Source organism: Carcharhinus amblyrhynchos, chromosome 10, assembly GCF_965287045.1.
Source record: "Carcharhinus amblyrhynchos chromosome 10, sCarAmb.v2.hapA, whole genome shotgun sequence".
Classification (NCBI taxonomy): Eukaryota; Metazoa; Chordata; class Chondrichthyes; order Carcharhiniformes; family Carcharhinidae; genus Carcharhinus; species Carcharhinus amblyrhynchos.
In genome coordinates, this window is record NC_137333.1 from 75,489,987 (window position 1) to 75,618,223 (window position 128,237).

Here is a 128,237-nt window from a genome sequence, read left to right on the forward strand (position 1 = left end):
AACATAGAAAATAAAAGCAGGAGTTAAAGCAAGAGTAAGCCATTCAATATTCAAGCCTGCTCTGCCATTCAATGTGTTCATGGTTGACCCCCATCTCAACATCATATTCCAGTGCTCTCTGCATACTGTTTGACACTTTTAGAATCTAGAAATCTATCGATTTCCTTCTGAAATATATTCAGGAGAGCTAATCAGCCGTGGATAACGAAGGAGGTAAAGGAAAGTGTTAAATTAAAAGCGGACGCGTTTAGAGTAGCTAAGAGTAGTGGGCGAGAAGAGGATTGGGAGAGGTTTAAGTATCAACAAAGAATGACGAAGAAGTTGATAAAGAAGGGCAGGATAAACTATGAAGCTGGGCTAGCGCTTAATATAAAAAAGGATAGTAAGAGTTTTTATAAATATATACAAAGGAAGAGGCTGACTAGGGTGAACGTTGGACCCTTAGAGGATGAGAGGGGGGACTTAGTGGTAGGGAATGGGGAAATGGCTGAGGCCTTGAATAACTTTTTTGTTTCTGTCTTCACGGAGGAGGACGTGAATAATTTGCCGGGTGTTAGCGATGGAAAGATGGTAGGAGTGGAGGGTCTCAATGACATTATTGTTACGAGAGAGGCGGTGCTCGACAGACTGGAGGGACTGATTGTGGACAAGTCCCCAGGACCAGATGGAATGCATCCAAGGGTTCTGAAAGAAATGGCAGAGGTGATAGTGGATGCGTTGGTGGTTATTTTCCAAACGTCGCTGGATTCTGGGGAAGTGCCGGAAGATTGGAAAACGGCTAATGTTACGCCGTTGTTTAAGAAGGGTGCAGGCAAAAGGCAGGGAATTATAGGCCGGTTAGTTTAACGTCTGTTGTAGGTAAAACGTTAGAATCCGTGATCAAGGAGAAAATAGTGAGGCATCTTGAGGAGAATTGTTTGATAGAGCAGACGCAGCACGGTTTTGTTAAGGGGAAGTCGTGTCTGACGAGTTTATTGGAGTTCTATGAGGATGTGTCTAGGGCGGTAGATAGAGGAGAGCCGGTGGCTGTGGTCTTTCTTGATTTTCAGAATGCGTTTGATAAGGTGCCTCACAAGAGGTTATTACAGAAGGTTAGAGGGCATGGAGTTGGGGGTAGGGTGTTAGCGTGGATAGAGGATTGGTTGTCAAATAGGAGGCAGAGAGTGGGGGTCAATGGGTGCTATTCGGATTGGCGGATGTTGACTAGTGGAGTGCCCCAGGGGTCGGTGCTGGGGCCTCAGCTACTTACCATTTATATAGATGATCTGGAGGAGGGAACCGAGTGTATGGTGTCGAAATTTGCGGATGACACCAAGATTGGTGGAACGGCAAATTGCGCAGAGGGTGTGGAAAGTCTGCAGAAGCATCTAGATAGGCTGGGCGAATGGGCCAGGAACTGGCAAATGGAATTTAATGTTGGCAAGTGTGAAGTTGTCCACTTTGGTAGGAATAATGGTAGGAAGGACTGTTACTTGCATGGCGAAAAACTGCAGCAGGCAACGGTGCAGAGGGACCTTGGGGTCCTTGTGCATGAGTCGCAAAAACCCAGCCTGCAGGTGCAGCAGGTGGTCAGGAAGGCGAATGGGATGCTGGCCTTCATAGCGAGGGGGATTGAATATAAAAGTAGGGAGGTCTTTCTGCAACTGTACAGGGCACTGGTGAGGCCACAGCTGGAGTACTGTGTGCAGTTTTGGTCGCCGCACTTACGCAAGGATATTTTGGCCTTGGAGGGAGTGCAGAGGAGGTTTACTCGGCTGATACCGGAGTTGAGGGGGTTGAACTATGAGGAGAGGCTGAATAAACTAGGCTTGTACTCGTTAGAGTTTAGAAGAATGAGGGGAGATCTCATTGAGACATGTAAGATGACGAATGGGATGGATAGGATAGAGGTGGAGAGGCTCTTCCCGCTCAGAAAGGACAGTAGGACTAGAGGGCATAGCCTCAAGATAAAGGGGGGGCGGTTTAGAACAGAGTTGAGGAGGAACTTCTTCACTCAAAGGGTGGTGAATCTCTGGAATTCTCTGCCCATTGAAGTGGTGGAGGCTGCCTCGCTAAATATTTTTAAGACGCGGGTTGATGGGTTTTTGATAGGCAAGGGGATTAAGGATTATGGGGAGAGGGCGGGAAAGTGGAGCTGAGCCACGACAGATCAGCCATGATCTTATTGAATGGCGGGGCAGGCTCGAAGGGCTAGATGGCCTACTCCTGCTCCTATTTCTTATGTTCTTATGTTCAGTGATTTGGCCTCCATAGCCATTTGTGGTAGAGAACCCACAGGTTCACCTCCCTCTGAGTGAAGAAATTTTTCTGGATCTCAGTTCTAAATGGCTTACCCTGTATCCTGAGACTGTGACCCCTTGTTCTAGAGCCCCCAGCCAAAGGAAACAATATCCCTGCATCCAGTCTGTCCAGCCCAGCCAAATAATATACATTTCAATTAGATCCCTTCTCATTTTTCGAAATTACAGTGAACACAGGCCCAGTCACCCAATCTCTCCTCATACGACAATCCTGCCATCCCAGGAATCAGTCTGGTGAACCTTTGCTGCACCTGCTCTATGGCGAGTATATCCTTTCTGAGATAAGGAGACCAAAACTGCACACAGTACTCCAGGTGTGGTCTCAGCTAGGCCCTGTGCTTGCTCCTCTATTCAATTCCTCTTCTAACAAAGACCAACATACAATCTGCCTTCCAGCTGGTTGTTGGATCTGCTTGCTTACTTCCAGTGACTGCTGTATTAGTTCCATTGGACATAACATTTCCCACTGTATTGCCATTTAAATCCCACATTCCCATTGTTTCTCAGTCTGAAGTGGATAACTTTACATTTATCCACTTTATACTGTATCTGCTATGTACTTTCCCACTCGCTCAACTTGTCTAAATTACCTTGGAACCTCATAACATCCTTCTCACGCCCACTTCCCACTAAGTTTTGCGTCATCAGCAATCTTGGAAATATTACCTTTGGTTCCCTCATCCAAATCATTGATTTCCATTGTGAACAGCTGGAATACAAGAGATCAGCACTTAAAAATAGCCCATTTATTTCTATTGTCTGTTTCCTGTCTGGTAAATAATTCTCAACCTGTGCCAATTATACTAACCTCAATCATATGCACTTTCAGTTTGCACACTTATCTCGCATTTGGAACTTTATCAAAGCTTTTTGAAAATCCAAATACATCACATTCACCGGTTCACCCTATTCTGCTGTTTACATCCTCAAATTCCTTTTTTTGATCAGTAAAGGAATTCCTGTTTCCTGAATTCCTGTTTTTGAACAGTAAAGGAATTAAGGGTTATGATGAGTGGGTGAGTAAGTGGAGCTGAGTCCATGAAAAGATCAGCCATGAGCTTACTGAATGGCAGAACAGGCTCGAGGAGCCAAATGGCCTATTCCTGCTCCTAGTTCTTATGTTCTTATGTAAAAAAACTTCAGTAGGTTTGTTAAGCATGATTTCCCTTTCATAAATCCATGTTGACTTTGTTTAATCCTGTTGATATTTTCTAAGTGTCTTGTTATCGCATCCTTAAGAAAAAACTCCAGCATTTTCCCTAATACGGATGCTAACTGGTCTGTAATTCCCTGTTTTCTCCTCCCTCCTTTTTTAAATAGTGGGGTTACATTTGCCACCCTCCAGGCTGCCAAGACTGTTTCAGAATCCGCAGAATTTTGGAAGATGACAACCAGTGCATTCATTATTTCCATGGCCACATCCTTTAGTTCCCTGGGACATTGATTATCAGGCTCTGGGAATATATTGGATTCAGTCCCATTTATTCCTCTAGCAGTATTTTTCTAGTAATATTAATTTCCTTCAATTCCTCCTGCTCACATTTGCGTCTTTCTCTGTGAAGACACAGCTAAGGTAGTTGTTGAATTGCTTTGCCATTTCTACGTTCTGTATTATAAATTCTCCTGTTTCAGATGGTAAGGGACCTACATTTGTCATTACTAATCTTTTTCTTTTTAGATACATACAGAAGCTTTTACAGTTGTATGTTCTGTTATTTGCTTGTTTACTTTCATACTCTATTTCTCCCCTCTTAATCAATGTCTTTGTCCTTCTTTGCCGAACTTCTCCCAATCCTCAGCCTTGCTACTTTTTCTAGCAACTTTCGAGCACTCCTCTTTGGATCTAACACTACTTCTAATTTCTTTTGTAAGCCATGGTTGGGCTGCTTTTCTTGTTTTGTTTTTGCGTCATTTGCAGTAAAGTGCATTGAGAAATATTGTGGTGTGTGAGAAAGGTGCTATATAAATACAGGCCTTTCTTAAACATATTTTAGGCTTTCTGAGACGTGTTCCATCATCCAAATTGAATAATTCTGCAGGGTAAGTGTTCTGGTTGATAAGCTGAATCCCGGTGCAGAGCATGTCAGTGGGTATTGGGAAATTGGACCCTCTCTGGGATCACCAGCTGGTCTGCATCATGCACAATATTCTGGTTTATCGCTTAGACCAACATCAAGTGTTTCTCATGAAATATGCAGGAGCTTAAATTAAATATGTAAAATTATTTAAATATATTGAAATAAAGCAGGATCTGTTTTGGCTGAGATTATGCTGTGAATTCTGCTTGCCCATCTGCAGGGAAGGAGAAGAGAAATCCTGTTTGTGTTGAAGATCTTAAAGAGGAAGATGCTTTCTATGTTATTGACATTAACTTTAGACATACCATTTTAATCTTGATTTTGGTTTAGTTTTATTTCTTTCTCCATCTTTTATTCTCAATTTACTCATGATGTGTTATTTTGGGTTTTTTCAGAAGATGTTAGGAATGTTTATCTTGAAACAAAAGGTGTCAAATATTTGTAACATGGCAGAAAGTTGACAGCAACTGGAATGTTCAGTAGGTCAGGAAGAGCTTAAGAAAAATCAGAGTGTACAAAAGGGGCTTACAATAAAAAATGAGGACGTTTAGTGTTAAAATGATCCCATTACAGTATTTCGCAGTTGAAGTAGCATTAACTAAAAAATGTTTACCGAGAGATCAATGGACACAAGGGCTGTGCTGTCTTTCTCTTGATATGGCTGCTACCTTATCAACCATAACTAAGTGTACTTTGCCAAAGGTGGAGGATAACTGATTTTACAGGCTTCAAATTGGCTGGGAACTAATGGCTATAGTCGGTTTGCACCATAGGCTTGGTACTGTCCGTGGCGATTAGGTTCGGCACCAGATTTTCTGATTTCTAGTCTCACTTTTCGGCACCAGGTTTTCTGATTTCCTTCCAGGCCAGCAAAAGATTCGCTGACAGCATCAGACAAAGTATTGTCTGCAGCTACAGCAAATAGGTGATCAGTCATCGGTCAGTATAACCAGCACTCTTTTCAGTAGTGTTGAATAACAATGGAAATGTAACATTATCCCTGCCAGCCTGATGTCACTATTCAGCTACATTTCCCAAAGTTATTGATGATAAAAGTTTGTTTATTAATGTCACAAGTAGGCCTACATTAACTATGAAGTTACTGTGAAAGTCCCACATTCTGGTGCCTGTTTGGGTACAATGAAGGAAAATTTAGCATGGCCAATGCACCCAATCAGCATGTCTTTCGGACTGTGGGAGAAATCTAGAGCACCTGCAAAAAAACCCATGCAGACACAGGGAGAATGTGCAGACTCCGCACAGACAACGACCCAAGCCGGGAATTGAACATAGTCCCTGGCACTGTGAGACGGCAATGCTAACCATTGTGCCACCGTGCCACCTGACAGATTTGTTATGATGCAGGCACTTTTCTGCTTTCCCTTTGCCACAACCACGTCTGAAATCAAATGCTTCCTTCTGGCTCATTCATTGTGTCCCAGAAGATATCTGGATGATGCAGTTGCCAGTATTGGTGAGAATGGTGTGTGGTGTGGTCTTGTTCTGGGCCACATGTAGTGTTGGCTAATGCATGAGTCCTACAATGACAGAAAAGGAAAATAAAAGATAATTAGTTGCAAGACACACCTTTAAACAGAATTCACAAAAATCTTAGGAAAGATCAATGTATATGCTTTTCCTCGTCCCTTAATTCTCTTATGTATGTAACTGTCTAGGATGGCTTTCCCGAAGAAAGTCAAAGATTTACAATTTCGGAGCCCTCCATTAGTTTGGATGTTTTCTTGCTCTCTGTGTTGTAGTGTGGTACAAGCACAGAAATAGTCTTCATAGATTGAAGGAGCATATGCAGAGTGACAAACATACGCTAAACCAACATCGCATTGTGTGTGTCAGTAGGTGTCTATGCATAATTCAGTGAGGTTGCTTTATAATGATTTCATGTCTTCAAATGCTTTGAAGACATGAAATCATTGTACCATTGTGTCAAAACTTTCATTTATATATTGCAACTTAATTGAGTTGCCTCTGCATGGTTTGTGGAGGGCTTTGAATGGATCAGCGTTAAAGATGTAGACAGGAAATACTTGCCTCATAATTACCTTGGTGGTCTGTCCTTTCTCCTGCCACTAGGTCAAACTCCAGAAGCTTGCGCATCCTTAGCCAAAACTCTCATCTCTCACTCATTTCTCCCCTGTCCATCGCCTGCTCTTACTAAGCACTTCTCACTTTTATCCGTGAGACGTATCTCTGAGACCCCAAGTGGGACAGAGATCTGGAGCATCAGGAGTGAATATCCTCTGCCAATGGCCAATTTTTTTGAAGTTACACTTTGCCTTGAGAGTTTCTCCAATTTGGATGCTTGTGGAATAAAGGAGCTTTGTTTATTTAACCTTTGTGAAATCTGTGTATATAAATGCCACATCACATGTTGATGTGAGAAGTGGGATTCCACAGCACAGGTCATGGTTGGTGAGATGGAAAGGTGCTGTCCTTGTGAGGAAAGATTGAAGTTCAGTGTCAATTACCAGGGGCTCAACACCATGACTCATTATTTATTCTTTCATAGGACATGGGCATCACTGGCAAAGCCAGTATTTGTTGCCCATCCCTAATTGCCTTTGAATTGAATAGCATGTCAGACTATTTCAGAGGGCAATTAAGAATCAACCACATTGCTGTGGCTCTGGAGTCATATGTAGGCCAGGTTGGATAAGGATGGCAGATTTCCTTCCCTAAAGAGCATGGTGAATCAGATGGGTTTTACAACAAGCAAAACCCAATGGCTTAGGCACTGAGAGAGTAGATTTTCAATTCCAGATTTATTAATTAATTGAATTTAAATTCTACTAGCTGCCATAGTGGGATTTGAACCTGTGCCCTGAGAACATTAGCCATCTCTAGATTATTAGGTCAGTGACATTACCACTGTGCCACTGTCTCACCATACATAAGAATGCTTATTCTCTACCTAGGAATAAGAAAGCATTACAAATCTTCAAAGATACAAAGTGTGTCTACAGTTTCACTCTGATCCACGATTATAAGCAAATACCCATTACTGAAGAAAATATTCAAAAGACTGTATTCCAAACAGACACCAGAAGACTTCATCAAAACACAAGAATGCCATTCAGGCTTTAGAATGCCCTAGTCACCTTAATGCGATTGGAAATTTTGGTGACCTTAATTTCCAGTCCCTCCTTATGTCTGTGGGTGATATACACATCTTTGGCTCAGTGTTCAAAGAGACGCTTGAGAGAATAAGTTAACATGCTTGTCAAAGCTTAACTTGAATGTCAAACCAGGGAAGTGCCAGGTTTTCAGGAGTAAAGTATGGGGCAGGGTTCACCTGAATTGAGTCTAAGTGCCCAGGCCAGTGGGAAAACCAGAGTGTTTCCCACTGGTGCTGGCAGCATCTGATTGATGCAAATCCATGCATCCCGTAAATCACACCAATCAATCTAGCTTTCAGGAGTCGGAGAAAGGCCCCCTCTCCCCAAAAGTGGAAGTGGTGGCCCCATGCCTGATGACAAGTGGAGCACTACCAACCCTTCAGCAAAGAGGGACATCCTCTCTCTCCCCACCACTCAGTTAATAGGCCACCTCCCCCCACTTCCCCCCAACACCATGCAGGCATGATGGTGACCTGAACCCTCACTCAGGCTACTCCTTGAGGCCCCATGCCTCTTCAGGCCCCCACACAGGAACCCCCTTCAGGTCATATGCATGACCCCTGGCATCCTGGCACTGACACCCTAGCCTGGTTTTGTCACAACTGCTGGCAAATTCAAACCAGCCAAGTGCTTTTCTCTTTCTGCTTTGTGTAAACATTGCGGTTTGGAACAATGGGTTTACTGGAGATGCATTCAAGTATGAAGTGAAAGTTGAACAAACACAGCTGAGTAGAAAACCATGAAGACGTCAGTCAACTGAGAGTTAAAAAATCTGGACTGAAATTGAATAGAAACAAAGGTTTTTAAAGGGTTAAAAGGCATTTCAAAGACTCTGAGATTTCTAGGAAGGCTCAAAGACTTCAAATAAAAGCTGTGTGAATAGAACAGAATAGAATAGAATAGGATAAAATAGGATAAACAGCTGTAGAGAAGATTTCACTCCTTAGTGACAGTGACACCTCTACTCTGTCAGAGGACCTCAGAGGTACCTGCTCACACCTGCAGCTCCTGAGAGAGAGAAAGGGAAATCCTTGCTGCAGAATGGAACGTTGCAGTGATTTAAAAGCCTGCCAGGTGGCCAAGGGGCATGCATATTAAAGTGACTAGGCTGCTTCAAAGTTTTCACTGATGACAAGCAGGAAAATAGTTATTGATCAGAGAGATCCTGAAATCACTTTATCGGGGTGACCTTCAAGTCTGCCAGGTCTAAAAGGGGCAATCCATCCATAGGATCCCCATCACAGGGGACAGTGCTGAGATCAACCCAAGGCCCAAGCCCACCCAAACCCTAGGAACTTTGGGGGGACCCTTTCTTTACAGCCTGGCAGAGGCAGAGGATGCACCCACTGGACCTACCTCCTTGAATTCCCCCCTCAGGGCCCAACATGCCAGGACCATGCTGAGTCCACACTGGGCATTACCAGCCTGCCCAGTGCATTTCCTGTTGGTGAGGCAGATGAATGGCAGGAGACCGCTGAATGGGCCATCCTGCCTGCCCACTGTATTACAGTTAGTGGGATTGCATAATTTTTGGGTTCCCGCTAGGTTCAGGGGGAACCCAATTGGGGCCAGTGGAGTGTGCCAGGTGAATCCCCATTGCCTTAATGCCAGCAGGAATCCTGATTTTTGGCTGATGCCCCATCAGGATTCACGTGGGCAGTTCGACAGCACCATGTGGCTATTGACGAGGTCACTGAAAACATTCATTTTCATTTCACATGTCTCACTTTCCTTTCACTTGTACAATTATTAGCTGTCATTTCAAATCATATTACTTTAAAATTTAAGAAAAAGAATATTATGATCCATTTGCAATAATGATCAATTTAAAACCATAAACCATTCAACTTGTCCTTTCAGTCTTTACCTTGACTACTTTTCATCTTCTCCTCATTTTAGGAGGGTTTTTTTCACAATCACTAACTGGAGTACAGATCGAAAGCAGTAAAAGGGTAATTTAGGGCACTTATCAAAAACTCTTGTTCATACAAAGCATGGTCAAACATGGAGAGGTTTCCAGTTACAGTCAACACCCTGGAATTATTTAAGAGGCAAATGAATCTGCATTTGGGGAATTCATGGACCTCTCTGATTGGAGGAATTAAGAAGGGCCCAATGATTTTACTCATCCGTTGTCACTCATGACCATAGGCAGAATCTTGTGCCTTGTCCTGTGGTGAGCTGGCGAGAGAGCATTTAATTGGGTGGAAGAGGCCGAGACGGAGACTCTGCCACTTTCCTGTCTCCACCTGAGTAAAGTTAATGGTGAGAAAACCTTCAGAGGTCCTCCAACCAGGCCGTCAATTGAGCTCCTTGGCCTTAAGTTTCCCTGATGACAAACAACCCTTTACTTGAGGGCTCCAGTAGGAGGAACACTTGTTCACAGGCTCTCAGCGTTTGATCAAAGGATCCAGCATTGGGTAGGGAATTGTTGATAGCCACCCCTTTGTCCTTGCTTCCAATCCCCTTTCCCTGCAACTCCCTTCCAGCAACATTCAGGGTGGCACAGTGGTTAGCACTGCTGCCTCACGCCGGCAGGGATCTGGGTTCAATTCCAGCCTCAGTTCATTGTCTGTGTGGAGCTTGCATGTTCTCCCTGTGTCTGTGTGGGTTTCTTCTGGGTGTTCCGGTTTCCTCCCACAGTCCAAAGATATGTGGGTTAGGTTGATTGGCCATGTTAAATTGACCCTAATATCAGGGGGATTATCAGGGTCAATATGTGGGGTTACAGGAATAGGGCCTGGGTGAGATTGTGGTCGGTGCAGGCTTAATGGGCCGAATGGCCTCCTTCTGCACTACAGGGATTCTATGATTCACCCGTGCTTGGGTCCTTACCTGGGTAGGTGTGTTACTGGTAGCAGTCATCACCTTGTCAGTGACGTTGTTGAGTACAGAAGAGCTATCAGCTTCTGTTAGTCTAGCCTCTCTTAGTGGGGTCCTTGATCCCTGGGAAAGGTCTATTAATTGCCAGAGTGGCAGTTAATTCAGCAGGCGTTCCCTAAAAGAGGTGATATGGGACTCTCACCGACTCTCCAGCAAGCAGGGGAGATCCCCGCTGTCTCTATCAAATCCAGCACTTCTTCAAAATCTCTGAGTAAATCACTGCATGGCCATAAAGCTGACCATTTTAAATTTTCTAATCAAAATTTTGTCATATATTTATAGAAGACAAATTGCTCATTTTCTACAAACAAAGAACAAAGAACAATACAGCGCAGGAACAGGCCCTTTGGCCTTCCAAGTTTGCACCAATCATGTGTTCCTAACTAGACCATCCGTTTGTATCCCTCTATTCTCAGTCTGTTCATGCAGCTATCTAGATAAATCTTAAATGATCCTAGCGTGTCTGCCTCAACCACCTTGCTTGGTAGTGCATTCCAGGCCCCCACCACCCTCTGTGTAAAAAACATCCCCGCATATCTGTATTGAATCTTGCCTCTCCTTACCTTGAACTTGTGACCCCTTATGTTTGTCATTTCTGACCTGGGAAAAAGCTTCCAACTGTTCACCCTACTTATGCCCTTCATAATTTTATAAACTTCTATTTGGCTGCCCCCCAATCTCCGTCTTTCCAGGGAAAACAACCCTAGTTTACTCAATCTCACCTCATAGCTAATACTCTCCATACCAGGCAACATCCTGGTAAACCTTTTCTGCACTCTCTCCAAAGCCTTCACATCCTTCTGGTAATGTGGTGACCAGAACTGGATGCAGTATTCCAAATGTGGCCTAACCAACGTTCTATATAACTGCAACATCATATGCCAACTTTTATACTCTATGCCCCGTCCAAAAAGGGCAAGAATGCCATATGCCTTCTTCACCATCTTTTCCACCTGTGCTGCCACCTTTAAGGATCTGTGGACTTGAACCTACATGAGGCAAGTGTGGAAATATGTTGTGTTTAGCTTTTGGTTTTTGACTATAGTATACAGATTCCTGCTGGAAGCGGAGACAATTCATGGTTTCAAAAGGAAATCGGCTACTGGGCAGTTGGGGGAAATAAACCTGCAGGAACGCAAGGACAGAGTTAGGAAATGAAGCTGATTGGATTTCTCTACAAAGAGCCAGAATAGATTCAATGGGCTGAATAGCCCCTTTCTCTATCATAATGAGTCTCTAATGCTTAGAATTGTGTATTTTTACTTCCCTGGGAAATTTTTAACCATTTACTGCTGTTTAAGTTTGCATCAAAGTGTATGGTTTGATACAATGCAGCTGTTTGCTCTCATGGAGTTTTGCAGTTGGAAGACAAGCTCTATTAGCTGTGGGCTGGCTTCAACGTAAATCAGCATTAACTGATGACAAAACAGAACAAAATGTCTTCCGATTAGACAACAACATATGGCAGATGTTATGACCCTTAGGAGCCACACTTTAAGGAAAGGAGAATTGCAGGGTTATCTGAAGGGTACTATGTTGCCATAGCAACAATCTGAGGATTGAGCAGATAATACAAGCATCTAATACCAACCTGTAAGGTGGTGTTAGAGCTGTCACTCCACACAGTTTCATCCAAGGCTAAGTTGAAATAGGGAACAAAGACTTAAATAATAAAGCAGACATTGCTATGACGTTGCTTTGTCCTTTCTATTTCCTTTGCACAATATATGGTGCACCAGCTCACACTATGTGACTCACTCTGTTAAGAAGGAAAGTAGAAACATGCATACTGTGTTATTCATACAGATCAAGTTAGCCCTGAAGCTTGACTGTTGCATTCTGCAGAGGCAAATCAATTTAAGGGCCATATGGTGGCGCAGTGGTTAGCACTGTTGTCTCACAGCGTCAGGGACCCGGGTTCAATTGCAGCCTCGGGTCACTGTTTGTGCAGAGTCTGCACATTCCCCGTGTCTGTGTGGGTTCCCTCTGGCTGCTCCGGTTTTCTCCCACAGTCCAAAGATGTGCAGCTTAGGCCATGCTGAATTGCCCCTGAGTGTCAGTGAGATTAGCAGAGTAAACATGTGGGATTACGAGGACAGGGCTTGGGTAGGATTATTGTCGGCTCAATGGGATGAATAGCTTCCTTCTGCACTGTAGTGATTCTATGATTCTAATGAAACTACAAATGGTCATGAATGAAGCCCAATCCATCACTTAAACCAGCCTCCCATCCATTGACTCTATCTACACTTCTTGCTGCCTTGGAAAAGCAGCCAGCATAATCAAGGACCCCACACACTCTGGACACACTCTATTTCCGTTTCAGATACAAAAGTCTGAGGTCATGTACCAACTGACTCAAGAACATCTTCTTTCCTGCTGCCATCAGACTTTTGAATGGACCTGCCTTGCATTAAGTTGATCTTTCTCTAAACCCTAGCTATGACTGTAACACTACATTCTGCACTCTCTCGTTTCTTTCTCTATGTACGGTATGCTTTGTCTGTATAGCTCGCAAGAAACAATACTTTTCACTGTATGTGAATACATGTGACAATAATAAATCAAATCAAATCAAATCAAATAATGTGTTCCATATAAAAATCAGCATGTAGCTTATTTAATTAAAGTCAATGTAAATTGCATCGAATCACACCTGGAATTGTTTTAAACTGGTTATATCAAATTAAATTAGGTAAACAATTTTTTTACAAAATCCTGAAAATTCTTTCAGCAGATTCATATGGAAAAGTCAGGTGTTCAGAGGAGAGGGATTGTATGACTCGATTGAACTTCAAGACATTATTTTTAAACAGATGGAAGAGAATTGACTTTGACATTCCAGTCATGCTTCCTTCTGACACGCCAGCTCTATGAAGAACAATACTGTTAGATGAGACATTGTATATTTGCTGAATCTTTATTTAACGAGGCTGTAATTTCTTACATCAACAAAAGAAATAAATGCCTGAATCAAACGTTGTTCTTGTGGAGAAGTATTTTGTTAAAACAAATGAAGCAGTGTCAAAAAACAGAACGTGTTGCAGACACTCAGTATATCAGGCAGAATCTGTCAAGAAAACACATATCAGTGAATGTGACAGGTATAAACCCTTGTGACCTTTGTGAAGCAAATGTGATGCCATTGTTTATAAAAGGAAGTAGACAAAAGGCAGTTAACTAAAGGCTGGTTAGCTTAACTTCTGTAGTAGGGAAAATGCTTGAATCTATCATCAAGGAAGAAATGGCGAGACATCTGGATATAAATTGTCCCATTGGTAAGACACAGCATGGGTTCATGAAGGACAGGTCATGTCCGACTAACATGATGGAATTCTTTGAAAACATTACATGTGCAGTGGACATTGGGAAACCTGTGGAAGTGGTGTGGTGACAAGGTGCGCACCAAAGACTACTACATAAGATAAAGGTGCACAGTGTTATGGGTACTGTATAAGCATGGATGGCGGATTGATTAACTAACAGAAAGCAAAGAGTGCGGGTAAATGGGTGTTTTTCTGATTGACTAGTGGTGTGCCTCCGGGATCAGTGTTGGGATCGCAATTGTTTACGATTTACATGGATGAGTTGGGGACCAAGAGTAGTGTGTCAAAATTTGCAGATGACACTAAGATGGGTGGAACAGCAAAGTGTGCTGAGGACGCTGAAAGTCTGTAAAGGGATATAAATAGTCTAAGTGAGTTGGTGAGGGTCTGGCAGATGGAGTACAATGGTGGTAAATGTGAGGTCATCCATTTTGGTAGGAATAACAGCAAAATGGACTATTATTTAAATGGTAAAAAATTGCAGTATGTTGCTGTGCAGAGGGAACTGGATATCCTTGTGTAGGAATCTCAAAGAGTTGGTTTGCACATGCAGCAGGTAATTAAGAAGGTAAATGGAATTTTGTCCTTCATTGCTAGAGGGATGGAGTTTAAAAATAGCAAGATTATGGTGCAGCTGTATAAGCTGCTGGTGAGGCCACACCTGGAGTACTGTGTACAGTTTTAGTCTCCTTACTTGGGGAAGGATATACTGGCACTGAAGGGGGTGCAGAGGAGATTCACTAGGTTGATTCTGGAGTTGAGAGGGTTGGCTAATGAGGAGAGACTGAGTAGACTGGGGCTATACTCACTGGAATTCAGAAGAATGCAGGGACATCTTGCAGAAACATATAGGATTATGAAGGGAATAGATAAGATAGAAGCAGGGATGTTGTTTCCACTGGCAGGTGAAACTAGAACTAGGGGGCATAGCCTCAAAATAAGGGGAAGTAGATTTAGGACTGAGTTGAGGAGGAACTTCTTCACACAAAGGGTTGTGAATCTGTGGAATTTCCTGCTCAGTGAAGCAGTTGAGGCTACCTCATTGAATGTTTTTAAGGCAAGGATAGATAAATTTTTGAACAGTAAAGGAATTAAGGGTTATGATGAGTGGGTGAGTAAGTGGAGCTGAGCCCACAAAAAGATCAGCCATGATCTTATTGAATGGCGGAGCAGGCTCGAGGGGCCAGATGGCCTACTCCTGCTCCTAGTTTTTATGCTCTTATGTTCTTGCTCAAAATTGACAAATATTGACAAAAAGAAATAGGAGTAGGAGTGGGCCATCCAGCCCTTCGAGCCTGCCCCGCCATTCAACAAGATCATGGCTGATCTGAAATGGATCAGTTCTACTTTCCCGCCTTCTCCCCATAACCCTTAATTCCCTTGTCTATCAGAAATCTATCTACCCGTGACTTAAATATATTCAGCGAGGTAGCCTCCACCACTCCAATGGGCAGAGAATTCCAGAAATTCATGACCCTTTGAGTGAAGAAGTTCCTCCTCAACTCTGTGCCCTCTAGTTCTGGCTTTCTTTCTAAGTGGAAAGAATCTCTCTACCTCTATCCTATCTAGCCCCTTCATTATCTTGTAAGTCTTTATAAGATCCCCCCTCAGCCTTCTAAACTCCAACAAGTACAGATCCAGTCTATTTAATCTCTCCTCATAAGCTAACCCCCCCTCATGTCCGGTATCAGCCTGGTCAACCTTCTCTGTACTCCCTCCAAGGCCAATATATCCTTATGCACATAAGGGGACCAAAACTGCACACAGTACTCCAGTGCGGCCTCACCAGTGCCTTGTACAGTTGCAGCAAGACCTCCCTATTTTTATATTCTATCCCCCTCGATAAAGGCCAACTTCCATTTGCCTTCTTGATCACCTGCTGCACCTGCAGAGTGAGTTTTTGCACAGGTCCCTCTGCACAGGAGCATGCTGCAACTTTTCACCCTTTAAATAATAATCCCTCCTACTATTATTTCTACCAAAGTGGATAACCTCACATTTACTAACGTTATACTCCATCTGCCAGGTCCTTGCCCACTCACTCAACTTATCCAGATCTCTCTGCAGACTTTCCATGTCCTCCACGCAATTCGCTTTTCTACTCATCTTCATGATACCAGCAAATTTTGTTACCCTACACTCAGCCCCCTCCTCCAGATCATCTATATAAATGGTAAACAGTTGAGGCCCCAGCACCGATCCCTGCGGCACTCCACTAGTCACCAACCGCCAACCAGAAAAGCACCCACTGATTCCAACTCTCTGCTTCCTGTTAGATAACCAATCCTCAATCCATGCTAACACTTTACCCCCAACTCTGTGTACCCTAACCTTCTGCAGGAACCTTTTGTGAGGCACCTTATTGAACGCCTTCTGGAAATCTAAAAACACCATATCCACCGGTTCCCCTCTGTCTACTGCACTAGTCACATCCTCAGAAAAATCCAGTAAATTTGTTGAACACGACTTCCCCTTCACGAATCTCTGCTGCGTCTGTGAAGCATAATGCGGGTTTTACCAAATGGTTGTACTCAAGTGTTCTCTTGAGTAAGTTTCAATACAGTTCTTGTGCTGGCAGCTCCTTATTGAGCTTCATTCCTCTGGGTACTCTGGTTTCCTCCCACATTCTGAAAGATGTGCTGGTTCGGTGCATTAACCTAAACAAGTGCCGGACTGTGGTGACTAGGGGAATTTCACAGTAACTTCATAAGCTTTACCTATGATTAATAAATAAACTTTATTTTTTTCACTTGATTGCCTATTGCCACTCTCTGCTCTTTCTGTTCCACTCTCCTCATTAATTGCTAATAACCCCTAGTTGTATTGGTGGCCTATTTTATCCCAAACTATGAATTTACACTGTAAGTTGAAGCTACCTGTTGAGAGCCCATTGCCCATTCTCAACACAGCTACTCCCTTGGAGGTGATTTTCCAGCCTCGCCGCGCCTGCTGCAGATACTGGTGATCCTGAAAAATTAGCATATCGGCCTAAAAATAGTTTTCATGCCCAGCGCCAAGCAGTTTGCAATCATCTCGGTCCCTTTCGACTGGTGCAAACTGGATCTGGGCACGAGCCGATTAGCCTATTTAAATTAGCATTTAAATGTGCTTAGCCCTTTTGAAGCTGGATTCTCCCAGCTCTTGGAATCTTCGACCCCTGGACTAGTGCAGTGAAGATCATTACAGGTCCCCACCAGTGAAGACCAGGTTCCCTTTAAAATTGGTGGCAGGGTCAAGGGAAAAAGGGGCTGGCTGGCAGTTTGTCCACTTTGAATAAATTGCCACCTATCAGCTGGGAGAACCCCACTTGATAGATGCTGTTAACAACTGCAAGAAACACTCTGGGTTTCTCACTAGTGTGGACACTTAGTCCTAATTTGTGAGAATTGGCCTCTTAGTGTCTTAGCGGCGAGAACACTGGAGAAATCCATGCCAGCCTGTCAGACTTGGGCCTGGACTGCAATCATTTCACACTCAGTCACTTTTTGGGAGAGTGTTGAGTTGTCCACTAGTTATGGGAGGGGTGGGCCCTTAACATGCTGGTTAGCACTGCTATGAAGTGCTCAGATGCTGTTCTGAAAGGGTGTCCCAATCTCACAGTACACTGGGAGACCCCATCCCTCTCGCCACCGACATCAGGAATCCCCTACCTCCCATTGGCAACATTTTTCCCCTCCCTGACACAGATCGTCGTTATCAGGGCATCGGGGCCCTCCCAATAGATCCCTCATTATGATCCCTGACATGCCCGTCCTTCGTGCTCCACCTGTACATGACTCCTCCTGCATAGCCGCTGTGTCATAACCCCCCCAGTCAGGCCTGACCCCCATTCATTACCACCCCCTTGGCACTGCCCCAGCACACTAACAGTGACCCACTTGCACTGCCTGGGTGCCAGTGGGCACTACAGGGTTAGCACTGCCCATCCATGTCCCCACCACCTGCAGGCTACAAAGACTGTCAAGCCCCTGGAATGGCCATCGCACCTGGTAGTAATTCTTGCCAGGGTTCGCAACATGCCCAAAGATCAGAAGGTCCTAGAATCTGGGAGAATCTGGTGTCAAACAAGCTAAGCATATTTAAATGCTAGTTTAAATATGCTAATCAGCCTTGCTCCCTTTCTGGATGTGATCCAGCTTGCACCATTAGGAAGTGTCCACGATGATTGCAAACTGGCTGGCACAGGGTTTTAGGCCCATACACTATTTTCCAGGATTGGCGCAATCTGCTCCAGGCACGGCAAGGTCAAAAAATCTTCCCTTGGTAATTTTTTGGGAAAATTATGGCCCTTATTTTATTGTGCTTGGAATTCTGTCAGAATTTAACTTCTGGATTGCTTTACTGCTAGCACTGCCCTGCTCCACTAAACTATAGTCAGCCATGATTCACAATGAACATTCTCATTTTCATGTCAAAAGGGTCAGAAACTCTCCAGAGATCTGAGCACACGATTCAGACTGATGCTCTAGTGCGGTATCGAGGAGGTGCTGCACTGCCAGAGGTGCTGCCCTCCAGATGAGACATGAAACCAAGGCCTTACCTGCCTTCTGAGAGACTGGACACTATTCCAAAGAAGACCAGAGGAGTTCTTCTGGCCAATATTTATTCCTTGCCCAACTTTTCTACATTCCAAAAGTGAATATACTTGGAGAAGTACTTAATTATCTGCCAGCTGCTTTGGGATGTTCCTGAGGCTATAATTATGAGTCTTTCCTTTTACATTTTCTGTCTCAGTTGCTGAGATTTTTGTTATTCAAGATTCAAGGTAATACCATTTATATCTAGAGCCCGTTTCCTACCTGTCGCTGTTATATTCTAAGCTTCTGACTGTGCTGCAGCATGTTTCTGATTTCTTGGTTTTACTTTTCTGCTATCTTGGACAGAAAGCATTTTTCTGGGTAGAAGACAATTTCTCCAATGCTCTGGGAGTTGCAGTGACTATAAACATTGCTGCCACTGTCTACAATAATTTTATTCACTGCTGAGTCACCTTGTCAGGCCTCCTGCTGTTAGGGTTGCCAACCTTCCAGGATTGGCCTGCTATGTCCAGGTCAATTTCCAGCACACAGCTCTGTGCGACCCTGAGGCAAAACAGTAGGGACATTAAAATATTAGGCCTGGACTTGCTTGGAGTGGCAATCAGTGTTGGATTACCATTTTGCTTCTAATTTTTACATGAACTTTTTTTTCCCAGCTTGTCTTGCCCTACTTTTTGACTCAGGATGGGTTAGATGTGAGTAGTGCCATGTATCCCCAGGACCTAGCGTCAAAGGGCAAGGAGGCCTCACACCACAACCGCCCCCCCCGCCCCGTTTTTACATCATTAACTACCATAAACCAGATTAAACTAAAGGTCCATTGAAGTTTAAAGGTCCTTCGTAGACCAAAGGAGGTTAAGTAAATGAGGTAAGTGGCTAGGACTGGGGGGGGGTGTGGATTGGACGTTGGGTGTGGGTTGTTGGAGGTTTGAGGGTCAGAGGTCAGGGAATGAGGGTGTGGTAACGAGGTGGTGGGGTCAGGGGTCTGGGGTGGGAGAATCGGAGGTCATGGTGAAAGGGGAATTGGGGTGAGGGTTCAAATGTTGGGGGCTGTGAGGGTTGCAGGAGGATTCTTGAAAATCTTAACAGAATCAAGAAGAGTCATCGTGGTTTTGTGAAAGGAAAATCTTGCTTGGCTATTTTATTAGCTTTCTTTCAGGAAGTAATAAACAACTAGCTATCTGGGAACCTGCAGATATGGTGCACTTGGATTTTAATTTGACAAGATGCCACATGAAATGTTGCAGCACAAAATAAGAGCTCATTGTTTTGCAGTATCATGTCAGCATGGACAGAGAGTTGGTTAGTAACAGGTAACAGAGAAGTGATAAATGTGTCATTTTCACATTAGCAAAGTATAGGGTGGCACTGTCACACAGTAGTTAGCAGTTCACAGCGCCAGGGACCTGAGTTCAATTCCTGGCTTGGGTCACTGTCTGTGTGGGTTTCCTCCAGTGGGGAGTTTGAGGGGTTTCTCAACTCTGCACAATCTATATAAATGAATTTGATGAAGGGGCTGAATGTGTGGATGCTAAATTTGCTGACTACACAAAGTTGGGTAGGAGAGTATGTTGTGAAGGGGACATAAGAGTCTGCAAAGGGATGTAGGTAGGTTAAGTGAGTGCATAAAAATTTTGCAGATGGAAAATGATGTGGGAAAATGTGAACTTATTCGCTTTGACAGGAAGAATAGAAAAGCAGCATTTAATTCAGTAGAGGTAGATTGCAGAGCTCAGGAGCAGAGGAATATGTTTGCCCTGTTTCGTAAATCACAGACAATTAAATTGCAGGAACAGCAAATGATTAGGAAGGCAAATGGAATGTTGTCATGTATTGCAAGGAGAATAGAATAGTGAAGAGCATTCAGTATCAATAATAAAACACAACTCTGTTCAATATCAATAATTAAGCCCAAGGCACAGTGCATCACTGGCACTGGCAAGATCTGTAACCTGAAAGGGGTTCTGTGTGGGGGTCTGAGGGGAAAGGCGACTTGAGTGTGTGTCTGAGGATGAGGGGAGTGAGGAGGAGTCAGACAGGAGAGAAGGGTGAGTAGGGAGTCTGAGGGTGAGCAGGATTGAGTGAGTGTCTGAGGTGAGTGGGGGACTGAGGGGAGAGGTGGTGAGTGGTGGTCTGAGGTGTGAGCAAGGTTGAGTGGGGGGTCTGAGGGAGAGTGGGTAAGTGGGGGGTCTGAGGCAGAAGGGGGTGAGTGGAGGGTCTGAGGGGAGAGAGCTAAGTGGAGGGTCTGAGGGAGACGAGTGAGTGGGAGGGTCTGAGGGGAGAGGGGGTGAATGGAGGTTCTGAGAGAAGAGGGGGTGAGTGGGGAGAGAGGGGAGAGTGAAGTGAGTGGGGGTCTAAGGGGAGAGGGTGGTGAGTGGAAGGTCTGAGGGGAGAGGTGGTGAGTGGGGGGGGTCTGAGGAGAGTGGGATATGGTGGTCTGAGGAGAGGTGAGTGGGGGTTCTGAGGAGAGAGGGAGTGAATGGGGGTCTGAGCGGAGAGTGGGTTGGGTGGGGTGTCTGAGGGGAGAGGGAGTGAATGGGGTTCTGTGGAGAGGGGGTTGAGTGGGGGTTCTGAGGAGAGAGAAGCAGTGAGGGGGTCTGAGGGGAGAGGGGGTGAATGAGGAGTTTGAGGGGAGAGGGGGTGAGCGGGAGGGGAGAAGGTGAGAGATGTTTCTGGGGAGAGAGGGCTGTCTGAAGAATCTGGAGGGTTTGGTCTCTCACAAGCAAAACCACTTCCTTTTTTGATGAAAAAGAGGCAGCAGCATGTGGTGAGATCACTCAGCTCAACAAGAGGTTGCTGTCAGTTACTCTCCAGACTGGTGCTGGGTAAGTAACATCATGATTGGAATTCACTTATTGATGTGCTTTAAATCCAATGACTTGTGCATTTGAAAGCGGACTCCTTCTGTTCTGCTGAATGGGGTCAGACAGAATTCGACAGGCGAGCTATCTGTTGGGATTCACCCACCCCACCGGCCCTGATTTGATCCTCCCCAGCGGGAGCGGCACCAGGGGACTGCAGGTACTGGCGTGCGGGACCTTGGTGTTGAAGGAGAGGAACACCAGCCCTTCAATGTGAAATCAATTCATTGAACCTACAGCAGGGACTGGGGGGAGTTCTGCCCACTGTCTTAAGCCAACTCTGATCTCGAAATCTGTCGGACAAGGGGTCAGGACTCAGTAACTCTTTTCTCTTTCAGAATCTGAGAACGAGGAACTGATGCAATATTTGAATGCGGAACAATGTTGGGAAATTTTACATCCTCCTTTCACTTCTTCAAGGTAATATTGTCATAGCTTGGACAGATTTATGGCTTTTTGTAAAAGAGGGTTCTTAATGAGATCTGACTGGGAACCAATTCAACAGAGACACTAGCCAGAACTTCACCTTCATGGGAATCGGAGAGGGTGAGGGGCGAATCATGGAAAGGTCATTGACCTGGGGAGGGATTTTACAGTTCTGGGATGAGCGAAGTCATAAAATCCCACCTGAGGTTAATGTACAAACTCACATCAAATCCCCTTCTCCCAACACTCCTGTGTTCACTGATATACACTGACTCCCAGCCAAACAGCAGAGTTGGAGGAGCACAGAAATCTTGGAGGTTTTAGGACTGGAGCAAATAAAGTGTGGAGAGGAGTGATAGAGGGATTGAAAATTGAGGATGAGAACCTTAACCTTGAGGTGTTGCTAGACTGGGAGCCAGTGTAAGTCAGTGAGTGACAAAGCGTTGAAGGGTTGACTAGAGGAGGAATAAAAATGGGGGGGTGGTCTATCACAATGCTTGGGCTCTGATAGAGATAATCTGGAATTTGTACCCTTTGCTGATTTTATAGAATCATAGCAACCCTACAGTGCAGAAAGAGGCCATTTGGCCCATTAAGTCTGCACAGACCACAATCCTACCCAGGCCCTACCCCCATATCCTTACATATTTACCCATTAAGCCCTCTAACCTACGCATCTCAGGACACTAAGGGGCAATTTTAGCATGGACAATCAACCTAACCCGCACATCTTTGGACCAGACACCTTATCACAAACAACTGATACAAAAGTGAGTTTTAATGAAATTGTCTTCACAGTTTCTAATCAAAATGGACTCAGAAAGATATTAATATCTGAGCTAATGAAACCGTATTAACAACTACATCGTATCTCTTTACAACCTTAACTGGGTTAAAGAGAAACAGAGCCCGCGCCCCATCTCTCCAGCTCCAATCCCTCCCTCAGGATATCGCAGAGAGAAACACAGACCCTGTACCCCATCTCTCCCACTCCTATACCCCCCTCGGGAGGTTCAAAAGGGAAATACAGAACCGCCCTCCCCCTCATTTCTCCAGCCTCCAGCCCCACACCCCTAAAGACATCCAACAATGAAGTATAGACTCTCTCCTCCATCTCCCCAGCCCCTTTTCCTCCCTTCAGGATGTCGCAAAGTGAATCACAGGCCTCACCCCCCATCTCTCCTGCTCCTATCCCTCCCTGGGGATGTCCCACAGTGAAACACAGACCCTCCCCCTCTCTGCCCCCCATCTCTCCAGCCTCTCTCTCCCCACCTCAGGTTGTCCCAAAGTGAATCATAGACCCCCCCCCACTTTTCCAGCCTCTCTCCTCCCTCAGGATGTCCCACAGTGAATCACAGACCCCCCTTCTCCACTGCCCCGCCCCAAATCTCTCGAGCACTTGCCCCCCTTTTCTCCCCTCAGGGCATCCCAAAGTGTTTCACACACAACAAAGGAGGTTTTTTGAAGTGTGCTCATTGTTTTAATGTTGGAAAGGCAGCAGCCAATTTACACACAACAAAATCCCACACACAGCAATGTGATCATCACCCAGTCATGATGTGGAGATGCTGGCGTTGGACTGGGGTAAATACAGTAAGAAGTCTGACAACACCAGGTTTAAGCCCAACCGATTTATTTGATAGTAAACTCGCAAGCTTTTGAGGTCCCCCTCTTCGTCATGAAGAGGGGAACCTCGAAAGCTTGTGAGTTTACTGTCAAATAAATTGGTTGGGCTTAAACCTGGTGTTGTCAGACTTCTTACTATCACCACCCAGATCAGCTGTTTTTAGTGATGTTGGTTTGAGGGAGAAACATTGGCCCCGGGACACTGGGGAGGTTGCCCCCTCCACCCCCCCCGGCTCTTCTTCCAATAGTGGCCGTGGGATCTTCGATCTCTCTCCAATGGCAGGGAATGTTTTTATATCTAAAGTGAGGGCAAGCTGGTGCTCTGTCTGTCCAGTCCGATAACGGCATGGAAACTCCTCACCTTACCTGAGGAGCAGCCCCTTGCTGACTGGCATGTGGATGTGGGCAGTCAGCAGCGGCACACCTCTGCCCACATGCAAGACAAACACCTTGATCATGTCGGAAATTTACCATGATTGCAACATTGCAGCTCCTAGAATAGACAAGCTGTACAGCATCACACTTCCTGTCCACTCTAACCATGCTAGAAACTTTGATAAGAGTGCAAGATACGGTGTATAATAGTGTCAAATGTTAGTTTGTATATCTGTGTTTTCTCTCAACAGTTACAGTATTTTGCTAGTGGTGGTTGGGAGGGTGTGGGCTGAGGTGGGGGGTGGGGTGGTGGTGAGTGCGAGGAGGGTGCAGCAGAACGGTGCTATGGTGCTGAAGTTGACTACTAATGAAAGAGCCAGGCTAATCTTTTGGGTTCATTGATTCGGATCTCACCACAATAGCTGGTGGAATTGGAAAACCCATCTAATGTTCTTTCAGGACATGAGAAAATCTGCCATTGACTTAGCTTGGGTGCTAGAATAGCAGTAAACCTGTGAGGGAGCGTTCATAGTTGGTGAGAAACTGCTCTTGTGGTATGTCGTTAGATTGCTGCTAATTAGAAAAGTGTAATATTTTTAAATCAGTAACTTCCCTTGGATTTAACCAAGTAGCAACACGCAGAAGGGAAAGTCAGCACCATTACAGTGAAGTAATATAAGTAATCCAAAGTCAAACAAAGTTAACATAAAGGAAGTAAAGTTAAGACATGGTAGGATAGCTTGGCTGAATGGAATGTGTGGCCTATAATATGTGGGAAATCATGGATATTACTGGTGTCCTTGATGACCATGTACATAAGAAGTTCTGGCAGCTCCTGTACACGACTAAGAAAAAAGTCAAAAATACAGCTGAGGGCCAAGATAAATGCAAAAGATTCAGAGTGAGTTGAAAAAGCTCATTAAAGAAGCAAAGAGGGGTTGGGAGATAAGACTGGTAGGCAGCAAAAAAAGGGAATTCCAAAGTCTTCAATGGACATATAGACATATAAGAATGGAAAAAGTAGGAGTAAAGCCAATTATGGACCTAAAAGGATAGTTACACATGGGGACAGGGGGCCTGGCTGAGGTATTAAATAAATACTTACTATCTATATTTACCAAAGAGGTAGATACTACCCAGGTCATGGTGACAGAGGAGGAAGCTCTGTCCCTAGAAGCATTCAAAATTGATGAGGAGGAAGTGTTGAATAGAATGTTGGTGCTTAAAGTTGACAAGGCATTGGGACAAGATGTGATGCATCCAAGGATATTGAAGGAAATGAAAGTGGAAGATGCAGGGGCGCTGGCCATTATCTCCTGGTCAGGAGAGGTGCCAGAGGGCTGGAGAATTGCCAAAGTTACGCCCTTGTTCAAAAAAGGCTACCAGGATAAGCCCAGCAATTACAGACCAGTCAGTTTAATATCAGTGGTGGACAGGCTTCTAAAATAATTATTCGTGGATAAAATTAGTAGTCACATGGAAAATTGGATGGATTAAGAAGAGCCCACATGGATTTCTAGAGGGGAAATCATGTTTAACTAATTTATTGGAACTTCTTGGAGATATCACGAAAGGGTTGATGACAGTGATGCTTTGATGTGGTTTACATTAACTTTCAAAAGGTATTTGATACAGGGCCACTGAACAGACTTGTGAGAAAAGATATAACTTATGAAATAAAAGGGACAGTAGCAATATGGATACAAAATTGGCTGAATAATAGGAAGCAGAGAGTAACAGTGAATGAATATTGTTCAGGCAGAGGAAGGCTTGTAATGGAGTTCCGCAGATGTCAGTTTTGGGACCTTTACTTTTTCTGATACGTATTAATGACCCAGATCTTCGCTTGCAGTGGACAATTTCAAAGTTTGTGAATGATATGAAACTTAGAAGCATTGTAAACTGTGGGGACAGTGAAGAACATCATAAGGACTTAGAAAATGTGGTAGAATGGGCAGATAGGTGGAAGGTGAAATGATATTTTCGAAGGAAGAACATGAACAGACAATATAAAATAAGGGGTAAAATTCTTAAGGGAATGTATGAGCAGAGAGACCTGGATGCATATATGCATAGATCATTGAAAGCACAGGACACGTGGAGAGAGCAGTTAATACACCATACAGTATCCTTTATTAATAATGATAATAAAACAAAAGCAAGGAGATTATGCTGGACTTATATAAGGCACTAGTGAAATCTCAGCTGGAATATTGTGTATAGTTCCAGGTGCCACACTGTAGGAAGGATGTGAACGCATTGGAGAGAATGCAGAAGAGGTTCACATGAATGATTTCAGGGATAAGAAACTTCAGTAATGAGGATAGATTAGAGAGGTTAGGACTGTTCTCCTTGGAGAGGAAAAAGCTCAGAGAAGATTTGATAGAGATGCGCAAAATTATGAGGGGCAGGACAAGGTAAATATGGAGAAACTGTTCATAGAATAGAATGATAGAATCTTACAGTGCAGAAGGAGGATATAGGAAATAGAGTTTAGAGGGGCTGAAGTTACAGAAGACATAAGAGCATTAGAATAGTCAATACTGCTGGAGGTCAGGATTACAGCAGTAGATTGGCTAAGGGTGGAAGTAATTAAACTCAGGCCTCTAATAAAAGGATCAAAATGAGAGGGCACAAATTTAAAGTGGTCTTCAAAAAAAACAAATGTGATGTGAGAAAAAGCTATTTCACACAACAAGTGGTTTGGGTCTGGAATGCACTGCCTGGAAATGTGGTGGAGGCAAGTTCAATCGAAGCATTCAGGAAGGCCTTAGATGTTTATTTGAATAGGAACAATGTACAAGGGAATGGGGAAAAGGTATGGGAATGGCACCAAGTCATAATGCTGATTTATAGAACTGTTGCAGATATGATGCGCCAAATGGCCTCCTTCTGTGCTGTAACAACTCTGCGATTCTGTGTTTCATAGTGTCTACTGGAATAGGGGTCACTGTTGAGTAGATAAATTGGTCAACAATTGGACCAATTGACCAATTGGAATCAACAATAGGAACAATATAGGTTTGGCTCAGAAAACTTCATAGACAGTGAGAATTTAAAGGGATTCCTTTTCCAATGAGGACCCAAAGACAGAAAATAAAACAGGCACTGGCTGGTATTTTACAACCTCGATCGGGCGATGTTCGTAAAACCCCGCCCGAGGCCAATGGGGAATAGGGGCAGGTGTGGCAGTTGAATTCTAGTAATTGTGTTGTGTGTAAGATTAGCTGTTGATATTTCTCTTTCCAGTTGGACTGTCACAAAAGTGGGAAGGCATCACCCCTCGAGAGGTGACAGCACAGGAAGGTTTGTGTGTACAGATTCCATGTCATTACAATCATCCATCATATTTAGTAAACCAACCACGAGTTGGAGTCTGGTTTAGACATGAAGAAGATGGACGATCATCTATAGTCTTTCACTCCAAGGATCACAATCACGAGCTTCCACAGTTCCGCAGTCGGACCTGGCTGTCTGGTGACCTGAAAGATGGAGACTGTTCCCTGATTATAAACAACATCAGACAGGAGGATGGAGGATCTTATTCTTTCAGAGTAGAATTTGACGGGAGGAATAGCTATAGTTTTTTGCCCGCTATGCGGCTTCATGTTTCTGGTAAGTGCTGTGTTATAATCACTCAGCATTTCACATTCTACACTCAATGGGAAATAACCCAAACTATTACATTTACATGTTAACATAAAATACAGCTTATGATAACACAGTGTCTGATTATCAATTAACTGGAGATGGCCTTCTGTTCAGTCCTAAAGCAACCTCTAATAGTCACTTTAATATCGATGATTAAATGTTTTGACTGTGTCCATCAATGTTATCAGGATACTCACTCCCATTGACCAATCTAATTGTGTTTAAAAATCTTAGAAACTAAGGCTAGTTATACAAGGTTAATTTTAATCCTAGCTATGATCTCTGAGACAACGATGAACTGGTTCTGGCTGACCTGTGAGCTGTTTCTTCAACCTCATCCTTCATTGTCAGGACTAAGAGTAAAAGTGTATTAGTCTCAGTGACAGACACTCAAACAACTCTGAAAGTCAAAAGTACTTCCTCGTATATGAAGGTACCTGAGATTACATAGAGTTACACACTGTCCATAGACAAAAACTGGCCATTCAGCCCATCTGCTCCTCCAATGTCTGCACCACAGCAGCCTTGTTGCAGCCGTCATCATCTCACCCAACCACCATAGCTCTGTATTCGTTTTCCCCTCATGTGTTTATCCAGTTTCTTCCTTATATACATCAGTTGTTCACTTCAACACTCCCTGTAGTTGCAAGTTCCACATTTTCACCATTCTCTGTTTAAAGAAGTTTCTCCTGAATTCCCGATTGGATTTATTAGTGATTATCTTATTTTGATGGCCCCCAGTTCTGGTCTTCCCCACAAGCGGAGACATTTTCTCTATGTCTATCTATCAAACATTTTTATCATTGCAAAGACCTCCATCAAGTCACCCTCAGCCTTTTCTTTTCTCGAGGAAGTATCCCAGCTTGCTCAATCTTTCCTGATCATTGTAACTTTTCAGTTCTCATGTCAATGTTGTAAAGTGGTCTCTTTTCAGAGACTGTGATTTCTATTTGAACTGATACTTCATGTAATTTTACATAAATAACCCATTCTTTGTGCATTAGATTTCACAGATAAACCCATAATATTACCTGCTGAATTGATTGCAGGAAAGCGTATGGATGTAAACTGCACCTTCAACACAACGTGCAATGGAACAGCACCTGTCCTAAGCTGGGACACTCGTACTGACGTATTTAAATCAGTGTCAAACATTGTAACTCAGCAAGGTGTTGCTCTGATATATACTTCCGTTCTGACTCTGATTCCATCAGTCAAACACCACGGACAAACTCTCACCTGCAGAGTGAGATACCCATCTGTTTCATCAGAGCAGACACTTGTATTAACTGTGCAATGTAAGTACAGGTATCTTTCATTCGAGATTAGCTGTAATTGTCTAGATTGTATACATCAACATCCCATAAGAAGATGTGAATTGTGGAATGAATCAGATCTTCTCTTTCAGGGAAAAATATTAATCAGGACAAAGTTAAGAAAATGTTTTGAGCATTTACACTGCAGCGTTTATTTCCAGGCAAAAGGCAACGGGACCCCAGATTAAAGTCTCCCCTGGCAGTCTTCTGACAGTTCAAAGCTGCCTCAATGCTCCATCAGTACTGACCCTCCAACGGTTCAGCACTCCCTCAGTAATGACCCTCTGACAGTGCGGCACTCCCTCAATACTGACCCCTGACAGTTCAGCACTCCCTCAATACTGACCCCTGACAGTTCAGCACTCCCTCAGTACTGACCCTCTGACAGTGCAGCACTCTCTCAGTACTGACCCCTGACAGTTCAGCACTCCCTCAATACTGACCCCTGACAGTTCAGCACTCTCTCAGTACTGACCCTCTGACAGTGCGGCACTCCCTCAATACTGACCCTTGACAGTTCAGCACTCCCTCAGTACTGACCCTCTGACAGTGCAGCACTCTCTCAGTACTGACCCTCTGACAGTGCAGCACTCTCTCAATACTGACCCCTGACAGTGCAGCACTCTCTCAGTACTGACCCTCTGACAGTGCAGCACTCTCTCAGTACTGACCCTCTGACAGTGCAGCACTCTCTCAGTACTGACCCCTGACAGTGCAGCACTCTCTCAGTACTGACCCCTGACAGTGCAGCACTCTCTCAGTACTGACCCCTGACAGTGCAGCACTCTCAGTATTGACCCCTGACAGTGCGGCACTCCCTCAATACTGACCCCTGACAGTTCAGCACTCCCTCAGTACTGACCCTCTGACAGTGCAGCACTCTCTCAGTACTGACCCCTGACAGTTCAGCACTCCCTCAATACTGACCCCTGACAGTTCAGCACTCTCTCAGTACTGACCCTCTGACAGTGCAGCACTCCCTCAATACTGACCCTTGACAGTTCAGCACTCCCTCAGTACTGACCCTCTGACAGTGCAGCACTCTCTCAGTACTGGCCCCTGACAGTGCAGCACTCTCTCAGTACTGGCCCCTGACAGTGCAGCACTCTCTCAGTACTGACCCCTGACAGTGCAGCACTCTCTCAGTACTGACCCCTGACAGTGCAGCACTCTCTCAGTACTGACCCCTGACAGTGCAGCACTCTCTCAGTACTGACCCCTGACAGTGCAGCACTCTCAGTACTGACCCCTGACAGTGCAGCACTCTCAGTACTGACCCCTGACAGTGCAGCACTCTCAGTACTGACCCCTGACAGTGCAGCACTCTCTCAGTGCTGACCTTTGACAGTTCAGCACTCTCTCAGTACTGACCCCTGACAGTGCAGCACTCTCTCAGTACTGACCCTCTAACAGTTCAGCACTCCCTCAGTACTGACCCTGTGACAGTTCAGCGCTCCCTCAGTAATGACCCTCTAACAGTGCAGCACTCTCTCAGTACTGACCCCTGACAGTGCAGCACTCCCTCAGTACTGACTCCTGACAGTTCAGCACTCCCTCAGTAATGACCCTCCAACAGTATGGCACACCCTCAGCACTGAGACTCACACTGTTCTACATTCCATCAGTCGTGACCATCTGACAGTGTGGCACATTTTCTCAGTAGCGACCCTCTAACAGTGTGGCACTCCCTCAGTGGTGACCGTCCGGCAGTACAGTACTCCCTCAGTACTGATGTGAAGTGTCTGCCTGGATTAAATGATTTGTGGACAAGGAATTTAAATTGATATCACACCTTTAACTTTCTCTGAATCTCAAACTGCTTCACAGACAATATAAGTTAATTGACATTTGTTTGTTTTTAGACGCACCACAGAATCTCACAATTACGTCTTTTGATATGGTTACCACTTCATCGATCAGTATAATCGAGGGGAATTCTACAGTGGTAATCTGCTCTGTCGAGAGTCTCCCAGCTTCTAATCTGACATGGCAACATCTTAATAACGTAATGAACAGAACAAGTTCCAACAATGAGCTGTGGTTGGTCATTCCTCATGTTACATCCAGAGACGCTGGTGATTATCAGTGTGTGTCAGAGAATGAACATGGAACAATGGAGGGGTTCATAACCATCACTGTGGAAAGTGAGTGTACACCAGTGTCAACATCACACACACACAGACTCACACACACACTCCACTTCAACAGTTCCCCATCCCCTTCATCACTGACGTACAGTGGCAGCAGTGTACACTATTTACATGACACACTACAATAACTCACCAAGACTCCTTCGATAGCACGCATGAATTCTATCACCTCAGAGAATGAGCATGCAGCAGCAAAGGGGTTCATGAAATGTGCATGTATGATGTGGAGATGCCGGCAATGGAATGGGGTAAACACAGTAAGAAGTCTCACAACACCAGGTTAATGTCATAGAACCATAGAAAATTACAGCTCAAACAGGCCTTTTGGCCCTTCTTGTCTGTGCCGAACCATTTTTTGCCTAGTCCCACTGACCAACAGGTTTATTTGGTAGAAAAAGCCACTAGCTTTCGGAGCGTTGCTCCTTCGTCGGGTTAGTGGGAGTTCTGTTCACAAATAGGGCATATAAAGACACAAACTGAATTTACAAAATAATGGTTGGAATACAAGTCTTTACAGGTAATCAAGGTACAGACAATATGAGAGGAGAGGATTTAAGCACAGGTTAAAGAGATGTGTATTGTCTCCAGCCAGGACAGTTAGTGAGATGTTGCAAGCCCAGACAAGTCCATGGGGGTTACAGATAGTGCGACATGAACCCAAGATCCCGGTTAAGGCCGTCCTCATGTGTGCGGAACTTAGCTATCAGTCTCTGCTCAGCGACTCTGTGCTGTCGTGTGTCATGAAGGCCGCCTTGGAGAATGCTTACCCGAAAATCAGAGGCCAAATGCCTGTGACCACTGAAGTGTTCCTCAACAGAAAGAGAACACTCTTACCTGGTGATTGTAGAATGGTGTTCATTCATCTGTTGTTGTAGCGTCTACAGAGTTTCCATAATGTACCATGCCTCGGGACATCCTTTCCTGCAGCGTATCAGGTGGACAACATTGGCCAAGTTGCAAGTGTACAGACCATGTAGCTGGTGGATGGTGTTCTCATGTGAGATGATGGCATCCGTGTTAATGATCCTGTCTTGCAGAGGTTGCTGTGGCAGGGTTGTGTGGTATCGTGGTTGCTATTCTCCTGAAGGCTGGGTAGTTTGCTGTGGACAATGGTCTGTTTGAGGTTGTGCGGTTGTTTGAAGGCAAGACTGGGGGTGTGGGGATGGCCTTGGCGAGATGTTCGTCTTCATCAATGATATGTTGAAGGCTCCAGAGAAGATGCCATAACTTTTCCGCTCCGGGGAAATACTGGATGACAAAAGGTACTCTGCCCACCGTGTCCCGTGTTTGTCTTCTGAGGAGGTTGGTGTGGTTTTTCGCTGTGGCGTGTCGGAACTATTGATCGATGAGTCATGCGCCATATCCTGTTCTTATGAGGGCATCTTTCAGCATCTGGAGGTGTCTGTTGCAATCCTCCTCATCTGAGCAGATCCTGTGTATATGGAGGGCTTGTCCATAGGGGGTGGCTTCTTTAACGTGTTTAGGGTGGAAGCTGGAGAAGTGGAGCATTGTGAGGTTATCTGTGGGCTTGTGATACAGTGAAGTGCTGAGGTGACCATCCTTGACGGAGATGCGTGTGTCCAAGAATGCAACCGATTCCAGAGAGTAGTCCATGGTGAGTCTGATGATGGGATGGAACTTGTTGATGTTATCATACAGTTGTTTCGGTGATTGTTCACTATGAGTCCAAAGGAAGAAAATGTCATCGATGTATCTAGTGTATAGCATCGGTTGAAGATCCTGTGCAGTAGAGATGTGGGAGGCAGTAGAGATGTGGCTCTGTAATGTTCCTCGTTGTTCAGTTGTTTAGTTACCCACAGATCCGACCAAAGGACACACCCATCAACTCAACAGACTGACCAAGATATTTGATCCAGATCTTCAAAACACCCTTTGTGCTCTCATCCCACATACTCCCTGCATTGGAGATCTCTACTGCCTCCCGAAGACACATAAGGCAAACACAACCAGCCATCCAATTGTATTGGGCAATGGAACCCTGTGCAAGAACCTCTCTGGCTCTGTCAAGGGCATCCTGAAACCCATTGTACGAAAAACCCCCAGCTTTTGTCACGACACTATGGACTTCCTACAGAAACTCAGCACACATGGAGAAGTTGAATCAGGAGCACTCCTCTTCACAATGGATGTCTCGGCACTCTACACCAGCATCCCCCACGATGATGGCATTGCTGCAACTGCCTCAGTACTCAATGCCAACAACTGCCAGTTTCCAGATGCAATTTTACAACTCATCCGCTTCATCCTGGACTACAATGTCTTTACCTTCAACAACCAATTCTTCATCCAGACACACAGAACGGCCATGGGAACCGAATTCGCACCTCAATATGCCAGCATCTTCATGCACAGGCTCGAACAAGACTTCTTCATCGCACAGGACATTCAACCGATGCTATACACTAGATACATCGATGACGTTTTCTTCCTTTGGACTCATGGTGAACAGCCACTGAAGCAACTATATGATGATATCAACAAGTTCCATCCCAACATCAGACTCACCATGGTCTATTCTCCAGAATCGGTTGCATTCTTGGACACACGCATCTCCATCAAGAACAGTCACTTCAGCATTTCACTGAAATACAAGCCCATGAACCCCACTTCTCCAGCTTCCACCCTAAATACGTTAAAGAAGCCACCCCCTACGGACAAGCCCTCCGTATACACAGGATCTGTTCTGATGAGGAGGATCGCAAAAGACAACACCAGATGCTGAAAGATGCCCTTATAAGAATAGGATATGGCGCTCGTCCCATCAATCGCCAGTTCCGACACATCACAGCAAAAAACCGCACCGACCTCCTCAGAAGACAAACATGGGACATAGCAGATAGAGTACCCTTTGTCATCCAGTACTTCCCCAGAGTGGAGAGGCTACAATGTCTTCTCTGGAGCCTTCAACATGTCATTTATGAAGATGAACATCTTGCCAAGGCCATCCCCACACCCCCACTTCTTGCCTTCCAACAACTGCATTACCTCAAACAAATCATTGTCCACAGCAAACTATCCAGCCTTCAGGAGAACAGTGACCATAACACCACACAACCCTGCCACAGCAACCTCCGCAAGAATTGCTGGATCATTGAAATGGATGCCATCATGTCACATGAGAACACCATCCACCAGGCATACGGTACGTACACTTGCAACTCGGCCAACGTTATCTATAAGACACGCTACAGGAAAGGATGTCCTGAGCCATGGTACATTGGGGAGACCATGCAGATGCTACAACAACGGATGAATGAACACCGCTCTACAATCACCAGGTAAGAGTATTCTCTTTCTGTTGAGGAACACTTCAGCGGTCATGGGCATTCGGCCTCTGATCTTCGGATAAACATTCTCCAAGGCGGCCTTCACAACACACAACAGTGCAGAATTGCTGAGCAGAGACTCAAAGCCAAGTTCCGCACACATGAGGACGGCCTTAACCGGGATCTTGGGTTCATGACACACTATCTGTAAATTGTCTGGTTTTGCAAAATCTCACTAACTGTCCTATCTGGAGACAATACACATCTCTTTAACCTGTGCTTAATGCTCTCTCCACGCACATTGTCTGTACCTTTAAGACTTGATTACCTGTAAAGACTCGCAGTCCAACCATTATTTTGTAAATTGAGTTTGTTTCTTTATATGACTTGTTTGTGAACTGAAACCCCACTCTCCAAATGAAGGAGCAGTGCTCCGAAAACTAGTGGTTTTGGCTACCAAATAAACCAGTTGGACTTTAACCTGGTGTTGTGAGACTTCTAAATGTGCATATATACAGAATTCAACATTCTGTTTTGATTGGCTTATGGCATGTGGACATTGTTGGCAAGTAACTATTACCCATCCCTAATTGCAGTGGAGGTTCTAGTCTGCAAAGCTGTGCATTCAGCCTTGAAATTTCTGAGGCTTTCTAGCTAGTTGAATTCTTTGAAACTCTCTCCATTCCAATGGATTGCCTTTGATTTGTAACAAATTCAACATGCAGTGCCTTGGGACAGTGCACCATCAATATGGCCAAGACATGTGGCCTGAAGGGGGACTGAGTAGCGAGATTGAGCGGGATGGGGGCCTATGTTTAAGGCCTGGAGGCTAGAGAGCCGAGTGGGGATTTGAGGGGGGAAGCAGGCCTGAATTGGGGATATGAGGGAGAAGGGAAGCTGAGGGGTGGTTAAGGGGGAAAGGAAGCTGGGTGTGTGGGGGTTTGAGGGGGAAGGATCTGAATGGAGAGGGTCTAGCTGAATCCTCCTGATGCCTGCTGTGGTGGGTTGCCTGTTATTTGTGGGTATGGGGGAAGATGCCCCTCTTTGATGAGGAGTTGGTAGTGTTCCCTTGGTCAGTGCGGGAGGCACCATGTAATTTTTATGGGAAGTGGGGCCTGTCTCCAAGCACAAAGACCTTTCTTTAAAAATGGCTGCACAGTCTCAGAGCAGCAGGGCAGGCAGCAGGATGATTGAACTGAGCTTAATAGTATCTTTCAGATGGGCGAATCCCACCTGAAAGACGCTGCCAACACCCATGGGACCAGTTAGTCTCAAAAAAGAAAATTGGACCCAATGTTCCTGGATGGTGTCGACCTTCTTGAATGTTGTTGGAGTTGCACTCATTTAGGCAAATAGACAGTGTCCATCGCAATCCTGACCTGTGCCTTGTAGACGTGGACAGGTTTTGGGGAGTCCCAGCCTCTTACCTACCTACTCCTGTAGACATAACATTTACCTTTGGTGGAATGTGGTCAGGGCCTATGGTCTTTGTAGTATCCAGTACCTTCAGCTGATTCTTGATATGACTTGGAGTGAATCAAATTGACTGAAGAATGGCATCTGTGATGCCAGGGACCTCATGAAGCAGCCCAAATGGATCACCCACTTGGCACTTCTGGAAGGTGCTTGCAAATGCTTCAGCCTTATCTTTTCCATCCATGTGCTGGATTGATATTACATAAAAATATTACATTGATAAATGTTAGCTGCAAAGACCTTACATGTATAGCCATATGTCACTTCACAAATTCAGAATCACTACATGTACATCTGAGAACCATTCTAAAACTGTACTGGAGTTATTCACTGGCTGTTTTTACAGGTCACTGTTCCATAGAATGGAAAGCTGGATTGCTTGGTGCTGGGATCTCTTTGTGCGTTGGACTGAGTGGATTCTTTATCTTCAAGTGTATGCGACAGTAAGTGCAAAGGCTTAATTTGTTGATCTGATCATGTTTACTTCAATCTTCTCTCTTTGTAGAAAGAACTTGCATTTCTACAGCACCTTTCACAACCCTATATCCTTTACAGCTCCTGAAAAGCTTTGGTTTTCACTCATTGATTCATAACTCACCCAACAATGCAGTCAGCACTGTAATTGGCAGAGTTGGCCTGGATTGCAAAATAGCTTACAATGTCTTGGGTTGTGAAAGGGGTACATCCATGTAAACCCTTCCTTCTTCATTAGATGCAATTTCTTTCTTGAGTGAGATAGTTGATAAATTAGTTTTAATTTTCAGAAACTCACTAGATTTGGGAAAGGACCCATGAGATTAGGAAATAGTACATGTAACTCCATTATTCAAGAAGGGAGGGAGACAGAAAGCGGGAAACTCCCGGCCAGTTAGCCTAACTTCTGTCACAGGAAAAATATTAGAAACTATTATTAAAGAAGCTATTAGCAGAGCACTTGGTAATTTCAAGGTAATCAGGCAGAGGCAAATGGTTTTATGGAAGGAAAATTCTATTTAACCAACTTATTGGAGTTCTTTGAGGAGGTTACATGTGCTGTGGTTGAAGGGGAACTTGTCGATATACCGTACTTTGATTTCCAGAAGACATTTTGTTAAGTGCCATATCAAAGATTATTGTGGAAAATAAGAGCTCATGGTATGGGGAAAACACATTGGCATGGATAGAAGATTGGCTGACAGGAAGCAGAGAGTAGGCATAAATGGATATTTTCAGATTGGCAAAATGCGATAAGTCTGCCAGAGAGATCAATGCTGGGACCTCAGCTGTTTACAATTTAGTTAAATTACTTGGATTAAGGGATGGATGGGGTAGTTGGTAAATTTGTTGACGACACAAAGATAAGTAGGAAGGTAAGTTGCGAAAAGGACACAAGGTGGCTACAGAAACATATGGATAGGTTAAATGAGTATGCCAAGATCTGGCAAATGTAGCATAATGTGAAAAATATTGTGAAATTGTCCATTTTGGCAGGAGGAATGAAAGAGAAGCATATTATCTAAATGCTGAGAGATTGCGGAGTTCAGAGTTGCAGAGGGATCTGGCTGTCTTAGTGCATGAATTGCAAAGGCCTGTATGCAGGTACAACAAGTAATCAGGAAATGAAATGTTACCATTTATTGTGAGAGGATTTGAATACAAAACGTACGGAGGCTATGCTTCAGTTATATGGAACACCAGTGAGAGCGCGTCTTGAGCACTGTATACAGTATTGATCACATTATTTAAGGAAGGATGTAAATGTGTTAGAAGCAGTTCAGAAAAGGTTTTCCAGACTCAAACCTGGATTGGGTGGGTTAAGGTTGGATGTACTAGACTTGTATCTGTTGGAGTTTAGAAGAGTAAAAGGCGACTTGATTGAAACTTGTATAAAATCCTGAGGGATCTCAACAGGGAGGGCATTTTCTCCAGTGGAAGAATCTGGAACTAGAGGACACTGTTTTAAAATAACAGGGTTATCAATTTAAAACAGAAGTGATGTGAATTTTCTTTCCCTTAGAGGGTGATGAGTCTTTGGAACTCTCTTCCTGAAAAGGTAGTGGAAGCAGAGTCTCAATGTCTTTAAATAGATATGAATAGATTCTTGGGGAGCAAGGGAGCGATAGATTATTGGAGGCAGGCGGAGTGCAGATTTGAAATTACTGTCAGATCTTATTAAATGAAGGAACAGACTCAATGGGCTGAACGGTCTACTCCTGTTCCTTGTTCATATGTTCATATGTTTGGACGTTTCATTTTACCTGCCCCATTCACTATCTCTCCTTCCACAACAAGTGCTTTCCTTCTCATTCTCTCTTACTCTCCTGTCCTCTTACATATTGTACAGTTTCCTACATATTGTATAGCTTTGAGCAACATCTGTTCCTTCCGAAAATCCATCTCGCCATTTGGATAGAGCAGTGAATTAAAACTCCATTAACAGTTGTCCAGTTTTACACTGGAATCACGATGCAATGTTAGGACTCAAAGGGTTAACAGTTTGCTGAAAACAAAAGACTAAAGTCCTTTCATGCTTGCACCCCATTTCCTGATTTGACTCAGGAAATGGGGTACAAGTGCCTGAGCAGCCTGATGGCACAGTGCTGAATACTGCTGCCTCACAGTGCCCGGGACCTAGGTTCAATTCCCGCCATGGGTCACCGTTTGTGTGGAGTTTGCACATTCTCCCACGTCTGCGTGGATATTCTCCGGATGCTCCGGTTTCCTTTCACAGTCCAAAGATGTGCGAGTTAGGTGGATTGGCCATGATAAATTGCCCCTCAGTGTAGAGGGGACTCGCTAGGTTAAATGCATGGGTTGAAGGAATAGGACCTGGGTGAGATTGAGGTTGGTGCAAACTCGATGGGCTGAATGGCCTCCATCTGCACTGTAGGGATTCTATGACTCACAGTGACACACAACTCTTTCTAATTAAATACACAGAAGTCGCAGCATAGGAAAAGGCCATTCAGCCCAAACAGAAGGGGCCAGCAGTAATTCCACGAGTGAGCAGTGGAACAGGTACTTGGTAAGTGACGTAATGATTTGAAATCACTTCAGAACCAACATCATTCTTTGTTGATGTTGTAACTTTATAATGACAAATTCCAAGGATTGATGCCTTTGAAAGATTACTAATTATGGAAATATGGGTGTGAGCCTCAGGTCTGTTGCCTAGAATATCTTTCTAATTAAATTACAAGGACAGGTTGCACAGATTAATCTTGAGTCTGGACGATTAAGGGGTCATCTAATCAGGGAGGGGGTTGAGGTGACTAAAGGATGTCAGGTAGCCTCTCTTCACACAAAGACAAGTAGCAAAATGGGGCCAGGATTCTCCGAAAAAAATTCCATGCCCCCAGTTTGCATGGAAACAGGAGTAACCCCTGTTGATTCTTTTAGCATGTTTTTCAGAATGAATCTCCGATATTTTGTGCATCATAGAGTGCCCTAATGTGATTCAGTCTGAAAATATGGGGACGGGGCCTATTCCCGCCAGAGAGTCTGGCAGAATAGCGCTGAGTGGGCCACTGCACTGGCGCCGATCAGTAAGATCGAGATCGTTGCACAGAGATTGTCCTGGAATTGCCGGCCTCCTAGTCGCTGGCTAGCCCTGCACCCTCCCATTGCTCTCCTCCCGGACCTCCCCGGGCAAGCCCCGATGTCCCCACCATTCCTGGCCAAACCCGAACTTCCATCATCCAGCCCCGATCTCCTGATTTCCCCTCCCTCCCACCACCCCTGCAGCAACAACACCCCCACCCAGAACCTGAATGGCCAGCCCTAGTCACCATCCTCCCTCCCTTTGCCAGGAATCCCAAATGTAGTGTGGCAGCAGGATTCCCCATCCCAATAGGCTCTGCCCCCCACTGGCCCCACCCCTTTGGCCCTGCCCAATGCTTGGTGCACAGTGCTAAGGTGCACCTTGTGCATTACCCATTTAGCCCTTGGACAGTGCCAGGGTGCCAGGCTGACACTGCTAGGCTGGAACTACCCAAGGGAGACCTCCTTATCCCTGACGTCTGGGGATTCTTCAAAAGCCTCCATTCCCTCCAGCGGGGTTTGCCACCTGTTCCCCGTCTGTGGAGAGCAGTTGGAACCCCTGCTGCACTGAACCATTCCTGGCAGCGGGGGGAAAATGCTAGTGGGTCCAGGACTTCAGTCCCAGGTCTGCTAATGACATGGAGATGAAGATTTTGATATTGTAAACAGCTCTGCACTGAAAATCAATGGGATTACTTGGCTGGGATATGTACGGATGCTGTGGCGCCCTGCAAGAGACTGCAAAATGGCTCCTGAAGATGTCTTAAGAGCCACAGTGTTGTGGGCTGGGATTATAATACCCTGGAACTATGTCCACACATAATCAAACCAACCAGCAACAAAATGCACGCTGATTCTGATTCTGATTGTCACTGTGCCCATTTCTGTTTCTATTACAGAAGACACGGGAAGTGAAACAGAAAATCAAATCCAATGATCGTATTGAGGAATATCATGATCCTATTTATGAAAACTGTAAGCTTCATGGGGCTATGGATAATCAGAAGGCGTGTCACACAACTCAGGATACCAAACCTCTCAGCTGCTCTAGTACCTCGTTATTGAAATTCAGTCTTAAGCTTGCAATGGATTACACAGTCAAACACAAACACAACATCATTCAGCATCAATAATCAAATACTATTCGTTACAAACAATCAAACTCAACACCACTCAACATCAATAATCAAACCCAATACCGTTCAACATCAATAATCAAACCCAACACCATTCAGTATCAATAATCAAACCCAACACCGTTCAGTATCAATAATCAAACCCAACACCATTCAGTATCAATAATCAAACCCAACACCGTTCAGTATCAATAATCAAACCCAACACCGTTCAATATCAATAATCAAACCCAACTCCGTTCAGTATCAATAATCAAACCCAACACCGTTCAGTATCAATAATCAAACCCAACACCGTTCAGTATCAATAATCAAACCCAACTCCGTTCAGTATCAATAATCAAACCCAACACCGTTCAGTATCAGAAATCAAACCCAACACCGTTCAGTATCAATAATCAATCCCAACACCGTTCAGTATCAATAATCAAACACAACACCGTTCAGTATCAATAATCAAACCCAACAACGTTCAGTATCAATAATCAAACCCAACACCGTTCAGTATCAATAATCAAACCCAACTCCGTTCAGTATCAATAATCAAACCCAACACCGTTCAGTATCAATAATCAAACCCAACACCGTTCAGTATCAGAAATAAAACCCAACACCGTTCAGTATCAATAATCAAACCCAACACCGTTCAGTATCAATAATCAAACCCAACTCCGTTCAGTATCAATAATCAAACCCAACACCGTTCAGTATAAATAATCAAACACAACACCGTTCAGTATCAATAATCAAACCCAACACCATTCCGTATCAATATTCAAACCCAACTCCGTTCAGTATCAATAATCAAACCCAACTCCGTTCAGTATCAATAATCAAACCCAACACCATTCAGTATCAATAATCAAACCCAACACCGTTCAGTATCAATAATCAAACCCAACACCGTTCAGTATCAATAATCAAACCCAACACCATTCCGTATCAATATTCAAACCCAACTCCGTTCAGTATCAATAATCAAACCCAACTCCGTTCAGTATCAATAATCAAACCCAACACCATTCAGTATCAATAATCAAACCCAACACCGTTCAGTATCAATAATCCAACCCAACACCGTTCAGTATCAATAATCAAACTCAACACCATTCAGTATCACTATTCAAACCCAACACCGTTCAGTATCAATAATCAAACCCAACACCGTTCAGTATCAATAATCAAACTCAACACCATTCAGTATCACTATTCAAACCCAACACCATTCAGTATCAATAATCAAACCCAACACCGTTCACTATCAATAATCAAGCCCAACACCGTTCAGCGTCAATAATCAAACCCAACACTGTTAAATATTAATAATCAAACCCAACAGCATTCAGTATCAATAATCAAACCCCACACCATTTAGTATCAATATTCAAACCCAACAATGTTGAATATTAATAAGAAAACCCAACACCATTAAGAATCACTAATCACATCCACCAGCAAAAGAAATCATGCTGATTCTGATTCTGATTTTCACTGTGCCCGTTTCTGTTTCTATTACAGAAGACACGGGAAGTGAAACAGAAAATCAAATCCAATGATCGTATTGAGGAATATCATGATGCTAATTACGAAATCTATGAGCTTCATGGCGCTATGGATAATCAGAAGGTGTGTCACACAACTCAGGATACCAAACCTCTCAGCTGCTCTAGTACCTCGTTATTGAAAGTTCAATCTTAAGCTTGCAATGGATTACACAGTCAAACTCAAACACAACATCATTCAGCGTCAATAATCAAATACTATTCGTTACAAACAATCAAACCCAACTCCGTTCAGGATGAATAACAAAACCCAACACCATTCAGTACCAATAATCAAACCCAACAACATTCAGTATCAATAATCAAACACAACACCGTTCAGTATCAATAATCAAACCCAACACCGTTCAGTATCACTAATCAAACACAACACCGTTCAGTATCAATAATCAAACCCAACACCGTTCAGTATCAATAATCAAACACAACACCGTTCAGTATCAATAATCAAACCCAACACCGTTCAGTATCACTAATCAAACACAACACCGTTCAGTATCAATAATCAAACACAACACCATTCAGTATCAATAATCAAACACAACACCGTTCAGTATCAATAATCAAACACAACACCGTTCAGTATCAATAATCAAACACAACACCGTTCAGTATCAATAATCAAACCCAACACTGTTCAGTATCAATAATCAAACACAACACCGTTCAGTATAAATAATCAAACCCAACATGGTTCAGCATCAATAATCAATCCCAACACCGTTCAGTATCAATAACCAAACCCAACACCGTTCACTATCAATAATCAAACCCAACACCGTTCAGTATCAATAATCAAACCCAGCACCGTTCAGTATCAATAATCAAACACAACACCATTCAGTATCAATAATCAAACCCACCACCGTTCAGTATCAATAATCAAACCCACCACCGTTCAGTATCAATAATCAAACCCAACACCGTTCAGCATCAATAATCAAACCCCACACCGTTTAGTATCAATATTCAAACACAACAATGTTGAATATTAATTAGGAAACCCAACACCATTAAGAATCACTAATCACACCCACCAGCAAAAAAAGTCATGCTGATTCTGATTCTGATTTTCACTGTGGCCATTTCTGTTTCTATTACAGAAGACACAGGAAGTGAAACTGGAAATCAAATCCAATAATCGTATTGAGGAATATCGTGATCCTAATGACGAAATCTATGAGCTTCATGGGGCTATGGATAATCAGAAGGTGTGTCACACAACTCAGGATACCAAACCTCTCAGCTGCTCTAGTACCTCGTTATTGAAATTCAGTCTTAAGCTTGCAATGGATTACACAGTCAAACTCAAACACACCATCATTCAGCATCAATAATCAAATACTATTCGTTACAAACAATCAAGCTCAACACCACTCAACATCAATAATCAAACCCAACAGTATTCTGTATCAATAATCAAACCCAACACTTTTCAGAATCAATAATCAAACCCAACACCATTCAGTATCATTAATCAAACACAACACTGTTCAGTATCAGTAATCGAACACAACACCATTCAGAATCAATAATCAAACCCAACACCATTCAGAATCAATAATCCAACCCAACACCGTTCAGAATCAATAATCAAACCCAACACCATTCAGTATCAATAATCCAACCCAACACCGTTCAGAATCAATAATCAAACCCAACACCATTCAGTATCAATAATCAAACCCAACACCGTTCAGAATCAATAATCAAACCCAACACCATTCAGAATCAATAATCCAACCCAACACCGTTCAGAATCAATAATCAAACCCAACACCGTTCAGTATCAATAATCAAACTCAACACCATTCAGTATCACTATTCAAACCCAATACCGTTCAGTATCAATAATCAAGCCCAACACCGTTCAGTGTCAATAATCAAACCCAACACTGTTAAGTATTAATAATCAAACCCAACACCATTCAACATCAATAATCAAACCCCACACCATTTTATATCAAAATTCAAACCCAACAATGTTGAATATTAATAAGGAAACCCAACACCATTAAGAATCACTAATCACACCCACCAGCAAAAGAAATCATGCTGATTCTGATTCTGATTGTCACTGTGCCCGTTTCTGTTTCTATTACAATAGACGCGGGAAGTGAAAAGGGAAGTCAAATCCAATGATCGTATTGAGGAATATCATGATGCTAATTACGAAATCTATGAGCTTCATGGGGCTGTGGATAATCAGAAGGTGTGTCACACAACTCAGGATACCAAACCTCTCAGCTCCGCTAGTACCTCGTTATTGAAATTCAGTCTTAAGCTTGCAATGGATTACACAGTCAAACACAAACACAACATCATTCAGCATCAATAATCAAATACTATTCGTGACAAATAATCAAACCCAACTCCGTTCAGGATCAATAACAAAACCCAACACCATTCAGTACCAATAATCAAACCCAACACCATTCAGTATCAATAATCAAACCCCACACCGTTCAGTATCAATAATCAAGCACAACAGCGTTCAGTATCAATAGTCAAACCCCACACCGTTCAGTATGAGTAATCAAACCCAACTCCGTTCAGTATCAATAATCAAACCCAACACCATTCAGTAGCTATAATCAAACCCAACACCATTCAGTATCAATAATCAAACACAACAACGTTCAGTATCAATAATCAAACGCAACACCATTCAGTATCAATAATAAAACCCAACTCCGTTCAGTATCAATAATCAAACACAACACCATTCAGTATCAATAATCAAACACAACAACGTTCAGTATCAATAATCAAACACAATACCATTCAGTATCAATAATAAAACCCAACTCCGTTCAGTATCAATAATCAAACACAACACCATTCAGTATCAATAATCAAACCCAGCACCGTTCAGTATCAATAATCAAACACAACACCGTTCAGTATCAATAATCAAACCCAACACCATTCAGTATCAATAATCAAACCCAACACCGTTCAGTATCAATAATCAGACCCAACACCATTCAGTATCAATAATCAAACCCAACACCATTCAGTATCAATAATCAAACCCAACACCGTTCAGTATCAATAATCAGACCCAACACCATTCAGTATCAATAATCAAACCCAACTCCGTTCAGTATCAATAATCAAACACAACACCGTTCAGTATCAATAATCAAACCCAACGCCATTCTGTATCAATAATCAACCCAACACCGTTCAGTATCAGAAATCAAACCCAACTCCGTTCAGTATCAATAATCAAACACAATACCGTTCAGTATCAATAATCAAACCCAGCAACGTTCAGTATCAATAATCAAACACAACACCGTTCAGTATCAATAATCAAACACAACACCGTTCAGTATCAATAATCAAACCCAACACCGTTCAGTATCAATAATCAAACACAACACCGTTCAGTATCAGAAATCAAACACAACACCGTTCAGTATCAATAATCAAACACAACACCGTTCAGTATCAATAATCAAACCCAACACCGTTCAGTATCAATAATCAAACACAACACCATTCAGTATCAGAAATCAAACCCAACACCGTTCAGTATCAATAATCAAACCCAACACCGTTCAGTATCAATAATCAAACACAACACCATTCAGTATCAGAAATCAAACCCAACACCGTTCAGTATCAATAATCAAACACAATACCATTCAGTATCAATAATCAAACCCAACACCGTTCAGTATCAATAATCAAACCCAGTGCCGTTCAGTATCAATAATCAAACCCAACACCATTCAGTATCAGAAATCAAACCCAACACCATTCAGTATCAATAATCAAACACAATACCATTCAGTATCAATAATCAAACCCAACACCGTTCAGTATCAATAATCAAACCCAGCACCGTTCAGTATCAATAATAAAACACAACACCATTCAGAATCAATAATCAAACACAACACCATTCAGTATCAATAATCAAACCCAGCTCCGTTCAGTATCAATAATCAATCCCAACACCGTTCAGTATCAATAATCAAACACAACACCGTTCAGTATCAATAATCAAACACAACACCATTCAGTATCAATAATCAAACCCAGCACCGTTCAGTATCAATAATCAAACCCAACACCATTCAGTATCAATAATCAAACCCAACACCGATCAGTATCAGAAATCAAACCCAACACCGTTCAGTATCAATAATCAATCCCAACACCGTTCAGTATCAATAATCAAACACAACACCGTTCAGTATCAATAATCAATCCCAACACCGTTCAGTATCAATAATCAAACCCAACACCGTTCAGTATCAATAATCAAACACAACACCGTTCAGTATCAATAATCAAACACAACACCATTCAGTATCAATAATCAAACACAACACCATTCAGTATCAATAATCAAACACAACACCGTTCAGTATCAATAATCAAACCCAACACCATTCAGTATCAATAATCAAACACAACACCGTTCAGTATCAATAATCAAACCCAACACCGTTCAGTATGAATAATCAAACCCAACACCGTTCAGTATCAATAATCAAACCCAACACCGTTCAGTATCAATAATCAAACACAACACCGTTCAGTATCAATAATCAAACACAACACCATTCAGTATCAATAATCAAACCCAACTCCGTTCAGTATCAATAATCAGACACAACGCCGTTTAGTATCAATAATCAAACCCAACACCATTCAGTATCAATAATCAAACCCAACACCGTTCAGTATCAATAATCAAACCCAACACCGTTCAGTATCAATAATCACACACAACACAGTTCAGTATCAATAATCAAACACAACACCATTCAGTATCAATAATCAAACACAACACCGTTCAGTATCAATAATCAAACACAACACCATTCAGTATCAATAATCAAACCCAACACCGTTCAGTATCAATAATCAAACCCAGCACCGTTCAGTATCAATAATCAAACACAACACCATTCAGTATCAATAATCAAACCCAACACCATTCAGTATCAATAATCAAACCCAACACCATTCTGTATCAATAATCAAACCCAACACCATTCAGTATCAATAATCAAACACAACACCGTTCAGTATCAATAATCAAACCCAACACCATTCAGTATCAATAATCAAACACAACACCGTTCAGTATCAATAATCAAACACAACACCGTTCAGTATCAATAATCAAACCCAACACCGTTCAGTATCAATAATCAAACCCAACACCGTTCAGTATCAATAATCAAACCCAACACCGTTCAGTATCAATAATCAAACACAACACCGTTCAGTATCAATAATCAAACCCAACACCGTTCAGTATCAATAATCAAACCCAACACCGTTCAGTATCAATAATCAAACCCAACACCGTTCAGTATCAATAATCAAACCCAACACCGTTCAGTATCAATAATCAAACCCAACACCGTTCAGTATCAATAATCAAACCCAACACCGTTCAGTATCAATAATCAAACCCAACACCGTTCAGTATCAATAATCAAACCGAACACCATTCAGTATCAATAATCAAACCCAACACCGTTCAGTATCAATAATCAAACCCAACAACGTTCAGCATCAATAATCAAACACAACACCGTTCAGTATCAATAATCAAACCCAACACCGTTCAGTATCAATAATCAAACCCAACACCGTTCAGTATCAATAATCAAACACAACACCGTTCAGTATCAATAATCAAACACAACACCATTCAGTATCAATAATCAAACACAACACCGTTCAGTATCAATAATCAAACACAACACCGTTCAGTATCAATAATCAAACACAACACCGTTCAGTATCAATAATCAAACACAACACCATTCAGTATCAATAATCAAACCCAACACCATTCAGTATCAATAATCAAACCCAACACCATTCAGTATCAATAATCAAACCCAACACCATTCTGTATCAATAATCAAACCCAACACCGTTCAGTATCAATAATCAAACACAACACCGTTCAGTATCAATAATCAAACCCAACACCATTCTGTATCAATAATCAAACCCAACACCGTTCAGTATCAATAATCAAACACAACACCATTCAGTATCAATAATCAAACCCAACACCATTCTGTATCAATAATCAAACCCAACACCGTTCAGTATCAATAATCAAACCCAACTCCGTTCAGTATCAATAATCAAACCCAACACCGTTCAGTATCAATAATCAAACCCAACACCGTTCAGTATCAATAATCAAACCGAACAACGTTCAGTATGAATAATCAAACCCAACACCGTTCAGTATCAATAATCAAACACAACACCGTTCAGTATCAATAATCAAACCCAACACCATTCAGTATCAATAATCAAACCCAACACCGTTCAGTATCAATAATCAAACCGAACAACGTTCAGTATGAATAATCAAACCCAACACCGTTCAGTATCAATAATCAAACACAACACCGTTCAGTATCAATAATCAAACCCAACACCATTCAGTATCAATAATCAAACCCAACAACGTTCAGTATGAATAATCAAACCCAACACCATTCAGTATCAATAATCAAACCCAACACCGTTCAGTATCAATAATCAAACACAACACCGTTCAGGATCAATAATCAAACCCAACACCATTCAGTATCAATAATCAAACCGAACAACGTTCAGTATGAATAATCAAACCCAACACCGTTCAGTATCAATAATCAAACCCAACAACGTTCAGCATCAATAATCAAACACAACACCGTTCAGTATCAATAATCAAACCCAACACCGTTCAGTATGAATAATCAAACCCAACACCATTCAGTATCAATAATCAAACCTAACACCATTCAGTATCAATAATCAAACCGAACAACGTTCAGTATCAATAATCAAACCCAACACCGTTCAGTATCAATAATCAAACCCAGCACCGTTCAGTATGAATAATCAAACCCAACACCGTTCAGTATCAATAATCAAACACAACACCATTCAGTATCAATAATCAAACCCAACACCGTTCAGTATCAATAATCAAACCCAACAACGTTCAGCATCAATAATCAAACACAACACCATTCAGTATCAATAATCAAACCCAGCACCGTTCAGTATGAACGATCAAACCCAACACCGTTCAGTATCAATAATCAAACCCAACACCGTTCAGTATCAATAATCAAACACAACACCATTCAGTATCAACAATCAAACCCAACACCGTTTAGCATCAATAATCAAACCCAAAACTGTTCAGTATCATTAATCAAACCCAACACCTATATTGTGGCGTTAACGGTGACTTTGAAGAAACAGATGTGCTGGTTAACACTGCTTTTAAATTCTCAAATGTCTCGTGGTATTGCTCTGTCCACTGAAATTTAATGGTTTTTTTTAACAAACTGTCAATGGTGCCACAATGCTACTGCAGTTTGGGATAAATTTCCTGTAAAATCCATTCAATCCCTAAAATCGAGGGTGATCTTGGAAACTTCTCGATGGTCTTCGTCTTTCTGTTTTTCAGTGTCATCCATCCGTATCCAATGTTGTGCCCTAAGAATATCACTTCCCCCTTCGCATATTCTGTTTTTGCCAAGTTTATGGCCAACTTTGCTTCCATAGTCTCTTGAAGACCTCTGTCAAATGTTCCATGTGATCTTTCCTTGAATTTCTAAAGATCAGTAAGTCATCTATACAGATAGCACAATTAGTCAATCCTGTATCGATTCTGTTCATTAGCCTTTGAAAAGTGGATGGTGCATTTTTTATCTCAAAGGGCATTACTTTAAATTGATATAGCCCAAGTTTTGGGCTTACAAAAGCAGAAGCGTCTTTTGCTGTCTCTGACAAAGGTACTTGCCAGTAATCGTGAAGTAAGTCCAACTTTGTGATGTAACTGGCTTGTCCTACTTTTGCCATACAATCCTCCAATCAAAGAGCAAAAACAAAGCACAAAGAAAACTACAGCACAGGAACAGGGCCTTCAGCCTTCCAAGCCTGCACTGACCATGCTGCCTGACTGAACTAAAACCTCCTGCCCTTCCGGGTACCATATCCCTCTACCATCCTATTCATGTATTGTCAAGACATCCCCTAAAGGTCACTACTATATCTTCTTCCATTACCTCCCCTGGCAACAAGTTCCAGGCTCCCATTACTCTCTGTATAAAAAATCGGCCTTGTATATCTCCTTTAAACCTTGCCCCTCGCACTTTAAACCTGTGCCCCCTAGTACTTGACTCTTCCACCCTGAAAAATCTTCTGACTATCCACTCTGTCCATAATCTTGTAGACTTCTACTGGGCCGCAGAGTCATAGAGGTTTACAGCATGGAAACAGGCGCTTTGGCCCATGCCGCCCACATTTTTTTTTAAAACCCATAAGCTAATCTCAATTGCCCGCATTTGGCCCATATTCCTCTATACCCATCATACCCATGTAACTATCTAAATACTTTTTAAAAGATAAAATTGTACCCGCCTCTACTATTACCTCTGGCAGCTTGTTCCAGACACTCACCACCCCCTGTGTGAAAAAATTGCCCCTCTGGACACTTTTGAATCTCTCCCCTCTCACCGTAAACCTATGCCATCTAGTTTTAGACTCCCCTACCTTTGGGAAAAGATATTGACTATCTACCTTGTCTGTGACCCTCATTATGTTATAGACCTCTATGAGGTCACCCCTCAGCCTCCTACGCTCCAGAGAAAAAGTCCCAATCTATCCAACCTCTCCTTATGACTCAATCCATCAAGTCCCGGCAGCATCCTAGTAAATCCTTTCTGCACTCTTTCTAGTTTAATAATATCCTTTCTATAATAGGGTGACCAGAATTGCACACAGTATTCCAGATGTGGCCTTACCAATATCTTGTACAACTTCAACAAGACATAGAACATGAGAACATAGAACATAGAACATCACAGCGCAGAACAGGCCCTTCGGCCCACGATGTTGTGCCGACCAGTTACAAAACAATGACCCACTAACCTAAACCAATCCCTTTTCGTCCATAAACCTATCCACGGATCTCTTAAACGCCCCCAAACTAGGCGCATTTACAACTGCAGCAGGCAGGGCATTCCAATCCCTCACCACCCTCTGGGTAAAGAACCTACCCCTGACATCCGTCCTATAACTACCACCCCTTAATTTAAAGCCATGCCCCCTCGTGCTAGATTTCTCCATCAGAGGAAAAAGGCTATTACTATCCACCCTATCTAAACCTCTAATCATCTTATATGTTTCAATAAGATCCCCTCTTAGCCGCCTTCTTTCCAGCGAAAACAACCCCAAATCCCTCAGCCTCTCCCCATAGGACCTCCCCTCCATACCAGGCAACATCCTGGTAAACCTCCTCTGCACCCTCTCCAAAGCCTCCACATCCTTCCTGTAATGTGGGGGCCAGAACTGCACACAGTACTCCAAGTGCAGCCGCACCAGAGTTGTGTACAGTTGCAACATGACGCTGCGACTCCTAAATTCAATCCCCCTGCCAATAAATGCCAAGACACCGTATGCCTTCTTAACAACCTTATCTACTTGACTCCCAACTTTCAGGGATCTATGTACACATACACCTAGATCCCTCTGCTCATCCACACTATTCAAAGTCCTCCCATTAGCCCTATACTCGACACATCTGTTATTCCTACCAAAGTGAATTACCTCACACTTCTCCGCATTAAACTCCATCCGCCACCTCTCGGCCCAGCTCTGCAACCTGTCTAAGTCTTCCTGCAAACTATGACACCCTTCATCACTATCTACCACACCTCCGACTTTGGTGTCATCAGCAAATTTACTAATCCACCCAACTATACCCTCATCCAGATCATTAATAAAAATTACAAACAGCAGTGGCCCCAAAACAGATCCCTGAGGCACACCACTCGTAACCGAACTCCATGATGAATATTTACCATCAACCACCACCCTCTGTCTCCTATCCGCTAGCCAATTCCCTAGATCACCCCCAATCCCATACATCTGCATTTTCTGCAGAAGCCTACCATGGTGAACCTTATCAAACGCCTTACTAAAATCCATATACACCACGTCCACTGCCTTACCCCCATCCACCTCTTTGGTCACTTTCTCAAAAAACTCAATAAGGTTAGTAAGGCACGACCTACCCGCCACAAAACCATGCTGACTATCTCCAATCAATTCATTACTCTCCAAATAACTATAAATCCTATCCCGAATAATTTTTTCTAAAACCTTGCCTACAACAGAAGTGAGACTCACCGGTCTATAATTCCCGGGGAAGTCTCTGTTCCCCTTCTTAAACAATGGGACAACATTCGCTAACCTCCAATCTTCCGGTACTATGCCAGAGGCCAACGACGACCTGAAGATCAGAGCCAGAGGCTCAGCAATCACTTCTCTTGCCTCCCAGAGAATCCTGGGGTAAATCCCATCCGGACCAGGGGACTTATCTATTTTCAGACCCTCCAGAATATCTAGCACATCCTCCTTATCAACTGCAACACTGTCAATTCTACTCCCCTGCAACCCAGTGTCCTCCTCAGCTACATCCCTGTCCCCCTGCGTGAACACCGAAGAGAAATATTGGTTCAATGCCTCTCCAATCTCCTCCGGTTCCACACATAACTTCCCTCTGCTGTCTATAACTGGCCCTAATCTTGCCCTAACCAACCTTCTGTTCTTGACATACCTATAGAACGCCTTAGGATTCTCCTTAACCCTATCAGCCAAAGTCTTCTCATGTCCTCTTTTAGCCCTTCTTAGCTCACTCTTCAACTCCCTCCTAGCCAATCTAAAGTTTTCTAGTGCACTACCCGAGCCCTCACGTCTCATCCGAACATAAGCCTCCTTTTTCCTCTTAACCAACGAAAAATCTTTTTTGGTGCACCACGGTTCCCTAGCCCTACCAATTCCTCCTTGCCTGACAGGGACATACCTATCACGGACTCGCAGTAGCTGCTCCCTGAAAAAACTCCACATTTCAGACGTTCCCAGTCCCTGTAATCTCCTAGTCCAACCTATGCTTCCTAATTCTCTCCTAATAGCCTCATAATTACCCTTCCCCCAGCTAAAACCACTAGCCCGAGGTAGTGGTGTATTCAGTGTTCTGACTGATGAAACCAAGCATGTTGAATGCCTTCTTCACCATTCTGTTCACCTGTGGCTCCCATTTCAAGGAGCTATGAACATGTACTCCTAGATCTCTTTGTTCTGTAACTCTCCCCAATGCCCTATCATTAGCTGCATAAGTTCTGCCCTGGTTCAATCTACCAAAATGCATTACCTCCCATTTGTCTAAATTAAACTCCATCTGCCATTCGTCAGCCCACTGGACCAATTGATCAAGATCCCACTGCAATTGGAGATAAGCCTCCTCACTGTCCACCATGCCACAATCTTGGTGTCGTCTGCAAACTTACTAATCATGCCTCCTATATTTTCATCCAAATCATTAATATAAACGACAAATAACAGAGGATCCAGCACTGATCCCTGAGGCACACTGCTGGTCACAGGCCTCCAGTCTGAAAAACAACTCTCTACAACCACCTTCTGTCGAGAAGCCAATTTTGTATCCATTTAGATACCTCACCTTGGGTCCCGTGAGATTTAACTTTATGCAATAACCTACCATGCGATACCTTGTCAAAGGCCTTGCTAAAGTCCATATAGACAACAACAACTGCACTGCCCTCATCTATCTTCTTGGTTACCCCTTCAAAAAACTCAATTAAATTTGTGAGAGATGATTTTCCACTCACAAAGCCATGCTGTCTGTTCCTAATCAGTCCTTGCATCTCTAAATGCCTGTGGATCCTGTCTCTCAAAATACCTTCCAACAATTTACCCACCACAGATGTGAGGCTCATTGGCCTGTAGTTCCCATGCTTTTCCCTTCAGCTTTTTTTAAACAAAGGTTCAACATTTGCCACTGTCCAATCTTCAGGCACCTCATTTCAACGAATATCGATGACTATTGGTTGTTCTTCCACCTCTGTCGTTCCAGTGAGAACAAACCAAATTTCTCCAACCTCTTCTTATAGCTAATGCCCTCCATACCAGGCAACATCCCGGTAAATCTTTTCTGTACCCTCTCCAAAGCCTCCACATCCTTCTGGTAGTGTGGCAACCAGAATTGAACACTATATTCCAAGTGCGGTCTAACTAAGGTTCTATAAAGCTGCAACATGACTTGCCAATTTTTAAACTCAATGCACTAGTCGATGAAGGCAAGCATGGCATATGCCTTCTTGACGACCTTCTCCACCTCCAAATCCTCCAGTACTTTTCCAGAATCTAAAGATTTTTGGAAAATTACGACCAATGCATCCACTATCTCTTTAGCTACTTCTTTAGGATCCAAGGATGCAAGCTATCAGGGCCAAGGGATTTATTTGCCTTTAATCCTATTAGTTTGTCTAATACTACTCCAGTCGTGGTGGTGGTACTTAATTCCTTCCCCATTATTCTTTAGCATTACTGGGATGTTCGAAGTATCTTCTACCATAAAGACTGATGCAAAATATCTGTTTAATCCTCGGCCATTTTCTTGTTCCCCATAGCTTGGGATTCCAGATTGATTTTCTAAGGGACCTATGTCCACTTTGACCCCTTTCTTCCTTTTTATATATTTAAGGATGCTCTTATTGTCAGTTTTTATATTCCTCACTTGTTTGCTGGTTAGGATGAACTTTGGACCCTTAGAGGATGAGAGGGGGGACTTAGTGGTAGGGGATGGGGAAATGGCCGAGGCCTTGAATAACTTTTTTGTTTCGGTCTTCACGGAGGAGGACGTGTATAATTTGCCGGGTGTTAGTGATGGAAAGGTGGTAGGACTGGAGGGTCTCAATGACATTATTGTTACGAGAGAGGCGGTGCTCGACAGACTGGAGGGACTGATTGTGGACAAGTCCCCAGGACCGGATGGAATGCATCCAAGGGTTCTGAAAGAAATGGCGGAAGTGATAGTGGATGCCTTGGTGATTATTTTCCAAACCTCGCTGGATTCCGGGGAAGTGCCGGAAGATTGGAAAACGGCTAATGTTACGCCGTTGTTTAAGAAGGGTGGCAGGCAAAAGTCAGGGAATTATAGGCCGGTTAGTTTAACGTCTGTTGTAGGTAAAATGTTAGAATCCGTGATCAAGGAGAAAATAACGAGGCATCTTGAGGAGAATTGTTTGATAGAACAAACGCAGCACGGTTTCGTTAAGGGGAAGTCGTGTCTGACGAATTTATTGGAGTTCTATGAGGATGTGTCTAGGGCGGTGGATAGAGGAGAGCTGGTGGATGTGGTGTTTCTTGATTTTCAGAAGGTGTTTGATAAGGTGCCTCACAAGAGGTTATTACAGAAGGTTAGAGGGCATGGAGTTGGGGGTAGGGTGTTAGCGTGGATAGAGGATTGGCTGTCAAATAGGAGGCAGAGAGTGGGGGTCAATGGGTGCTATTCGGATTGGCAGTTGGTGACTAGTGGAGTGCCCCAGGGGTCGGTGCTGGGGCCTCAGCTATTTACCATTTATATAGATGATCTGGAGGAGGGAACCGAGTGTATGGTGTCGAAATTTGCGGATGACACCAAGATTGGTGGAACGGCAAATTGTGCGGAGGGTGTGGAGACTCTGCAGAAGGATCTAGATAGGCTGGGCGAATGGGCCAGGAACTGGCAAATGGAATTTAATGTTGGCAAATGTGAGGTTGTCCACTTTGGTAGGAATAATGGTAGGAAGGACTATTACTTGCATGGTGAAAAACTGCAGCATGCGACGGTGCAGAGGGACCTCGGGGTCCTTGTGCATGAGTTGCAAAAACCCAGCCTGCAGGTGCAGCAGGTGGTCAGGAAGGCAAATGGGATGCTGGCCTTCATAGCGAGGGGGATTGAATATAAAAGTAGGGAGGTCTTGCTGCAACTGTATAGGGCACTGGTGAGGCCGCAGCTGGAGTACTGTGTGCAGTTTTGGCCGCCGCACTTACGCAAGGATATTTTGGCCTTGGAGGGAGTGCAGAGGAGGTTTACTAGGCTGATACCGGAGTTGAGGGGGTTGAGCTATGAGGAGAGGCTGAATAAACTAGGCTTGTACTCGTTGGAGTTTAGAAGAATGAGGGGAGATCTCATTGAGACATATAAGATGATGAATGGGATGGATAGGATAGAGGTGGAGAGGCTCTTCCCACTCAGAAAGGACAGTAGGACTAGAGGGCACAGCCTCAAGATAAAGGGAGTGCAGTTTAGAACAGAGTTGAGGAGGAACTTCTTCACTCAAAGGGTGGCGAATCTCTGGAATTCTCTGCCCGTTGAAGTGGTGGAGGCTGCCTCACTAAATATTTTTAAGACGCGGGTTGATAGGTTTTTGATAGGCAAGGGGATTAAAGGGTTATGGGGAGAAGGCGGGAATGTGGAACTGAGACTCGACAGATCAGCCATGATCTTATTGAATGGCGGGGCAGGCTCGAGGGGCTAATGGCCTACTCCTGCTCCTATTTCTTATGTTCTTATGCCCTCACCGTTTACTTTCTCTCTCTTTGTTATGTTTTTAATCCTCCTTTACCGGATTCCGAATTTATCCCTTTGGGGCTATCACTAACTTTTGCCTCTTTATTTGTTTTTTCATTCAACTTAATACTGTCCTGAACTTTCTTGGTTAATCATGGTTGGTTTATCCCTCTCAGATTGAGGATCATGAATTACCTCCTTAAATGTCTGCAACTGCTTGCTTACTGCTTTCCTGCTAATCTATCTGCCCAGTCCATTTTAGCTAACTGTTTCCTCATTTCATTATAATTCCCTTCATTTAAGTCGAACACAAGTTGTTTCCAAACAATTTTCAAACAAAATATTAAATTTTACCATATTACGATCACTATTTCCTAGGGATCTTTTTTCTAAGTTCATTTATTAAACCTGCTTTATGGCACAGTGGTTAGCACTGCCGCCTCACAGCACCAGAAATCTGGGTTCAATTCCTGACTTGAGTCACTGTCTGTACATTTTCCCGATGTGTGCGTGGGTTTCCCCCAGGTGCTCTGGTTTCCTCCCACAGTCCGAAAGCCATGCTGGTTAGGTGCATTGGCCATGCTAAGTTCTCCCTCAGTGTACCTGAACAGTAGCAGGTTGTGGTGACTAGTGAATTTTCACAGTAACTTCATTGCAGCATTAATGTAAGCCTACTTGCGAATAATAAATAAACTTTAAAAGCAAGATTGCCTGTTCACAGGTTGGCTCCATGACATTTTGTCCTAAGAAATTATCCCCAATGCACTCTATGAATTTGTTGTGATAGCTTCCCTTTCCAACTTGATTAATCCAATCAAGAAGATTAAAATCACCCATAATTATTGCTCTATTTTTTTATACATGCCACTATTATTTGTCAATTTATATCCTTTCCTACAGTGTGACTACTATTTGGGATCTTATCACCATTCTTGCTAATGTCTTCTTTCCCTTGCTGTTTTTTATTACCTCTACCCATCAACTGAGCTTAGATCAACTCTCACAACTGACCTAATTTCATCTCTTATGTGCACTGCTACCCCACCAGCTTTTCCTTTCCTCCTGTTTTCCAAAAGGTCTCTCAGGAATCTGTTCTCAGGAATCTGAACCCTCTCCCTTGCACCATCTTTCCAGCCACATATTCATCCAATATACCCTACTGTTTCTACTCTGACTAGCACATGGCACTGGTAGTAATCTTGAGATCACCAGCTTTGAGATCCTATGTTATAACTTACTTCGGAACTTCCTGAATTTGGCTTTTAGGACCTCATCCCTTTTTATCTATGTCATTGGCATTGAAGTGCACCATGACCACTAGCTGTTCACCTTCCCCCTCCAGAATGCCCTGTAGCCATTCTGAGACATCCTTGACGCTAGCACTGGGGAGACAACATGCCATTCTGGCATCTTGTATGCAGTCGCAGATATGCCTATCTATTCCCCTTACAGTTAACCCCCTATAACTATTGCATTCCCACACTTTCTCTTCCTCTCCTGTGCAGCAGAGCCAACCATGGTGCAATGAATTGGGCTGTTACTGTTTTCCCCTGAAAGGCCATTCCCCACAACAGTATCAAAAGTAGAATATCAGCTTTGCAGGGGAATAGCCTCAGGAAGGTCCTGCACTACCTACCTAGTCCTCTTATTCTGCCTGCTGGTCACTCATTCCCTTTCTGCTTGTGGAGTCTTAACCTGTGGTCTCCGTATGTGCTATACATGACATTCTCAGCATGCATGCTCCACAGTGTTCGTAGCCACTGCTCCAGCTCTGAAACCTAGGCTTCCAGGAGCTACAGATGGAGACACCTCCTGCACCCATGTTGGCCCCTGGCACTGGAAATGTTCCCAACTTCCCACATGGAGCATGAAGAGCACACCATTGCTTTGAACTCTGCTGCTGTGATTCCCTCAATTTAAACCTTGTGAATGTTGCACATAGCTGCCACTATGAGTTGATGGTGGAGGAAATTAATGCTTAAGGGGGTGGGTCGTGTGCCAATCCAGTGTGTTGCTTTTCTGTGGATGGTATTGAACTTTCTGGTCAACGGAGGACCCCAGGAAGTTGATGATGAGGTTGACACTGACTATTGGAACTGCCAGGTTGGCACTGCCAACCTGTGCCAGTGATATGTTCCCCCCTCCCCCCGCCTAGGGTTATACTTAGCTATGGCCCCTTGGTGGGGGGGGGGGGGGGGGGTGGAATTCTGCTTGACTGAATACCATTTTTAAAAAGCTGTTGTGAGGGCCTGGCTAATTCTATTTAAATTTATTGAAATCCATTAAACTGAAGTTCTTACCCTTTGAGGGCCTCAGCGATGATGTGGAAAATCAGGAAACGCGATTGTTGATTTTCTTTGGATTTTCCACTCGTGACGCCATTTACCTGTCAGTGAACCCAGGCTGAAAATTTCCCCCACCATTCACTACCAGTTGGTTTATTCTGTTGTTTCACTTTCCAGAAGCATTCACCAAGCGTTGGGAAATGTAAAATTGTGATAATATAGCTAAGAGTACCCTCAATGCCTAAAGTGTGACATGATAAGTGAAATTACCAATTGCCTGAATAGAGGATCAGAGATTGCCAAAATGCTTTACATCAATGTGTTTGGGGCTCTCAATTAACTGCACATCATAAAATTTAGCTATAAGCATTTAAAATGACAAAGTTAAATATTACTGCGTGACTCTTTGCCCACAGAGCGAAAGATGTCTGTTTAGAACAAAGAACAAAGAAAATTACAGCACAGGAACAGGCCCTTCAGCTGTCCAAGCCTGCACTGACCATGCCGCCTGACTGATCTAAAACCCCCTGTCCTCCTGGTCATGTATTTGTCAAGATGCCCCTTAAAAGTTACTATCGTATCTGCTTCCACTACTTCCCCCGGCAGTGAGTTCCAGGCACCCACCACCCTCTGTGTAAAAAACCTGTCTCGTACATTTCCTTTAAACCTATGCCCCCTATTAAATGACTTTTCCACTCTGTCTATGCCTCTCATAATCTTGTCAACTTCTTTCAGGTTCCATCGTTCCAGTGAAAACAAACCAAGTTTCTCCAACCTCTCTTCACAGCTGATGCCCTTCATACCAGGCAACATCGTGGTAAATCTTTTCTGTATCCTCTCCAATGCCTCCACATCCTTCTGGTGCTGTGGTGAGTTTAGTACTTCTTCTAATCATACAAAATATGGCACTATGACAGGAACTTCATAATGCCTAATTACAATTTAACATCTGGCAGCCAGTGCTTTGAACAGCACATTTGCCTGACAAATTTTATCTAATTAACTTCAGAAGACAAACGGATAATCGGTCCAAATTCTAAATGTTTATCAAATTCTGGCAATATTCCTATGGTGGGCCTGATTACACTACGAGTTTCCAATAGAGTCTTTGCTGATCACAAATACTTTTATTCAATGTTTCTTCTTCTTTTCAGATCTGCATTGATAGTGGAAACAGTGTGGCAAATTAAATTATTTTTATCAACAAGTGTGTTGTAGCCCAACCGTTACCTCTGAAACAAACAAAAGAAGATGAATTGCGCTAGTCACCATTGTGTGACCATGTTTTAAATATGTTCTTGTAGATCTCCTCCAAGGTCAGAATTTGTCGAAGCAAAGTTGTAAATATAAAATAAAATCATGTTGGCAACACTCATCTGTGAAGAGAGAGTTTCAGGTCAATGGCCTTTCATCCAAACAGATTGTAAATGTGCTGAGACCACCTTCCATCCATTGCCCATTCCATTCCTTTAAAAAGGGTGCCCCCATCTCGGAGGAGATGACCTTGCCATCATCTTTCAATCCCGCACATCCCATTCACAGTGCAAATTACCCAAACTCCAAACAAATGTTTAAGTGTGGGTGGATTGCGATCAGGATCGTACCTTTCCATTCAACAGAAATTGCATCACATTTCCCACCGGAAACCATGGGTGGAATTTTCCCAACGAATTTATTAGTGTCATAGCAATGAGAAACATAGGGTGATGTGCGCTAGTCTCTCTGATGTGGTCCGCTTCACAATCTTTTGACACTCAGTCAGTTTTTTGGAGAATTGGGAGCTTGACGCCAGTATGGGGCAGGGTGGAGATTTACAAGCATGGTTCCAGGGATGAGAAACTTAATTTATGAGGATAGATTTGGGAGGTTGGGACAGTTCATCTTGGAGAGAAGAAGGCTTTGATAGGGGTGTTCAAAATCATGAGGGGGCTCGACAGAGTAGATAGGGAGAATCTGTCCCACCTTGTTAAAGGATCAAGAATGAGATGGCACAGATTCAATGTGATTTGCAAAAAAAGCAAATGTAATGTGAGAAAAAACATTTTCACACAATAAGTGGTTTGGTTTTGGAGTGCATCGCCTGTAAGTGTGGTGAACACAGGTTCAATCAAATCATTCAAGAGGACATTAGATGATTATTTGAATAGGAATAATGTATGGGGAAAAGCAGGGGAATGACACTAAGTTTTGTTTGGAGAGCTGGTGCAGGCACAATGGGCCAAATGGCCTCCTTCTGTGCTGTAACAATTCTTTTATTCTGTGATACTGTAAAGGAAAATTAGATGGGCTGTAAGCTCACCACCTGCTAATTGTGATCCGCTGAAGATAAATGTCCCCACCTCTCCCAACATTTTATTTCAGACTGCCACACCTGTTATAAATGCTGCAACTACCTCTACAGTCACGTGAATTAAAAATGCCCTGGATGACAGCACTCAGATTGATGTGATGCAAGGGGGTGGATTACCACTGTTCCTGGAGGGGAAGAAGATCCAGCAGTAGGAAGAGCGGCACCGTAGCACGGTAGTTAGCACTGCTGCTTCACAGCTCTAGGGACCTGGGTTTGATTCCCGGCATGGGTCACTATCTGTGTGGAGTTTGCAAATTCTCCCTGTGTCTGTGTGGGTTTCCTCTGGGTGTTCCGGTTTCCTCGCACAGTCCAAAAATGTGCAGGTTAGATTGATTGGCCATACTAAATTGCCCCTCTCCTGAGATGCGTAGATTAGAGGGATTAGAGGGTAAAATATGTAGGGATGTGGGGATAGAGTGGGGTGGGATTGTGGTCGATGTGGACTCAATGGGCCAAATGGCCTCTTTCTGTACTTAGGGTTTCTATGATTTCTATGATTCTAAGAGCCACAGAGAGCAACAACTGGAGGTAGGAAGGACCACAGCTAACGAGCTCTCCTAGCTACTCTGAGTCTTCAGACTCTGAGGGCGGAATATTCCCATCCTGCCCGCCACAGGAATGGTAGGACCATGCAAAGGTCCATTGACCTCGGGGGGGGGAGGGATTTTCCAGTCTTGGGACAAATGCCGCCAGAAAATCCCACTGTTTATGTCCACTCCCCCAATAGTCGCGCTCATTTTCCTAAACCCTTCACAAAATGCTTTCATATACTTTGCTTGAAATCTTTCACCTGATTAAACATGCGTACAAACCGTTGCAAAATACTATTGGTACCGTGTGCTCTATTAGTCCCGTGCTTTGTCTAGGCATTGTCTTTGTGGTGGGGGTGTGATGCAGATGTAAGCTCCATCACTTCTGTAACTACATAAGTAGTCTCACCTCATTTTTGTTTTGTTAATATGCACAGCTATCAGAAGAGGGCAAATGGAAGAGTTCAGATGTTGCCATGGGAGCCAGTGTCGTCATTTATGACCATTCATTCAATGCCTTTGCAGTTGGGCACTGCCCACATTGGCCAATGATAGTAACAGTCGATATTTTAATGCCAAATTTTATAAATGCATGCAACAACATAAGCGTCTCATGTTGACAATTTAGATTCTCCAACATTAAAAGTTCAAGAGGCTTATTGAAAATACCATAATACACATTCCTGGAAATGTAGATCAGCTTAAGACCTGTGGATCTCCCAGCCCTATGTTGCCTGGAACATGAGATTCACTGGAGAGCCCTATTGTGCCATACTGAGCTATCACTATATCCTTCCCACTTTAATTTTAACTGAGTCAATCTGTTTCCAGGTTACCACTGAAAATGCTTAATTTCCATCTATTAGTACTTGGAATGTACTCCAGCTCCAGTGTTACAATTTAAGCCTCACAATTCCAGTCAAGTGTATGATTTCTGAAAATTTAGTTTTCATTTTTGTTTTAAAAGATGCATTGGAGGTGATTTGGACTGTGCAATAGTGTAAATTAGGAAACAGCGAATCAACAGCCCCCAGAATTTTTATTTCAATTGAAATCAATCTGGAGAGATGTGAAACATACTGCAGATTCATTAACACTTCAATTACACTTGAACATAACATTAAAATTATCCCCATTACCTTCCAGGCAAGCAATCTGATTTCAACTCCAGGCTAGTTTTCAGTGAGTGAGTAATGGTGTGAGGTAGTCAACAAAAATACAAAATTGCTCCCTGTAAACATTGCCTTCATACATATGGAAAGAGAGGAAAGACAGAGTAATATAACATTTTGATCACAATGACATTACAGGCAGAATTTAGTTGAGTCCCCCAGAGCAGGAATGATGGTGGGGGAGGATTGTGGGGGCATTCAGACAATCAGAAGGGACCACCCATGTCAGCTTGCCAACATCAGAGAAACTGTCCCCAGTTAAGTTGGTAGCAGAAAGGGCCCAATGCTGAAATCTTACCATCTGGTGGTGAGATGCCAATGAGGCTTGTTAATTAATAAGCCACTTGACCCCAATTAGCTCTGAGTCCAGTGGAATTTAATGGTGGCTCAGGGATTAAAGAAAGCTCACATGGATCTCAGAGTCGCCTGAAGACCAGCAAACCCTGTTGGTTTTGCCTGTGGCCTGGTGTGGGTGGGTGATACTCAGTTGACAGGCAGTCATTGCCAAATTGAGGGACCCGGCATCATGAAGGGGGCAGCATGCTGAAAATGATGCCCTTTATTTAATTGCCTCAGATCCCCCCGTCCCCTTAAACCTTAACCTCCGTCACTGCCCATCTCCAGTGATCCAATGGGAATCCTCTGACTCAGCCTTGCAGGGTGGTGATACTGGTGGAGGAGAGGTGGTGGTGAAGTGGGATTTCCACCTTTATCCTGTGGGACAACTAACACTGGCCAGTTAAGTATCTGAGTGTATTTACATCCTGTTGGGCTTCTCCCAGAAGCAACACAAGCTTCCCATTGGTTCTCCAACTGAGGGCAAGGTGCTCCATTTCTGGAACTAAGTACAGCTCTATATGTAAGCCCTGCAGCTGTACATTTCAACCTCACTTTTGTCATCAATTATCCTTTGAGAAAAGAGATAAAAGTTTGCCAAGCATCGCTGCATAAAAAACATAGAAACATAGAAGATAAGAGCAGGAGGAGGCCATTCACTCCTTTGAGCCTGCTCCATCATTCATTACAACCATGGCTGATCATCTAACTCAATAGCTAATTTTGCTTTCGCCCCTTAACCTTTGGTCCCGTTCATCCCAAGCGCTATATCTATGTAAAGATATAGATCCTTAAATTTAATTTACATTCCACCGATTATCTGTGTCAATGTAACAGGAGACTTTCTCACTTCATTATCTGTGGTCACTTTATAAATAAGAAAACCTGTAACATAATGAACAAAATGTTAATAATGACTTTTGCCTCCAGATTCAGCTCCATCTGCTCCATTTTAGGGAACTGTGGTGCTGTTTTGCCTCCAAAATAGCGCCCACAGTATTTAAACATACTCCTGGTATTAACCAGGCATTGTTTTGGTGAGGAAATTAATGTGCATGTTGGAAGCATATGGAGTAGGCAGTTCATTCTGTCAATTCTTTTTTTAATTAATTCATGAGACATGGGGTTGCTGGTTGGCCAGCATTTATTGCCCATCCCTATTTTCCTTTGGAGGGCAGTTGAGAGTCAACCACATTGCTGTGGCTCTGGAGTCACACGTAGACCAGACCAGGTAAGGATGGCAGATTTCCTTCCCTAAAGGATGTAGTGAACTAGATGGATTTTTCCGACAATCGAAAATGGTTTCATGGTTATTAGCAGATTTATAATTCCAGGTTTTTCTTTAGATTAAATTCAAACTCTAACATCTGCCATGATGGGATTCAAACCCGGGTCCCAGAACATTAGTTGAGTTTCTGGATTAATAGTCTAACGATTATACCACTAGGCCATCATCTCCCCTCATTACCATGTAAAGTTTACTTCACACCATTTTGGAGTTCGGCACCCTGCCCGTTTTTAACCCTGAATAATTGAAATATTGGTTCAGCAGGAGAAGGGACTCTTTCACCTCTCATTTCAGCTATTTAAAAAGATCCCCAATCACTCTCAGATCAGTTGTAGATTTATTTCTGCTGGTTCTTGCTTCAATTGTAAAAGCGTTTGCTGGTTTCCAGAGTTGCAGAATTCGAACAGGGGTGGTACGATGAAAGCTGGAGAACTTTGCCGTCTCTTCAATGTTTCTGCACAAACCACTTTCTTCCAAATCTGCTTATGGTAGTTTACATTGCCCTTGGCCGACAGCATGCCTGGGAGAATGAACTGTAATAGGGCAGAGTAGAATGGGCTTCTGGAAGCAGGGATGGGAATTCCCAGTTTTTAATGGATTTCCATTTTTTTTGTCCCTCATTGGTTTCACTGGTTTTCTGGTTTCTTTTCTCCCAGTTTTGATAACTAAACCAGTTATGAGAAACCATTTGGCAGCTTTCCAACATTGGCGCTATGCAAACCCACCATTTTAAATATATGTTGTGACCTTCAGAAACTTCAGTACCAGTTGGGCACTGCCCAGCCACTTCCCTGACCACCCAGGGACTTCAATGGTCTCTGAGCCCCCGGTGTAGCCATCACACCTGATTTTCACTAGTGGAGACCAATAATAATTCTTGCCGGGCTTGTGCAAATGCCCAAGGGTCGGAACGTTTCGGAATCTGGGAGAATCCGGCATGAAACAGGCTAAGCATATTTATATACTAATTTAAATATGGTAATTGGCGTCACACCATTTCTGGGTGCAACCTGGTTTGCACCAGTAGAAATGGCCCAGGACAATTGCAAACTGTTTGGCGCCTGTTGCGGGACCCATTTTTAGGCCCGCACACAATTTTCCAACATGATCTACGCACATGCAGTGTTGTCGGACAACAACTTTTATGAAATTGGGCACACAAAACGGAAGCAAACTAAAGCTATCCTCAGAGCCCTCCACTAAAATCACAAAGTAACAGACACTGATCAGTAGGCAAGAGCATGCTTTTAGAATGCAAATGAGGGCTAGCACATAAGGGAAATTGGACAGGATGGCACCTACAGGAACTAAATTAAAGAACACATCCCCACCCCATCAAAACCAGCACTTCTAAACCAGTCAAACAACCCATGGAAACACCTAAAATTAACACAGTTAAGGAAACGCCCCTGGCCTCTCAAAACTTTTGAGATCAATAACACACCTGTGGTTCAAACCCCAGAGGTTCTAGACTATTGATAACCAACCAGACAAAAACGGATAACACACACTTAAAACAATTGCTCCAGCACTCAAAAACATCGAAACAGGATGGCTGAAATCAAATACTGTAAATAAAGGATTAACATTTGAAACGTGAAGTTCAGGTATAAGTGTAGCTCCTTGTGGGGGAGTCTTTAGAGCACTTTCGGGACAGTCCGATTGTATGTCCTGACTGTGCTTCTCCATCGAGGTAAAGAAAATAAAGCTGTGCCGTTATTGAACTTCACCCTGAGTCCACAGTTGTCGTTTCGCCCACTCACGCTAACATGCAGCAAGGACAGAAAATCACCCCCAGAGAGTCCGAGAGTCTTTGGAAGGAAATTCCAGAGGTTAAATCCTCAGCAGTTACAGACACAGCTGCCAATGGTGGAGGGTGTAAAATTGCAGATGGGCAATAAGCCAGAATTGCCAGAATGCAAAGATCTCAGAGTGTTGTAAAGCTACAGGAGATGACAGAGATAGGGAGGGGCAAGACAATGGAGAGGCTTGGTAAGAAGAATGAGCATTTTTAAGACTGACCAGATTAGTGAGCATGGAGAGAATGGGTGAACAGGACTTGGTGAGGGATAGGGTGTCAGCAGCAGAGTTTCAAATGAGTTTAAGTTTATGAGGGTTGGAAGATGTGAGGCTGACAGTAGTGCATTGGAACTGTCAAATCTACAGGTGACTAAGTCACGGATGAATGTTTCAACAGTGAATAAGCTGAGGTAGGGGCAGAATTGAACAATGTGATGGAGGTTGAAATAGACAGTGTAGTGAAAGAATAGACATGTATTTGAAAGGTTATCTCTGGGTTATATATGACATCAATGTTTTCCACAGAAGGAAGAGAACGTGTGACTTGCTACAGAGAAACACACTTGTATTTATTTAAAGGCAGAGTTGCATCCAAAAGTCTGATAACATTTCTTTGTCTGAGACCTCTCCTCTTCTGGAGACCCTTTTGAACAGAGTGAATGGCCAGTACAATGGAATTAGGAGAATGTGTAACAGTGGCTCCTCATATGTCTTGCCAGCTATTTTTCCATTGTGCTGAGTCAAGGAAGTTACTGACTCTCAATTTGGATAGCATGTGTTCATTAAAATCTGCAGACAGGAAACTTCATCGAAGCCCACACCATCTCATCAGATAATACATTGCACACATTCCTCTGTTATTTTGGACCACTCACACTGTTCTGTTCTGATAGGCTGAGAAAGGAATGCACTTGACTTCTCACAAAGTGTCCTTTTTCATGGTCTGAGGATGAATGTGGTGACAGATCCCCCCTTGTACCTCGGTGCCTATACTGCTATAATAAATCCTGCCAGTCTTATCGAGTATCGAAGATCTTTCAGTGTCTGCATAATAGGGGAATAAGTTTTACACTAATTTCCAGCCCAACAACCATTAATCACATTGATCAAATGTTTGTCATCCTCTGCAATGAACATGTTACTCAGAGTTGGTATTCCTATTCCAGCTTCAATGAAGATTTTTTTTTATTCTTGATATTCTGGATAATTTGATATTAAAGGATCAAAGGTCTGATTGCTAACTGGATAAAATGTTTCTCCTGCAGCCTTTCTCTGTTTCCCTGAAAGAAAAATCAGGTTGTTTCTGTCATGGATTGATATTTTCCCAATATCAGTTTTACAATAGAGAATCAAACTAAAAATGTATCCGGTTATTTTACCTTTTGACCTTCTCTTACCATTTTGAGGTTGTTACAGTTACTGTAATTTAGTTGTAAGCTCCCAATTGCCTATTAACATTGTACATAATTACAAACTCTCCAAGTTGCCAATCATGTTGTGAGTGAGTGAGCAATGGTTCTTTTTTAACACTACCCGCACTGTCTTCCAGGGAATCTCTTAGTCCCTTATTTTAAAAAAAACTGCCCCGCAGCAACTTAGCAAGATGTCGTTTCTACACTTGCGCAATGGCAGTGTTTGCACAGAGGAGGCACATTTGCCAAGATTCCTGGACAAAGTTAGCCAGATCCAGAAGACACCATACAGACAAGCACTGAAACAAATCTGATCATAGAATTCCTACAGTTTTGAAACAGGCCATTTGGCCCATCGAGCCTGCACTGACAACAATCCCAGCCAGGCCCTATCCTTGTAACCCTGGGTCTTTAGCCCGCTAATTCCTCTTTACACTAAGGGGCAATTTAGCACAGCCAATCAACCTAACTCGCACATCTTTGGACTGTGGGAGGAAACTAGAACACCCCGAAGAACCCACACGGACACGGGGAGAACATGCAAATTCCACACAGTCACCCAAGGTCAGAATTGAACCTAGGTCCTTGGCACTATGAGGCAGCCATGGTAGCCATTGTGCCGCCGTTCCATGCCCTATTCACTGTGCTATTATATTGAAAAACAAACCTTGATAACTAGCCTCTCCCAAATCAAACTGCAACAAAACAAAGTCCAGTTATCTGAGTTGTAATTTGTAATAAGGCAGTCAGTCCTAATTCATCAACCTGCTTCTGCCATAACCCTACTATTGGGAAATATGTATAAAACAGTTTTAGCTGAAGAAAGATTGACACAGCTTCTTTATTTTCAAACTAGATTTTTGTTAAATGCAAATAGGGCAAATCAGAGCCTCAAGTGGGTGTGGGAGGGGGGATTCAGGAGGGGCATATGGCCTGGGACTCAACCTCAAAAGGGGGCCTGAAATTTGGACATGTTAATGTTTTGCCATTGGATAAGTTTGCAGCTTGTTTTTATGTGTATAAAGAAATAATATCAGAGAAGAAAGTAAGTTTTGCTGTTTTATACTGTACATCAGCAGAGGCTGCACAGCCTATCCCACTGGTGTGTGAGCAAGGGTGTAAGTACGTTCATATGTTATGGCAGCAGAGCTAGTACATGATTGAAGTTATCATACTGTTCATTCACAATAACTCCTTATAATGGATACTTTTTCAACATAAAGTTCTAAGTGAAAGGAATTGCTTCAAGAAATACTCAGACTTGGACCCTCTGTGGTGTTTCCTAATGTCACCATTGCATTGTGTATGTTTGTCAGCTTGCCTGTGAGTGGCTTCAGGTAAACACACTTTCAATGTGGTGAAGGAGTATCATCATTCAACTATGGGACAAGAGCTTTTGAATGGTCTCACTATGCTTAATATCAACCGTAACATGATTTTCCTCAATAATTAATGTATTTTTTGCTGAAAAAAGGCTAGAAAAGCATTTTTAAATTTTAAAAATTCAAATTATGTCTCACTTTTTTCTGGTGCCCTATTTTGTTTTCACATATCTTCAATTTTAATTATGGCTAAAGGCCTCAAAACATGCTGATTAGATACATTGGCAATGTAAAATTCTCCCTCAGTGTACCCAAGCAGGCGCCGGAGTGTGGCAACTAGGGGATTTTCACAGTGACTTCATTGCAGTGTTAATGTAAGGCTACTTAATGACTCCAATAAATAAACTTAAAACTTAAAAAAAAAGCTGGAAGTGGCCCACACCTCTCCGGAAGTCTGAGCGGGCATGAATGCAAACTACATCCTTTGGAAGGTTGAACTAACACACATTGAAAATATAGTGAGTTCTCAAATTCCCTCACGCCAGGTGGTGAGAATAATAATGTTTTCAGTACAAATTGTACAATGAATTATTTGTCTTTCATTCAAGACCCCTAAAATCTAGTTAGCAGGCCAGGAGTAAAAAACTGTTTCCCTCTTGACCATTCATGGACACCAGCCCAGCAGATTATCCTCCCCATTTTCCATGATGAATGAAGCAACAATTTCAGAATTAATATTGCAGTGAATTTGCTGTCTATTTCGTTGCAGCCAGTTAACAGTTTGGATCACTTTGTTACTTGATTACTTAGGAATGTCAAACATCCTTAGATAATTCTCTGTTGTCTACAATTCCCCACAGTGGAAGCATTTCAATTATCAACTGCTATTATTTTTGGCAGCTTTCCATTTTAGAATGGGGACAATCCTCAGATGGCCATGTTTAGGTTGGAATATAGACTACTGCTTACAAATAAATGATTATGGCAAAGAATGTGATTATATAGCCTGTGATTTCCCTCTACATATAAATCTCGCCAAGTTATGCAGGCAGACATAGTTGTACTCTGCACAAGTCCATTTTATATAGGTTGTAATAGAAGTGACGTTATTTGGTACTAACGTGGTTATACAAAATGAAAACTTATAACAAAAAGTTTAATGTCCAAAGCCAAAATAACATGAAGAAAACCTATCACAACATGATGTAAATGCATTAACTTCAGTGTACTTGGCATAACCTCCTAGTTTTACGCTGAAAAGTCAGACCTATATCTTGTTACCTAGGCACATTTAAGGGACCAGGTATTGTACATTTTTGTGTACAAATATTGTGTTGACAGAGCTCTACAAATCAGAACTCTTCAGTAGCACTGATTATGTTCTACTTTCAGGATTTTGATTGAGGGAAGTATGACAAGGCTTTATAATGAGGGATAATGTGGAAGAGGTCCTCGTGGCAATGTGGAAAGTTATCAGATAGTTCAGATTTGATGCATTAGACCATTCCAAAACCTGTTTGCCTGAAATTTGCAGCAATGGGGATATTGAGGACAAATCTTATATACTAATCTGTTGAGGTTCCTGACAAGTCACCATTTGCTTGAAAACACTTCAGTGAGCATGGTGGCAGATAGGGAGTGAATTTACCATTGTAATGTAGTTTTATTTCCCCAGCTTTGTTGTTATTCCCATAGCTTTGTTGCTCCTTTACTGTGACATTGATGCTGTATCGATATCGTGATCTGAACTAACCTGAGTATATAAAGCTCCATCTAGTGGTGGAAGTGTGTAGATGTAGGAATGGTCATCAACCTAAATCATTGGCTGATATTTTCTGGCTGTTCCCACTGGCAGGATTTTCCTGTATCACCCACGGCGACACTCCACTGCAGGTTCCCCAGCAGTAGAGGATGCAAACAATGGGATAACCATTAAGAGTGGTAAGACTGGAAGATCTTGCTGCCAGACAATGTTGGGCTGCCTCCATTGTCACAAAGCCCTGTGGTGGGGTGGAAAATCCCACCCATTAACTCTGCCTCTCTCTCCACAGAAGTGAGTGTATTATGAGTATTTTCAACATTTTCTGTTATTATTTTTACACTATGATTGCTTGGTTTAAATGGCACAGTGATTAGCACTGCTGCCTCACAACACCAGGGACCTGGGTTCAGTGCCTGACTTGGGTCACTATCTATGGGGAGTCTGCACGTTCTCCCTGTGTCTGTGTGGGTTTCCTCCAGGTGCTCCAGTTTCCTCCCACAGTCCGAAAGACATGCTGGTTAAGTGTATTGTCCATGCTAAAATTCCCCCTCAGTGTACCCGAACAGGCGCCAGAGTGTAGCGACTAAGGGATTTTCACAGTAACTTCATTGTAGTATTCATGTAAGCCTACTTGTGACACTAAAAAATAAACTTTAACTTATAAATTAAATATATTATGAACGAAGATCACAGATCACGTGACCAGCTCATTAGCCACAATGCTCACATTGTAACAGTGTTTTATATGGTACATGGAACTGGGACTGCAGAAGTTGCTTTCAGATTAATAAAGTCACATCTCGGGTCAAAACTCTCAAATTCAGGCCCAGGGCTTTGGGAGGGGTTTCCAGTATCAACTTCAATTAATGCCTTTAAATATTTTCGCCTTTTAGTTGAAGTTGATACTGGAAACCTCTCCCCATAATGCAATGGCAGAGTGGTGTTGGAGGAAGATAAGTTCATGAGATATAGGAGCAGAATTAGGCTATTTGGCCCATCGAGACCACTCCACCATTCGATCATGGCTGATATGCTCCTCATCCCCATTTTGCTGCCTTCTCCCTATAACCCTTCAACCCATTATCAATTAAAAGTCTGTCTAACTCCTCCTTAAATTTTCTCGCTGTCCCAGCGTCCACTGCACTTTGGGGTAGTGAATTCTACAGATTCACAACTTTTTGGGAGAAGTAGTTTCTTCTCAACTCTGTTTTAAATTTGCTCACTGTTATCCTAAGACTATCACCTCTCTTCCTAAAATGCCCACAAGAGGAAGTATCTGCTTCATGTCTACTTTATTTATACCTTTATCATCTTGTATACCTCAATTTGATCTCTCCGCATTCTTCTAAATTCCAGAGAGTATAGGCCTAACTGTTCAATCTCTCTTCATCGACAAACCCCTCATCTCTGGAATCAATCTAGTGAGCATATGGTATAAAAGGCTGCAGACAGGTCAAGAAAGACAAGGATGGAAAGTTTACTTTTGTCACAGTCACATAGGACGTAATTGGTGACTTTAATAAGAGCCAGTTTGGTGTTGTGGCACTGTTGCAAACCTGATTGGAAGGATTCAAACAGAGTTCTGAGAAAGTGGGTACATTGGAAGGCACGACCTGTTTACGGATGTTGCTGAGGAAAGAGAGGCTGGAGATGGGCCTGATAGTTCGTAAGAATGGAGGAGGGCAATGGTAAGTTTTCTGAAAAAGAGAGCAATGGAAGCAGATCAAAGGAGACAGGGACAGAACCTGAGCAGAGAGAGAGTAATTTACAATATCAGCTAATTTGAGAGCCAGGAGGGGAGGTAGATTAATTGGTAGCTTAATAGGAATAAAATCAAAGGGGCAGGAGGTGAATTTGAAGGACAGGATGAACTCAGAAGCGAAGGAGGATCAAAGGGAAATCAGAGTAAAATACAAGTCTGTGAATAGGGCTGGGAGTACTTTAAAGGATATACAAGCCAGGGCTATGGAAAGACAGGGAACTGACAGAGGCAGCTGATGCAATGGTCTCAAATCTTAGTTTCAAAGAAATCTGTGAGCTCCTCACCCTTGTTGAAGGTGAAGGTGGCAGAAACAGGATTTAAAAAGGTAGTTTGCAGAAGAATAAAGAAACCAAGGGCTATCTTTACATTCCAGAATGATTCTGATGTAGTGCACAGTTTTAGCGGATGAGATTAGGGCCCACTAGTTGTCTAACCAGGTCTGGTGGTGAATGGCTAACCAAGCTGTCCGCCTATACACTTAAGCCTGTGTCTCTTGGAATGAAGGCAGTGGAGATGAGGACCATGCCAGGGATCTGGCCAGTGTGAGAGAAAGGTTTTAATGGGAACCAGAGCATTAAAGATAAAAGCTTATTGAACAGATCAGTATCTCCAGAAATACTGTGTAGCTACAGAAACAATGTTACTTTGCACACCCAGCATTACTGGTTATTACTACTTTTATAACATGCCCACAGAAATTCCTCGGCTTACATCATGACAACAAAATACAACAACATTTAACAGAATCAGATATTTGTGTTTCCTAATGAGAATGAGTGGGGAGGTGCATGTTTAAAATCATTTAAAACACTGGCAGATGGATGATTTATATTTCCACAACGGTCAGAACACTTGGGGCTAATCACAGTATTACATTATTCAGCCTCAACTCTGTTCCCAGTAGATGTGAATAATAGTGCAAAATAGTCTTCAACTTACAGTGTTAATTAGCAATAATTCAGATCATGGGAACAACAAGAGTTGGCTTGAACAAAGAGCAAAGAACAGTACAGCACAGGAAAGGCCCTTTGGCCCACCAAGTCTGTGCTGACGCAGATGCCTCTCTAATATTTTCTTGCCTCTACATGGTCCACAACTCTCCATTCCCTGCCTATTCATGTAACTATCCAGATGCCTCTTGAACATTGTTATAGAATCTGCATCTAACATCACCTCTGGCAGCACGTTGCAGGCATTCACCACTGTCTGTGTGAAAAGCTTGTCCCTTACATTTCTTCTAAACTTTCCCCCTCTCACTTTCAACCTATGCCCCCGAGTAATTGACCCTTCAACTGTGGGAAAAAGACTGACTATCCACTCTATTCAAGCCTGTCATAATCTTGTAAACCTCTATCAGCTCCCCCCTCATCCTCTGATGCTCTGATGAAAACAATCCAAGTTTATTCAGCCTTTCTTCATAATCCATATCCTCCAAACTAGGCAACATTTTGATAAATCTTTTCTGCACCCTTTCAACATCCTTCCGGTAGTGTGGTGACCAGAATTGTACACAATACTCCAAATGCGGCCTAACCAAAGCCTTACATAGCGGCAAAACGATTTTCCAATTTCTATACTCAATGCGCTAACTGATGAAGGCCAGCATGCCATATGCCTTCTTGACCACCTTGTCTACCTGAGGTGCTACTTTCAGGGAACTGTGGATCTGCATGCCTCGGTTCCTCTGTATTCTAATATTTCTAAGGGTCTATATTTACTTCTACTTCCCTTCAGCAGTTGACCTTCCAAATTGCATCACCTCACATTTGTCCAGGTTAAATTCCATCTGCCATCTTTTGGCACGGGTCTTCAGCTGATTTATATCCTGCTGTGTCCTCTGACAATCCTCCTCATATCGCTACTCTCCCAACTTTTGTATCATCTGCAAATTTACTAGTCAGACTACCTACATTTTCCTCCAAATCATTCATATGTATTACAAACAACAGGAGCCCCAGGTACAGAGGTTACTGAAAGTAGCAACACAGGTGGTGAAGATAATCAAGAATGCATATGACATTCTTGCCTTCATCAGCCGGGACATTGAGTTGAAAAATTGGCATCATGTTGCAGCTTTATAGAACCTCATTCAGGCCACACTTGGAATATAGTGTTCAATTCTGGCCGCCACACTACCAGGAGGATGTAGGGGCTTTGGATAGGATACAGAAAAGATTTACCAGGATGTTGCCCGGTATGGAGGTCATTAGCTATGAGGAAAGGTTGGAGAAACTTGATTTGTTCTCACTGGAACAATGGAGGTTGTGGGGTGACCTGATAGAAGTCTACAAGATTATGAGGAGCATGGACAGAATGGATAGTCAGAAGCCTTTTTCCAGGGTGGAAGAATCAATTAGTAGGGGACATAGATTTAAGGTGCGAGGGGCAAGGTTTAAACGAGATGTATGAGACAAGTTTCTTTTACAAAGAGGGTGGTGGGTGCCTGGAGCTCGCAGGTGGGGGAAGTAGTACAAGCAGGTACAATCGTGACTTTTAAGGGGCGTCTTGACAAATACATGAATTGGATGGCAACAGAGGGATATAGTCCCCAGAAGGGTCGGCGTTTTAGTTCAAATGGGCAGCATAGTCAGTTCAGGCTTGGAGGCCAAAGAGCCTGTTACTGTGCTGTAATTTTCTTCTTTGTTCTTTGTTCACTGATCCTTGGGGAACACCATTTGTCACAAATCTCCATTAAGAAAGTAACATTCCACTGTTACTGTTTGCTTTTTAAGCCTAAACCAGTTTTGTATCCATCTTTCCAGCTCACCCCAGCTCCCACATGACTTCACTTCCTGTATCAGGCCTGCAATGAGGAACCTTATTGAAGATTTTACTAAAGTCCATGTATACAACATTCACTGCCCTGCCCTGGTCAATTTCTCTTGTCACTTCCTCAAAAAACTCAATCAAGTCTGTGAGACATGACCTCACCTTCACAAAACCATGCTGCCTGTTCCAAGCCTAAACCATGAAGGCTATTCTCTTCCAGATGTGAGTACATCCTATCCTTAAGAATCTTCTCCAATAATTTCCCCACCACTAATGGAAGAATCGCAGGCCTGTAATTTCCCAGATTGTCTCTTCTGCCCTTCTTAAGCAGAGAAACAATGTTAGCTACTCTCCAATTCTCTGGTACCTCATCAGTGGCTAAAGAGGATACAAAGATTTTGGTCAAGGTCTCAGCAATTCCTACTTGCAGTATTCTGGGATAGACCCTATCTGGCCCTGGGAATTGCCCACCTTAATGTTTTTCAAAACCTCCAATATCTCCTTCCTTGTTATGTCAACATGTCCTAAAATGTCAACATCCTCCTTTCTACACTCACCATCCACCACGTCCTTCTCTTTTGTGAGTACTGATGCAAAGTACTCATTAAGGACTTCACCCACTCATCTGGCTCCACACACAGATCCTTGAGTGGACTATCCTTTCCTTAGCTACCTTCTTCCTCCTTATATACACATAAAAAGCCTTGGGATTCTCACTAATTCTGCCTGCCAAGGACATTTCATGGCCACTTTTTGCCCTCCTAAGTCTCTGTTTAAGCTCTTTCCTGCTATTGTGTATTCCTCAAGAGCCTTATCCATTTACAATTTCCTGAAATTTACATATACCTCCTTCTTCTTTTTCACTAAGTTCACAATCTCTCTTGTCATCCAGTGTTTCTGAATCTTGCCATCTTTATCCTTTATTATTACAGGGACATACTTGTCCTGAATTATTAACAACTGACTTTTGAAAGACTCCCACACATCGGATATTGGGTTATCCTCAAACAGCCACCCCCAGTCTACACTTCCTAGTTCCTGCCTAATACTGTTATAATTAGCCTTCCCTCAGTTTAGTATTTTCACTCTGGGACTACATCTATCCTTTTCTACAAGTATCTTGAAATTTATAGAATTATGATCACTGTTCCCAAAATGGTCCCCCACTGAGACATCAATCAGCTGTCTGGGCTCATTTCCTGGAACCTGGTCTAAGATAGCCTCTTCCTAAGTCGAACTATCTTCATATTGCTTCAAGAAGCTCTCTTGGGCACACGGAACAAACTGCCCCGCCCAAGCACCTGGCACTAAAGGAATCCCAGTCCATGTTGGGGAAGTTAAAATCACCCATCACAACAGCGCTGTTGAGATGCTGTGCTTGGTTGAAGTCATTAGGTTACATTTCAGTTTCATCTGAAGCAATTTTTAAAAGCAGCATCTCGGCCTTTTGGCTAAGATGCAAATGAGATCAAGCCTTGGAGAAGGAGCTTTACCCACTCCAATCAGCTTGGATCATGTAGATCAAGCCCAAGACAGGAGGTGAGAGCCCTGTCTTGCCAGCTTGGATTGGGAATGTCCCAACTTGTTGAGACTCTGAATTGGAACTTGATTTGATTGAATTGGAATAAAGACAAAAAAAACCTGTTGTTTTTACATCTCCCCATAATCTGCTGAAATATCAGTTCCTCCACTTTCATGCTGGCTGTTGAGAGGTCTGTAGTGCAACCCCAATTGGAGTGATTGCACCGCTCCTGTTCCTGAGTTCTACTCATATGGCCTCACTGCATGATCTTACCAAGGTGGCCTCCCGCTGTTTAGCTGTGACATTCTCCCTAATCAGTAAAGCAAAACCCCCATCTCTTTTATCACTCTCTCTATCTCGCCCGAAGAATCTAACTCCTGGAATGCTGAGCTGTCAGTCCTGCCCCTCTTTCATCCAAGTCTCTGTAATTGCCACAACATCATATATCCATGCATTAAGACCACTTGGTGGCGCTATTTCCCATTGCTCCGACAGCTCAAAAAGCATTGCCAGTGGAATCCTTGCTGTTAACCTGGAACATCCTTCGGCTGGGAATGCTTGTTGTGTGAATGCAAAGAACAGTGGCTTTTCACTGTCTGTTTGTCACCTTTTGGTTTATTAATGATATTGATTGCTGTCTTGAGTCTTAAAAGGCTTAATTTTAAAAAGTTGTAACTGATAGCCATTTAACATTTGTTTTATTCGTTCATGCGTATCACTGCCTGATGTGGAGATGCTGGCGTTGGAATGGGATAAGCACAATAAAAAGTCTCACAACACCAGGTTAAAGTCCAACAGGTCTATTTGCTAACACAAGCCACTAGCTTTTGGAGCACTGCCCTTTCGTCAGGTGAGTGGGAGTTCTGTTCACAAACAGAGCATATAAAGATACAAACTCAATTTAAAAAATAATGGTTGGAATGCATGTGCTCACACTCTCCCCCCTCTCTCTCTCTTTCACACACACAGACAATTGCGTATGCATTCCAACCATTATTTTGTAAGTTGAGTTTGTGTCTTTTTATGCCCTGTTTGTGAACAGAATTCCCACTCACCTGATGAAGGGGCAGCGCTCCAAAAGTTAGTGGCTTTTGCTACCAAATAAACCTTTGGACTTTAACCTGGTGTTGTGAGATTTCTTACTCTAACACTGCCTGGCCAGCATTTATTGCCCATCCCTCGTTGCCTGAAGGCAGTAGAGAGTCAACCATATTGCTACATTGGAGACACATGTAGGCCAGGCCAGATAAAGACTGCAGATTTCCTTCCCTAAAGAATATTAGTGAACCAGATGGGTTTCTCCGACAAACAGCAATGTTTTCACAGTCATCAGTAGATTGTTAATTCCACATATTTTCTATTGAATTCAAATTCCGCGATTGCCATGGCACAATTCGAACCCAGGTCCCCAGGACATTAGCTGAGTTTCTGGATTAATAGTCTAGTGATAATACCACCAGGTCATTGCCACCTCTCCATACTGACTGTTGGGGATGGAAAGAGACTAAACTTCATGGATAACAGTACAAATTAAATATGGTTTGACATCATCCTCTGCCCAGCATTAGGGGTTGTATTTCTTGGAGCTGTGAAGGTGAATGGGAGATTCAATATGTGTGTTCAACATTATTAATCAGATGACACAAATTGAAAATAACTTGCAAAATAGAAATTGAATGGCATGAGGGGGAAATCGTTTTTGCGGCAAGTTGTTATGATCTATGGTGATGTTATGAACCATGATGGTAGAAGATTTAATCATAATTTTCAAAAGGGAAGGGATAAATAATTAAAGGAAGTGTAAAGGCAAGGATCTGGAGAATGGAAAGGGAGTGAGACTGATTGGAGTTTCTTTTAAAGAGCTGGGACAGACACGATGGGCCAAAGGCCTTTCTTGGTGCTGCAATATTCTATGATTTTAAGATTCTATTAATAGAAATAGTTGTAACCCCATCAGCGTAAATGGTCTATGATTGAGGAATTAAAATATCCACTTTCTTGACAGCATTAATATTTCTTAGAGAAAGAAGGGTCGGAAGTTTCATAGAATCCCTACAATGCAGAAGGAGGTCATTTGGGCCATCGAGCCTTCACTGACAACAATCCCAGCCATATCATTCGGCCTTGAAATGTTAACTCTGTTTCTCTCTCCACAGACGCTGCCAGACCTGCTGGGGTTTCCCAGCTTTTTCTGTTTTATTTCAGATTTCCAGCATCTGCAATAGTTCGCTTTTATTAAGGTTGTTAGGTTGTCTGATTCGAGATTGCGTCTGTGTTGGAACTGTTGTTTGTCACATGTTTGCAACATTCACATCCACCACCTAAAAGCAGCTACATCGAGACATTGGGTATGCTAGACCAGTCATTAAATAGACATTAGGCCTGTTCAACTAAAGCTTCTGGAATTTGGACAATGGGATATGCTCCAGCTGGATGGCTAAAATGTAAATGTTGTGCTAAATGCTGCGAGACATTTCCACGGATGGTGATTTTACAAAGGTAAATGTGAGGATAGGGACAACCTAGAGATTTCTGTCTGGGTTCTATATAGATAAAGACTTTTAGTCTGAATGTGTTCTTTCAATGCAAGCTTAACTGCTTCCCACAGCTTTCTCTCTTTAACTCAGAGCCAACTGCTCTGCTCCTTACTTTTAACTTTACTTAATGGGACATGTTTCAGATGCCTGTCATAGATACCCAACAGTGCAGAAGGAGGCTATTCGACCCCTTGTGCCTACACCAACAACAATCCCGCCTAGGCCCTACTCCCGTATCCTCACATATTTACCCCGCTAATCCCTCTAACCTACACATCCAAGGACACTAAGGGGCAATTTAGCATGGCCAATCAACCTAACCCACACGTGTTTGGACTGTGGGAGGAAACCAGAGCACCTGCAGGAAACCCACGCAGACACAGGGAGAACGTGCAGACTCCGCACAGACAATGACCCAAGCCAGGAATCGAACCCTGGTCCCTGGAGCTGTGAGGCAGCAGTGCTAACCACTGTGCAACCATGCTGCCCCTATCTCTCAACTTGAAGTTCCTTCAAGGACATTCGCTTTCTTTCCTACTCCTGGCTTGCGATCTGCTTCTTGGTTTAGGACCATCCCCCTGAAGGGGCAACCCTCCTCAGGGACCCTGACCTCCAGTTTCACACACTATTTCTGATCTGCAGAGTCAAAGAAATGAACTGCACATGTGCAGTTCCCCACCTATAGTTGTGAAAAACAAGCCGTGTGGGTGTGGCCATTCTCTGGCTCGTGCTTGCATAGAAACCCTGGGGCCTGCTGGGAACCAGACTCTGACCACTGAGTAACTTAAGTTTTTTTGGGGGGCTTGTCATACAAAGCTGAGTAGATATCACCCTTGAATCATGGGATTGCTCATTTTTTAGTCACTGCTTGCCATCTTTCTGGGAAGCAAACATGCCACATTGTAATTATTAGGTTATGTAAAATGCTACAACATTATCAATACTAGACATGAGTGAGTCTGCACACAAACATTACTGACATTGAGGTACTGAGTGCTTAGCTTAGCTCAGTAATATCCTCCAACTCCCCCCACACTCTGTACACCCTTTTTGTGGAGGCTTTGGGCTTGCATTTTGGAGGCAGATCCCCTGTACATCCTCACCTATCAGTAATTACTGAATTCCAATATATCCCTCGCAAAGTATTCTGTAACTGTCATTACGCAATCCTTACGTATTTCAGGGCAAATGCTGCAGTACTTGAAACAGAACGACGCTTATCTTCTCACCAGGACTTGATGTAATAATAACATATATTTATATCTCTGAGGCACTTTGATGTTTGCTTCTTTATTGTGTCGTGATTAACATAGAAACAGAAACTAGAAGCAAGAGTAGCTTCTTACAGAAGGAATTCTGCATATGATCATTTCTTTATTGATACAAATGAAATGTTAAGAATATACTCATAAATGTGGCCTGATTTAATTTCTTATCAATGTTAGTTTGTTCTATTGGAACTTCATAAGGAACACTTCAAATGTTAAATGTTTAGTTGTTGGAATTTAGGTAGGAGATTTTTATAAAATGGCACAGAGGTGTATGTCAGGTTATTTGTTGGATTGCAATGAAAGATAAAGTTAGGACTGATGTCTGGGAATCTTTTTTCATTCTGACATTGACTTGCAATATAGACATGGAGGCAAAAGTTGCTGGAAGCACTTATGGAGTAATTGGATGCTCTGATAAAGACTTTGTGAATGGTCAGAGCCTCCTCATTCATATTTATCTTCTGACCTTGTCGTGGAACAATTCACTGTAAGATTGCTTGTTGATCCTTGCAGTACTGCCCGGGTCAGCTGCTTCCTTTCATCCCAAGCACACTTGATGTGTGACATTACATTGACCCTCTCTGCTATCTCCTCCCATATGTCTTCGAGCTGTTCAGAGCCTTGTTAACAAGTAACCCAATATTATTACAGGCAAATCCTGGTTGGCTCATTGTTGTAACTCAATGTCCTGCATCTCATCTATTAAATATGCAAAAATTCCCATGCTTCCAATGACACTGCAAAAACTGTGCAAAAAAAACCCCACATAATTAAGACCACATTTAATTTATAAAATCTCAAAAGTTAGGAATCATAGGAAGAGGTAATTAATTTTTTATCATTAGACCATTTCATCCATTTAAACAAAGAATACCTGTGATTATCTGTGATTTCGTTGCATTCCAAGAATAAATATAATGCTGGACCTGATGCAATAATAATAGTTTAGTTTGTTTATTAGTGTCACAAGTAGGCTTACATTAACACTGCAAAGAGGTTACTGTGAAAATCCCCAAGTCGCCACACTCTGGCGCCTGTTCAGGTACATTGAGTGAGAATTTAGCATGGCCAATGCACCTAACCAGCTCGTCTTTTATTTTGTCGGAGGAAACCCAGGCACATGCAGGGAGAACATGAAAACTCCGCACAGACAGTGACCCAAGCCACGAGTCAAACCTAGGTCCCTGGTGCTGTGAAGCTGCAGTGCTAACCAATGTGCCACCGTGCCTCACTAGAGTAGCAATTAAAATAAATGCTGGAAGTAATAAAGGAGTGGCTCTGTACAGTACAGACTGTGAGACAGTCTATTACACATAGAACTCTCTGCCGAATAAAACTGAATTCCACTTCTTACTGACTAAAGTCTGACCCTGAAATGACCTTGCAGAGATAACTTAAATAAAATTGATCTACCTGTTACAGTTAAAGTTGAATTTTAATGTGCAGATATGCTGGGAAAGCATGGATGTGGGAAACCCAGACATATGTTCAGTCCATCTTGTTGTATGTTTGTTGATCTGGCTGAGAAACGATTGCTGAGATATAGGTAGGCCTAAACAATAGCAGGTTTATTAGATACAGCTGAACTATAAACGCATGTACATGACTAAGTATTCCACTGCTGATGCTAGGAAGAATCTCCCTCATGACTCTTGATCATATATGTGCTTTCTTACATCATCACTATGGGAGGTGCTATTTACACTGTTCCACACATTAATCCTTACAAGCCGAATAGTACATCTCATATTTATATTGATATTTACATATTTCTCCATCTCCCCCATAAATCTCTGAGTTCACACCTTCACTCTGTTAGGAAGTTTCACAGCTCTCCCTCATCGGCTCCTTGTCAGGCTTGGAAGATCAGCCACAGATGCTGTCAGATGGGCTGAGATTTTCCAGCAATTTTGCTGGAAGATCAGTGGTCTCTCCTTGAACTTCTTTTCTTTGATTGGATGGTCTCCATTGAGAGTTGTAGCATTTGATTCTTTGTTAATTTCTGACTCAACATCTGGTTCTTCCAAATATATGGCTGATACTTTTCTTTGATGAACAGAAATAATATTCCTCTGGTTTCTTCATATGGTACCTTCCGAGGTATGTACTAAATAAGATCACTGTTGATTGTCATCATCCTGGACTACGATTCCTTCTTTAGCAAGGTCCAGCTTCTGGGTCTGAACTTGATGCTTTTCCCCTCTTTGCTGTCACATGTCTCTCTATCTTGGTTTGAGTTTGCAGGTTATCCCTGTCTTTTTTGCATGCTCCCTAACCTTGCCTCTTGAATTTTCCCTCTTTCTTTGCTTACCTCTGGAGTGGTGATTCTGCAGTCTCTCATTCTTGAACTGTAAGAAAACCCTGGACTTCTAGCCCCAGAAGTAATTCTTTGGGCCGCATGGGAAGCTATGAGGAATCCACCTGATCAAAGTCTTGGTTTCCCTCAAAATCCAGCAGAACAGCATTATCAATAAGGTCACTCTCTTCCCTGGGAAAAAAGGCAGACATTGCATGGCTTACTTCCAGGCCAGTTTATGACTTCTTTGATGCTACATCCTTGATGACCATTTTTGGTGGATGGATCGGTGCACTTTCTAAAAGGTTACCCCTGTTGGATAAATGTAATATTTGAACAGAGAATTCTGTTGCCAGGTTTTCATCTTCCATTTCTGAGGTGATACTACAGATGTGATGAATGATCACTCTCAGTCTAATTGTTCAATGTTCAATCGCTGTATGTGAGCTCACTCCTCTCTCCTGGCACATCCTCTGGCCCAGTAGCTGAATGAAGACGAACATCTCGCCAGGGCCATCCCCACACCCCCACTTCTTGCTTTCAGACAACCACACAACCTCAAACAGACCATTGTTCGCAGCAAACTACCCAGCCTTCAGGAGAACAGTGACCACAATACCACACAACCCTGTCACAGCAACCTCTGCAAGACATGCCGGATCATCGACATGGATACCATCATCACACGTGAGAATACCATCCACCAGGTACACGGTAAATACTCTTGCAACTCGGCCAACATTGTCTACCTGATACGTTGCAAGAAAGGATGTCCCGAAGCATGGTACATTGGGGAGACCATGCAGACGCTACGACAACGGATGAATGAACATCGCTCGACAGTCACCAGGCAAGACTGTTCCCTTCCTGTTGGCGAACACTTCAGTGGTCACGGGCATTCAGCCTCTGACCTTCGGGTAAGCATTCTCCAAGGCGGCCTTCACAACACACGACAGCGCAGAGTCGCTGAGCAGAGACTGATAGCCAAGTTCCGCACACATGAGGACGGTCTCAACAGGGATCTTGGGTTCATGTCGCACTATCTGTAACCCCCGTGACTTGCCTGGGTTTGCAAAACCTCACTTACTGTACTGTCTGGAGACAATACACATCTCTTTAAACTGTGATCAGTGCTCCTACCACTCACATTATCAGCCACTTCAGGTCTTGAACAGCAGGTTAGGTGTAAGGATTCGCATTTTAATCAGTAATCTCTAAACTGTCTGTGCTTTATATGCTCTGTCTGAGGCCAGAACTCTCCATTCACCTGACGAAGAGGGTAACCCCTCGAAAGCTTGCGAGTATATTATCAAATAAATAGGTTGGACTAAAACCTGGTGTTGTCAGACTTTTTACAGTAGCTGAATGCTCAGACTCTATGAAGAGTGACAAAATGTCAGCACTGAAGACAATACCCAGATCTTCATTGCAGGTGGATAACTTCAGGGAATTATTTCTGAAGTCACCCTTTAATACTTGCTGATTGACTTCTTCCACTTTTCTGATGAGAGCGAGGTCTATACAAACTTTTCTACTTTGAAAAGAGAATTTCTGATTCTGTAGGATGTCCAATGTTCCCAGTATCTGCTTTCCTTTGCACTGGAATGTTGCCCGTAACTTTCCCCTAACTTTTAGCTTGATCCCTTCCATACCCGATAGCTGAGTTTCCTTTGGCTACAGGCAATGTATTCATAAGCAAGGTTCTTTGATAAAACTATTACATTTACTCCAGTGACTAGTTTGAAATTGGTGATATTTCTACTGACCTTGATATCTGTGTTTCAGAATGCATAACTGATGTTACTGATCTCACTCGGAAACCCTTATTGAATTCCTTCAACTTCATTAACAGTCTTAAGACATTCTCTTTGACATCTGTAAAGTTAAAGGGTTGGGTTCTCTGGTCCCGCTGCAGTGAATAGAGTTTTGGCTGAGCGCCAAATTCTCCACTCTCACTGACAGTGGCCGTGAGGCATGACTGGCCACAGAATTCCAGCCAATATTTTTACTTCGTCAAATCTTCCCAAAAAGACTGATTCCTCTGGAGATAAAGCAATCTGCCATGTTTGCAGGGCATTTCTTGCACCTGTGCGTCTTTCTTGTGCCACAGCACTGGCATGGTTTTATGGCACGTTGTACTTTCCCTTCAACTTGTACCTTCTTTTCTTATGTTTCTTTTATATTCCTGGTCTGAAGAAATTGTACGGTTGCTGACGATTTCACGGTCACATTCACCTTCCCCTCTCAGTATTGCCCTGTTCTGTTTATGGATCTCTGTCTGTCTCATCAGCTGCATTGCTTTCCCTAAGATCATCCTTAGATTGCAATAGATGTGATAGGGATTCATGAGTAACACTTACTACACTGTGGTCTTGTAATAAATCTGTTTGTAGGTTCCCAAGCTTATTTCCTTCAGCCAGTCTGTAAAGGTCATTAATAAAAGCATCCACTGGTTTACTTGGCTTCTGGACCCTTCTGTTGAATTTGGCCCTTTCCAGGATCTCACTACTCCTCAGGGTGAAATAGTTATCAAAAGCTTATTTAAGACTTTAAATTCATCAGTGGTCTCATTGATGCCCAGTTTTGCAATAACATTACCTGCTACTGTTTCTATGGAGTCAAGTAATGTGTTGACCTATTCAGCTTTAGGCTCATTGTAGCAATTCAGGACCTCAAAATTCTTTTTAACTGAAGTGGTCAATTTTGAGTTTGATTTGGTCCTTCCATGTGTCCAAACCTCTGAGGTGACACTGATTTACTATCCAAAGCTTATCAAAGCTTTTAAGTGGTTTACCTGAAATTTTATGTTTTTTCTTTCCAGTAGAGGCAGTACGAGAGGCAGGTTTCATTTTGTTTTTTAAAAAACATTTAGGCAGATACATGGATAAGATGGGTATAGAAGTATATGGGCAAAATTTGGGCAATTGGGACCAGCTTAGTGGTAAAAACTGGATGGCATGGACAAGTTGGGCTGAAGGGCCGGTTCCATGCTGTTAACTTCTATGACTCTATTTGCAGCTGTTCAGCCTCCCACCAAGACCCACTGCATCACTGTCTCTCCCTGAGAGATATTTATTTCTTAAATCCTGCAAAACCATTGAAATTGCTTTGCTTGAAGTTATTTCAGTGATCTCTTCAATCCCATCCCCTGGAGCATTAAATATTTGCAGCTGAGGTTTTTCTTTTCCTGTTTGTGCTAATTCATGGTGACCATGTGTAAGGATGCCAATCTGGGACACGGATTGCAGTGTTTATCAGAATCCAGCCTTGTTAGGAAAGGATTGGTTTTCCCAGTGCTGCCTGCACAGCGCACAGCTCAAATCCTTTTTTAAGAATGGTTACCAGTTCCACAATCTTTGCTTAGTTCATCAACCTGAGTTTAAGTTTATTTATTTATTAGTGTCACAAGTAGGCTTATATTAGCCCTGCAATGAAGTTATTGTGAAAATCCCCTAGTCACCAATCTCCAGCACCTTTCGGGTACACTGAGGGAGAATTTTGCATGGTCAACACACCTAACCAGCAGGTGTTTTGGACTATGGGAGGAAACCAGAGCACCCGGAGGAAACCCAGGCAGACAAGGGGAGAACGTGCAGACTTGGCACAGACTACACATCCTCCCCATGGTCTGCATGGGTTTCCTCCAGTGTGTCAGTTTCCTTGCACAGCCTACAATTACAGATTTGGAATTTTCTTCAATGACCACCATGTGTTGTGGTGCAGTCTTGGATGACTTTAAAAGTTGATTTGCTACCTCTCCCTGTGTCTACTTCATCTAGGGAGCAGGTTTGAAGATCTTCAACTGTGTCTTATGGAGTTGTTCAATTTTGGTGTCATTTTTACAAGTCTTCTTTGAAGTTGAATTGTCAGGGTTTTGGAGTCCGTCACTGCTGCCACCATGAAAAGTAAAAAAAGTAAAGTTTATTTATTAGTCAGAAGTAAACCTTACATTAACATTGCAATGAAGTTACTGTAAAATTCCCTTAGTCGCCACATTCTGACACCTGTTTGGGTCAATGCACCTAACCAGCACATCTTTCAGACTGTGGGAGGAAAACCAAAGTACGCAGAGGAAACCCACGCAGCCACAGGGAGAATGTGCAAACTTCACACAGACAGTGATCCAAGCTGGGAATCGAACATGAGTCCCTGGTGCTGTCAGGCAGCAGTGCTAACCTCTTTTTGGTCTAGCTGAGGAATGATTACTGGGACATAGGCACATGTAAACAATAACTGGATCATTAGGTACAACTGAACTCTGTACAGATCTATACGACCTGATATTGAAGCCAGGAACGTTCTTGCGCGCAATTCTTGCTCAAGTGTCTCTTACAATAACATTATAGCAGATGCTATTTACACGGTCCCACACATTAATCCTCACAACCATAATACTATACATCTGTCAGCAGCTTTTTAATTCAACCATTTCATCAACTTCTGATCTCTGGGTTTCTCATTTAGTTAATGCCACAAAGCATTACGATTTCCCGTGCAATATGATCTGAACACCAGTATTAAAACTGACAATCTAAACATGCAAATGGAAGCAGTTGGAGTTGGGAAAAAGTTTCAATGGAATTGATTCAGGCAAAGGGTGTGTGCCAGTTCACTGACCCCACCCTGAATGTGCTGCTGGGAGTTATGAGGGGCCAGAGGGAAATTCTCTTCTCGAGCAATGGGAGGAAGAAGTACCACCCTCCTGGGTCCAGTTCAAGAAGTAATTCAGTGACCTACACAGATAGGAAAGGTAAGCAATGGCATAAGCCCCTGCGTACTGATGAGCATATCACTCCAACCCCCTCACCCTGCCTTCTCAAACCCATTCTGGCACATCACTCAGCACACAAACTTACTTTTGTGTAGCTATTTGTTCACAGATATGGGCACCACTGGCTAAACAGGGGATAAAGTTCTGTGTAGATAATGATTTGTGTAATCCAACTTGATCGTTTCTATCATTTTCTTACTTTACGTTTAAAATCTTCAGCCTCCAACAAATTGCAAAAAGAGTGTTCAAGGGGGTCTGGATAAAAAAGTGCTTGACTAACCTCTGCTTGGGTGGAGGAGCAGCTTTATGAACATGTCTCACTTAGAATCATAGAAGCCTAGCGTGCAAAAGATGGCCATTCAGCCCATCAAGTCTGCACTGACTACAATTCCACTCAGACCCTACCCCCATAACCCTATGCATTTACCCTGGCTAGTCCCCCTGACATTAAGGGGCAATTTAGCTTGGCCAATCCACCTAACCCGCACATCTTTGGACTGCATCTGTTGTATTTTCTAAATACATAAATAATTTTGAATTCTAATAGAAAGCTATTCAATAATTATAGGAACTGATTATGGATTTAAGCTGGAAATTGCTAAGTATTGTTGGTTGGATCTCTAGAATTAATTTTATCAACTTCAATCTTTTCCTTAACAAAATCTGCTGAATTTGTTGGTGCTTTAACTACCATACGCCATTGCAAATATTTTTGTTATTTAGCCTGTTTTTAAAAGGCTTTCATTTATGCTTGATATTCTATCGTATAGTCAGCCTCAGGTAACAAGGCTACTAATCTGAATACTAATTGTTTTGAAGTACTTGTTACCTTCTCTTATAAAGGAAGGTTATTGAAACAAAAACAACTTCTACACCATGTGGTCCAGGACTGCTTGCAGAGCTCCAATTAAATGAACTTCAGACAATCCATACCTTTCCTAAAAACTTTTGTCTGAATAAGTAGCATGAGCAAAGCCTTTTAACGCAGGTTATGATATCATCATCTGTTGAACAAATCAATAAAATTTATCAAGTAATTGTTCAAGATGGTGCCATTCTTTTGCTTGAATAAACTTCCTTTTCACCCCCTTCAGTTTTCCCTCTGATTTTTTATTAATCTTTCTCTTCTGCTACTGAAACCCCTAATCCTTGCAGAGATGCTATAGCACCACTTTGTTAGTTAGCATTGATGAGAGACATCAGTTGGGAGGCTTAAATACTCTTCGCCATATCCATTCTATAGACAAGGCTGGAGTTTAGAAGAATGAGTGATGCTCTTTACTGAAAGGCTGTTTCAGAATTTAGGACTGAGATTAGGAGAAATTTCCTCACTCAGAGGGCTGTGAACTAGAAGGATGCTCAACCAGTTTTTTAAAACTTAACTTATTGGCATCACTCGCACAAGCATTTGCTATCAGTTCCTAATTGTTCTTGAGACCAGGTCTGCTGCAATAAGATCAGTACAGCAGATTTCCTTCCCTAAAGAACATTATTGAATCGGATGGTTTTTTTGTGACAATAGCCAATGGCTTCATTCAACTTTTAACACCAGATTTTTATTGAATTCAAACTTCACTATCTGCTATGGTGGGATTCAAACCTTGGTCTCAAGATCTCTGAATTACTAGTCCAATGACAATACCAGTGCACCACCGCCACCCTGCACAGTTAAATATATACAAGACTCAGATCGACTTTTGGACTGTAAGAGAATTGAAGGATATAAGGTTGGAGGAAAAAGTAGAGTTGCGATACAGGATCAGCCATGATCTTAATTGAAAAGCAGAGTAGATTCAAGGGGCTGCATGCCCTTATTCTGCTCCTATTTCTTAAACTCTTAACTTCCCAGTGGAAACATATGCTGTATGTGGGCAACATCAGTAGTTATCGAAGTTTGGGTAAATATTCTGCTGCAATTAAGATAGGATTGCTGTCGGCACAAATATTACCTCAATTCTGGCTTCACTGTGAATTCATAGCTGTAAACTGTGAATGATGAGATCTGTAGCAATTGTCTTACTTAATAGTTTCACTAATTGTTATAATAACATGTACAGTTTGACCCAGTACCCATTGCTGAGGTCCAAAGATGTGCGGGTTATGTTGATTGGACATGTTGAAAATTGCCCCATGGAGTCGTGAGATGCACAAGTTAGAGGGATTAGCGGGTAAATATGTAGGGATATGGGGTAGGGCTTTGGTGGGATTGTGGTCAGTGCAGACTCGATGGGCCAAATGGCCTCTTTCTGCACTGTAGGGTTTCTATGATTCTATGATTTGCTGCCATCAAGTTATCTTCAGTCACACATAAGCATTGGGTAAATGAATAGCAGACGTAGCTAACAGTAAATATTTGCCTTCTGTAATAAACTATGTTCCTTTCCAGCCAAGCTTTCTGAATCATTGTAACTCTCAACTTGCCTGGATGGGTGCAGCACCAACAACACTCAAGAAGCTTGACAACATCCAGGAAAAAGCAGCCTAGTTGATTGCTACACCTTCCACAAATATTTAATCCTTCTGCCACTAATGCACAATGGCAGCTGTGTGTGTATCATGTACAAGGTGCACTGCAGGAACTCACCACTGCTCCTAGGCAGTACCTTCCAAACTCATGATGACCACCACCTAGTAGGACAAGAGCAGCAGATATCTGGGAACACCACCACCTGGAAGTTCCCTTCCAATTCACTCACCATCCTTATTTGGGAATATTTCATATCTTCTTCACTGTCATAAGGTCAAAATCTTGAAATTCACTCCCTAACAGCACTGTAGGTGTACCTACACCACAGGAACTGTCGCGGTTCAAGGAGGCAGCTCAACACCTTCTCAAGGGCAACTAAGAATGGGCAACAAATGCTGGTCTAGCCAGCATTCTATGAATGAATTCTGGAAAAATATGGTTAGCTCTTTGGACTATGGGAAACTGAAGGTGTGTGGTGGGATGGGGAAGGGCGGGACATGGTGGGGCAAAGGGCAACAAACTCTCTCCAGCAGCTGGATAAAACATTTTCCGCTTAGTGGATCAAAAAACCTTGAAAAATATCTATTAAAAAAAGCATGAAGAAGATTTCCTTCCCTGGACACTAAAATATTTATAGGATCAAGAGAAATCAGAGTGTACTACGTGGCGAAAAACTGCAGCAGGTGACGGTGCAAAGGGACCTTGGGGTCCTTGTGCATGGGTCGCAAAAACCCAGCTTGCAGGTGCAGCAGGTGGTCAGGAAGGCAAATGGGATGCTGGCCTTCATAGCGAGGGGGATTGAATATAAAAGTAGGGAGGTCTTGCTGCAGCTGTATAGGGCATTGGTGAGGCCGCAGCTGGAGTACTGTGTGCAGTTTTGGTTGCCGTACTTATGCAAGGATATTTTGGCCTTGGAGGGAGTGCAGAGGAGGTTTACTCGGCTGATACCGGAATTGAGGGGGTTGAGCTATGAGGAGAGGCTGAATAAACTAGGCTTGTACTCGTTAGAGTTTAGAAGAATGAGGGGAGATCTCATTGAGACATATAAGCTGATGAATGGGATGGATAGGATAGAGGTGGAGAGACTCTTACCGCTCAGAAATGTCAGTAGGACTAGGGGGCACAGCCTCAAGATAAAGGGGGGGCGGTTTAGAACGGAGTTGTGGGGGAACTTCTTCACTCAAAGGGTGGTGAATCTCTGGAATTCTCTGCCCGTTGAGGTGGTGGAGGCTGCCTCGCTAAATATTTTTAAGACGCGGGTTGATGGGTTTTTGATAAGCGAGGGGATTAAGGGTTATGGGGAGAGGGCGGGAATGTGGAACTGAGCTACGACAGATCAGCCATGATCTTATTGAATGGCGGGGCAGGCTCGAAGGGCAAGATGGCCTACTCCTGCTCCTATTTCTTATGTTCTTATGTTCTTATGACACTATTGGTGCAGTTGCCTCAGTACAAAGATCATGTCAATATTTGATCCATTGACACAGCACCCATAATGACTCTTTGAGATAGAAATGCCGAACAAGCACTGATTCCAAATTAATACGATACCAGAAACTGTGAGAGTCAGATACCATAAATGGTAGAAAACCAAGGGTCTATTGAGAGTGAGGAGCTTGAAATAATTAAGATTAATAAAGTAAAAATATTGGAGAAATTAATGGGCTAAAAAGCAATAAATTTCCTGGAGCAATTTAAAAGAGGCAGCTGCAGAAATAGTGGATGCATTGGTTTTGATCTTACAGAATTCCCTAGATCCCAGACTGGTGCATGTGGATTGCAGAGTAGCAAATGTGCAGCCAGGAGGGGGAGAGAACATTATTGTTATGTTTTGGCTCACTGTAGAGCTCTGCAGTAGTAGTGAATGCAAAGCGCTGTCCTCAGCACACTCTCCAATTCTGTCTTTCACTCTCATCCTATGCTTTTAAAACTGTGTGATTATAACACTATATTCTGCACCCTCTCCTTTCCTTCTCCCATAGGTACTCTATGCATGTTTTATCTATGTAGCGCACAAGAAACAGTACTTTTTACTGTATCTCAATATATGTGGCAATAATAAATCAAATCAAATTAGCACGTATTCTCACGAGCTTTGACCCCATTCACGCATGCACACAATCGACGTAATGAGACATAGAGCGGGAAACGGAGAGAAGCAGTGCATAAAGAGAGTGAACACACAACATGAATGAAGTTCCATTCAATTTTACCAAAATGCTCATGAGTGTCATGTCTCCAAGTATACAATAACAGGGAACTAAAAGCCAGTTAGCCTGACATCAGAAACAGGGAAGTATTGTTATTAAGAATGTGGTAACAGGGCATTTTGAAAATCATAATATGATTAGACAGAGCAAATGCAGTTTTAAGAAATGGAAATCATGTTGAACATATTGCTGGGACATGAGAAACTGAGTTACAGAGAGAGATTGAATAGGTTAGGACTTTATTCCCTGGAGCGTAGAGGAATGAGGGGAGATTTGATAGAGGTGTATAAGATTTCGATAGGTATAAATAGAGTGAATGCAAGCAGGTTTTTTCCACTGAGGCTAGAGCAGAAAAAAAACCAGAGAGCATGGGTTAAGGGTGAAAAGAGAAAAGTTTAAAGGGAATATTAGTGGGGGATTCTTCACGCAGAGAGTGGTGGGAGTGTGGAATGAGCTGCCGGAAAAAGTGGTAAATGGGGGGGTCACTTTTAACATTTAAGAAAAACTTGGACGGGTTCATGGATGAGAGGGATGTGGAGGGATATGGTCCAAGTGCAGGTCAGTGGGACTAGGCAAAAAATGGTACAGCACAGACAAGAAGGGCCAAAAGACCTGCTTCTGAGCTGTAATTTTCTATGGTTCTAGTTTGTTGAGAGAGTAACTAACAAAGTAGAGATTGGGGATCCAGTGAATCTAATATATCTGGACTTTCAGGAGCCATGCTATATGTACCACGCAAGAGGTTGTTAAACAAGATTGGAGCTCATGAGATTGGGGCGATGGATTAAAGAGACAGAAAGCATAAAGTAGGAATAAGTGGGTCATTTTTAGGAAGAGAGGGCGCAACTAGTAGCATGCTGCAGAATCAGCTTAGGCCCCAACTGTTAACATGAACAATCAATACCATATACTGAGACCTTTATTTAGGACAATGCATCAATGTTTGATTGATAATACAAAGCTGTAAGTAAGCTGTAAAGTGGGTCAAAGAGGCTACAAAGGTATATAAGCAGTTCAGTGATTGGACGAGATAGTTAGTTATGTTGTGGAGTGCGAATTTATTCACTGAGGAAGAAAGGAAAAGCAGAACATTTCTTAAAAGAGAGAATTGTTTTACCATTTGTTCATGGTATGTGAGTATTACTGGCATAGTCACATTTATTGTCCATCCTTAATTGCCTTTCAGAAGGTGGTGCTATAATGACTCCTTCAACCACTGCAATCCATGTGTTATAGGTAGAGGTTAGAGTTAGGAGTTTTAGGATATGGACCAACTGACAGTGAAGGATCGGTAATATTTTTTCCAAATCAGGATGTGACTTGGAGGGGAAATGGATGGTGTCAAGCTTCTTGAGTGTGGGCCTGGGTAAGATGCTCTTTCAGAGGGTTGGTGCAGGCCCGAAGGGCCAGCTGGTCTCCTTCTGCCTATAAGGACTCTATGGTATCTGCATGAATGGAGTAGAAGCTTTGGGGGAGGATAGCGTCATCAACTGTGTCAAAAACTAGGACATCAAAAGGATAAGGGACAAAAGTATGTTATGGTCAGAGTCACAGAGTGTAACTTACTATACTTCTGTAGCAATTCTGGTAACCAATAGGAAACATTCACAGACTATTTCTCCTACATTCCCTAATAGGATTGTGTGGGTGTACTCAAATCAGATGGACTGAAAGGACAGCTCACCACCAGCATCTCAAGGGCAATTCAGGATGGGCCTTAAGAGCAGTGCTCACAAAAACTAATTTGTAGTCTCCAGAGAAACAAGAAATAAGCGATTTTGAGGCTTCAATCTCATCCCACATTTCGGATAGTAACCGGGCAACAGTAACATTCTTATAGAGTTATAGAATCCAGCAGTGCAGAAGGAGGCCATTAGGCCCATCAAGTCTACACAGGTCATAATCCCATCCACGGCCTATCCCCACAACCCCATGCATTTGCCCTAGCTAGTCCCCCAACACCAAGAGGCAATTTAGCATGATTAATCTACCTAACCCGCTCATCTTTGGAACGTGGGAGGAAACCCACACAGACACAGGGAGAATGTGCAAATCCCACACAAGCAGTGACCCAAGCCAGGAATCGAACCCAGGTCCCTGGCGCTGTGAGGCAGCAGAGATAACCACTGTGCCACCAAGCCGCCCTCGCTTCTGAAACTACAAGGCACTGCAGTATTGCATCAAGGAGTTTGGTTTACATCTTCTAGATTTGATACTAATTTCAATTTTAATCTTGGTTACATTGTCAATTAGCTACAGAGTTCTCCTCAATGTTCTGAGCTGAACAGTCATGGGCTGGAGTTCTGAACGTACGTGCAAGTGTGACTCGTGAAGATGATTTCTGTGAGCAGGGTGCAATTTGCAGCTCGTGGCTTTTCTCCAGTGTTGCCAGCTGTGGCTTGTATCTATGGGCCTCAGAGCATAAATACAATATTAATCAGTATTCACAGCATCCTACTGCAAAGATCAGTTAAAAAAATGTCACATCTACATCAAAGAGATTTGAAAATGATTTGTCGGAGATCCAAGTCCTCCTTGACTGATTGCATGCAGATTAGGTAAAGATGCAAGTAATCTTGATTTTAATTGTCGGTCCTTCACCTCTCTTTGACCTTTTAAAGGAAATGACAGGTGTTTGAAATGCAAAGTTCTGACTCACAGCACCCACATTTAAGTGCCAGGGAGGGTCTGGGGGGGAGGGGGGGACGAAGGTTGTGGGGGTGGGGGGGGCAGTGCTGATTTGTAACAACTCTGTCCTTTCAGTCACCAGACATCAACTGATATGAGGAAGCACTATTTCACAATCTGACATTACAATGGTTTTCTCACATATCTTTGCCCCTCAGCATTAATGACTAAACCCAGCAACTGAATTGAAACTCTTTGTAGATCGCAGAAGTGGTTTGATGGTAGGAATGCCAACAAGTGCACTAAAACATGAAATTATCATCAGAAAAAGATTTTGTACTCCAATTGCCGAGTTGGTCAATGCATTGTTACAGAGATATGTGCAAAGAACTAAGGAGGTACCAGGTTTAAGCTCACATCCTTATTGATTTACATGATTTCAGACTAAATTACTTTTAGAAGTGCTACCTGGGCCCGGGAAAGATTTAATTCATCAGGATCCTTGCTTCCAAATGCAGAAGTGGGGATGGTCACTAATGATTGCTCAGTGTTCAGCACCATTCAACATTCCTCAGATACTGAAGCAGTCCATGTCCAAATGGAGGGATATCTGGACAACATTCAGGCATGGGCTGATAAGTGACAAGTATCATTCGTACCACACAAGGGCCAGACAATAGCCATCTGCAACAAGAGAGAACCTAACCATCAGTCCCTGCCATTCAATGACTATCAAGAACCTGGGATTAACATTGACCAAAAACTGAACTGGACTAGCCATATAACCACTGTTAATGCAAGAGCAGGTCAGAAGCTGAGAATCCTGTGGAAATTAATTCACTTCTCGACTCTCCAAAGCCTGGCCATCACCTACAAGGCATAAGTCAGGAGTGTGATGGAACAGCCTCCACTTATCTGGATGTGTGCAGCTCCAACAACACCATCCAGAATAAAGCAGCCTGCTTGAAATGGCTTCCAATCAAAGAAAAATCTTTGTAGCCACCCTGGGATACAGGGGATGTCCCAGATGATTGGAGAATAGCCAATTTTGTTCCTTTGTTTAAGAAAGATAGCAAGAATAATCCAGGCAATTACAGGCTGGTGAACCTTACATCAGTGGTAGGGAAATTATTGGAGAGGATTCTTCAAGATAAGAGCTACTCCCACTTGGAAATAAATGGACATATTAGCAAAAGGCAACATGGTTTTGTGAAGGGGAGGTTGTGTCTCACTAACTTGATTGAGTTTTTCGAGGAAGTGATGAAAGTGATTGATGAGGTTAGGGCAGTGGATGTTGTCTACATGGATATCAGTAAGGCCTTTGACAAGATTTCTCATGGTACACTGGTTCAGAAGTTGAAATTGCGTGGGATCAGAGATGAGCTGGCAAGATGAATACATAACTAACTCAGTCACAGAAAATGGAGGGTCACAGTGGAAGGGTGCATTTCTGAATGGAGGGCTGTAACAAGTTGCATTCCTCAGGGATCAGTGTTTTTGCTGTTTGTAATATATATAAATAATTTGGAGGAAAGTGTAACTGGATTGATTAGTAAGTTTGCAGATGGCACAAAAGTTGGTGGATTTGCAGATAGTGGTGAGGACCATCAGAGGATACAGCAGGATATAGATTGGTTGGAGACTTGGGCAGAGAGATGGCAGGTGGAGTTTAATTCAGACAAATGTGAGGTAATGCATTTTGAAAGGTCTAATCCAGATAGGAAATATACAGTAAATGGTAGAATCCTTAAGAGTATTGATAGGCAGAGGGATCTGGGTGTACAGGTACACAGGTCACTGAAAGTGGCAACGCAGTGGAAAAGGTAGTCAAGAAGGCAGACAGCCTGTTCCCTTCATCGGCCAGGGCATTGAGTTTAAAAATTGGCAAGTCATTTTGCAGCTTTATAGAACCCTAGTTAGGCCGCACTTGGAATACAGTGTTCAATTCTGGTCGCCACACTACCAAAAGGATGTGGAGGCTTTAGACAGGGTAGAGAAAAGATTTATCAGGATGTTGCCTGGTATGGAGGACATTAACTATGAAGAGAGGTTGGAGAAACTTGGTTTGTTCTTACTGGAACAACAGAGATTGAGGGGCAATCTCAGATAGAAGTCTACAAGATTATGAAGGGAATGGACAGAGTGGATAGTGAGAAGCTTTTTCCCAGGGTGGAAAGGTCAATTACTAGGGGGCAAAGATTTAAGGTGCAAGGGGCAGGGTTTAAGGGAGATGTATGAGGCAAGTTTTTTACACAAAGAGGAGTGGGTGCCTGGAACTAGCTGCTGGAGGAGGTAGTGGAAGCAACTACAATAGTGACTTTAAGGGGCATTTTGAAAAACACATGAATAGGATGGGAATAGCAGGATATGGTGCCGGAAGGATAGGGTGTTTTAGTTCAGTTGAGCAGCATGGTTGGTGCAGTCTTGGAGGGCCGAAGGGCCTGTTCCTGTGCTGTAATTTTCTTTGTTCTTTGTTCTTTTGTCTTTGCATGAGAAGAAAGTGGAGGCAGAGATTGCCCAAGATGCCAGCATTTGGAAAACTGTTGGAAATCAGGACAATGCTGAGTCCCAGGTAGATGAGGAGCCTCTGGAGATGTCTATCATGCAGAAGATTTCAGATGTCCAGTGGGATGAGCGGGGAGATCTGGCGGAGACCCCTGAGGGTGTGCGTGCCATGGTCTCTGTCATGGAGGAGTCCATGCAGAGCATGAGCGCTGCATTGACCATGAGCTCTGAGTCCACAGCCTCATTTGTTGAGAGATGGTGACTCTCACGGAGAGGCATCTCCTGGTTCAGACTCAGTGGTTAATGGGTTTATGGCCAGACCTGCAAACTCCATACAAACAATGACCTCAGGAGCTCACTGCCAGTGTGAGAGAAGAATGCAGCACCCACTCTCTCAGCCAGAAGCCCAATCATTAATGGTGAGCAGAGAGGTACAGACAGACCTCACACTGGCGGAGGAGTGCCAGGTGTTTTTGTGGGTCCACCTCTCTGCCAGTCACCATGCCATGCTCAGAGTCTATGACAACTGAGGTATGCCCAGTCATGTTGCTGAGTGCACCATACTCAGGCCCTGCTGGCCAAAAGGCAATCGCTAAGGCCAACAAAACAGCTCAGTCGGCAATCTACCTCTAATGCTACTGTCAGTGAAGAGTGAGGAGGGGGGTGGAAGCACCAAGAGATTGGACCAGCAAATGTTAGCTTAAGGCACAGTGAAAACACATCCAGCTCACGCACATTTACTGAAATATTGTGCGAGCGTATAATGACATCAGGATGCACACTCGACAGTTTTGTGTATTTCCAGATCAGGCACAAGCCCAAACTTTGGACATAAAATTCTGGCCATGGACATAAGACTGCTCGATAATAAGTGTTTGAAACATCCACCAATTGAATTGACAAGACTCACTGTCTGGGCTTATGTATAAAGAATAGTCACGGTGCAGGGAGGCGGGTAGACAAATTCGGGCTGGCAACTTGGGAAGTCAGGCAGAAATTCCTCCCACACACGACCATTCCCCCCCACTTTTATTTTCATGGAGAACAAAGTGAATGAAGGAGCAAAGTCAGATTTTAATACCAGAAATGGATTACATAATACTATTGATTGTGGAGATGTCAGAACTAATCACATTTATTTATGACTAGAAAAAGAATTGATTTCTACAGCATGATTAATGGACATGGTTAGAAGGCAGACTGGTGCCACTTTGGGTAGTGGTTTTCTGTAATGAGGAAAAGATGAATTGTTTGACAGAGATCCAGAAGGCTGAAAAACAGCAGTAAGTGGCCGGGAATTGGGTGTGATATTTACTGACAAAGAACTCTGCAAACACACAGTATCTCGAGACCAGCTGCCCTATCCTCAGCCCACCTTAACAACACAAAACTAGTTTACACAGTGCACGAAGCTTAATTTGGATAAATATTATTCAAAGTACCTCAAACTGATATGAATAATATTCTCTCATGTTTTATTTGACAGCTACACAAGCCAGGAAAACAAAACATTCCAGAGGTACAGCTGAATCCTGGTAACAATGAATTTATTAAGCTACTTATTGTTTGGATGTTAAGTCACTGTTTAGCTGCAATTGCCTCCGATTCGAGAGGCTGGATTTTCCGACCTCCCCTACAGCCAGGATTCTCCGGTCCCGCTGCAGTGAAAGGGAGTTTGGCTGAATGTCAAATTCTCCATTCTTGCTGTCAGCAGCAGCAGGGCGTGAATGGCCACAGAATCCTGGCCAATATTGGCAAAACCTGAACAGGCTTCATCAGTTCTTGCCAGCATCTAGAGTGTTCTGGTCCCTGTAATCTCATCAGTCCTGCCCTTGACAAGTTATAGCTCACTGCATCCAGCAGATTGCACTCGAGTCCACTTGGCTCACTGACACCATTCTGAGTCGAAAAGATGAAGGCTTGAACTTCATTTCAGAATTTGAGTTTATAATCCAGGCTGATATTGGAGGAATGCTACATTTAGCCAGAGGCTGAGAAGCAATATCTTGTCTCATGGCCATGGTTTTCTCGTCATGGAGGGCAAGTTATGGGGTGTGGGTGAGGCAGTGGATGACTCTCTCTGGATTTCCATATGGGTGCATCATCAGCAGTGAAGTGAGGTTCATCAGGACATGATGAGCTTTCGGTCTTGTCTGATTGTAAAACTCTACTTCAAGGGTGCGTGCAGACGTGACGTCATGAAGACATGTCTGTCCGACCATGGATATAGATGATCACACCCCGAGTCACTACCTGGAATCAGGGGAAAATTGTGACACCTCCTGTGAGCTGGCCTGCACCACCATGGTGAGCAATGGACACAGCAGCTTAGCAACAGATACCATTGCTGAAAACAACAACACACAACGATGCTTGGTAGCTTCGTGTCTGGCATTTGTGGCAACCTGCCTCTCAAGGGTTGGTCTCTTCAGTCTAATGACTCTTCAGTCATCAGGAAAGGTGAAGACACCCCCATCTGAAATGTCCATCATCTTTTATAGGTGAAAGGATATCAAAGCCATTCAGCCAAGGCTCTTCCTGCCTGTCTGGATGGATATAAAAATGATGTGGAGATGCCAGCGTTGGACTGGGGTAAACACAGTAAGAAGTCTGACAACATCAGGTTAAAGTCCAACAGGATTATTTGGTAGCACAAGCCACAAGCTTTCAGAGCACTGCTCCTTCATCAGGTGAGTGGGCGTTTTGTTCACAAACAGGGCATATAAAGACACAAACTCAATTTACAAAATAATGGTTGGAATGCGAGTCTTTACAGGTAATCAAGTCTTAAAGGTACAGACAATGTGAGTGGAGAGAGGGTTAAGCACAGGTTAAAGAGATTGTCTCCAGCCAGGACAATTAGTGAGATTTTGCAAGCCCAGGCAAGTCGTAAGGGTTACAGGTAGTGTGAAATGAACCCAAGATCCCGGTTAAGGCTATGTGTGGAACTTCACCTTCACAACCACTTCTTCATCCAGACACATGGAACAGCCATGGGGACCACATTTGCACCTCAATATGCCAACATCTTCATGCACAGTTTCAAACAAGACGTCTTCACTGCACATGACCTTCAACCGATGCTTTATTCTAGATACATCGATGACATTTTCTTCCTTTGGACTCATGGTGAACAATCATTGAAACGACTATATGATGACATCAACAAGTTCCATCCCACCATCAGACTCACCATGGACTATTCTCCGGAATCGGCTGCATTCTTGGACCCATGCATCTCCATCAAGAACAGTCACCTCAGTACCTCACTGTACCGCAAGCTCACAGATAACCTCACGATGCTCCACTTCTCCAGCTTCCACCCTAAACACGTTAAAGAAGCCATCCCCTACAGTCAAGCCCTCCATACACACAGGATCTGCTCCGATGAGGAGGACACAACAGACAGCTCCAGACACTGAAAGATGCCCTCATAAGAATAGGGTATGGCGCTCCATTCATTGATCGACAGTTCCGATGCGCCACCGAAAAACCACACCGACCTCCTCAGAAGACAAACGTGGGACACAGCGGACAGTGTACCCTTCATCATCCAATGCTTCCCCAGAGCGGAGAAGCTATGGCATCTTCTCCAGAACCTTCAACATGCCATCGATGAAGACGAACATCTTGCCAAGGCCATCCCCACTTCCCCACTCCTTGCCTTCAAACAACCACACAACCTCAAACAGACCATTGTCCGTAGCAAAGTACCCAACCTTTAGAAGAACAGTGACCACGATACCACATAACCCTGCCACTGCAACCTCTGCAAGATGTGCTGGATCATCTCATGTGAGAACACCTTCAACCAGGTACACGGTACATACACTTGCAACTTGGCCAACGTTGTCTACCTGATACGCTGCAGGAAAGGATGTCCTGAGGCATGGTTCATTGGAGAAGCCATGCAGTTGCTACGACAACAGATGAATGAATACTGCTCGACAATCACCAGGCAAGAATATTCTCATCCTGTTGGGGAACATGTCAGCGGTCATGGGCATTCGGCCTCTGATCTTCAGGTAAGCATTCTTGAAGGTGGCCTTCACCACACACAACAACGCAGAGTCACTGAGCAGAGACTGATAGCCAAGTTCTGCACACATGAGGATGGCCTTAACTGGAACCTTGGGTTCATATCACACTATCTGTAATGCTTCCGACTTGCCTGGGCTTGCAAAATCTCACTAATTGTCCTGGCTAGAGACAATACACACCTATTTAACCTGCGCTTAACCTTCTCTCTACTCACTTTGTCTGTACCTTACAGATTTGATTACTTGTAAAGACTCACATTCCAACCATTATTTTGTAAATTGAGTTTGTGTCTTTACATGCCTTGTTTGTGAATAGAACTCCCACTCACCTAATGAAAGGGCAGTACTCCGAAAGCTTGTGGCTTATGGTACCAAATAAACCTAATAAACCTGATGGACTTTAAGATGGTGTCATGAGACTTCTTACTATGGGTATAAAAATGCCATGGCCAAGTTTGAAAGAGGAGCAAGAAGTTTCCATCATGTCTAAAATTAATATTTGTCCCTCAACCACCAAAAGAGATTAATTGGTCGCTAATCTCATTCATGCTTGTTGGACCTTGCTATGTGCAAATTGGCTGTTGCGTTTACCTCGGAAATAATACTAACCACACTTTCAAAGAATTGATGAGGAAATATAAATAATGTATTTTTTTTCCAAAGACCTCCTCATTTCCCTAAACTCTTTTCTGCCATGCAGAATGCCAGTGAACTTGAGCTAACTTTTCTGCACACACTCTCCACTTCTCCAATACTTGACTTTTTATTCTCCAGTGCACCATCAGTATCTGCTCGTCTAGTCAACACACTCCTGGCTCTGTAACTCACTTTCTAAGCGCTAAATGCTATGGCATCTCATTCTCTGTTTTCAAAAGCCTTCTCAGAACTCTGTTCCCCTTTTGCCCCTTGTCCCTCCTATCAGCACCGAGTTGTCCACCATTCTGTTAAGTGCTGACTGCAGAAATTCCAGTTAACTCAAGTTCGGTGCAGGACTACGGGCCTGAATCTGTTGCCCCGGAATAGTCAGTTTTGTTTTGTCGCCTGAAACATGCTTGTAAGTGAACTATTCAACTATGAAAACCATCACAGACAAATCCAATCCTGTACTCATGCTATGTACACATAAATGGATATTAGATTTCCTTATCAATTCAAACCAATAACTGGTTCAATGAGTAATGTGGGGACTGGATAAGCTGGAGCTCTGTCCATTTAAAGGCCCACTTAATTTATTCCAGTCAGGTTTTTGAGTGCTTTTGGGAGCACCTGCCAGCTTCTCAAGTGCAACATGCAGATGAAAGCATGAGAATGTAATTTTAGCCATCCACCCAACCCCCCAGAGTCTGGATGGGATGGCACGAGGAAGAAATCTGTCCATTTAAAATGAGCTCTGTGGTTACAGGGGATTGTGTCAAACGAGGATGAACATTTAAAGAGGTCATTTGGAAACTGACTGCTGTACATTAAAGCTGATATTTTTGGCCTTTTTTCAGCATTTATTTGTTTGGAAGATTTCATGCCAAATAATTTGTCACTCCCATTATTATTCCACTTAGACAGTAAACATCTTTTAACTATGTTTTCAGAAGAGTCAGAGGGATGTGAGCTACATTAGACTACATGTCAGGCAGATTGTACCTGCCACACAGTGTCCTCATACCTACATTTCTAAGGGAGACACACTTACGTGCATTGGTGAGAGCAATTCTGCCTTGCAGATGGAGGGAGTTATTAACTGAGCTGTGTACCTGCTGCATGGCCACCTGCACCTTGTCAAGCACCTAAGGCTGCTGGCAGTGTCACTGGCAGTCACAGGTAACTGTCCCCTCAAATTCAGTATCTTCACCTCCTTGTGGTAATGCTACCTTATGGAGAAGGTGCCCAAGAGTGGCACCCAGTGCCATCCTACTCTCCATCTGTTTATGTACCACCATCCCCAATACTCTGCCAGCAGAAAACAAGTCACTGACTAGGCCAAAGGCTTTGGTTTCCCTCATGCATGTTTTTGTATTTTTATTAATTAGGCCAGTGTCTTTAAAAATGAGAAGCCTTTATAAAAGCTACACACTTTTTTTGTATCTGTAAGAAGGCATTTAACTTTAAGAGACTGCATATCTTTTAATTGTACTCATCTTGAAGCCATGTTTTGCTGCTCTCACGTAATTTCCATATTTCTTCCATCCCCCACTTCCCCATTTTCATTCTAGCAACAATCCCCACTCCAACCCCTCCCCTGTCCCCGACAGCAGCCTTTAGTGAATCAATCACACTGACACCAGTAAATCACAAAGGGTCAGCAAGTACTCATGCACTGTCCACCTAACTCATAAAAAGTGGACCGGTAAGTCTGCCTGGATTTTCAGCAGGCCACACTGAATCGTAATCAAGGAATAGGATGCTAGCTACATTTCCTCTGTTCAGGCTAAGGACAGTGAGATGTTGGTCAGAATTTTAATGGCACGCCCGCCCAGATCCCAGGGATGGGTGAGGCTTGGAGAACAGCATTCTCCATTGGCCTCAAGCGGGATTGTGCGTACCTGGGGCGGACATGGTAGTCGCCATCACTAACGTCGGTTAACTCAGCATATAACTGAATGGTTCCCATACAGCACCAAGTCAGTTGAGAAAACTAAATAAAATCTTTTACATTTATATTCTAACGTCAAATTTACACGCTACAGTGCAATATATTTCATTAATTACAGCACTTTAATTCAATGACTAAAAACACTACATAGTTTCTGGTTTGCATTCCTGAAACATCAATTTGTACATTTATAGTCATTTCTTAAATATTTAAAATGGTTCTAAATGCACAAATAAACCTTGTACCCAATTATTCCTGGACAATTTCAAAGATGTTGTTGGGGATTCTCCAATCTCGCCTGCGGCTGAGATTCTCCAGTCCCGCTGCTGTGAATGGAGTTTGGCTGAGCACCAAATTCTCCATTCTCGCTGGCAGCAGTGACAGGGTGTATGACAATGGAGAATTTGCAGCTGTTATTACTGCTTCACTTTTAAGGTTAGATTTATCGAATTGGTGAGGAATTCTAACACAAGAAATGGTTGGCTCCTCCTCTCCCATGCATTATAGGGGGGCTTGGGGTTAAGTAGAGTTCTAAGGGCCAGCTGTCAAATTCCTGGAAAGGTTAGCACAGGATTTACCTGATCTAAACTCTAATTAGAGAACAGACTGTTTTCCACTGCCTTCATAGTTACAACAGCAGCTTCCTAACCAGATAATTGCAGCTTTACCTTATTATGCATGGAAGAGTCTGGAATCTGCCAGTCACTGCATATTTTTATCCTAACCTTACATTTCTACAATGTAAATTCTACTTTAACCCGTTGGGTGTCAGTTACTAATTAGGTTTGTTGCAAGAGAAAATATTTGCTTTCTTATGTTGTTGGGAAGATATTCACATGGATTATTCCAAAAAGATTGCAAGAGCAGTAGAAATAGATACAAGAGGAATTGGGTTGAATTCTGGCCTTGAGTGACTGTGCGGAGTTTGCATGTTCTCCTCATGTCTGCATGGGTTTTCTCCGGTTGCTTCGGTTTCCTCTCACACTCCAAAGATGTGCGGGTTAGGTGGATTGGCCAGGTTAAATTACCCTTTTTTGACAATCAAGGTAAATATGTAGGGTTATGGGGATATGACCTGTGTAGGATTGTTGTCAGTGCAGGCTTGATAGGCTGAATGGCTCCTTTCTGCACTGCAGGGATTCCACGATTCTAGTAAGCCATTTGGCCCAATTAATAGAATCATGGCTGAACTTTTAGCTCACACCCACTTTCCCAATCTATCATCAATGTTGATGTGTTCGATTCTGGGCTCGGGTCACTGTCTGTGGAATTTGCATGTTCTCCCCGTGTCTGCGTGGTTTCCTCTCGGTGCTCCAGTTTCTTCCCACAGTCTGAAAGACATGCTGGTTAGGTACATTGGCCATGTTAAATTCTCCCTCAGTGTACCCGAGCAAGTGCAGAGTGTGGCCACAAGGGGATTTTCACAGTAACTTCATTGCATTGCTAATGTAAGCCTATTTGTGGCACTTACTAAATAAATAAATAAACATTTAATATCTAAATATCTATCAATCTCAGTCTTGAATATCCTCAATTAACTGAGTAGAGAATGATGGAGATTCACAACCCTCTGAGTGAAAATATTTCTCATCTCAGCTATAAACAGCAAATCTTTATCCTAAGACTGCAATCTCGAATTTTAGCTCTCCAGCCAGGGAAACAACCTCTCACCATTTATCCTATCAAGGATTTTATTTGTTTCAATTAGATCATCTCTCATTCTTCCAGACTCCAGAGAACAAAGGCCCAATCTACTTATTGTCTACACAGAGGAAGCCCTGTCATCCCAGGAATCGTTCTCGCACACTTTCATTGCACCTTTTCGACGGCAAGCATATGCTTCCTTAGATAAAGATTAAAACTTAAACAATACTCCAGGTGTGATCATAAAACCCTCCATAATTGTAGCAAGACTTTCCTACTCTTATACTCCAACCCTCTTGTAATCAAGACTAACAAAGCATTTTGCTTCCTAATTATTTGCTGCGTCTCCATGTTAAATTTCTGTACTTTGTGTACAGGGACTCCTATGCACGTATACCTGTGAAGTCTGCTAAATAATACTTTGCAGTCACCTGTTTTGCCCCCACTGAATTCTTCCTGTGCACCAAGTAATGATTCACATCATTAAACCTGTATCATAGAACCCCTACTGCCCAGAAAGAGGCCATCTGGCCCATTGAGTCTGCACTGACTCTCTGAAAGTGCATCCAACCCAGGTTCTATCCCAGTAACCCTGCACACTTATCATAGCAAATCCCCGTAGCCAATGCATCTTTGGACACAATCGCCGGAATTCTACTTATCCGCCCGCCACGGGAATCAGACCAGGTGAGGTGTGGACCATGGGAAGCTCCATTGACGTTGAGCGGAATTTTCCTGTCTCAGTTTGAGTGAGGCCATAAAATCACGCTCAAAGAGGCAATTTAGCGTGGCCAATCCATATAACCTACACACCTTTAGAGTGTGGGAGGAAACTGGAACATCCGGAGGGAATTCATGCAGGCACAGGGAGAACATGCAAACTCCACACAGTTAGTCAAGGTCAGAATCGAGCCCAGGTTTCTGACTCTATGACACAGCAGTGCAAACTATTATGCAATCATGCTGGCCTTTAGTCTGTCATTACAGCAATTTTCTTGCATTTCAAACATGAAGCTGTACAAAATGTTTTATGTTTGGACATGTTTATATTCATTCATGTACTTGTTTATTTGAACAATACAATTAAAGTACAAAACAGTAACAACTTGCATAAGAACAGAAGCAAAACATTTTTTTCTCCCATAGAACATAGAACATTACAGCGCAGAACAGGCCCTTCGGCCCACGATGTTGCACCGACCAGTTAAAAAACAATGACCCACTAACCTAAACCAATCCCTTTTCGTCCATAAACCTATCCATGGATCTCTTAAATGCCCCCAAACTAGGCGCATTTACAACCGCAGCAGGCAGGGCATTCCAATCCCTCACCACCCTCTGGGTAAAGAAAATTCCACCCGCCACTGGAATTTTAGTGGATGGGTTGCAGACAATGTAAAACCCCATTGACAGTTGGATGGGAATTTCCGACCTTTAGACCAGCGCAGCCAGAGAATTCCGCCGATGATCTATGGGGAGCTTGCTATTGGCACCCACCTCAGCGTATCTGTAAGTGAGACCTCACGTTGACCGGGATTGGAGCTTAATACAATCCATACATTGCAGAAGCAGGTCATTTCGCTCTTTGGGTTCATAGAGGTCATAGAGGTTTACAGCATGGAAACAGACCCTTCAGCCCAACTTGTCCATGCTGTCTTTTCTTTTTTAAAACCCCTAAGCTAATCCCAATTGCCCGCATTTGGCCTATATCCCTCTATACCCATTGTACCCATGTAACTATCTACATGCTTTTTAAAAGACAAAATTGTACCCCACTCTACGACTACCTCTGGCAGCTTGTTCCAGACACTCACCAGCCTCTGTGTGAAAAAATTGCCCCTCTGGACACTTTCGTATCTCTCCCTTCTCACCTTAAATCTATGCTGTCTAGTTTTAGACACCCCTACTTTTGAGTAAATATATTGACTATCTAGCTGATCTGAGCCCCTCGTTATTTTATAGACCTCTATAAGATCATCCCTCAACCTCCTACACACCAGAGAAAAAAGTCCCAGTCTATCCAGCCTCTCCTTATAACGCAATCCAGGCTCTCACAGGTTCTCTCCGAGAGAGCATCTTACCCAGACACTATCCCCGTAACCCCATCTATTTATCCCATCAATCTCCCCAACCTGCACATTCTGGGATACTAAGGGATAACTTAGCATGGCCCTGCATGTCTCTGGACTGTGGGAGGAAACCAAAGCATCTGGAGGAAACCCACACAGGTACAGGGAGAATGTGCAAACTTCACATAAATAGTCATCCAAAGCTGGAATTGAACCCAGGTCCCCGGCACTGTGAGGCAGCACTGTGTCACCATGGCTGATGCATAGGAAGTCCTTGCTCCTGACTGGAGTACCTGGAGACAAGAAGTCAGGAAAGGCCAAGGAAAAGACAGAGAACAAAAGTAACAACAAGATTCTGGAAAAGAGAACTCAGCAGAAGGTGAAAACATTAGTTCATGTTGCGACAGCATTATTCATCTGTGCCATCTGCAGCCAAGATCAGAAGGTGACAGCTACAACCACAACAATGTTCAATCCAGAGGTGACAAACATCCTGGGTGTAGTCCATTGTCTCTATCAAATATATTTGCTTGGCCATGATACATTTTGTTCAACATTATGTCTCTATGAGCTGTATTTGTATTGTGCATTCTGAACTGGAACATCAGAATCATTCAGGCAGTGGGCAGCCAGCCAAAGGAGGTCCGAAAGCTCAGTTCCTCTTTATACTGATGGGGTTGGAAAGAGCAGGGATGCTTCTCCAGGCTCCATTGGCACTAATGACCTACCATCTTCCAGCCTAGAGCTGCTTAGCTACCCTGGGACATTTAATTCCTGGTTCCAATGCAACAACCACCCAAAATCTACTCAAGGGGAAAATCAATCTCCCAGAGCACTCTCACATGCAAAGAGTAGTGGAAATCTAGAACTATCTTGGAAAGGCCACCCATCCTGAGCCAATGGAAATGTCCAATCCTGAGGTCAATAGCTCTTTTGTAGGTGGGGGTATCAAGTGATCAAAAGTCAGTCAATGGAATTTATCTACAGAGCAGCAATGACCTAACTGGATGACAGAACTGATTCAAGGGATGAATGGCCTGTTCCTCTGTTTGCCAGTTACTTTATGGTACTTTAACTCAGTGGCTGAAACTAGGCAAGGTGAGTGGGCAGACTTTTTGGATGTAGGGGAGGGAGGTATGAGACATTACAATCCTGATCTCGGCAAATGTTCATACAGATGCACTGCCAGGAGGGTTATCAGGAGCAATAAATTACCTTGACTAATTTTGCCTTGTTAAGTCAGCAACACTGAGAGTAACACCAAAAAGATATTCTAATCTGCAAAGCATGGACGGATAGAGGCAGTAATCATTGTAAAGGATGCACTGTCTGTGTGTGTGTAGAACTGAATTTCAACATGCAGTGTAAATAGAATTCCAGTCCTTGGATTGGTGGCCCTACAAACAGAAAGTCTAACTGGTTAGACTTTACATGCTGCTTTACAATGACGCCTTTAATGATGACAACCGACAATGTTTGCTATTAGTGGATGAATAGAAAGCATGAGTTCTGTTTGATATCCAAATTAACCTGCAAATGGTTTAGAACCTACACAAAGACCTTTATGGACTGATCGATTAATACAAACACCACTAAAGAGACATCCAACCTGATTACCATCTTATTCCCACTTTGGTGATTCCTTTATCTGATGTGATTCACTTTGATCTGCTTGCTTATTTATACCACTAAAGAATAAGAAAAGGCTACAAGGAATGGGCAGGCTAATTTAAAGAGACCTGAGGGACTAGGAAGACATCAAGGTGGCTTAAGGGGGTTTTATGTAATTGAGCTGACTTTAGGTTTCTTTCAGTGCCCAGGCCACCTTTGTTGTCACTGTTAGATATCGGCAAAATACAGCATCGTTTGCTCCATTGTTTGGAGCACTTGAGAGGCCCTTGTACTATTAATCAGTGCTTTTCCAAGCACCCATTCAGAAAAATTTCAAGGTGCTTTTTTTGTCACGTCGGTTACAGACTCAGGCTAGCACCTCATGAACAAAGTGAGGAGTCAGGTTAATCAGTGGTTAAAAACAAAAGCAGGATGCTTTGCATTTGGATGTAGAATGTCACAGTGGCAGGAATACAATGAGTGAAAACAACAGTATTAGGAAGAAACTGCCTGAGAAAGAGACAGACATCACCAACAAACACTTAAAAATTACAGACACAGCATGAGTGACAAAGGTCACTGGAAGGTCACAAATTCTGACAATAAAGACAAGACACTACTTTGCTCATAAGAATTTGATTTGATTTATTGTCACATATATTGGGGTACAGTGAAAAGTATCGTTTCTTGCATGTTAGACAAGGCATACAGTACATAGCGAAGGAAAGGTGAGGTTGCAGAATGGACTGTTACAGTTATATCTAGAGTGTAGAGAAAGATCAACTTAATACGAGGTAGATCCATTCAAAAGTCCTGATGGCAGTAGGGAAGAAGTTGTTTCTCAGTTGGTTCTTACGTGACCTCAGAGATTTGTATCTTTTTCCCGATGGAAGAAGGTGGAAAAGAGTAACATCAAATAAACAATCCTTGTTTTAATTACACAAACTATCCAAGAATCAATTGGTCAGTTTTCAAACTGCATCTCGGAAGGATTTATGTTTTAGAATGTTTCCACAGATTAGCACAATTCACAGAATAGGTCATACTAACTAACGTACAAAAACAGTGGAAATCTGCTGTAATGTTAATAAGTATACTCTGGTTATATTGCAATGTGAATAGATATACTCTGGTTATGCTGTAACGTGAATAGTCATGCTCTGGTTATACTGTAATGTGAATGGGTATACTCTGGTTATACTGTAACATGAATACACATTGATTATTCTGTAATGTGAATGGGTATACTCTTGTTTAACTGTAATGTGAATAGGTATTCTCTGGTTATACTGTGATGTGAACGGGTATACTCTTGTTAAACTGTAATGTGAATAGGTATACTCTGATCATACTGTAATGTGAATATGTATACTCTTGTTAAACTATAATGTGAATAGTCAAACTTTGGTTATACTGTAATGTGAATAGGTATACTATGATTATACTGTACCATGAATAGGCACACTCTGTTATACTGAGACCTAGAACTTTATATGATTTGTTCTCAGGATGTGGCAACATTGACTTAGACTCCCTTAAACTTTCCCCCTCTCACCTTGAACCTGTGTCTCTTGTAGTTGACACTTCCATCCTGGGAAAAAGCCTCTCACTGTCCACTCTGTCTATGTCTCTCATAATTTTGTAGACCTCTGTCAGGTCTTCCCTTAGCCTTCGTCACTCCAGTGAAAACATTCCTAGTTTATTCAACCTCTCCTCAAAGCCAATGCCCTTGAGACCAGGCAATATTCTGGTGAACCTTCTCTATACTTGCTCCAAAGCTTCCACATCCTTCTGGTAGGGTGGCAACCAGAACTGCATGCAATACTCCAAATGTTGCATAACCAGGGTTTTATATAGGGGCAACATGATTTCCCAATTCTTGTACTCAAGTTTTGCATTAACCCCTCATGACCCTGATGCGACAGGAGGAAGCTGATTGCTTACCCTATGGCTTTGATCTAGTGTGAGAAGCAGATGAACAGACAAGCAAGGATGGGAGAGGATCAAGCAGAAGCTAAACATGGGTGTCACAGTGGTTAGCACTGTTGCCTCACAGTGCCAGGGACTTGGGTTCGATTCCCAGCTTGAGTCACTGTCTGTATGGAGTTTGCACATTTTCCCTGTGCCTGCGTGGGTTTCCTCTGGGTGTTCCAGTTTCCTCTCACAGTCTGAAAGGTGTGCTGGTTAGGTGCATTGACCCGAACAGGTGCTGGAATGTGGTGACTAGGGGAATTTCACAGTAACTTCATTGCAATGTTAATATAAGCCTACTTGTGACTAATAAATAAACTTTACTTTATAATGATTTTTTTGAAACTTGGTGGACCTAAAGGATCCCATTCTTTCATATGGCAATTTCAGATTGAAGATTTACCATAGGTAAAATGTGTAGAGTATACAGGATTATTACATGACATGTTCAACAAATGCCAGGCTAAATCAAGAAGTAGAGTGGGGAAGAGTGAGAGTTTCCCAGTCAAAGCTGAATTGCATCAAGGATCAGCACTGAATCCCTCCCTCTTCCTGATTGCCATGGGTGTTCTAACTGAGCAACGGAGAATGTAAGGAAGTGCCATGGTCGACAATGTTTGCAGATGACATTGAGTTATGTGATGGGAACAAAACCAAGTATCTGGAGAAAAGCACTAGAAGATCAAAAGGTTCGCTACATGGACTGTCAGCATGAGTCTTAGGAAGAGGATTGGAGTGAAGACTTGGAGAAAGTGGTTAGCTTCATGTACCTGGGGTCAGTGGTGGCAGAAGATGCAAGTACCAAAATGGAAATGAAGCAACAGGTTAGCTCTGTAATTAGAGAAGTGATTGCAATAAGTCCAGCGGAATGTTATGCGATAGAAATGTATTGCTGAAACGGAAAGGAGGAGTACAGGATGAGACATATCAAAAAGAGGAGAATGATGACTGGATATCAATGAGATGAGAATGTTGAGATGGTTGTGTGGAATGACATGAAAGGACAAAGCCAGGACTCAGTATATCAGGGAGTCAGTGAAGGCTGTGGGAGCATCAATGAAGCTGACAAGAGATTGAAATGGTCTGATTATCTATAATGGAGGAGTGGATATCTGGTGAGGAAAGTGATGGAGATGAGACTGCCAGGAAGAAGAAGAGGGGGAAGACCCGATATCATATGGAAGGATGTGGTGGAATTGGAAGAGGAATGGATGATTAATAGGAGGAGATGGAGAAGGGTGATCATCCAGCACTGCAGCAACACCATGTGCAATGGGAGAAGCTAAAAGAAGAAGTAGATTTGTGAGAAGTGTATAAGGGAATGGGAGGGAATCAAAATGTAAAGATGTAAAATTAAATGTTCCCCAAAATGTTAGGGTTTTAGATAATGTTGGTCTTAGATAACCTAAGTCCAAATGGTTCTCACAGACTTTTGTTTTGTAATTGAGATCTGCCTATAAACTAATACTTTTCCATGAGACTAATGATTGAAATGGTATTTAAAAGTGGTATTTTATTTCTTGAATATAACTAGTAATGCAGCAGTATTCATTGTAAAGCATTTGTACCCCATTCATGTGAGGTTTAATTAAACAGCAAATCACACACTCTGAAAAATTTATACCCAAAAGCTTCTCTTTGAGACACTGATTGATCTGCTGACTATTTCCATCATGTTCAATTTTCATTTCAATTTCCCAAATAAATGGGTGGAATTTTCCCGTGCCCCCACCTGTGGGATCAATGGTGAACGGATGGGGGAGGAGGAATATTCATTTTGTGCTGGTGTGAATTTCCCATGGGATGGTCCACTGGTGCCTACTATTGTGAATTGGGAAACTCGCTGGTGGCTGGCATCCTGGAACACCACAGCTATGGCTGGGGGAAGCACCTATCAGGTGGATCTTCCAGCTTGTGTCATCAAATAGGTCCATCTTCCAGCCTCAGCATGTTCCTGGAGATCCAACTTCTTTCTTCACTGAGGGGTTAGTAATATTGGGTACCTTTTTAATATGGCACCCAGACATGATAGTGCAACATGCATAAAGTTTATTTTTTTTTATTAGTGTCATAAGTAGGCTTACATTAACACTGCAATGAAGTTACTGTGAAAACTCTCTAGTTGCCACATTCCGATGCCGGTTTGGGTACACTGAAGGAGAATTTAGCATGGTCAATGCACCTAGCCAGCACGTCTTTCAGGCTGTAGGAAGAAACCTGAGCTCCCGAAGGAAAACCCACACAGACACAGGGAGAAAATGCAGACTCCTCACAGACAGTGACCCAAGCTGGGAAGTGAACCCAGGTCCCTGGCACTGCGAGGCCTCAGTGCTAACCACTGCGCCACCATGTCATGCATAGTTAATGCATAGTTTTGGACAGCACGGTAGAACAGTGGTTAGCACTGCTGCTTCACAGCTCCAGGGACCTGGGTTCAATTCCTGGCTTGGGTCACTGTCTGTGTGGAGTTTGCACATTCTCCTCGTGTCTGCGTGGGTTTCCTCCGGATGCTCCAGTTTCCTCCCACAGTCCAAAGATATGCGGGTTAGATTGATTGGCCATGTTAAAAAAAAAAGTTGCTCTTAAGCGTTCTGAGGTGTGTAGGTTAGAGGGATTAGTGGGTAAATATGTAGGACATGGAGGTAGGGCCTGGGTGGGATTGTGGTCGGTGCAGACTCGATGGGCCGAATGGCCTCCTTCTGCACTGTAGGGTTTCTATGATTTTCTCTAATGCGCTCGAGGCTGGAAGATATGTCATGATTTCCTCTCGGCTCCCAAACTGGGAAACATTCGACATCCCTACACCTCGCCAGGATGCTTAGTCCCAGATGGAGAACTCTGTCCTTTTTTTTACTGTTAATGCTTTTCCTCTTTTAACAGCAAATGCATAAAGGATTTCACTTCTACTCGGTTACTTTTTAGCTGAAAAATGATCAAAAGAGGATCATTACTGTATGGGACGTTTGAAAATACTTTTAAAATTGACTTCAGGTAATCTTAGACACAGGTGCTGTGTGAACGCTAGTTCGAGTCTCCATGATGAATATGTCATTGACATTATCAGTCAATGATTACTTCAGGCAGGCAGTTTCTGGACAGGTGGCCGCTCTCTGTGGGTGGGCTTTAAATCAAAGGGCAAATTCAACAAATTCATTCACTCAGCAGGAAACTACTGACCCCCAGTTACAGCTCCATCTATATGCCATCTATATGCCTTTCAATACAATCACTGAATCTACTCACACATTTCCCTGACAGTACTTAAAGAAGGTGATGCACTTTGCAGGCTTTAATAGAATCTATCACAAGGCTCGCCAACTGTTAGATAATTCCAATCTCTTCACTGAGCAAGAAAGAGCGTATTACGATTTGATTTAAAAGCCTTCTCTATAATTCAAGGGAAGGTTGGAATATTTTAATCTCAGTATTGATATGGTTGCCTGTGCATCGAATGATCAAAGTCTTCTAGGTAGAACAGGAAAACACTTTAGAAAGAAGAATTATAGAAAGTCTACAGTGCAGAAGGAGGCCATTCGGCCCATCAACACTGTGCCGACAATAAAACCACCCAGGCCCTACCCCCACACCCCTCCATATTTATCTGCTAATCCCTCTAACCTACGCATTTCATGACTCTAAGGGACAATGTTTAGCACGGTCAATCAACCTAACCCGCACACCTTTGGAGATTCTGCAGACTTGCTCCATTCCAGTACAACTGCAGTACAGATGTGACATCTCTCAACAGATGTGAGCCCCTCAACTTGGGAAATATTGCCTGAAATCACAGAAATGTTACGGCACTGAGGGAGGCCATTCAGCCCAACATGTCTGCACCAGCTCTATGTATTATGAGCATTATGACTGAATGCCATTCCCTGGCCTCTTCCCCATCCCCTTACACATTGTTTCTATTCAAGTAATCATCTACTGCCCTCTCAAATGCATGGATTGAACCTGCCTCCACCACAATTCCAGGCTGTGACCTCCAGACCTGAACCGCTCTCTGTGAAAGAAGTATTCTCACAGTCCATTTGCTTTGTTGCAAATCACTTTAAACCTATGCCCTCTCATTCTCAATCCTTTTATGAGTGAAATGGTTTCCAATATGAATTAACTCACTATGAATCTCTGTTATTTACTGCACCATGTTTGCACTCCTTCCTTATGTTCAGGCTGTTTAGTTTTTGATTGTATACAAAAACTTAAAGACACATGAGGTGATCATCTTAAAATATCATCCAATGTCCATATTCACGTGTCTCGATTTAAAGGGGTTCTCACTGGTTTTTTTCTCAGGATGTGAGTTAAAGTGCTTTTTGAATTAGTGAAAATATTTAGGATCAGTTACTGCAAATACACCTCCTATCAGATGTTTCCTTTTATTGAATTCTCTCTGCTTCTCTTTAAGATGCCAATTGCTTTTGGGCTATTAGGATGGACAAGTGCAGTGAAGGCTGATCCAGTCTCCAGTCAATAGTCCACACACATGCACTTCGCAGGTAGTCTCACTGAATAATCATCAGAACTGGGGGTCCAGGCTGAATCGCCTGCTTCCATCACCACCTGCTATCAGCAAGCAGCGCAGAAAAGATCGAAACCTTGTTATGCAAGGGCTCATAGGCACTAAACTTCATCCCAGCCATATGTAGCACAGCATGCAGGAACATCAATATGTTGTATTTTTGCTTCATTGCTCTCTTTTTCTTACTGCTCTCTCCCTCATCCTGATGAGATTGCTGTCCCTGCTGTGACTTATCATTTGTCCCTGAGATTCCTGAGCATTTAAATGGTCTTTCCTGAATTGAACAGTCTGTGTTTATGGCTGGAGGGGGTATTGTTAGCCAAGGACTCAAATAGAAAAGGGATGTTTATAATCCTCTATAAAAGTAGCCCCAGCCAGACATTCAGGACAGCCTAGACAGGAGGCATTAAGCAGCGAATTGCAGACACTGGAAACTCCAAAATAAGGAGCAGAAAATACTAAAAACACTCAGCAGTTCAGGCAGCAGCTGTGGAAACAACAATTCAGGTTTGCAGCCATCATCAGAATTGGACAGAAGACAGATGTTTCCATTCCTGGGTGAACACTTTGTGTCGTGTGCACATGATGATATTTCATTGTTTGTTATACCGGAGTCTGCTGATCAGAAAATGAGACTTCATTGGCACTGTGCTGGTAATGATTGTAAGTGTTTGCAGGATTTACAAAATAAGAGTGAATCAGATGAAATCAAGGTTGCACTGCAAAACTTACCAAGGAACTGTTTCATAAAATATCATCAAGTATCAGTATTTCTTGAAACTGGGAGAAAGGGAATATGAAATCCATTTTATCAAAGTTCAGCTTATAAAACCATAGCATCATAGTATCCCAATGGTGCAGAAGGAGGCTGTTGAGTCTGCACCAACAACAGTCCCACCCAGACCCTGTCATCGTAACCCCACATATTTAACTACTGGTCCCCCTGACACTAAGGGACAATTTACCTGGCCAATCCAGCTAACCTGCACATCTTTAGAGATTGTTGTCATTCAAAAGCTTGAGAATTTTGAGTGACAACAATAGGAACAAAGAAATGACTGATTAATATGAAAGACTCATTATAAAAGAGCTTGGGCCATGACATTCCATTTAATGTGCACATATATCCACATCAACTGGCTGAAATCAGTTCTGATTCCATGTTAAAACTGCATACCTGTTGGAGTGAATACATCAGGCTGTAAAAATGATTGCAATTCTCAGCATGAATTCAGACTTGAGGTGAAATCTGTTTCCCTTGCGTTCACATGTATTTTGGTCTAATAATAACAAGCAATGCTGGAAATACTCAGCAGGTCAGGCAGCATCTATGGAGAGGGGAACAGAGTCAAAGTTTCAGAACGTGGCCAGAATATTTTCTATTTTCATTTCAGATTTCCAGGATTGCTTTTGCACTGAGCTTCTACAGATTTGCAGGCTGGATGCACTTCAGCACCCAGATGTGGGGCATTGTTGAAGTGATTTAGCCGTGGCCCCGTAAAAAGGACAGCAAGTTTTTGGGCCAATAAGTGAGATCATGCTCACACTATGAGGTTTAAGAGTAGCATATCACATTCTTCCACTGCACTGACTATCCTGAGAGGTTTCCTGTTTGTTAAGGGGGACTTGCCTGGTAAACAGTTATTTTCTACCAATATTCTCGTTATTGCCTTCTACCATTACTAAACAAAACAGAAAAATCTTGTGGAATCTCCAAGGATTACAGCTATAACAATCCTAGTTTGGGACACCTTGGCATGTGCCAAAACCCACTTGCCCTAGGCCTTCATTACTATATCAAGTACCCCAGAGATACTCTGTTCCACCTTCTTCTGTCAGGAAAAAGACACAAAGGTCTGAGATCATGTACCAACTGACTCAAGAACTGTTTCTTCCTTGCTGCCATCAGACTTACGAATGGACCTATCGTATATTAAGCTATCTTTTTCTTCATCCTATCTGTAACTACAACATTATATTCTGCACCCTCTCCTTTCCTTCTCCCCTATGTGCTCTATGAATGGTATGTTTTGTCTTAACAGTGCACAAGAAACAATACTTCTTATTGTGTCTCAATACATGTGAAATAATAAATCAACTCAAATCAAACCAAATAAGGAGCTTTTCCTGAGTTCCCAAAGTGTTTTATGGTTAACATAATACTTCTGTAATGTTGACACTGTTGTTTTGTAGAAAAAATGGCAGCCCATTTGTGCACATTTATGAAACAAAAGCAATGATAAAGACCAGATAATTTGTCTAAATGTTTGTTGAGTGATAAATATTGGTCAAAACATCAGGGAAAACAACTTGTGATTCTTTGAGGCTGTGTCATGCGATCTTTTACATTCATCTAAGAGAACAAGGAGTCTTAATGTAATATCCCATCTGAAAGACAGCATCCCTGACAGTGAAGTGCTCCCTCAGTCGAGCACTTGGGTATTAGCCTAGATGGTTGTGCCTTGGTCACTCTATTGTGGGAATTGGGCACACATCCTTTGACTGAGGGGGAAGAATATAGGGAGCATTGGGAAGTAGCATCCTTAATGCTGCTTCCCACTGCTCCCTGCTGGAAGAATTATTTTTTATCTGCCAAGATGCTTAAAACAGCAGTTTTACATTTGGAATAGTTGACATGTTACCTGTAGTGATAAAATGCATTGTAAAAGCCATTTTGCCAAAGCTTTATATATAAGAGGTGTTATGCAGACTATCAGCTATTGAGGGCCTGCTCACTACATATAGTGTGAGGGAGACAACGTATGGAGGCATCTGCAGAAAGCAATGGGTTATTCTATATCCAAAAGCTTTCCTGATAATTTGGACTTGGGTATGTGGATACATGTCAGGATATTGCTCTGGTCCAAATGGAAATGTAGCCATGAAGAAGTAGTTATCGAACCAAAGACACTCTGTTACCAAAAAGATCTTAAAAAATGGTGAAACCAAGACTTGATGTTAGGCCTGTTCATGTTATAAAGCAATGGGTGACGGGAAACAAAAGTTGTTTTCCCACAATTAGCTGCAGTATAAAAGCTACCAGTGCACACTGACTCTTAATGGGTAGCAGCACAGATCCACTTATTATTGTCAAATGCCCGAGTACTCAATGAAGAACAGTTCAGTGGGAATGTAAACAGGACAGCACAATATGAAGGGCTAAATCTAGAAGCATTTTGCCTAAAATTGGAACTGCAAAGGATAGGTATTTGTAGTTAACAAGCTCCCCTTCCCCATGATCAGTTAATCCAGGGATAGGACCTGGGACATTTCGGCTTCCAGATTCAATGTCTTGTGATGCATTCATCCACTGTTACTAGGGAATGCAGGTTCATATTTTGGCCTGTGTGCACTGGAGACAGAGAGTGCTGGAGACATTTTGGGTGGGATAGGGTGGAGGATGGTGCACTGTGAGTGGGGGTTGGGGGGGAAAGGTTGTTTTATCAGTGTTTCAGTGCTTTCTCCTTTACACTGCTGTTGGAAGGCTAGTTTGTGTACTGACATTAAATAGTGGCAGGATTAACTGAGATAACGACTCCCCCAGCCACTGAAAAACCTGTCAACACTATCTCCAGACAGAAAAAAAATGACCAGTTGAGCCAGAAATTTGGATGGTTGGCAATGCGTGTCAGAATGTATTCAGAATCGGCTTCCTCACAAAAGAAGAAGAGAAACAAATGGAAAATGGAAGTAAACAAAAAATAGATTTAACTGTGAAATACCTTGAAATAAAATCGAAGAAGAAATCTGCAATAACCTAGCATTCATCTTCGATTCAGGAGATGAACACTTGTGTTTAACATGGAACCGTACAGCGCAGGAACAGACCCTTCGGCCCACAATGTTGTACTGAACATGGCGCCAAATTCAACTAATCCTCTACCTGCCACTGGTCCATATTCCTTTATTCTCTTGCATGTTTATGTGCTTCTCTAAAATCCCCTTAAATGCCCATATTCAAGTTCATGATCTAAGAGTATTCTTACTAAAGAATGGGCTTCAAATGAGCATTTATACTATATGGTGTATTCTAGAATATTATTGAATGGCACATGCAACAAGCTGCAACTAAATATTAATATTAAAGAGCAACATACCATGGAGTATGGATATCAATTTGATTATGGGGCAGAAATATACATAGTTATGAGCACAGACAACATAATATTAATAATAGAGATCCCTGCCCTCTAGGAGTTGTAGTATGATAAAAAAGATAAAGCTGGTAATAAGATATATATTTAATGCTTTGATATTTCTCTGTCCACATATTCAATAAGGATATTAACAGACTTATCTTAAACTGCAGATAGAGTAATATCAATTAGCTTAAAAATGCAACCATTATTACTACCAATTATAACTCCTAGTCTGGTGAATGGTGTGTCACTTGACTCTAACCTAGAAAGGAGAGAAAGAGCTAAAGATAGATTTGACAGTAAAACCTGTAAAGTCCTTACAGGATTATTGCAATTGAAACACAGTCACTTTGAAGAGAAATTTACGAGGACTCACTTACTGGCAGGTAACTTCGGTCTTTAACAGAGTTTTGTTTATCTGTTGTTGACTCAACAACATAATGATGCAGACAACCGTGCGTCCTGCGTGAGTGCCAAGTAGTGCTGCCGATTAGTGACTGCAGCTGGCAACACACTCTCTGGAGAAAACACAGACCTGTGATGCAAGAACCATTCCCAGTACTGCTGATTCTCACTGAGCTGAGTAAAGTTCCACATAGTTATTAGTAAGAGTTCACTGTCCCAGGCTGTCACTTTTATCATAGTATCACTGAATCCCTACAGTGTAGAAGAGGCCATTCATCCATCGAGTCTGCACTGACTCTTGACAGTTTATCTTACCCAGGCCCCCTTCCCCGTCTCTATCCTCATAACCCCACAAATTTCCCATGGCTAATCCATCTAACCTAGAGATTTTGGGACACCAAGGGGCAATTTACCAAGGCCAATCCACCTAACCTGCACAACCACAGCACGCAGAAGAAACCCACGCAAGCATGGGAAGAATGTGCAAACTCCACACAGTAACCCAAGACTGGAAGTGAATCCAGTACCCTGTCGCTGTGAGGCAGCAGTGCTAACGACTGTGCCACCAAGACCATAAAGTACACCAGAAAATGATAAAGCTCTCTAAAGTTCTGTTGAGTGAACTTCAGAGAAATGTGAAAGACATTATTATTAATAAGGAATAGTAATTAATAACAGACTTGGAGGTTTTCCTGGGCCTTTTTTTTAAGCCTCTGTCAGAATTAGGGATGAGTCATTGTTATCATTAACTTATTTTGCCAATAAATCATCTATTTGACCAGAAAACTCCATTCTGATAGGATCTTAGAAGCAACACAGAAAGCTCAAATTTACCATATTGAGTCCTTAGTTATTACAATGGCTTCATTCATGAGTTGATTTCTAATGCACAAGGTTCCAGACAAACCAGAAATGGTACAAACCAGCAAAAAATGTTGGTGCTCTATCGGTGAATAGATTATGAATTCATCGTTACCTGAGATAGAGCATTATTATTGGTTTGTGACCTATTTTGACGTTTTTATGCTGCTGCTACTTGGTGAACCAGAGAGGGACAACATAACTGACTCCCTGGGCTGGATTTCAAGACTCCAGTCTGGGTGTATTTTGTTGAAGGAGGCACCTAAAAGAGCCCCGGGGTCTGGGTTGTAGGCAGGAAAGCAGTGGTAGGTAATCGCCTACCAAGCCCCCCAACTCAGTCGCCATAAAAGTGGGGAGTGGGTAAGGGGGCTGGGGGGGGGGTGGTGGTGGTGGGCGGCGGCTAGTCCACTGCGTTTAGACCTATTGAGGCACTTAAATGGACAATTATTGCCCACTTAAGGTCCTCAATCCACTTTCACTGCCATAAAACATAGGCAGTGGCTGACGGGCGAGAGAAGCTGGGAAGGAAATGGGCATCAACTTGCGGGGGGGCCTAGGCCCGTTGGGGGTGCCTCATCCTCAACATGTTGCTCTCCTTTGTTCGTCCCTGCTTGGCCTCCAAAACCTGCTCACTGGCATCCTCTAGGCTCCCTGATTTCACTTCAGACTTACCACATCTGGTGGCCATAGCCTCTTTATTAAGTGGTTTCCTTGCTGTCCCAGAAGAGTCCATTACTGAGCTCTGATGCAATGGGGACATCTAAAGAGGCTGGCCAATCAGATTGTCGGCCTGACAGCTCTCAAGGGTGGAACATCATCCCACTGAGGGGTGGGGGTCCAACCCCCTCAGGTTATTTTGGACACCCACAGCATATTATTGCTGTGTGGTGTCCTTTTCAAAAGTTAGTTAGGGGGTGGGTGGAAGAGGCGAATAGTATGCATCCCCTACTCCTGCTCAGTGAAATCAGTCCCTGAACTTGCCTTCCACAAAAGAATTTTGTGCTTTGATTCACTGGCCCTGAGAACACCGTGTGAGGACCTCAAATTTCTAACAGAGACTATGGTTGGAATTCTCCGACCTCAGCCATGGCTGGGATTCTCCAGACCCGCTGCAGTGAATGAAGTTTTGGCTGAGTGCCAAATTCTCATTGGCAGCAGTGATGAGGTGTGCGAGATCAGAGAATTCCAGCTTACGAAACAACACAACCTGAGAACACATGGCACCCTGCCCCATTTATTAGGCATGATGTGGAGATGCCGGCATTGGACTGGGGTGGGCACAGTAAGGAGCCTCACAGCACCAGGTTAAAGTCCAACAGGTTTATTTGGAATCACAAGCTTTCATAACTCTGCTCACTCACCTGACAAAGGAGCAGTACTCTGAAAGCTCATCATTCCAAATAAACCTTTGGACTTTAACCTGGTGTTGTGAGACTTCTTACTGTTTATTAGGGACAGTGTCCTCTGACTAAAATCTTGATGAAGTGTATCATTAAAAGAGTTAAAATTTCTCTTTCAGCCTTTTATTTTCTCTATCTTTATTTCAGATTTCAAACTTTGATATTGTTTTGTTCAGATTGTAAACCATTACAATCTCACTCTACTTATTAGGATTGGTCTCCTGGAGAATTAGGATCATAGGAACAGGAGTAGGTCATCCAGGGAGCCTGTTCACCCATTCATTTCGATCATGGTTAATCTGTAACTCCATCCTTTTATCCAACTTTGTTTCTGAACTCTCAATGCGGTCACCTCACAAAAGATTATCCATCCCATTCTTGAACATTTCGATTGACTCAGCACCAAGTGTTCGATTTCCAATAACCTTTGTGTGAAAATCGTAACGTGGTGATTCATTTCCAGCAAATCGACCTTTGAACAATTTAGCAGGTGAGTCAGTGAGAACTCACTGTATCAGACATCCATTAGGTTGAAGAGGTTGGGGCGGCATGGTGGCACAGTGGTCAGCACTGCTGCCTCACTGCGCCAGGGATTGGGTTCGATTCCCGGCTTGAGTCAATGTCTGCGTGGGTTTCCTCTGGGTGCCCCGGTTTCCTCCCATAGTCTGAAAGACATGCTGGTGAGGTGCATTGATTCAAACAGGCGCCAGAGTGTGGCATCTAGGGGAATTTCACAGTAAATTCATTGCAGTGTTAATGTAAGCCTTTTCAGTGATAATAAATAAACTTTAAAAGGTTACACTGTCCCCTAGAGTTACTAAGCAGTGGGAAAGTTTCCACTGTTTCTGAGTTGCTTAATAGTTTACCTGCACTACAAATTTACACATATGTTGTAGTCACCGGCTAATGTTAGAACCAAAAATGCACATCCATATCCAACAGGCCACCTGTCACCTTTTTTAAAATTCTTTCTTTCAATACATTTATGGGGGCCGGAATTTTCCAGCCATTTACAGCTTGTGTCGCTGCAAGGAGGGATGGAGAAATCTCCATTCAACGCAGCGGAACCAGAGAATCCCACTGGCATGAACGGCTGGAAAATTCCAGCCCGGATGTCGGAGTCGCTGACCAGGCCAGCACTAATTGCCCATTCCATGTTGCCATTGAGAGTCTGCTCATTTTGTTTGCCTACAGACAGTGAGAATGCTGCTATTAAACACAGAACTGGTTTATTGTACAGCCACATGTCTCTTTCGCTGAACTGTACATTCTATTATCTTAATATAAAAAGTGGAAGCAGCCAGACAGATCGGCATGAGAATCAACCATGGCTTCTATCAGAGTCTGTTTTATCAGGCAGTTAAGTTAATTACATCCAGTAAATCTGCTAATAAAACACTTGTTGACAATCCTTATAATGCTTGATCCCTTTATTGTTACTCTGCTGCATGGGTTTTAAATGAGCCTTATATAAAAAGCAATCCAATGCATAATTCCAGATGTTACACTAAGTGATATTATCAACTCACAATTATAAATAGGTGTTTAATGGCTGGCACAGACACGATAGGCTGAATGGTCTCTTTCTGTGCTGTAAAACTCTGTGGTTCTAATGTCATCTCTCTCTCTCTCTTAACATTTCCACACCCTGATCGATCAGTCTTCGTCTGTTTCTGTAGCTAATTATTCCTGGAACAGGTTGCTAGTCTTTTGCCAGGGGCTTATTGCTTGAGGGGCACTGCACCACATCAAACACAGTCACACATACACACTAAAGGGCAATTTACTGTGGCCAATCCACCTCACCTGTGGGAGAAAACCAGAGCACTCAATGAAAACCCATGCAGGCATGGCGAAAATATGCAAACTCAGGTTGCAACTGAACCTGTGTCTCTGGCATTGTGAAGCAGCAGTGCTAATCACTGTGCCACCATGCTGCCCCTCAAATGTTATGGATCAAGCAAACTACAGAAGCTGCAACAAAACAGTGCTGAAATTGGCCAGCAGATGGCTCTGTTTGTTCATTTTTCTGAGTTAACTTGTAAAGGTCGGGGCCTTTAACCCTGGGGAGCAGACGATGCAAACATTCAGGCTAAACCCAGCAGAGCCTCCTTTTGTATATGTTGTCCACTGGTAATATTTAAAAATAAATTTCATCACCTTCCTTTTGAAATCTTGTATCTTTGTTACTAATAATTTCAAATATAAGTATTTGTGCCTACTACTAATTCTAAATTTGAATTAGAAGTTAAATAATAGGCAGGATTGAGATAGGTCACAGGATGTTACTGAAAGCAATTCCATAAGAAGGCGAGTAATAATAAATTATAGCATCACATTTTCGATTTTAAAGATTTTAGCAAAAGAATATTATGGTGATGAGTGAAAACTCATCTGCTTGCACCAGATCCTCTAAAAGTTGCTAGACTGATCCTGGCCATAGTTACTACTGCAATATAATCAAAGTAATTGTGCAGAGAATTATGCTGGGAGCAATTTTCCATCCTGTTCGCCACTGACGCAAATCCCATTATGGCCAGTAACTCTCACGAGAGGGCCATAAGAGAATTGAGATCTTCCTCATCCCCCCCACTAGTTATGTAAGCAGGTCCACGTGCAGCAAGAACCTGACTTCCATCACTTTACATATATGTTAATAGGCAGAAAGAGCTTTACGCCGTAGCTTTCACGTTCCTCATATGTTTCCCCCCTGCCAAAAATGGAAAGCAGTCAAGAAATACTGAGTACAGATTGGAGCTGTACTCACCACTGGGGACTCAAAGGTGAGTACAGCCCCAGGTGATGAGGGAAATGGCTGGGCACTGGCTCCTGGTAGAGTCCCCCCACCGCCCCTCCCAGTGGTACTGCCAGGGGTGGGGTCTACAGAAACCCATTGAGGGCTTCCAATTATGGCAGCAATAATTGCCTACAATAGGGGGGAGGGGGATGCCTGCAATGTGGGTGGATGGGCTCTGATGCCCTACTGCTGGCTTGATGGGGTGAGGGGATCTTTCTACTTCAATCTAAGATCAGGGCATTCTTTCAAAATAGTACCCCAATCTCTGTAGAGCTGGGTGGTTTTTAAACTCCACCCCTCAGGAATGATGGCACAAAACACAACCCCCTGCATTTTGTCAGACGATCTGGAGAGAAACACACTGGTTTTCAGTCAGAATTTTTGGGAAAATGTTCCCACTGAGAACCAATTGAAGATTATTAATTGGCCTCACAATGTGGTTTGCTTACACATGCTAATGGCCACATATATTCATACACAGGGCCCTGTCCTTTCCAGGCAGAAAGAGCATGTCCATCCTTTGTGCCCTAAACAAAAACTTGGAAGATAGACAGTCCCTGGTTCATTCTCCATGACAATGACCTGAAAAATCAGAGTTGATACACCTGGTTTGAATTTAAACAAAAACTTGTCAGTTAACTGTGCCCTGATGCATCCTCCATGGCAATATCTCAACCCAATCAGAGTCCACATGCCAACGAATCAGCACCCTCTTTTCATGCAGTATGAATTGTTCCTTTGAGATTTTGTTTTCTTATGAATCTGTCCTGATGAATGCAGGATATAAAGTTTCAACAGTGTGTCTTTTTCTTAGTAATGTATTAAACATTGTGAAGATTATATGGATTGCCATGTTTAAATCTCACAAGGAACCATTATGAATGTTAACTTTGCATTGCAGTGAGATGTTGTCTCATTATCTGTACTGAAATTATAAATGGGTTATAAGTAGCACAGCACCTTGAGGCCAAAGCTGATTTCACAGTTGAGGGAAAAACATGATCAACTCTTTCAAAGTCTGTTGTACTCACTTCTCAAGCTAAAATGCTCCAGTAACCAAGGCCAATATTTTTAGGATGGTAGGATTTCCCATCCCGACATCCGAAGGGTCAAAAAGGGATATATCACTAAGTGTCCCACAGCCAGTGAAAGTTAATTGGCTGCAGTGGCATTCTGCCTCTCCATCTGAGAGGACATTTGTCTTAGATAACCGCCAACCCAACTGATTGGCCAGCAGCTCTCTAAGCCCTGCTGCGCCAAAAGCTGTATGGACAGGACTGGGACTGGGAACCACATGCAGTCTCCAGGACCAAAGCCCTAGGATTCCAGGAAAAGACAAGTTTGAGGGTCTCAGGGCAGGGATGGAAGGGGAGACTTGGTGGGGGATTGGGGTGTTGGAGGTTGAAGCCGGGATCGGGGGGAGGGAGATCCAGTCGTTAATGGACTCTCATGGGAGGGGCGCCAGGATAGCATAGTGGTATTCTCACTGGACTGGAAATCCAGAGACCTGGGGTAAAGCTCTGAGGACCTGAATTCGAATCCCACCACGGCATATGGAGAATTTTGATTGCCATAAGAATCTGAAATTAAAAGCTTAATGATGTTCATGAAACAATTGTTGTAAAAATCCATCTAATTCACCAATGTCCCTTAGGAAAGGAATCTGCTTTCCTTACCTGGTTTGACTTACATGTGACTTCAGATCCACAGCAATGTGGCTGACTCTTAAATGACCCTCAGGAATGGCCGAGGAAGCCACTCAGTTCCAGGTTTATTAGTGATGAACAACAAAAGCTGGCCTAGCCAGTAATGCCCACATCAAATGAATAAAAAAGAGGGTTTCTGATTCCAGTTGCCCCTCCCCCTTCTTGCATCAGACTTTAACCTGATTATTTTCAGACTTCCCCCATAAATGGGAACTTGGCCCATCCAGCTAAAAATTGATAAAGGTGCCAAAAATAGAAGTTGTTTTTGTACTAATTTTATTTAAAAATGCCTGAAGATGTATCAAATAAAGTATCAAAAGATATGTGGGGCCTTGACTCCAACCCTCTCTGAAAAAGAAATTTAATTCATAGGATACAATATGTGCATTCTGAAATGGAACCCATAGTGCTAATTTCGCCAAATAACATGCTATTAGCAGGAAGCTCATTTAGGAAATAAAGCTGCTCAACTGGGGCAAGGACAGATGGCCCATCCAAGGCGCCGTCCATTCCAGCATTAAATTGTTGAGAAGTGGTCAGAACCCAGTGGGAAGCCCATCTGTGATATTTCACACCTAAACCCACCAGTCAGGGGGATTAAAAATTCAAATCCATGTCTTCTGAGGCCAATGCAAAGCCATTGCAATGACCAATTTAAGTGCAGCCCAACACCAGATGGCACTATTGAAACACAGAGCGGAACATCACAGCCATCTCGGACCAACCTCCGGCTTAGCTTTTCTATGGCGTGTAGATGCCGGTGTTCAATGGGGTAAGCACAGTAAGGAGTCTCACAACACCAGGTTAAAGTCCAACAGGTTGGTAGCAAAAGCCACCAGCTTTCAGAGCATGGAGCTTTCAGAGTCACTAAACAGAGATGGATAGCCAAGTTCTGCACACATGAGGACAGCCTCAACAGAATCTTGGGTTCATGTCACACCATCTGTAACCCCCATGACTTGCCTGGGCTTGCAAAATCTCACCAACTGTCTTGGCTGGAGACAATACACATCTCTTTAACCTGTGCTTAATCCTCTCTTCACTCACATTGTCTGTAAGACATTAAGACTTGATTACCTGCAAAGACTCGCATTCCAACCATTATTTTGTAAATTCAGTTTGTGTCTTTATATGCTCTGTTTGTGAACAGAACTCCCACTTACCTGACGAAGGAGCAGTCCTCCAAAAGCCAGTGGCTTTTGCAAACAAATAAACCTGTTGGACATTAACCTGGTGTTGTGAGACTTCTTACTTAGGTTTTCCATCCAGTATGAAGAAATCCTTTTCAGTCAGTGGTACTGTTTGCCTCAAGCAAGTGTTCTGTAATGTCAGCAAAGAAAATAATCTATTTCAAAAACTGAGTTTTACCTTTGGTCTTTCATCTCTGGCTGAGCTGTTTCCTGAGAATGTCTGCTCCTCTCCCCTGC

At 42.9% G+C, this 128,237-nt stretch overlaps 1 protein-coding gene across 1 annotated transcript; it reads left to right on the forward strand.

Moving 5' to 3' along the window:
- Positions 1 to 21,491: 21,491 nt before the first annotated feature.
- Positions 21,492 to 97,317, forward strand: LOC145349305 (sialic acid-binding Ig-like lectin 14). The gene is made up of 11 exons (XM_080197806.1): positions 21,492 to 21,540; positions 26,797 to 27,162; positions 28,203 to 28,496; positions 30,377 to 30,658; positions 35,774 to 35,870; positions 38,347 to 38,431; positions 39,846 to 39,953; positions 41,601 to 41,708; positions 42,748 to 42,855; positions 43,752 to 43,856; positions 97,048 to 97,317. The coding sequence occupies exons 1-11, from the start codon at positions 21,492 to 21,494 to the stop codon at positions 97,315 to 97,317; spliced, it is 1,872 nt and encodes a 623-aa protein (XP_080053932.1).
- Positions 97,318 to 128,237: the final 30,920 nt, after the last annotated feature.

Coding starts and splice junctions, on each gene's coding strand:
- LOC145349305 (XM_080197806.1), top strand. CDS start 21,492: ATGCGGAACAATGTTGGGAAATTTTACATCCTCCTTTCACTTCTTCAA. Junction 30,659..35,773: donor CATAACCATCACTGTGGAAA/GTGAGTGTACAC, acceptor CTGTTTTTACAG/GTCACTGTTCCATAGAATGG. Junction 42,856..43,751: donor GGGCTATGGATAATCAGAAG/GTGTGTCACACA, acceptor CTATTACAATAG/ACGCGGGAAGTGAAAAGGGA.